Source organism: Camellia sinensis, chromosome 13 (assembly GCF_055761805.1).
Source record: "Camellia sinensis isolate YWXY chromosome 13, ASM5576180v1, whole genome shotgun sequence".
Taxonomy (NCBI): Eukaryota; Viridiplantae; Streptophyta; class Magnoliopsida; order Ericales; family Theaceae; genus Camellia; species Camellia sinensis.
In genome coordinates this window covers 17,345-161,523 of record NC_138973.1, presented here as the reverse complement: position 1 = coordinate 161,523, position 144,179 = coordinate 17,345, and the positions used below count along the sequence as shown (strand labels likewise).

The window sequence follows — 144,179 nt, the reverse complement described above, 5'->3', positions numbered from 1 at the left end:
AGCTGCTCGAGATCAGACCTCCTAGCCGAGGTTCTTGTTCCATTAATTTGTAAACTCCAAGAGCTTTGCAACTGCTTCACTCACATTCTTCGATGGGTTCCCGACTTCCAGTCATCTATTTGACTCCGACGAACTTCATATCGGCATTCATTTCTCTTGGTAGGTTCATAAACTCTTTTATTAAGCTCAATCTTTCATTACTCTTCTGAATCCGTTTACTTGCCCTCTGTTGTCTTCTATTTTCGTCTGTTTTCAAGTTTTGAATTGTTTGAACGCCTGGCACTGTTCTTGCCATATCCGCTTTCTGTTGCTAGCATCGTGTCTGGGTCATTACTTTTTTGTTCTTCACATACTTACTTAGTGCCTGTGCACTTGGCTTTATTCTTGAACTTTGTCATCTTCTTGACTCTGATTTTTCTCTTTTTTTATTCAATCCTCTGGCTTTTCTCTTTCTAGCTCTTTTGCTTAAATCCGTCATTGTTCCAAGCTTTCAAGCTCTGCAACTGTTTTCGTTTCTCTCCTTCGGTGAAGCTTACGTCATTCTGTCATTTTCGCATCCGTCGTCAGACTTCGGCAATTCTCATTCCGACTTCCCTCTTTCTGGTAAGCCACTGTTCCTCCTGGTTTTATTTCTTTGTTGCTTTCCAAGAAGCTCTGCTTCATTGTTAATCACCATTGCTGTTTTACCCGTTGTTTCCAAATCATTTTCTTGAATACACACTGTTCACACATCTGTTGATTTCTGCCACTGTTCTTGGCTTGACACATTTGTGCAATCTTTTTGTCTTGATTTCCTGATAGCTTCATCGCCATTCTTGATTACGAATTATATTCTTGTTTCTGTTTTCTGTGTCTTTTTCCAGATTTTTGCTTTCAATCCTTGCCTTCAAACTCCGAGGTGGCAATCGCCGAGAAGAGCTTTGATCAAACTCTTCGGGAGATCGATGCTGAGCTCGAGGCCGAGAAGGCTGCTGAGAAGTCTTCCCAACTGTCTTCTATATCCTGCCATTGATGCCAAGTAGTTTTGTTTCCTTCTTTTACTCCTTATACCTTGCACTTTGTCCTTCCTTGTATGCTTTTAATCCGGCCGACGTGCCATTTTTGTAGTCTGAATAATTTATTTTTCAATATTTAGGCCGAAGTGCCTTCTTTCTTCTTTAAATGCATTTCTCTAATTTCTTCTTTGAATGAATGTCTTCTTTTTTCTCTGTCACAACTTCTAATCTTGCTCATCTCGGCCTTGTCCTAATACTTGAAAATATTGTAACAAATATTTTCACAAGTGTTGCTTAGGACTTGTCACTTTCTCAATGTCTTCTATCAAGACTTCAGTTTTCCATATTTCAAGTTTTGACAATCCGGTAGTCTCGGCAAGTACGCAAATATTGCTTGAGCTTGACTTTAACTTGTAAATTTTTCAAAAATTTCAACAAGTGTTTTAACCATCATCCTTTATCATAACCTCGGCTTAACTTCAACTTGTAAATTTTTCTCAAAATTTCAACAAGTGTTAAACCATCTTCCTTTCAATACGACCTCGGTTTAACTATAACTTGTAAATTTACACAGAATTTCAACGAGTGTTTAAACCAATCTTCTTCCGATACGACCTCGGTTTAACTTCAACTTGTAAATTCACACAGAATTTCAACAAGTGTTAAACATCACATCGGTTTAACTTCAACTTGTAAATTCACACAGAATTTCAACAAGTGTTAACATCACATCGGTTTAACTTCAACTTGTAAATTCACACAGAATTTCAACAAGTGTTAAACATCACATCGGTTTAACTTCAACTTGTAAATTCACACAGAATTTCAACAAGTGTTAAACATTATCTCGGTTTAACTTCAACTTGTAAATTCACACAAAATTTCAACAAGTGTTAAATATCACATCGGTTTAACTTCAACTTGTAAATTCACACAGAATTTCAACAAGTGTTAAATATCACATCGGTTTAACTTCAACTTGTAAATTCACACAGAATTTCAACAAGTGTTAAATATCATCTCGGTTTAACTTCAACTTGTAAATTCACACAAAATTTCAACAAGTGTTAAATATCACATCGGTTTAACTTCAACTTGTAAATTCACACAGAATTTCAACAAGTGTTAAGCATCACATCGGTTTAACTTCAACTTGTAAATTGCTACAAATTTCAACAAGTGTTAAACATCATATCGGTTTAACCAACTTGTAAATTGCTACAAATTTCAACAAGTGGTAAACATCATATCGGTTTAACCAACTTGTAAATTGCTACAAATTTCAACAAGTGGTAAACATCATATCGATTTAGCCAACTTGTAAATTGCTACAAATTTCAACAAGTGGTAAACATATTTTTCTTCTCTTCTGCCCCCTGCATGGCTTTCACATACTCCTTTGCGAACCTTATAAAAGGTCTTCAACCTGGCTAACTGCAATCCAACCTTGTGTGTTTTCTTTTTTTTTTTATCTTCTGGGATCTGAGATCTGCTCACTGAGCTCTTCTCTTCTCGGACTTAAGTGCCGAGATCTTGTTTGCCAGAATCTTGGATCTACTCACTTAGGATGAGTTCTTCTATACTTGAATGTTATCTCCTTGGCAGCGCTCATGCCCCCTGTCTTTGCATTCCTTCTAGAAGGGTCTTCGTTCCTCCGCAGGTATCTATCCTTCCATACCTGGAGGTCATCTTCGTTGTAGTATCTGCTTCGATCTGTTGTCTTTGGTGCGTCACCTTTCTGGCCGGCGTCTTTCACTCCGTGACTCTGGTCACAATTTTCTGTGTTGCGGTCGTCCCTTCAACGTCGAGGTTGATAGGTCTCCCACTCCCAGCAGGAGCGTTGTCTCCAATCTGATCCTTCTGTCCATCATTGGCCATCTATTCTTCTTTCTTTCATTGGCCATCTATTCTTCTTTCTTTCATTGGCCATATATTCTTCTTTCTTTCCCACAGACGGCGCCAAATTGTGCGGGTGATTTTCTGACCACACTGCCCACTTAGTAACCAGCTAGAGAGCACCGGCAAAATAGATGGCACCTGGCTGACCTGCAACAGAAAGAGAAGAGTTCGGCGGTGGTTCGTCCACCCGGGGGCACTCCGACGATCAAGTTAGTATATCTCTCAAAGATAAATCAAGTACTAAACTCACAAGCTTGAGTATCAAAAGCATACCTTAGACCCATGGGGGTGCCTCTCTTTTATAGCCAACATAAACCTAGTCCCAATAGAAGCCTAACTTCTATGGACTCAGGATTACTGCTAATCTTGGACTTCCAGTAAGATTATGATAAAGTCTCTAAGAGTCTTATCTTAATACAAACTGAAGTCTTCTCTCATTCTAGGACTCTTGCCCCTCATCCGCTTATCTCGGATTCCGATATCTTCGGAGGTAACCTCGGCCTATCCGAGATGACCTCGGCATAACAACCAGGGCACGTGGCACCTCAGCTGACACGTCGACGTCACCTTGGCCACGTGTTGGTACTCAGAAAATATATCCCCACAGAGAGGGATTTAAAAAGAAAAAGAAAAAGAAAAAAATATAGGTAAAATGTAAATAAAATATACCTAAATTTTATCTAGTTTTACACATATTTTTCCTTTTCATTTTCAAATCTCTTCCTAAATTCATGAACTAAACACAACCTTAAGAGTGTGGTGTGGATTTATATTGTGTGGTATGTGTACCTAATGTGTTAGGTTTTTGTGTTAATGCATGCACACATTATGTTTTAGGAATATATTTGGAACATTTGGTGGATGGAATAAGTAAAACAAAAGACAAACAAATTTATAAGTATTTGCACTGAGAAATAATATACACAAAGAGTAAATAATGTGTAGAAATAGATTATCTAAAAAGACTTGTAATTGACAAATATACCACACTGACATAAAACGAAACGACGGATAATATGGGGTGTCATAATACACACACTTTAAAAAGTTCAAAGGCCAACTAAGGGGGACCTTGATAAGCAAACAGAACAAGAGTCTGAGTTGCAGCCACAACCAAAGCCACATGAGTCGCAGTTGAAGCCACAACCAAGGCCACTGCCAAGGCCACATGAGTTACAACCACAATCAAAGCTTCAGCTTGATATAGGGCAGCCAAGGCTGCAATCTCAGCTACAATCACAATTGCATACACGTGGGGTAATGCAGAGAGGTCACACAGTTGTAAACAGTTAGTTTGTTAAAACTTGACTATGGTTATGTCAGGTAGTTAGTTGTGGTTAGGTTAGTAGATTTGTATCAGTTTTACATATGAAGATATTAATCTGTGTAAAATCAATTCATTCAATATACAAATCACTAGGGATGGCAATTTGAAACTGGCCCGATGGGGACCCGACCCCCCGACCTCGATTGGAACAGTTTTTTTCCGAAAAATACCTCCGACGGGCTGGAGATGGTATTTAAAAATAAATCCCCGACCATTTTCGGGCCAGGGACGGTGATATATTTTACAACCCCAGACCCGCCCGGCCCCGGCCCGGCCCGGCCCCGTACCCACTTCCCCGATGTGAAATTACCATTCTACCACTGTGTATATATATATATATATATGTTTTCTCACTCTCCTTTCTTATTTCAGGATTAGAGACACTGTCTGAGACAAACATCTCACACTCGCACTCTCTTGCCTCCTTCTCTACATCGCTCGGTCGCCTCTTCTACTCCGTCGCTCGGTCGCTCCCTACTCCGTCGCCTCCTCCTCTTCCTCCTCATCCTCCGTCGCCTCTTTATCCGGCAGATCTGAACAGATCCGCGTCGTTTCCTCCTCCGACAGATCTGAGCAGATCCTGTTGCCTCCTCCTCCTCCTCTTTCGTCGCCTCCTCTTCCAACAGATCTGATATTCGATGTTGATATATATAGTTGATTTTTTGATTCTTGTTGTTGATATATACATATATATATATATATATATATATATATTTTGATGATGTTGATATATCCGGCAGATCTGATGATGTTGATATATACATATGTATATATATATATTTTTTTTGATTCTTGATATATAGACTATAGTTGTTGAAATAATCTGTTTGTTGTTGTTAATGTTAAAGATGATGAGATGAAATAGATTTCTTGATCTCAATCTGTTTTTTTTTTGGCTGGGGAGTTTTCGGGTTCGGGGAAACCTGATCCCCGTTAGGGGATGGGAGCGGGGTTGGTGATAGGTTCCTCGTCGGGGATCGGGGCCGGGCACGGGGAAATTTTCACCATCGGGGATCGGGGACGGGGAGTATGATCCCCGGCCCCGCCCCGGCCCGTTGCCATTTCTACAAATCACATATTCAAAATCTCTTTTGGTATCAGAGCCCTAAGCTCTCGTGAGCATTGATCTTTAGAAAGGTGCTTCGATGGCGTCTCTAAACCTAGTCACCATAGCTGCTGCAGCAACAACAAGAAGCTGAAGCTTTGGTTGTGACTGCAACTACGGCTCATACGGCCTTGGTTGTGACTGCAACTACGGCTCATACGGCCTTGGTTGTGGGTGCAGCTCAGGTTTTTGCTTTGGTTGTAGTTGCAGCTCAGGCTCTTGCTCTCTTTGCTTATCAGACATCTAGGGCTAAACCCTAAAAGGCCGTGGTCCTAGAGGTTACCTTTAGGTGGTACTATATAGCAGAGCCATTTAATTATGTAGCAATAAGTCGCAGATTCGCACAAAGGACGGGAATGTTTGAATCTATACTCTTGACATTGGGTATGGTTTGTTAGACTTGGAAGGATCGTCCTACCAACCATATGTGCTGTTGCTCGGATGACTATCCCAAGAAGAGTGGAACCTGAGACCTCAAGGTTTATATTTCAAGACCTTATCAAGTTGTCACACCCCTTGAGTTTCTGTAAAGAAGTTAATCCCACTATTACACACACACACACACACACACACACATATATATATTTACACTTTACCTTCACCCTTCTTAAATGTCTATCATTTCACTTTAAAATAAAAAAAAATATACTACATTTAGCCACAGTGGTGAAGCCAAGATTTCAATTTAGAAGGGGTAACATTGAGTTAAGATCATAGTGATCTACCACAATGCAAATAATTTTGATTCTTAATTGAGGGTAAAACAACTAAAAATGAACATAGTTTCATATTTAAAATTTTAAAGTTATGCTCAAGTTAGTTAGTTTTTTTGCTTTATGTTTTTGATTTTTGATTATTTATTCATTATTAATATGATTTGCTATTATAGTTTTGTGAACATGATGATGATCATTATAATTTAAAATGCGATCATATGCTATTATTAAAAATGAGAATGACAAAATTACACCAAAATACACCCAAAGAAAAAATAGAGTTAACGAGAAAGACATGAGAAAAGAGAGAAATAATATAGAATTTAAAAGAAAATATTTTAGTAAAATTAAATATTTAGAGTGACAAATTACAAGAATTTGTATTTTATTTTTAATTAACGAATCATGTTTCGGAATAATCTTCTGTGTAAAATAAATAATTTAAACAAATCAAACAAGTAAAGATAAATTACTTACAAAATTTATTTACCGACATGAAAAAGTACAAAAATAGATCAAGTTGAGTATGTGACACTTTGTTCTTAAGACAGATTCATCCCGCTTTGGTGCTTACGGATAAAAGGTGTCTATCTCCCAAGATACAATGATCTTTACACAAATTGTAGTAGCATTCTAAACAATCTATATGGCGAACTAGAACCTGTGTTTTACACTCTTAGAATTTTCCTTAAAAACTAATATGGAGAATAATGCAAACACAGAGCAAAACTGGAAAGAGAAGAAATTTTATGGATGTTCAAACTGTTGGAAATGAGTCTCTATGTATAGGCAGATTGGTGACCAATGGATAGGTCCGAACAAATATCATTTTGAAATGAACAGGTGCAATTTTGAATTAAACAGATCTGTTGGAAAACAGTTTGAATCTGTTCATAACTGCTGGCAGTTTTCAACCTATTTAGAAAAGTTAATCTATTGGGAATTTCGGGCTGGAAGAGACACAATTTTGGACAGAAAATTTGAGTTAATTTCATTCAGAAAAAATAATTTTCTCGCAAGAATTTTTGGAAAAAAATTCAAATAAATTTTGTTTAAAAAATTAATGTAGGACCCAATCCATAACCTGCACTCGACTCGACTTGGTCAGCTGGTCGGATGAACGGCGGTAGCGTGCGCGCGTGCGTGTGATGGTTTGAGCCAAGGCTCAATTTGTCCATAGCTCCTCCCTTCTACAAACTTGGGGTGCTTCTTGGGGCCCAACCCAAGTATTCCCACCTCGAGCTTATAAATACATACATGCTCTCTTAAAGTTTCTATTAGACTTATTTATTTTGATGATTTATTTAATTATGTTTTAATTTATTTGCAAGAGAAAAATAGAATCAAAATTTATTTTGATGATATATTTGAAAGAGAAAAATATAATCAAAATTTATTTTGATGATTTATTTGAAAGAGAAAAATAGAATCAACATTTATTTTGATGATTTATTTAATTATGTTTTAATTTATTTGAAAGATAAAAATATAATCAAAATTTATTTTGCCCCATTATTTCTCACCTAAACCATTATTCTAAATTTTGTTAGAATTTATTTAATATTTGATTAAATCAGGAATTTAAACAGCCCAAAAACAGAGGTTCAAACAGCTTAGCACAGCAGCAGTTCAAAAGGTTCAAGTGGAAAATATTTAAATTAGTAATGATGGAATGAAAGATATTCAAATTAGTAATGATGGAGTACAATGGCTATAAACGGTTATAAATTCAAATGAATACAACGGCTATAAATGGCTATAAATTCAAATGAATATAATGGCTATAAACGGCTATAAACAGCTATAAGTTTCATTATATATACCAAAGCCTCTAATGTAAACAAGTTATAAAAAATTAGAAAATATTATTTGATCTATAATCACTCACATCTATTCTCTGAAAAATTCTCTGAGAAGTGTTCTTCAATTTTTGTTTACATCCTTTTTAAAAAATTATACATTGAGACGTATAGCTTTAAGCCCATCTTTCCTGTATGAGGTTTACAGAAAAACCAGAGCTTCATTTTTAATTATCTATCTTTGAAAGATAATTCTTGTACCTTTCTGTGAAAGCAAAAACACCTTATTTTCAACCTTGTAAGAGTGTAGTACACTCAGTGTTCTTGACTTAGAAAGTCTGTGTAAAATCCGTGGAGGATTGCTCCATTTGTAAAGAGGTTGCTAGAACCTCCGTAGAGCTAGAGCATAGTGGAAAATCTCAAGTGAAGCTTGAGGAGTGGATGTAGGCCGAGTTGAAGCCGAACCACTATAAATTTGTTTGCCTTTCTCTCCCTTATTTCTTTATTTTATTTAAATTGCTGTAGCTATATTTCACATTTTCATTGTGCTAAAATATTAACTGACATAGTTGTTAGAACACTTGTTTTAATTATTTTTATTTCATCAACTATATTTACCTATTGTGCTAGTCATAATTTTTATTAGGGTATTATTAATTTTTAATTGTAAAAATCTAATTCACCCCCTCTTAGTTTGTCTTTTGGGTAACAATTGGTATCAGAGCCTAGACTCTTATTTTAGATTTAACCATCTGAGAGTTTCAATCCATGGCAACCTTAGCTAAAGGACAAACCACAAATAGGCAACCATTGTTTGACGGAAACAACTATAGTCATTGGAAGGATAAGATGACCCTATACCTACAAGCCACTAATTATGCCATGTGGATTATTGTCACCAAGGGCCCAAAAATTTCTACTAAATTAGTAAACAATATTAGTGTACCTAACATAGAAGATGAATGTGATGAGCGAGATCACAAATTATTGCAAGCCAATGTTAAAGTCAAACTCACTCTTATTTGTGGATTAGACTCTAAGGAGTGTAATAGAATTTCAAGTTGTGATTTGGCAAAAGAAATTTTTGACAAACTAGAGGTAACGTATGAAGGTACAAACCAAGTGAAGGAATCTCGTATTGATATGCTTGTTCATAGTTATGAATTATTTAAAATGAATTCTGATGAATCTATTTCAAGTATGTTTATTAGATTTACTGAAATTGTAAACTCTTTGAAATCTCTTGGCAAAATTTATACTAACAGTGAGTTGGTAAGAAAATTTTTTAGGTGTTTACCAAAGAATTGGGAAGCAAAGGTCACTGCCATTATAGAAGCCAAAGATCTCTCCACACTTGGATTGGATGAGCTTATGGGTTCCCTTATGACTCATGAGATCACAATGAAAGGACATGAGGATGTTGAAAACAAAAAGAAAAGTGGAATTGTATTCAAAGCCTCATCAAATGAAGAAGAATGTGAAAACTTTAGTGAGGATGAAAGCTATGCCATGTTTAGTAGAAATCTCAAAAAACATTTCAAGAAAAACAATTATGGAGGAAGAAGACCTTTTAAAAAGGAGTACAACAAAGATAACAAAAAAGAACATATTATTTGCTATGAGTGCAAAAATCCTGGACATATGAAGATAGATTGTCCAAAATTGAAAAACCATGGAAAAGACTACAAAAGAAACAAGAAGGCCATGGTAACAGCTTGGGGAGAAAGTGAAGATGAATGCTCAATTGATGAAATTGAAGATGAAGTAGCCAATTTGTGTCTCAGGGCTCTTGAAGATGAAGACTCTACTCAAGATGAGGTAATTAACTACTCTTTATGAAGAACTTGAAAGTGCATTCCATGAACTATAAGATGAATTTAGAAAAGTTTGTGCCAAAAATAATGTGTTAAAAAAATCTGTTGTATCTTTATCTAGTAATGTAGAAGAATTAAAGAAAGAAAAAATTGTTTTGAAAAATGATTTTGACACCATCTCTAATGAGAAAACTGCTTTAAAAAACAATGTTGATGATTTAACAAAAACACTTGAAAATTTTGTAAAAGGTAGAAATAATCTCAACATGCTTCTTGAAAATCAAAGATGTGTTTTCGATAAGGCGGGCATTGGATATGACCCTATTAAGAAACAAAAGAATCTCAATACAATTTTTGAAAAGGCACCTCTCACGACACACCCTCATATTACTTGTCATTATTGTAGAAAGAAAGGCCATTATATATCTTATTGTCCATTCAAAAAGCATATGGGCATGTGAATTGAAAAGATTTGGATTATTAAGGAATCTAACAAAATTAACCAAAAAGGACCCAAGAAACTATGGATACCAAAAACCAACACTTGATTGTCATTTTGTAGGTTTGGTTTAAGTCCAAAGCTAAAGAAGGAAAGTGGTACCTTGATAGTAGGTGTTCCAGACACATGAATAGAGATAAATCCTTCTTTACTAAACTATCATCCAAAGATGGAGGATTTGTTACTTTTGGAGACAATAAGAAAGGAAAAATCATCGGTATTGGTAGCATTGGTATTTCTCCTAACCCTTCTATTGAAAATGTTTTACTTGTTGATGGACTTAAGCATAACCTACTTAGTATTAGTCAATTATGTGATAAAGGTAATCGAGTTATTTTTGATAAATCATATTGCACAATTGAAAGCACAAATGATTATAAAGCTTTATTCGTTGGTAATCGCCATGATAATATTTATGTTTTTCATCTTAATGATCTCTATGCTAGTGATGTTAAATGTTTATATGTTAATAATGAAAATAGTTGGTTATGGCATAGAAGACTTGGTCATGCTCATATGGATTTAATTGCTAAACTTTTGAGAAAGGATTTGGTCATTGGACTTCCAAAAATTAAATTTGAAAAATATCATCTTTGTAGTGCTTGTCAACAAGGAAAACAAACTAAAACATCGTTTAAATCAAAATCTCATATTTCTACAACTAAACCTATACAACTATTGCATATAGATTTATTTGGTCCCAAGGACATCTAGTCTAGGTGGTAAACATTATTGTCTTGTTATTATTGATGATTATTCAAAATTTACATGGGTTATGTTTTTAGCACACAAAGATGAAACATTTTCTTCTTTCACAAAACTCTGTCGTAGAATTGAAAATGAAAAAGGCTTTCTTATTACTAATATTCGAACCAACCATGGTAGAAAACTTGAAAATGAGAAATTTGAATTGTTTTGTGATGAGCATGGTATTGGACATAATTTTTCAGCACCTAGAACCCCTCAACAAAATGGTGTAGTAGAAAGGAAGAATAGAACTTTAGAAGAGATGAGTAGAACAATGCTTTGCGAAAATAATCTTCCTAAATATTTTTGGGCCGAAGTCGTTCACACCACGTGCTATATTTTAAATCGTGCATTAATTAGACCTATTCTAAAAAAGACTCCTTATGAACTTTGGCATGATAGAAAGCCTAACATTAGTCACTTGCATGTTTTTGGTTGTAAATGTTTGTGCATGATAATGGTAAGGATAACTTAGGTCAATTTGATTCAAAATCTGATGAAATAATTTTTCTTGGCTATTCTTTAACTAGCAAAGCTTATCATGTTTTTAATAAAAAAACTCTTGTTGTGGAAGAATCTATACATGTGGCATTTGATAAAACTAACATCTCTACTCAAAAACAAATTGTTAGTGATAATATAGATTTGGAACCAAATATGGAAGATTCAAGTATCTACAAAGAAGAGAACCAACCATGTAAGTTTAACAAAGAGATTGAACAACCTATTCTCCCACCTCAAGAAGAAGGAGGAAACAATGATGATTTGTCAAGAGAATGGAAGTTTGTTCATAATCACCCTAAGGATTTAACCCTAGGTGACCCTACAAAAGGTATTGAAACTCGCTATTCATTTAGAAACATTTGTAATAGCTTGGCTTTTCTCTCACAGATTGAGCCTAAAACTTTCAAGAAGCCGAATTCGATAAACATTGGATGATAGCTATGCATGAAAAGCTTAACCAATTTGGAAGAAACAAAGTGTGGGAACTTGTGCCAAAACCTAAAGATCATACCATTATCAATACCAAATGGATCTTTCAAAACAAGCTTGATGAATCCGGCACAATTATAAGAAACAAGGCTAGACTTGTTGCACAAGGATACAATCAAGAAGAAGGTATTGATTTTGATGAAACCTTTGCTCCGGTTACTAGATTAGAAGCCATTCGTATGTTACTTGAATTTGCATGTTTTAAAGATTTCAAACTTTATCAAATGGATGTAAAAAGTGCCTTTCTTAATGGTTTTATAAATGAGGAAGTTTATGTTAAACAACACCCAAGTTTTGAAGATCATGCTTTTCCAAATCATGTTTTTAAACTATCAAAAGCTTTATGTGATTTGAAATAAGCACCTCGTGCATGGTATGAACGATTAAATAAATTTTTGATTGAAAATAATTTTTCTAGAGGAACGATTGACACAACACTTTTTGTTAAAACTAAAAATGAAGATTTACTTATTGTGCAAATATATGTGGATGACATTATATTTGGTGCTACTAATGAAACCTTGTGTAAGGAATTTGCTAAGTGTATGCAAGGTGAGTTTGAGATGAGCATGATGGGGGAACTAAATTATTTCCTTGGACTTCAAATCAAACAATGTAAGGAAGAAATTTTTATCAACCAAGCTAAGTACACAAAAGAACTATTCAAAAAGTTTGGTATGTATGACTCAAAAATAGCTGGAACACCTATGAGCACATCCATTAAGCTAGACAAGGATGAAAAAGGTAAGTCCGTTGATCAAACAAATATCAAGGCATGATCGGTTCACTTCTTTATTTAACCGCAAGTAGACCTGATATTATGTTTAGTGTTTGTATGTGTGCTAGATATCAATCAAATCCTAAGAAATCACATCTTAGTGCTGTTAAAAGAATTTTTAGATATCTTGTTGGCACTCAAAATTTGGGATTGTTTTATCCTAGAGGTGTTGCATTTGACTTAATTAGTTACTCGGATGCTGACTTTACCGGATGCAAACTAGATAGAAAAAGCACCACCGGCACTTGTCACTTTCTTGGTAACTCATTAGTATCTTGGTTTAGTAAAAAGTAAAATTATGTTGCTTTATCAATGGCTGAAGCTGAATATATAGCTTCCGGAAGTTGTTGTGCCCAAATACTTTGGATGAAACAACAATTGGAGGATTTTGATTTGCATTATGATCATATCCCTATTAAATGTGATAATACTAGCGCCATCAATTTAAGCAAAAATCTGGTTCAACACTCACGAACAAAACATATTGAAATTCGACATCATTTTTTAAGAGATCATGTTCAAAAAGGGGATATTGTACTTGAATTTGTGAACACCGCGTAGACACCCCATTTTTGACCGCCCTTAAGACTTGGGCGTTACTGATGGTATACTTGGTGATGAGAGATGTGCAAAGCAAATGTTCGATTTCTTCGGCAAGAGGAGAGTCAAATCCTAACCTCACACCCCATTTTGGACCAAAGCTATTTTGGATGGTTTTTAGACCTTAAAACCTTCTCTTTGAAAACATTTTTGAAAAGGAAGTTTCTACGATGTTCCGACGCTCGCATTTTGTTAAATATCGCGCTTTTTGGTAAACCGAGCAAGGACAAAGTGGAAATGAATGAAAGAGAGATGAAATCTTTGAAAAATCCTTCAAAACACCTTGTTTAGGGGTTTGGAGTTGAAGAAAAGAAGAGAAGAGGGAAGAAACCCAGTTGGGGGACAAAATGGGCATGAACCGTTAAGAGAGAGTCGAGCAGCCCTCGCTGAATCGGGCCTATTAATTTGCATACTTGGATTTCAGCTATGAGGCCACCAACGTTGGAAATCTTACTTTCGAGGCCTCATTTTGCACCCAAGAATCTCCTAAAGCCAAATCCGGACGGGGGAGATATGGTTGGTTGAAGTAGGGCATCGATCCGGTTGGACCGAAACTGCACGGCTTCACCAAAACAGGCATAACTTTTTGCATAGTTGGAATTTTGATACAAGGCTGGTGCCATTGGAAAGCTAACTTCTGGGGCTTCAATTTGGATACTAGTCGACCAATTTTTGGCCTTTCCAACCATTGGCCGACCACTTTTCTTTTCGGGAGACCACTTTTTGTCTTGAAAAACCAGAAAAAGTAGCTCGCCGACCAGTAAAAGTAGCTGGCCGACCACTTTAGCTTATGTTTTTCTATAAGAGAGAGTCTCCCTCTCCATTCCACAGGTTCTGAATTTTGCCTAAGGCACAAGTGTATATCTCCTTCTATATCTCTATATTTGGTGCCTAAAGTGTGTGTCATTCTTCACCTTTATACCACAACTCTTAACCATACACCCCACCATTGAAATGAGGTTCTTGGAGGACCTTTTTGGAGGTTGAAAAGCTAGTTTTTGGCTAAGAAACTTGCTGGTATTGTAGTGCTTCAAGGGTAACCTCTTTTCTCCCCTTTTAAGCTTTGTCTTGATTATTCTCTTAGCAATATTTGCATGCTTATTTGGGCTTTGCTTTCAACTGAAAAAATTCTTGTACTTAAGTGTTTTTGATGTTTGTTTAAGGCCTCTTGGGTGTTGAGGGTCTTCTACCCTCTTGCATGCCCTCGTTGGCCTTGTGTTGTGCCATGCCTTAGGGCCTTTGAGCTAGTCCTTGCTTGGCCTTCTAGCCACTAAAATCCAGTGGATTTTCAGTGGTAGACATGTGGTTTTGAGGCCTAAAACCAGAGGGGGGTGACCCCCTCTCTTTTGGTTTTGTTTGCTTGCATTTTTGGCCTATCAAAGGAGCATGCATCTTCACACTTTCAAGGCTTGGTTCAGGCACTTTTTAGTGACTTTTAGGGCATTTCTTAACTCTGTCTATGGCTTTTTTGGTCACCTTGTGTTTGCTTCTTGCATGTGTAGTGTATTCTCATTCATGGCTCATCAAAGTAACATGTCATCCTAGCATGTATTACTCCATTTCAGTGGATTTTTGGTCATCATTTGACATGTCATGGCTCTGTTTTTGGCTGGTTTAGTAGCCTTTCACATGCTCCATATACTTGTAGTGTAAATCTTTTTCACTAGCTTCGAGTGCATGATGTTTTGGCTCTTTATTCTAGCACATTTTGGCTGTGCTCCAACATGGTTTTGTTCATATTTTGGGCCGACTTAGCTCTGTTTTGAGGCCCCTTAGTTGAATGATGCTTGCCATACATGCTTATAGTGTAATAGCCTTGACTAGTTTTGAGTTTTGAGGTCCCTTGCATGTTTAACTTGAGGTATTTGCATGTTTTGGCATCATTGAGAATGTTATTTCAGAACATGTAGGGCTGCTACACTTCCATATTTTTCACTCTTCAAGTGCTCTTTAGAGTTGTGTTTTTATGCCCTTTTTGTGAGCCATTGCATGAGCCTCATTTTTGTGCCTTTCAAGCCATCATCCCAACTCATTTTTGCTACTGTTTTGGCCTGCATAGGGTCTGTTTGGGGTTGGTTTGGTCATTTGAGCATCACCTTGCGTGCCTCTAGTGTAATATGCCTCACTAGCTTTGATGCTTGAGCCCTTCAACATGCGTAACATGAGTTGTTTGCATGATTCTAAGTCATCTTGCATGCCATTTCAGTGCTGGAACATATGCCATTGTAATCCATGTTTCATCCTTTCAATGCTTATGGAAAGTTGTGTTTTGTGCCTTAGACTTGGGCCATTGCATTATGCATGTTTGTGTGTGTTTTGGTGCCTTGATTTCATCATCAATGGCCGCTGATTTGGACATGGCTGAGGCCTATCCATTTTGGTATATGTCTATTGTGCATTAAGTATGCCATGTGGTTGCATGATCAAACATTGCATTTGTGCATGCCATATTCATTGCATTGTGTATGTTAGTTGCCACGTGCATTGTGTATGCTAGTGTCATGAGCATTGTGTATGCTATGGAATTCATAGCATTGTGTATGCTAGTTGCATGTTCACATGTTTGCCTCTTTGCACGTTTACATGTCTAAGTTGTATTGCATTAAGTTGCATGATTGAGTCGCATTGTGCATGCCATGTTTGTTGCATTGTGTTTGGAATAGGCGTTAGTCCAAACACGGGAAACGAGGGACGTTTCATACTCGAAGTGATGAAACGTGCCTCGATTCCCGGTTACCAACACTCTTGACTATACATGATGGAGTTTTGGGCTTTATGTGTTCGTGCGTGCATTCATGTCACATTGAGTCGTGTAATTTGGCTCCTCGGCCATCATGCATCGAGATACGTGATTGGTGGCCCGAGGGTCGAGAACTATACTCCCTTGAGCTTATGTAATGATATGGAGGATGGTTGTGCATACATGTTTTGCAAACGCTTTGCCATGTCCCTTTTTTGCTCTCTGTTGCAGCAAACCAGAAACCAGCAGCAAAAATTGGTTGGCCGACCAGATAAAGTGGCAGGCCGACCACTTTTTCTGGTTTTCACCACAAAAAGTGGTCGGCAGGTGGTCTCCAAAGCCAACAACTGGTCGACAGCCTTCCCACAGGTTCCCTTGGTGGAGTTTCAGCCTTCTGGAGCTTGGTGCAAGTTTCTGAGAACAAATGAAAACAGAGGCAAATCGGGGCATTGTGATGGATTTCTGAGCAAGGCAATTCGAGCATGCATGCATCCTTCATCATCCAAGGCAGAGCCGAGGCAGCCCACTTCACATAGTTTGCATGCTTATTTAATTGCTAATTTAATCGATTTCTTAATTAGTTCGTGCTGTATAATAATTGGTTGTAGCTTGTTATTCATTTTGTTGTGTAATAACTAGTTTAATTAGAATAATTGGTTAATTAGTTGGTTCTGTATTATTTATTCGGACCCTCCGTCGAGAGGACACAACTGTTGTAATAAGTGTGCGTGTGTGTGATGCATGTCTTCCAATCCCCATTTCTTTCTCCATTTTATTTACTAGCTTACGATGGTTAATTTTAGGGCATGTTTCAATTAGCATCCTTATGCTTCGCATGTTTGCATTCATTCATCTGTCTTGCATGCACCAGGCTCGACGCATCATACTAACTGCATTGTATTTTAATTCCTGTTTGAATACATTTATCAAGTTGCATTTCACATGACATTTTAGAATAGCTGAGCCTATCTTAGTTGCATTTTGCATGTGTTGCATTAGGCATTCTTGACATAGCTAGGATCATGCATGATTACTAACTATCTTCTGTTTTGGCTTGGAGTACTCGGTGAGTGCTTATGCTTTAGCATCCTTACATGTGTGTGACTGACTGCCATGATAACATGCTTGCCATGAGGCTATTTGCTTATATGATATAACTGTTTGAATGCCTGTGGGTGAAGGTTAGATTACTTGAATTGGGACAATTCGTCGAAATGCGAGTTTTAAGCCCACTTGAGAGTGGCAAAATCATGTTTTTTAAGCCCACCTGAGGGTGACAAATCCACGTCTTAGAATACTTGCGAGTAGCACCTTCAAACCGCTTTAAAAAACAAACATGAGATGTTTTGTTCCAACTTAGGCGATCCAGTCTATACTTGTATGCTGTGTGCATCACATAATAATTCTAGGCTAATAAACCAGAATAAGAACGCATGTGTTTTAAAAAACAAGATATCATGTTAGTAAAGGCCGATCTTTGATCGGGCGAGCGGGGGTGCTCATTGCATGACATTCCCCTCTCGTACCCAAGTTCCCGAGCCGAGACAACTTTGGTGATGACAGACACGTGGCCATAGGCGCGAGTCAGGGTTTCCTAAATTTCTTAAAATAAAACATTTAGGTGGCGACTCTGTACCTGGCAAAGTAGTCCATGTTTAGCACTTCTTTACAAAAATCAGTTTGCCAGATTTGGACTCTTTGGTGATTTATCAATCTCTCATTGCACTTTGCGAGATCAGATTAAGAACCGTGACATTGAGTTCGAACTATAGTAAGCCCAATGAACAAAATGGGATTTTCTTGGGACGTTCGGTCGCGTCTACACACTGACAAGCAATTAGAGGATATTTTCACAAAACCCCTAAGCGAGGATCGCTTCAATTTTATTCGTGGTGAGCTTGGAATGTCGATTTCTACTTAAAAGGTTTTGTTGTGACTGTGAAACTTGAATTTTTGTTAAAATGATATATGTGTATTGCTACATTGATATGGAAACATTTTATTAGTTGAATGCTATCAAGTCCTTCATACATTTATTATCCTTAATAGTTTGCTATTCACAACTATGTATTTTTGTTATGCATCTTGAGCTTAATTTAATTTTGCATACATTGATTTTTTTCATTTTTGCTATTAGGCTTAATTTTGTTTATTTTTTTAATATTATTTATTTTTTTCCGTTTCATTAATAGGCTTCATTTCCTTTATTTATTTATTTTTTTCATTTTTTTTTTCTTTTCTTCCCATTATTATTTTTTCTTTTCCATTATTTTTTGTTTTGCCATTAGGCTTAATTTTTATTTATTATTTTCTGCACTTTAATTTCATCTTCTGTGCTTAAAAATATATATATATATATATATATATATACATAAAAACAAAAACCGAAATGAAGAAAACAAAAACAAACTTAAAATAACAATATTTACAATTAAAAAAAAAACGGTTCATTCATTTTTCTGGCCATTGGCCGACTTCACTTCCTCGCCTCTTCCACCGCTCTCTTCTTCTTTTTATCACCTTGGGAGGCCCTTGAAGGCCCTGCCCCCGTGCTTTCGTCGAGAGCGACGACTCTCCGCTGACTATCAAAGGCCAAAAATGGCGTTGCTCCAAATCGGGCTATGAGCTAATTTTATGACTACAGTCACCGTCTCCATACAGGACGTCAGTGTGAAATGATTGGCTTCAATGTTTGATTGAGCTGCAATTATTTGCTCAATCGACATCATAGGAAGGTTGGGAAAAGTAGGAGCTGGGGAACTTGGCCCAGCAGAGCTTATGGGATCGTTTAAGTCAGGAAACAGAGTGAGGGGACAGGATGAGGAAGCCATGGTTTAGAGGTGAGAGGTGTACAAGAGATGAGTTGCGAAGAAACAGAAGAGAGTGGTGAAGAAGAGATAGAAGAGAATGGTGAAGAAGAAAATGGAAGAGTGCGTAATTAAGAAGAAGGCAAAAGAGAAGAAGGCAAAAGAGAAGAAGACAAGGAGGGAGAGGGAGCCGAGAAGAGTACAAATTGAGGCCTGCTTTTGTTGGCCAATGACGCAAAAGTGAGGTCGTGTGTCAAACGCATTTATCGAAGAAAAAAGAGAGACGCATGAGAGTTGTATGTGTATGCATATATGTGTATATATATATATTTTGAATTGTATAGATGTCATTTATCACTATCATTCTCCTCCTCCTCCTCCTCCTCCTCCTCTAGATTCTGACCTATGATTTCCTTTTGATAATGTCATAGGGGGAGAAAATTATGATGTTATGTATTATGGTATTATTTTCAAATTATGGTATTATTTTAAAAATAATCTGATGTTATGTATTTATAATTTGATATCTTAGTCTCATATCATGTTTCTAATTAAAGCTTATTTATTACACATGTGCTAACCTATGTTTTTTAGAAATGAATTCAGGGAGCATGACTTGAGGGAAAGCTTTTCTTACTCCCAAATCAAATCAAAACATCATTTTGTGCCATCATCAAAAAAGGGGAGATTGTTAGACTTATTTATTTTGATGATTTATTTAATTATGTTTTAATTTATTTGGAAGAGAAAAATAGAATCAAAATTTATTTTGATGATTTATTTAATTATGTTTTAATTTATTTGAAAGAGAAAAATATAATCAAAATTTATTTTGCTCCATTATTTCTCACATAAACCTTTATCCTAAATGTTGTTAGAATGTATTTAATATTTGATTAAATCAGGAGTTCAAACAGCCCAAAAACAAAGGTTCAAACAGCCCAGCACAGCAGCAGTTCAAAAGGTTCAAGTGGAAGATATTCAAATTAGTAATGATGGAGTACAACAGCTATAAATTCAAATGAATACAACGGCTATAAGCGGCTATAAATTCAAATGAATACAATGGCTATAAACGACTATAAGTTTCATTATATATACCAAAGCCTCTAATATAAACAAGTTATAAAAAATTAGAAAATATTCTTTGATCTATAATCACTCACATCTATTCTCTGAAAAATTCTCTGAGAAGTGTTTTTCAATTTTTGTTGACATCATCTTTCAGAAATTATACATTGAGACGTATAGCTTTAAGCCCATCTTTCTTGTGTGAGGTTTACAGAAAAACCAGAGTTTCATTTTTATATCTATCTTTGAGAGATAATTCATGTAGCTTTTTGTGAAAGTGAAAACACATTCTTTTCAATCTTGTAAGAGTGTAATACACTCAGTGTTCTTGACTTAGAAAGTCTATGTAAAATCCGTGGGGGATTGCTCCATTTGTAAAGAGATTGCTAGCACCCCCGTGAAGCTAGAGCATAGTGGACAATCTCAAGTGAAGCTTGAGAAGGGGACGTAGGCCGAGTTGAAACCGAACCACTATAAATTTGTTTGCCTCTCTCTCCCTTATCTCTTTATTTTATTTAAATTGCTGTAGCTATATTTCATATTTTCACTGTACTAAAATTATTAACTAACATAGTTGTTAGAACACTTGTTTTAATTATTTTTATTTCATCAACTATATTTATCTATTGTGTTAGTCATAATTTTTATTAGGATATTATTAATTTTTAATTGTAAAAACCTAATTCACCCCACATCTTAGGTTGTCTTTTGGGTAACAGTTTCAATGTGGGACAATCTATTCCAAGGAAACCCACATTTACTTCTTTAATTATCCATTTCACGAACTCGAAAATGACGTCAACTTCCCATTCACACATAAATGGTTTTGAAGAACCGTTTTCACCGTGTGACTCGCCATGCGGCAAGGAACACGTTACCTCTTTGGACCCACCCCAAAATACATGTGGGACCTACTCAAATTTGGCCCAAAATAAGCCTATAAAACCAAAATTCCAACAATCCCCCACATGAATGCAATTTGACGGAGAGAAAATGCAACAACATGATCTAATTACAGAAAGTACAAAAATTAGAAATATTCTGCAAAGGATAAGTAGCTTTTGGCTTTGAACTTTCCCTTGTGAGACACTATCGGATTTACTAGCTAACCAGTGAATATGATGCCTTGAATTGTTCAGCTGTTTGTGTAAACCAAGACAATGATAGAACTTACATAGTGTATTAGTTTAGTTCTCACTATTGTGTTTATTTTGGCCCTGTACAACCTATTCTTTCATGAGTGCTCTAAAGAATTGTAGCCTTTCACAAATCTCATAGAACTGGTCCAATTTATGCTCACATAGGTGATTTTTACGAAGAGTATCCTGTCATACTCCACTAGGTATTCCTAGATATAAGGATCATTAAAAGTTTTACTTAACCTAAAACGCTGCAAACATCACTATTTCATCATAGAAATGGGTAAGAGTTTGAGTCCCCAATGATCCTTATAAGTCATACACAACTCGGTTGTTCCTTTGAACCTAGATCTTGGGATCTCCAGTCAATAAGGTTGGGTTATCGTTGTGGTAACTCTTATTTAATAGGCTTAAGTCCTATTCTCCTCGATGAATTTTCAACTAACTCTCTTGCTAACCCTTTAGTTAGTGGATCCGCTATGTGTGGACTCGACTTTCTTTGCGTGGCCCCTTTCGAATAGGCTCGAATTGGTCCTACAATTCGAACTCCTGTCACGATTCTGAATCTAATCTCACAAAGTGCAATGTGAGATTGATAAACACCAAAGAACCCAATCCAGCAAGTCATTTTGGAAAATTAGATTTTTAATCAAATATTGCCAAAACTGGATTGCTTTGCCAGATTATAGAGTCGACACCTAAATATTTTATTTTTAGGAAATTTAGGAAACCCTAACTCATGCCAAAGGCCACGTGTCCGTCATCAACAAAGTTACCTCGGCTCGGGAACTTGGGTACGAGAGGGGAAGGTCCTGAAATGAGCACCCCCGCTCTCCCGATCAAAGATCGGCCTCTACTAATATGATATGTCGTTTGATAAACACATGTGTTCTTATTCCAGTTATTAACTAACTTTACTATGTGATGCACACACAAGCAAGTATAGACTAAGTCGCAAGACTTGGAGCGAATTCGACTCATGTTTGTCTTCGAAAATGGTTTGAAAGTGCCACCCTCAAGTGGGCTAAAACGCGGATTTACCACCCTCAAGTGGGCTTAAAACATGAGGATTTGCCACTTCGCAAAGTGGGCTTGAAACTCACAATCATCGAATTGTTCCAATTCAAGCAACAAAGCCTTCATCCACAGACATTCATACAGTTAATCATTTAAGCAAATAGCCTCATGGCAAGCATGCGAAACATGGAAACACTCACACTCATGCAAGTATGCTAAAGCGTAAAACTTACAGTGTACTCCAAGCCAAAACAAAAACTAGTTAGAAATATGCATGATCCTAACTATACATGATGCCTAATGCAACACATGCAATAATGCAACTAAATAGGCTCGACTATCTAAGATGACATATGAATGCAACAATTTGATAACATGCTTTGAAACACGTATTCAAATAAGTATTGAAATACAATGTAGTTTGAATGATGCGCCGAGCCCCGGTGCATGCAATACAAATGAATGATGCACGCATGCGAGCATAAGGTATGCTAATCAAAACGTGCCCTAATCTAACCATCAAAAGCGGTTAAATAAAAAGAAGAAAGACGTGGGGTTGGAAAACATGCACACACGCACGCACACTTATTACAACATTATGCTCTCGCGCAGGAGGTTCCGAATAAATAAGCTAAGCTACACTAAGCTAAGCTAATTATTACAAAACGAAACTAATTAACTAACTTAGCTAATTAATTATTACAAACCAAATTGAACAACTAGCTATGCTAAGCTAATTAAAATATTACAAAACAGATTAAACTAATTAATTACAACACGCGAATTAATCAGCTACAACTAGCTCATAAAGCAATAAAGTGGCCTCGCAGGTGAGGGAGATATACATGCTCGGTTGGCTTCCTTCCGAAAATCCACCGCCTTGCCTTTGGATGCCTCTATTTGCACTTTGCTTTGATCGCTGAACACTGAACCAATATTCCAGTATGCTTCTGCCCCAACACAGGAACATTTTGAACAACTTTTCCACTGATGGCCGGTCGGCTACCAGAGGTGGCTGTCGGCTACTATTACTGGCCGGTCGGCCACTGCTTGTGGCTGTCGGCCACCACTGGTGGCCGGTCGGCCACCCTTTCTCTAGAATTCTCCCTTTTGCTGCAATAGAGAGCAAACAGAGGCAAAGTAGTGTATTCTCAAACAATATATGTACTATTACCCTCCGTATCATTTCTCAAGCTCAAAGGAGTGTAATTCTTGGCCCTCAAGCCACCAATCAAGCATTTTCAATGCATGATGGCCAAAGAGTCAAGCTTGTACAAAGTCAATGAATGTACAAATAAGACTCAAAGGACCACCATCCTATCATGCATGATCAAGGGTGATGGAGACAAAGGAGATTGGCTCATTTCATCACTTTGAGTATGAAATGGACCAATCTACCTTGTGTTCAATATAACGTCCGATTGCAATGCAAATACAACATGCTTATCTTGGTCATATTTTACTTGATTCTTTTGTTTACACATTTTAACATTACCAAGTCATTCTTTAACCGATTAAGTCCAATGTGAAAGTCCTCTAATTGGAAAGATGGCCTAAGCCACAAGTGTCTTAAGCAAAAGAAGCCTCATGCTGTAGGTTAGGAGGAACCCTCAAGAGAGGGTTAAAACCATTAGGCATGAGGGCCTTAAGTTCACATTCAAGGCAACAAGGGGCTCAAAACCACTTTCAAAGCAAATTGAAAAGTGAAGAATAGAGGGAGGTTGTAGACTTTTTAGTGCTAAAATGGCGTGACAAATAGTGCTATAACATGCAAGCAACACATGCACAATATGTTCAAAAGCCAAAAACATTAAACTAGTGAAGAGCATTACACTAGAAGCATGCAATATCAAGCTCAAATGACCAAACTAGCTCTGGACAGAGCTTAAACATGCCAAAACAGTGGCTAAAACATGCTGAGATAGAAGTATAAAAGACAAGAAAAACATGCTCACATGTTAGCCCACAAACAAGGCACAAAACACAATTCCCAAAAGCAATGAAAGAGTGAAGTAAGTGAGAGTGTAACAGAGCCATATGCACTGAAATTACATGTTAAATGATGCTATATCATTTAATCATCTCAAGCAAAGCATGTGAGAGGCCTAAAACAATATACTAGTGAAGGGATTTGCACTACAACCATGCAAGATAAGTCTCATATGACCAAGAAGGCTCAAAACAGAGCTAAAGCATGTCAAATCAATAGGTAAATCATGCTGAAATTAAGCCACAAAAAGATAGAAAAGCATGCTCACATGTTAGGCTATCTACACTTGCAAACAAGACACAAGGAGAGGAGGCCAACCCCTCCTATTTTGGACCTCAAAACATGGTTTTTGCCACTGAAAATTCTCTGATTTTCAGTGGTTAGAAAGGCCAAAAAGTTTGATTTAAAACAACTTTGAAAGATGGCACAACAACTTAGCAAGCAAGCTACAAGAAGGGTGGACCACCCCTAACTCCAAAAGGGCTTAAACCACTATTTTTAAACCTTAAAAACAGAGGTTTTTGTAGTTGAAAACCAGGTCAAAAATAGTTTGCAAAGGTGGCAAAACAAGTGTGCAAAATAAGCTTAAATGGGGTAAGTTCTATACCTTTGAAGTAAAGCACACAATAGGCACAAATCTGAGCTTAAACCACCATTTTAGAGCTCAAAGGAGGCTCCAAGAGAGCTTCAAGAAATTTTAGCCCAAGGATGAACCACTTTGGTTAAGGGTGTCTAGGCAAAGGAGAGGTATTTCTCTACTTGCATGCACAAAAAGGCAAAAGAGAGAGAAGTCTAGAGAGAGAGGATTATAGAGAGAGAGAGAGAGAGAGATTTTAGAGAGAGAGGCTCCCAAACTTTCTAACCTTCCAAAATGAGAGATATGGCCTCCATATATAGCAAAAATACAAGCGTTGGTCGAAAATATCAAGATAGAAATATCTAGAGCAGTGTAGGACAGCTAGAGGAGAAATATCTGCAAATTCTGAGCTTTCTGGACATTTGTGGCCGAATGGCCACATTTTTGGTTGACCAGCTACTAATGGTGGCCGACAAGGGTCACTTTTGGCCGACCTATGGCCGGCAAGCTCCATTTTTGGCCGGCACACTCCCCCAGTGGCCGACAGCAAAAACTGGTTCCTGGCCCCAACTTCAACCAGGCATAACTCCTTCATCTGGACTCCTTTTCAGGTCATTGTCGAGCCTAAATTGTAGCCCCGGAAGTCTTATTTCCAATGGTGGAAGCGTCACATCAAAATTCTAAGTGTTCTAAGAGATATCCCTGTTTTAGTGAAGACTGCTCAGTTTCGGTCCAACCGGACTGATGCCTAAGTTCAACCAGCCATATCTCCCTCATCCGAACACGGCTTTAAGAGATTCTTGAAAGAAAAATGATGCCTCGGAAGTCCACTTTTCAACAGTGGTGGCCTCATAGCTGAAATCCAAGTGTACAATTAGATAGGCTTGATTTAGCGAGGGCTGCTCGATTCTCTCTTAACGGTTCATGCCCAACTTCTTCCCCAACTTGGTTTCTTCCCTCTCCTCCAATTTTCTTCAACTCCAAACCTCTAACTAAGGTGTTTTAAAGAGTCTTTATCAAATATTTCACCTCTCTTTCATTTATTCCCACTTTGTCCTTGCTTAGTTTACCGAAAAGCGCAACATTTAACGAAATGCGAGCCTCGGAACATCGTAGGAACTTTTTCAAAAATATTTTGAAAGAGAGGGTTTTAAGATCTAAAATATTTTTAGTCCAAAAATGGGGTGTAAGGTTAGGATTTGACTCTCTCCTTGCCAAAGAAATCGAACCTTTGCATAAGATAGCCTGTACCATCGAGTAAGCAATCAGTGGCGCCCAAGGCTTAAGGGCAATCAAAAATGGGGTGTCTATACTATGTTGCAGGCAGCCGTCAAACGGGACCCATGTAAACATGGGCTATACAAGCACTACAATTGCCATTTTACGGATATTTCATCCGCGGGCTAGGCACCTATGTACAATTTTAGGACTTTCACCCAGGACACTCCGGCCAACTTAATTATAATGGAGTCCATCTCCTTTCTCCTCCCAAACAATCATTCATACATATGCAATATACTTAAACACAACATCAAACAATGGAGCACATCTCCTTTCCACTCCCATATGATCATACATGTACAACGTATATAAACACAGTCATATTCAATGACAAACAACAAGAGATTAGTTTCAATTCATCTAATTTTCATGTAATTTCTACAACAATCATAGCTATCCTCCACCAATAGCCCAATACAATTATTTCTAAACAGATATTCAATCTCATGATAGACAATTTATTTAAATTTCTGAAGACTGAGTCAATACATAACTAACCCCACCATTCATACCCATACCCTCTCAATTTCACATTTTCAATGTCAACTTTAATTATCTATATAAAATAATCATGATTGTCATTTTCGGGCAAAACCTTCCCTTTTCTAATTATCAACCCAAATATCATTTTTAACCATTTTGACTCAACATAATTTCATTTTCACAACCCACATTCGTTTATTTCCTGTTCATCAACAATCCCTCTTTCCATATTATACCTAAACCCTAGGTTTGCTTACAACACCCTTAAGTCACACCATTGTTACACAAGATACAAATAACTAAGTTAAATTTCATATGAAGGTGTAGAAATGATCCTTACCTCAAAGGAAGAAGATGAGTCAAACAAGAGAGAAATTCTAAGAACACTGAAACCCACTTCTATTCGGGATCAAAATGTAGATTTTGACAAGCTCTACCTTTTTCTCAAAGGCACTAGGGTGAAAAGATCAATGGATCTAGATGAAATCTAAGAGAGAAGGTGAATTCTAGAGAGAGAGAGGGGCTCAAGAACAAGCTTTTTGGAGAGTTTTAGAGAGAGAGAGAGATATGAAAAAGTGATTCAAAATATCATCTTCTTGGACTGTTATACGCGCAGTCCGCTTGAGTGTGGAAAACCCCACTCGAGCGTCAGACACATGGTTCCGCTCGAGCGTGAAAGTTGGAGCTCGAGGGTAGAATACACATTTCCAGAAGTTTTGCAGACGAGGGTCCCCGCTCGAGCGTGGGACTGGACGCTCGAGCATCCAAAGCATTTTTCCAATATTTTCAGGACTGCAAAAGAAATGCTGAGAAGTAGTAAATCCCGCTCGAGCACAAGAGTGGCCGCTCGAGCGGAGGAGCAAAATTTATGAAGCCTGCTCAAGCGCAAGAATGCCCGCTCGAGAGAAAAGCCGAAATCTGGGCAACAAAGGTTTGGAAAAACAAGCAACCAACCTATCCCAAACGCACAACTACAACCCGATAACCAAAATAAAGTGGAAAACAAGGGAAAGAGATACGAATAACCATTCAAAACAAACCAACCCGAGTTTGGAATACGATAAGTAACGGGTGAAAATCGGAATCGCTATAACTTTCTTTCGAGGTAATTTATTAAGAATATAATTAGCAGAAAGTATTGCTTCTCCCCACAAGTTCTGAGGTAATTCATAACTTATTAACATGGCCTTCATCATTTCTTTTAAAATCCTATTTTTCCTTTCAGCAATTCCATTTTGCTGAAGTGAGTAAGGAGCGGTGGTTTGATGAATTATTCCATGTTCTTTACAAAACTCATCAAAAGGTGATTCATATTCACCACCTCTATCACTTCTTAGTTTTTTTTAATTTTCTTACCAAGTTGATTTTCAACTTCATTCTTAAATTGAATGAAAGTTTTCAAAGTTTCATCCTTGGTTCAAATTAAATAAACATAACTATATCTAGTATAGTCATCTATGAAAGTGATAAAATATTTTTTCCCACTTTTAGTTTGAATTGATTTAATAAAATCACAAATGTCACTATGAATTAATTCAAGTGTTTTCGTACTTCTTTCAAGCGAATGAAAATGAGTTTTGGTTAATTTTGCCTCAACACAAATTTCAAATTTATGATTTGGATCAATTTTAAATTTAGATAAACATTCCATATTAATTAATCTACGCAAAGATCCATAATTAACATGTCCTAGTATACCATGCCACAAATTTGAAGACTCAAGTAAGTAAGAAGAAGATGTATTATTATTAATAACAGAGGGTACAACAGTCATTACATTTAGTTTGAAAATGCCATCAGACATGTAACATTTTCCTACATACATCCCGTTTTTGATAAGTACAAATTTGCCACTTTCAAAAACTAGCCTAACCCCATTTTTACTCAACAGAGATTCGGAGACTAGATTCTTGAGAATGTCCGGTACATGCAACACATTGTTGAAAGTGAGTTCTTTTCTAGATGTCATCTTTAGAAGAATCTTTTCTTGTCCTTCAACTTTAGAAGTCGAGGAGTTGCTCGTAAAAATTTGTTCGTCGTTGTCCACCACAAAATAAGATGTGAACATCTCTTTGTCAGCATAAATGTGGCGAGTAGCACCAGTGTCCACCCATCATTCTTTAGGATTTCTGACAAGGTTTGCCTCGAAAACAACTGCAGAAAGATTTATGTCACCAACACCATTGAAAATTTTGTCCACTTCGGTCATATTGGCTTGAGCAGGCTTCTTGCTTGATCTTCCTTTGCCTTTGCGCTTGCTATGGTAATCTTTGGCCTGATGTTCCTCTTTGTCACAGATGTAACATTTGTCATTAAAATTGTACTTTTTAGTTTCCTCTCCTTTAGAGCCTTGTGAGGAACTTTCTCCATAAAACTTTCATTTTTTTTCTTTTGGAACATGTTCCACCACATTTGCCTTAGGCTTCATTGGATGCTTACCAGCCCGCTTCTCAGAATTGTGGTTGTCCTTGTCAATCCTCAAAAGTACAATCAATTCTTCCAAAGTCATTTTTTTGCGCTTATGTTTGAGGTAGTTCTTGAATTCCTTCCAGCCTTGTGATAATTTTTCAATTAAGGCAGCAACTTGGAAGGATTCACTGAGAGACATGCCTTCTGTATGAATATCATGCAGAATAAGTTGGAGATTTTGAATTTGGCTGATTACAGTCTTAGAATCAACCATCACAAAGTCCAGAAATCTGCCTACTGCGAATTTCTTCGAGCCAACATCTTCTGTTTTGTACTTTTTCTCCAAAGATTCCCAAAGTTTCTTTATCGTCTTGATTGGGTTGTAGACGTTGTATAATGTGTTATCAAGTCTATTCAAGATGTAATTCCGGCAAAGGAAATCAGCATGTTTCTAGGCATCGACCGTTGCAACAACTTGCCGGTTGGTTTCGTCCTCGTTTAGAGTAGGAACATTCTTACGGAGAAAACGTGTCAGGTTGAGAGTAGTAAGATAAAACAGCATTTTCTGTTGTCTTCTTTTAAAATCAGTTCCTAAGAACTTTTTGACTTTTTACCGTGATTAACTGGCATAATCATAACAGGAGAATGGATTGGTGCAATTGCAGTCACCATACCAGTACTTATTTGAGCATTAGTTTCAGTAGCCATGAATTATAAATTATAAAACAAAATTAGAATTAGAATTTTATACTACACAGAAAATTAAACCATAAACACAGAATTTAAATTTTGTAAAAATAAAAGAAATAAGAATTGTAACTTTTATTTCCAATTAATTTAAAAATAAAATTTTATTTAAACAAATTAATTCTACATAGAAAAAGATTTTTGTAACACTTCAAAAATTAAAATACTGAAAACAAAATTTTAATTAATGAAAATTTAGAAATTATTTCTGAAAATCAAATTTAATTTCTGACCAACTTTACAAATGAATATTCTGCAATTGTTAATGACTACCAGTATGTTACTACTAGTTGTCAAAAAAAATAAATAGTAAATTACTACTATTTGTCAAACAGTATATTACTACTATTTGTATTTTCCAACCAGAATATTACTTTGTAGCATCACAGAAAATAATTTCTGTAAGAAGAAGAGAGGAAGAAAATGAAATAAATGAAAAATTCTATATAAATAGAATAATTTGAATCTGTTTTAAGATTGTTGGAACAATCTTCTGTGTAAAATAAATAATTTGAAACAAATCAAACAAACAAGAATAAATTACCTACAAAATTCATTTACCGAAATGAATAAGAACAAAAATAGATCAAGCCGAGTGTGTGACACTCTATCCTTAAGACAGATTCGTCCCGCTTCGGTGCTTATGGATAAAAGGCGTCTATCTCCCAGGTGTAGACGCGCCCGCGTGGGGTCCTCGCTACAGTTCGGACTCAATTTGTGTCACAGTTTTTAATCTGAACCAAAGAGTCCAAATCCGGCAAATCGTTTTGAGAAACAGATTTTTTGAAAAGAAGTGTCAAACATGGACTGCTTTGCCAGATACAGAGTCGCCACCTAAATATTTTAAAAAGGGGGAATTTAGGAAACCATGACTCGGTGCCTAAGGCCACGTGTCCGTCATCACCAAAGTTGCCTCGGCTCGGGAACTTGGGTACGATCGGGGAAGGTCAGCTATGAGCACCCCCTCTCGCCCGGTCCGAAGACTGGCCTCTACTAACCGTGATATCCGTTTTTGAAAACGTTATGTGCCCTTATTCCAGTTATTAGCCTAGAATTACTATGTTATGCGCACAGCAAACAAGTATAGACTAGATTGCCCAATTTGGAAATAAGCATTGCATATCCGTTTGTTTTTTAAAATATTTTAGAATTTGCTACTCGCAAGTAGGCTAAAATACGGATTTCAACGAGTTTTTCCAACTCAGACAATCCAACCTTCACCCACAGGCATTCAAACAGTTTATCACATAAGCATCTAGCCACATGGTAAGCATGCTGTTATGATAGCATTCACACTCATGCAAGATGCTAAAGCATAAATACTTACATCGTACTCCGTGCCAAAACAATAAACTAGTTAGCCAACATGCATGGTCCTAGTTCATGTCAATTTGACTAATGCAACACATACAGGATGCAATTAGAGTAGGCTCGGCTAACCTAAACATGGCATGTGAAATGCAATCAATTGATGCACGTATTCAATTTGGAATTGAAGTACAAATGCAGTTAGCATGATGTACCGAGCCCGGTGCATGCAAGACAAATGTATGGATGCACGCATGCATAGCATAAGGTATGCTAATTTAAATATGCCCTAGTCTACCATCATAAGCGGGTAAATAAAAGGGAAGAAAGACGTGGGGTTGAAAGACATACACACACTCACGCACACTTATTACACAATTGCCCTCACTCGGAGGATCCAAATAAATATTACAGTCCGAATAATAAATACATTAATTATTACAGAATTTCTAATTAATTAACGTAAAGAATGCCAAAAGAGGAAAGGTGACCACAACCCTCGCCTCGGGATGCGTGAGTGATGCATGCTCGAACCCGTCTTGTCCGGAAAGCCCGTACCATACCATTGTTGCCTCTGTTTTCACTGCCTTGCTTCTCTGAAAAATGCCAAAGTTCTGGGACAGGTTCCTTGCACACTGCAGAATACCATCGGCTGGAGGAAATGCCCACCGGCAATATATAATTTCCATCGGCTGCTGATGGAGTTATCGGCCATTCACCAATGGCAGGTCGGCACTGAATGCTGCCGGTCGGCAGAAACTTCCTGCAGAAGACAGCTTTGACAGCAACAGAGGACAGACAGTATATGGCATGGGATTTCAGGCACATGTGAGCATGGTCATGTTCCCCATTGTGTATTGAACTCAGGGAAGCATGGCCCTCGATCCTTGAGCCATCAATCGTGCATGATAGCTTAAGAGATCAAGCTTGCCATTTGATGTAAAAATATATGCAACACACAAATGAGGACCAAGAGCCTATCATGCCAAAGTCAAGGGCTTCGGTGACCGAGAGTTAAGACGCGTTACATCACTTATAGTATGAACGCTCCTTAACCCTCGCACTTGGTTTGACACCCCAAACCAAGTAATGCAATGCATGTTATGCAAACATGACTCAAAATGCAACATGATACTAATTATGCAAGGCATGCCAAATGCCATGCAACTATTATGGCAAATATGCAATGCTAGGCATGCAAGATGCAAATGCAATGCAAACATGGACGATTTAAGCAATAGGATCATCATGTTACAACACCTAATTAAGCAATCATGCAACAAACATGAGACAAGCATGCAATGGTGGACTTAAACCATAAAGGGGCAGACCTCAATCCACCCCAAAACAGTGGCCAAAAGTGCCCGAAATGGTGGACAAACACTCATGCCAACACGCAAGCCAATAGACCTAAGGCTAAGGTACAAAAAGGGGGCACTTTACTTCCACCAACATGACCATTCATGGCATGAATTAGACAAGCAAAAACAGAATCCTAGCATGCAAAAAAAATGGACTCCAAAACCCACTAATATGGCAGCTTAAGTGGCTCCAATGAGATGCATGCACCAAAACTCATTTCTAGGCATAAAAGGGCACATCCTCAAAGCATGAAAGAGGTCACATATGCAAACATACAAACATGATTTATGGGCTGAAATATGATCCTAAATGATGCCAAATCATGAGGATGGTCTAAGCTACGAATGCTAGAGGCCAATATGCTCAAGGCTTACAAGCCAAAACACAAAGAAAGGACACCAAACATGGCAAGCATGACTGAAACAGATGGCCAACAGGCCTTAAACATGGTAAAGTAATGCCAATACCTTCATGAAATTAGGCTAACATATGCAAGAATCATGACCTAAACACAAGATGCATTTCTAGGCCAAATAGAGGAATGTAAAGCAAGTATGTTAAGCATGCAAAAGGGCACAAATCTGACCCAAAACAGAGACAACATGTGACCTAAAGACACCAAAAAAACTCTGAAATAGGGCCAAAATTAGTCAAGCATGCATGTTGCCCTTTAAGCCAAAAGGCAAGGAAATGAGGCAATGAAGGGAGAGGGGTGTCCTTCCCCTATACAAAACTTCAAACCACCTTCCTCACTATTGAAAATCCACTGGTTTTCAGTGGTGAGAAGACCAAGACACTCAAGCAAACAAAGCCTCACAAAGGAAGCACCAAAAAGGCCAAATAAGGCCTAAGAGGGTGAGTTTGAACTCAAACCACAAAACACCCTCAATGAAAGTTCTTAAGCATGAAAAGATAAGCTTTTTTTATGTTATGCACAAAACCTAAAACAGCAAGTAAGATAGGTAAAAAACTAGTGCAAGTTTGGGAAAACTAAAGCAAAGTGATTACCCTTGAAGAACACCTCAAGAACAGCCAATGCAGCCCTCTTCTTTTGATCAAAATCAGTCGAAAAACTCAAGAATCAACCCTCAAAGTGACTCAATCTCGGAGCAAGGTGTAATGGTGTGTGTATTAGTGCAAAAGTAAGGTAAAAATGCACTTTTGGGCTACCAAACACACACTAAGGATGAGAGAGAGGGAGATATAGAGAGAGATGATATATCTATGTATAAGCTCTGGTTTTTCTCTCCAACTTGCCAACCTAGAACAAGGAGAAGGGCCCTCCTCTTATAGAAGTCCCCTTTGCAAAGCTTATCAAACAAGCTTGCTTAGAGGGAAATCTCTCCATACACGTGTATGGAGGGGAACAGAGTGGGTGCCAGCTATCACAGCTGGCACAAAATATCTACAAAAAGTAGATGCACAGTAGTCGGCTGCTCAAAATTGTCATTTTGACAAAATGGAGTGCCGACCGGCAACAAATAAAGCCGACCGGCAATATACATTGCCGATGGCAACAAAACACCAGCCGGTGGCCTACGGCCATGGCCGGTGAGGTGTGGGAATGCCTCACAAGGCATTCTTTCCCCCTCCAAGGCAAAACACAAGTGTTTGGTGCAAAACCAGACACTAAACAGTCGGATTTGGAGATCCTGAGGCAAGGTGCGTAGCCGAGACCTCCGGGAACTCCAAACGAACACAAACATGGATGATCACCGGGTGTTCAAACGGTGACGTCCAAGTCTTGAGGACGGTCAAAAATGGGGTGTCTACAGTTGCCCCTCTTTGACAGAACTCGAAAGTCATAACAATGACGGGAGTGAATGTCAAAGCCCAGAGACGACCCATTTTTGACAACGCCGAAGACTTAGACAAACATGCAAGACAAACAAGGTATGCGCCCGAAGGCAGGGGCAAAATGCAAGACAATGCACAGAACCAAACATAACTTATGATCATGCGAAGAAAGCTGTAATGAAGCATACATGCGACAATTTTAAGCTAGCATACACCAAACTACATTACAATGCAGAAAGGATGTAAGAGAATTATGCAATTCTCGATACGTCTCACTCAGAGGATACAATACCTGCACGGCTCATCTGGTTGCACCAGCCTCAAATGAACCGTACATACAATATCGTGCCTGCAAAGAAAACAGACTTAACAGGTACAATATCGTTAGCAACATGCATGATGATGCATTTGAAAATGCGTGACAACGCAAAGCAAGTGGGCGGCATAACAATGTTGTGAAGGCATAGTCATGTAAGTGGAGCACGCGGTCTACGTAGGCAATGAAATTGATCATAAGAGTGCAGTCTACGCAAGTAATGAAATTAAACATAAGAATGCAGTCTACGCAAGTAGAACATGTGGTCTACGCAAGTAAAATATGCGGTCTACGCGAGTAAAACATGCGGTCTACGCAGAAAAAGACATGCGGTCTACGCGAAGAAAGCATTGCGGTCTACGCAAGTAATGAATTCGAACATAAGAATGCGGTCAACGCAAGCAGAAGATGCGGTCTACGCAAGTAATGGAATTTGAACAAACATGCGGTCTATGCAAGCAAAACATGTGGTCTACGCAGGTAATGAATTTGAACAATCATGCGGTTTACGCAAGCAAAACATGCGGTCTACGCAGGTAATAAAATTTGAACAAACATGCGGTCTACGCAAGCAAAACATGCGGTCTACTCAAGTAATGAAATGAATAAACATGCGGTCTACGCAAGCAAAACATGCGGTCTACGCAAGTAATGAAATTGATTGCAAACATGCGGTCTATGCAAGTAACGTAATTAATCATAAACGTGCGGTCTACGCAAGTAATGAATTGATTATAAACATGCGGTCTACGCAAGCAAAACATGCGGTCTACGCAAGTAATGAATTGAATAAACGTGCGGTCTACGCAAGTAAAAGATGCGGTCTACGCAAGTAATGAAATGAATAAACATGCGGTCTACGCAAGCAAAACATGCGGTCTACGCAAGCAATGAAATTGATTGCAAACATGTGGTCTACGCAAGTAACGTAATTAATCATAAACGTGCGGTCTATGCAAGTAATGAATTGATTATAAACATGCGGTCTACGCAAGCAAAACATGCGGTCTACGCAAGTAATGAATTTGAACAAGCAAACATGCAAGTAAAAACATGTCATTCACGATGCTGGAATGTAAAGTACTGTAACACAGCATAATTGAAACGATTTGTGGAATTTCACAAGACATGAAAAGGATACGGGACGGGACGTTCTTCGTACGTATCGAGCATTGCTCGCAGAAGTTGTGGCCTGAGGTCGACTCGAAGGTTCACGTTTCAAGAGTGTACTTTCCCGCGTTGTCTCGAGTGATGAAGGCGCCAAACCATGTAGTTAACCCGAACAAAGGTACGGAAGGTGCGTTGACCGCAAAGGGAGTTTTACTGGTATCAATTCCGACACTTGGCTACCTTGCCATTCCATGCCTTCTTTCCTTTTTACTGATAGTTTAAGCATATTGCACTGCCTTGGGCAGGCTTTTGTTTTCTCAAAATTACACACTTTGCAAAACACGTGATGGGAATGAAACAACCATTTTGTTCAAAAGATGTTGCATTTGTAAAATTTCTATGCATCGCATCGCAAGGTATCATACCGCAATGTGAACGAAATTGAACCTGTTTTGAACACTGAGTATTTGCATCGTAATAATCAGGTAGTGAACCGACTTACAACTCGATAAGCAAAACAAAGGCATGATATAACCAAACAAGTGTGAGTACAACTCGATAAACAAATCAAAAGCTCAAAGAGAGTGAATTACAACTTGATAAGCAAATGTACAATAACTTGATAAGCAGACAGGTGTGACTCCGCAAGAATTGATCACCAGGGGAGGGATCGGAGGTGGTGGAGTTCCCCAATCCCTAGCATAAACAGCTCAGGGAACCAGGAGGAAGCCCATCGGCCAGGGGTAGAGGCCATCGGCCACAAGGAATGGCCACCGGCCATAAACTCGTTCGGTCGGCAAAAGACAATGGTTGGTCGGCAGAATATTTGGCCGGCCGGCTATGAATGAGGGAATCACCAGAATGTTGACACCTGTCCTCCACCCAACCTTATCTCCTACAAAAGACCCCAGCTTCGTAGTTTTTCTCAATTCCACACTGATTTGCTCTAATGGAAGAGTTTCTTGCTCAAAATCTCACAGCTTGGATTGCTAGCCTGGATGGCTCGGAAAAGTTGAATTCCGGGGGTTTCGGCATAAATGCACTATTCACTCTGGGTCGTACCCCATTGCACCTTCCGTTTCTCCATGCCGCGGCAAGGTTTTGGAATCCGGTGACGCATGTCTTTAGCTTCGCTGGGCAAGAGATATGTCCTACCTTTGAAGATTTCCGAGCCTTAATGGAGTCCGAGCGCGACGAGGAGCTCCTGCCCCAACTTAATTTTGGTCATGCCCAATCCTTAGGGCGAATGTGTGGAATCAGTATGCATGACGCTCGGTCTCTAATTTGTGACGGGATGTTGGACATTCCGAGTTTGACCGATCGGTTTTCTGATGCTGGTGATCGCAACAACCATCGCTGGCAAGGCTTCCGGCGACACGCCCTCTGTTTGTGCATGCTATCTCATTTTCTATTTGTCTCAGACTCCGGAGGGTCTAGTGTCCGGCTGACCGAGGTTGCCCAAGGCTTGAAGGAGGGCAAGAGCTGTATTGCCATGACTCTGGCTGAGACGTTGATGGGCTTAGACACCTTTTATCGTCATGAGACGACCAGATTAGCAGGGAGTCCACTATTACTACAGGTAATGTTTCCCACCCAATCTCACATTTGCATTGCTCACATCGCTCGGCCCTCAAGCTCGGTCTTTTCTCACAAAACCCTATTCTCACTTTTCTCTCCTCGTACATCTCTCTATTCTTTATTCTCTCATTTTTCATCCCTTCCCAGGTATGGTTGATGGACAAACTGTAGATTGTGGACTCTTGCCCAGCATATTCAGCTCGCGGCTACTTCTTCCGGCACCGTCTAGTCAATGCCCTGGATGAGGGATGGTGGTTCGCTTGGATGTGCCGCTTGTCCGCAGACCGTATCGCTTGGCGGTGCCCTTGGCTGAACCTTCCGGCAATGAGTTACAACATGCCCCGGCAGACTAGGATTCAATTGATTGGTCTCACTCACTGTGTATTCTACTTCCCCTTTCGGATTCGACGCCAATTCGGCCATGATCAGACCTGCCCACCAGAGGGGATAGAGTATCCTGCTGCATTCCCAGCCCGAGGCGCACAGCTCGCTTGGCAGGCCACCGCGTGGAGCACGAGAGAACTCCTGGCCCCCGCTCCTACTTTCAGTTGCACTTTGTCTGATGAGTGCTTGGATTGGCTTAATGAGGAGGCACAGGTCGGGCCCATCTTGGCATCAGAGGCTTCGACCAGCTCTGGGAGGGGACGCAGGAACATCTGATTTGACTATGCCCCGGATTTATTGCTTTATTAGTACTTCCAAGTTTTCTTTATGAATGTAATAGAAAGCAACTTTGATTGTATGCAAGAGCAGGAGGACTCTGTTTTGAAATCAATGAAATTGAAGGTTGTGGCACTGAAAATTTTCCGCTTTGGTTCAAAAATGGTCTTAGTCGTAAAAAGATTAATTTGAACAAAGTCAGCTTCTATTAAAACTTTTCAAAAACATTTTCGATGTGGATCAGAACTGGACACGCCTGAGATCTGTCACTGGGATGCACAGCCCCAAATTTCTGCAACTGGAAAGTTGCCTCTAGTCTGAAGAGTACCGCGGATCTGCATGGCAACGGAAAGTTGCCCCTAGTCTGAAGAGCACTGCACCGGAGATCATAACCGAACCCTTGAATGCTGAATAAACAAAGATGATCGAGATGATCAAATGGACAAAGTTGATCGGGGAAAAGGGTTATGGCTGAACTCCAGGATGAAGTTGCCTACGTATCCCAAAGATGGGAATCAAGCCTTACGTAGTTCAGGCTTAGGTTCACTCGAGTATTTTCACTCTCCTTTTACGCTCTAACTTTTGCCAAGGTCGCCCTTTGCAGGTTTTCAACCTTGCGAGCTCAGTTTTTATATTTTCCAATTTTCTATGCTCTAACTTTTGCCTAGGTCGCCCTTTCGGGTTTTCGGCCTAGCGAGCCTCTCAAGGGTAATATTTCTTCAACTTGTCCATGTTGATCGGTTGAGAAAATTCTAGGCCATCCAGGTCCATCAGAACCACAGCCCCACCTGACCAGACAGCTTTGATGATGTAGGGACCAGTCCAATTAGGTCTGAACTTGCCCCTTGGGTCGTGGATGGGAGCTCGGTTATCCTTGAGCACCAAATCTCCTTCCTTTAGATTCCTGGACTTAACTTTCCTGTTGAAAGCCCGGGCAATTCTGCGCTGATAACTTTGAACATGGTACAGTGCCTTCAGTCTTCTCTCATCAAAGAGCATGAGTTCCTCAAACCTGCTCTGCTGCCAATCTGCTTCGGCTATTTGACATTCAGCCAATACTCGTAATGACGGAACCTCAATTTCGATAGGTAGAACGGCCTCCATCCCATAAACCAATGAATATGGAGTCGCTCCGGTAGAAGTTCTAATTGAAGTCCTGTAGCCCCACAGAGCAAACGACAATTTATCTGGCCAATCCCGATAGGTCTCGACCATCTTCCGCAATATATGCTTGATGTTCTTGTTGGCGGCCTCAACTGCTCCGTTGGTTTGCGGCCGGTATGTGGATGACTTATGAAAAGCCACGTTACATTTCTCCAACAAGTCAATTACTTCTTTCTTAAAGTGGGAACCATTATCTGAAATAATCTCGTTTGGGACCCCGTAGCGACAGATAATGTTGTTTCTGATAAACTTTGCAACGTGCGACGCCTTCAACACGGCATATGATTGGGCCTCGACCCACTTTGTAAAGTAATCTATCGCGACTAGGATGAACTCATGCCCATTCGATCACTTCGGAGTAATAGCCCCGATCACATCAATTCCCCAAACTGAAAATGGCCATGGCGAAGTCATGTTGTACAGCTTCAACGGCGGGATATTCATGCGATTCGCATGGATTTGACATTTGTGGCATCGCCGAACAAAGCCGATACAATCCTCTTCCATGGTGGACCAATAGTAACCCTGTCGAAGGATCTTCCGTGCTAGCATTACTCCGTTCATGTGCACACCGCACTCTCCCCCATGGATGGCCTCCATCAGGCGCTTCGATTCTTCGGTTTCGACACATAGCTTGTGCATTCCCAGATGGCCTCTCTTATACAGCTTACCCCCGCAGATGATGAACTGAACGGCCATTCTTCTGATCGCCCTTTTATCCTTGGCATTTGCCCTTGGTGGATACGTCTCTTTCTCCAAGAAGTTCCGAATGTCGTAATACCAGGGGTTGTCGTCCTGAGCCTCATCTATGGCGGAAATTGACTCATATGCTGGCGCAAACTTCTGGTCAATAATGACTGGACGCATCCGGACTCCGAACGGGATGTCTATCATGGAAGATAGAGTTGCTAGTGAATCTGCGAACCTGTTGTTCTCTCTCACTAGGTGGGTGAAATTTAGCTTCTCAAACCGAGGAATTAACAAATCCAAGGTCTGGTGGTAAATTATCATCTTCTCCTCTTTGACTTTCCAGTCTCCTTTTGCTTGAGACACAACAAGGTCTGAGTCTCCAATGACGTCTAACCGCCTTGCCCCTAGTTCTAGGGCTGCTTCTAGGCCGGCAATACATGCCTCATATTCTGCTTCATTGTTCGAGACTTTGAATCGGAGCTTGAATGCTAAAGGAATACGGGAATCGTCAGGCGCTATCAACAACACTCCTATCCCATACCCGTACTGGTTTGACGCTCCGTCAAAGTACATCGTCCAAGTTTCATCTTCGACGTGCAGAATGGCTTCATCTGGGAATAGGTACTCAACCGCCTCATCCCCTTCAACTGGGTGGTCGGCAAGGAACTCCGCTACCGCTTTTCCCTTTACTGACTTGCGTGTCACATACTTCAGATCAAACTCAGAAAGCAACAGCAACCAACGAGCTAGCCTACCTGTAAGTGCCGGTTTCTCAAAAAGATATTTGATGGGATCCAAGCGTGAAACCAACATTACAGAGTGAGCTAACAGGTAGTGCCGCAGCTTCCTGGTAGCCCATACCAAGGCCAAACAAGCCTTCTCCAGCGGAGTGTAGCGGGTCTCGTAATCCAGCATCTTCTTGCTCAGATAGTAGATGGCCCTTTCCACTTTGTCCTCTGACTCTTGTGCAAGCATGCAGCCCATGGTAGTCTCAGTTACCGAAAGGTACAATATCAACAGTCTCCCCTGCTCTGGTGGTGACAACACGGGCGAGTTCTATAAATATTCTTTGATCTGCTCAAAGGCTGCTTGACATCGGCCGTCCCATTGGAATTTCTTTCCTTTCTTCAGGAGACCAAAAAGTGGTTCACAAGTCAAGGTTAGTTTTGAAATAAACCGTCTTATGAATTGCACTTTACCTAGAAAGCCACGCACCTCCTTTTCAGTCCTTGGTGGTGGCATTTCTAAGATGGCCTTGATTTTGGAAGGGTCGACTTCGATGCCCCTTTGCGTAATCAGAAATCCCAGCATTTTTCCCGCTGTAACACCGAACGTACACTTCTGAGGATTTAGCCGCAGCCGAAATTCTCTGATCCTTTGGAAGAACTTTTGCAAGGCGGTGTAGTGGCCTTCTCTTTCTTTGGATTTGACAATCATGTCATCCACGTACACCTCAACCTCTTTGTGGATCATATCATGCAATATTGTGGTTGCAGCCCGTTGATATGTGGCCCCAGCATTCTTCAACCCAAACGGCATCACTCTATATCAATATGTCCCCCACGGGGTGGTGAAAGCAGTCTTCTCCCGGTCTTCGGGTGCCATCACTATCTGATTGTAGCCTGAGAAACCATCCATAAATGAGAGCAAAGCATGCCCCGCTGTGAAATCCACCAACTCATCAATATGTGGCAAGGGAAAGTCGTCCTTCGGACTAGCTCTATTCAAATCCCTGAAATCCATGCACACTCGGATCTTGTCATCCTTCTTTGGCACTGGAATAATGTTGGCCAACCAAGTCGGGTATTCGGATACCAACAGGAAGCCTGCATCAATTTGCTTGGTGACCTCTTCCTTAATTTTGATGGCCCAGTCCGGACGAATCCTTCTGAGCTTTTGTTTGATCGGTCGGGCCTCGGGGTCGAGAGGGATCTGGTGCTGTACAATCTCAGGATCGATTCCAGGCATGTCTTCGTAGGACCACGCAAAAACGTCTTTGAAATATTTTAATAAAGCGACTAAGCGCTCGCGTTCCTCCGAAGACAACGTGGACCCGATCTGGACCAGCTGCGGGTCCTTCTCAGTACCAACATTCACAGTAGTGATTTCATCCATTAAGGGTTTAACAAATCTTTCCTGCTCTTGATCAATTAATCGTTGCAAAACCGGAGGAATTTCTTCCTCGTCGTTTTCATCAAAATTTTGAAAATCCTGATTTAAGCAATAAATCAAAGGCACAGAAAAATACTCAGAAACCACATCCACATCATTCTCATTAGATATTTCCAAGCCGTCCGATTCTTCTGTTACAACAGACTCAAAAGAGAAAGAAAATGACGACCTAGACAGGACTGTGGCATCCGGGTTATCACCCCCAGGAATACCGGACTCAGACTCAGTTGAGCTGGAACCTGATTCTGACTCACAAGACTCGGTGGAATTAGATTCCGGCTCACTACCTGACCCGGTGCTGCTTGATAAAAATCCTTCTTCATATTGCCAGACGAGAGAGGGTGCGATGGATGCATCCAAAATAGTTGATGGTAGGCCCGTAGCCATTTTATTCCCGATCATGCATATCGAGGAGTTGTCCCCCAAGCACTTCTGTTCGATCGGAGGATCTGAAAGTAGACATGCCAGTGCTACCCCCATTTCCTTTTCAGCGTCCTCAGACTGCACCTCCTTACTTTGCTCAGCCTCGGCTAATGGGTCTGTCTACTCTTCGGCGATGTCATTCTCAGGTAGCTGCAGGTCAAAGAAAATCTCAAACCCCGGTACGCGCTTCCTCTCCGCGTTCAGCCACGGCTCTGGGAAGCCACAGAACGAAAAGTCCTCCTCCTCCCGAACGAAGCGTCCGTTTAGGGTACCCTGAATGGGCCGGTGCATTAAGTCAAAGGGTTTCCCCATCTGTTTCACTCTGGCTCTTCCGGCCATTTCCTTTCCTTTCCTTATCCAGTCCTCTTTGGTGGGTAGATAACCCAATCCGAAGGTATGAGGGTTGTGTGGCACTTCGGCCAATGCTGCGACGCCTTTCCGGCCGCTCTTTCCCAATCCCATCCCGGGGATGTGTTGGAGCTTGTTCATGAGGTAGACTGCTTAAGCACTGACATATACCCCTTCATTAGCTGCCATGATGTCTTGTACAACCCGAGCCTCAGCCAAGGTAAAACCACTTGATGAATTTCCGAAAACAATGGCTACTCCCTTCCCATAGGGGTATTTCACCACTTGATGTAGGGTGGAGGAGACCGCCTTTACCTGATGCAGCCACGGCCGCCCCAAAAGCAGGTTGAACGTTGTAGGAACCTCCAAGACATGGAAATCTATCTCATGCTGTCCCGGTCCAACCTTTGTTTGAATCTTAACTGTTCCCATTACTTCCCGGCTCATGTTATCATACGCCCGAATCACCTGGGCCGTTGGCACAAAATCCGCGATTTTCAAACCGATCGCGTAGGCTGTTCTTGCCGGACAGACATTGATGGCGGACCCTGTGTCGACAAGCACCACGGGTATCCATTTATCTTTGCACTCCACAGAGATGTAGAGTGGCTTGTTATGGTTCGCACCCTCAGGTGGTAGTTCTTTGTCAGAAAAGGTCAGCATCGGGCTAGCTCCTCCCGAAAAGACTAGGCCCACCAGTTGTTCGGGCGTGGTGTCTATAGAAAGCTTGGCTTTGTCCATGGCTGAAAGGACAACCTGCCTATGTACTCGAGAAACCATAAGCAGCCCCCAAATGGAGATGTCTGCTTGTATCTTTTTCAATTGTCTCAATACGGCCTCATCCTCAAGTTGCTTTTCCTTTTGCTTTTCTGCCTCCTTATCTTTTCCAGACGCTTCTGGTTGATCTAGGTGTGGAGGCTTGAAATACCGTCCACTCCTAGTCATGTGATCGACTTCACCGATATACCAGGTATCATCTGGTTGGTTACTCCCCCAATCTTCGTCTGTGTGGACAAGACATAGATCATCGTCTTCCCACCACATCCCATCTGCAGCCGACAGGCACCTGTCCGGTTCTGGCATGACTGTTCTCATACTCGCAGTACCTTCTATCCCTACGCTCGCGGTATTTTCCACTTCTGTGTTTATAACAGTCTCAGTCCCCACATGGGCTTTTGCCTTCCTGATTCTCTCGGAATCTTCGAATCTTTCCTGTTCCGACTGTGTCAATGCAGCCGACTGTTCAATAATCCCCGTACTCGAAATGCTCCAATCCCGAGCGAAATTCTTGACACCGGCGCTCTCCGGCGATGCTCTCTGTTCTCCAACCCTTCCGGCTGTCACTGATATTCTTGCCCCTGCCGGGCCTTGTCGTGGCTGAGACTCTTCCACCACATCTGGTTGATCGTCCAACCATCCCATAACCTCTGTTGATTCCTCATAATCGAACCAGTTGACGGCTAAGTCCTCTGGATCTTGGTTACTGTAAAACTGGAGCTTGGCAAGGTCCTCTTCCACAGCCGTTACATCAACCGTTCCCTGTCCCAGACTGTCCCTTTGGATCACACACAGCTCCCCCTCTGTTTGTATTTCCATATCTGGCCTGTCCTGGCCTATTGGCAAAATGTAGTCACTTGGACTATAAGCATTCCCAACACCACTCGTAGATTCCGCAGACTTTGGCTCAACAACCCCCTTCTCCTTTGGAGTCTCCTCTCTCCTGTTCTCAATAGTCACCACCGTTGGCTTAGGTTGGGTTAGGGAGATGTCCATCATGCACAAATCGGTGCAATCGGGAAGGAACACTTCCGACTTAGGTAGGTGGGAAGGGGTGATATAGATGCTAGGATCGTAAGGCACGACCCCAGCTTGGATGAAGTTGACTCTTTTGGGTGGTGGAGTTTGGTTATGTGTGGGGAGAGGGTTTGTAGTAACGTTGGGTTTCTCGAGAGGCAAAATCACCCCGTTATCAATGAGATCTTGAATCTCATGACACAATCGGAAGCACAGGTCGGTGTCATGACCGTGCTGTTGGTGAAATGCACAATATTTGGTTGGGTTGTGGGCAGCGGGGAGTCTTTCTGGCAAGGGCCGCGGCTCTAGGGGCTTCAGATGCCCCTTTCTGATTAAGACCCCCAAAGCTTTGGACAAGGGCATATAAAGTGGAGCGAAGGTTCTGGTGTTTTTGGGTGGGTATTTGACTGTTTGTGGGTTGCTTCCGGACGCACCGGAGAATGGTGTGGCTGCCGTAGTTCTTGTGGGAGGGTTGGTGGTGACCATACTTACTTCGGGCCTGCATTAGTGTTACGATTGAAAGTTCTGCGGGGTTGCTCCCGGTCATTATCAATCAATCCTTGCTTTAAGGCATCCTCAATCTACACCCCCATTTCATGTAGATCAGAAAAGGTAGGGAAGGGGAGTACAATCATCTTCTGCATTAACTTCGGCTGAAGATTGCGCACAATCATCCGAATCTGGTCTTTGTCTGTGGGCCTTAAGGTTATCATCGAAGCCTTAGCCTGCCATCTGGTTACGAATTCTGAGATGCTCTCTTTGGGTTCTTGCCTTGTCGTCTCGAGATCCCAGGTCGTAATCTCGATTTGTGTATTGTATGAGTACTGCAAGATGAAGGCCTCAGCCATCTCATCCCAACTTCTCTTGACGTCATCCTCCAATTTGGCATACCATATGGCCGCTACACCCGACAGGGTCCGGCCAAATAGAGACAGCTTCTGCAGTCTAGTGAGGCCCATTGGCCTTAGGATGTCTGAAAACAATCTTAGGTGCACCATGGGGTCTCCAGACCCATCAAATCGATCAATGTGCGGCATCTTGAATCTGTCAGGCAGCGTCATGGCTGCGTCGGTATACCCATCTTCGATGTCAGGGATGGTCTTGACTCCCTGGGATCTTTTGAACAGCTTTTCAAGCTTGCTCAGCTTTAATGCTGTGGGATCTGTCTCGAACTCGAAAGGAGAGTCCGGTGGGTTGGTGGGAGTTTTGGATAACTGGGGTTGGATTTGGGGTAGGATCGGGGGTAGAGGTGGTCCGATGGGAATGTCCGTGTCATTCTGAACATTAGCTGTCTCCCCGAGGGTAGGAATTCCTGGCGGGGGAGGAACTTGTTGCGAAGCAGATGCTCCGTTTTTCTGTTGTAACCTCATGATTAACTATGCTTGTTCATTCATAACTGTAGCCTGCTGTTTGGCGAACTCTGCCTGCCGGACAGCATCCTGCTGCATCATTTTCATGCTCTCTTGGAGTTAGCGCACCATCTCCTCTAAGCTAGCCATACTATTCTGCTCTGGTTGAATTACCGGTATATGTTCCCTCTCTGTAGGTGAAATAGGACCCTGATCTCTACTGAACTCAGGTGAGGTAGATAAGGCCCTCTGAACTGACTGTTGAACTGATGCCCTCTGCCTAGCTGTCCTCCGTCTAGTAACTGGGGGTAGAGAGTGGTACACTGGTTGTCCGTCTACCAGATCCTCAGATCGATGGAGCCGACGACCTCTAATCCAGAGTGCTTGGGGAATATCTACCGGGTTGGAAGCAATGGTGCTAAGCTACCTAGTAAAAAGATAAATAAAGCAGTAAATAAACAAACAATCGGACAGCATAACGGCATAAAATAAAAACATACAACGCGCAGTTGGGTATTCATAATACACAGTTGGTAAGCCGAACACGCTGTTCCTCGATACTGATCACTGTTCCCCAGAATCATTGTTCCCAAAACTGAACCTGATACCCGCAGATAACCGATTCTCATAAACTGATACTGATGCCCTCGGGCCCGATACTCAAACTTGCAAACTGGTATGTACGTTCCTGTAGAGATGTACTCTAAAAGCACATAGCAAGTAAAGAGGGCCAAAACACCCCTATGTTGGGGTAGGGTTTCCCTGTCCTATTTTGTCAGGAGCTAGGGTTCCACTATACACGCAGCAGTTTTCAAACAACCTAACATCGGGTAAGCAACCTGTCCTAGCTTGGAATGGTCACTATGGATTTCGATATGCACTAGGTTGAATGGTCGAAAAAGGGTGCCCCGGTAAAACCGGGGTTTGTGTTCCCATACTGTCAGAGCCCATAACCGGTCAGCCTTATGGTCATGCCTTGACAAGACAAGCCTCCGGTAAACCGTTCAGGAATGGCAGATGGCAAACACGGTGTCCTAGGCGCACCAATGCAAATGCAATGCAAAGAGACACATAAATAAAATCAAAACATGATATCACAAGTTCGAGTCAAGCCCTCTAAAGTCCCCAGTAGAGTCGCCAGAAACTGTAGACGTGCCCGCGTGGGGCCCTCGCTACAGTTCGGACTTGATTTGTGTCACAGTTTTTAATCTGAACCAAAGAGTCCAAATCCGGCAAATCATTTTGAGAAACAGATTTTTTAAAAAGAAGTGCCAAACATGGACTGCTTTGCCAGATACAGAGTCGCCACCTAAATATTTTAAAATGGGGAAATTTAAGAAACCCTGACTCGGTGCCAAAGGCCACGTGTCCGTCATCACCAAAGTTGCCTCGGCTCGGGAACTTGGGTACGATCGGGGGAAGGTCAGCTATGAGCACCCCCTCTCGCCCGGTCCGAAGACCAGCCTCTACTAACCGTGATATCCGTTTTTGAAAACGTTATGTGCCCTTATTCCAGTTATTAGCCTAGAATTACTATGTTATGCGCACAGCAAACAAGTATAGACTAGATTGCCCAATTTGGAAATAAGCATTGCATATCCGTTTGTTTTTTAAAATATTTTGGAATTTGCTACTCGCAAGTAGGCTAAAATACGGATTTCAACGAGTTTTTCCAACTCAGACAATCCAACCTTCACCCACAGGCATTCAAACAGTTTATCACATAAGCATCTAGCCACATGGTAAGCATGCTGTTATGATAGCATTCACACTCATGCGAGATACTAAAGCATAAATACTTACATCGTACTCCGTGCCAAAACAATAAACTAGTTAGCCAACATGCATGGTCCTAGTTCATGTCAATTTGACTAATGCAACACATACAGGATGCAATTAGAGTAGGCTCAGCTAACCTAAACATGGCATGTGAAATGCAATCAATTGATGCACGTATTCAATTTGGAATTGAAGTACAAATACAGTTAGCATGATGTACCGAGCCCGGTGCATGCAAGACAAATGTATGGATGCACGCATGCATAGCATAAGGTATGCTAATTTAAATATGCCCTAGTCTACCATCATAAGTGAGTAAATAAAAGGGAAGAAAGACGTGGGGTTGGAAGACATACACACACTCATGCACACTTATTACACAATTGCCCTCACTCGGAGGATCCAAATAAATATTACAGTCCGAATAATAAATACATTAATTATTACTGAATTTCTAATTAATTAACGTAAAGAATGCCAAAAGAGGAAAGGTGACCACAACCCCCGCCTCGGGATGCGCGAGTGATGCATGCTCGAACCCGTCTCGTCCGGAAAGCCCGTACCATACCATTGCTGCCTCTGTTTTCACTGCCTTGCTTCTTTGGAAAATGCCAAAGTTCTGGGACAGGTTCCTTGCACATTGCAGAATACCATCGGCTGGAGGAAATGCCCACCGGCAATATATAATTTCCATCGGCTGCTGATGGAGTTATCGGCCATTCACCAATGGCAGGTCGGCACTAAATGCTGCCGGTCGGCAGAAACTTCCTGCAGAAAACAGCTTTGACAGCAACAGAGGACAGACAGTATATGGCATGGGATTTCAGGCACATGTGAGCATGGTCATGTTCCCCATCGTGTATTGAACTCAGGGAAGCATGGCCCTCGATCCTCGAGCCATCAATCGTGCATGATAGCTTAAGAGATCAAGCTTGCCATTTGATGTAAAAATATATGCAACACACAAATGAGGACCAAGAGCCTATCATGCCAAAGTCAAGGGCCTCGGTGACCGAGAGTTAAGATGCGTTACATCACTTATAGTATGAACGCTCCTTAACCCTCGCACTTGGTTTGACACCCCAAACCAAGTAATGCAATGCATGTTATGCAAACATGACTCAAAATGCAACATGATACTAATTATGCAAGGCATGCCAAATGCCATGCAACTATTATGGCAAATATGCAATGCTAGGCATGCAAGATGCAAATGCAATGCAAACATGGACGATTTAAGCAATAGGATCATCATGTTACAACACCTAATTAAGCAATCATGCAACAAACATGAGACAAGCATGCAATGGTGGACTTAAACCATAAAGGGGCAGACCTCAATCCACCCCAAAACAGTGGCCAAAAGTGCCCGAAATGGTGGACAAACACTCATGCCAACACGCAAGCCAATGGACCTAAGGCTAAGGCACAAAAAGGGGGCACTTTACTTCCACCAACATGACCATTCATGGCATGAATTAGACAAGCAAAAACAGAATCCTAGCATGCAAAAAAAATGGACTCCAAAACCCACTAATATGGCAGCTTAAGTGGCTCCAATGAGATGCATGCACCAAAACTCATTTCTAGGCATAAAAGGGCACATCCTCAAAGCATGAAAGAGGTCACATATGCAAACATACAAACATGATTTATGGGCTGAAATATGATCCTAAATGATGCCAAATCATGAGGATGGTCTAAGCTACGCATGCTAGAGGCCAATATGCTCAAGGCTTACAAGCCAAAACACAAAGAAAGGACACCAAACATGGCAAGCATGACTGAAACAGATGGCCAACAGGCCTTAAACATGGTAAAGTAATGCCAATACCTTCATGAAATTAGGCTAACACATGCAAGAATCATGACCTAAACACAAGATGCATTTCTAGGCCAAATAGAGGAATGTAAAGCAAGTATGTTAAGCATGCAAAAGGGCACAAATCCGAACCAAAACAGAGATAACATGTGACCTAAAGACACCAAAAAAACTCTGAAATAGGGCCAAAATTAGTCAAGCATGCATGTTGCCCTTTAAGCCAAAAGGCAAGGAAATGAGGCAATGAAGGGAGAGGGGTGTCCCTCCCCTATACAAAATTTCAAACCACCTTCCTCACTACTGAAAATCCACTGGTTTTCAGTGGTGAGAAGACCAAGACACTCAAGCAAACAAAGCCTCACAAAGGAAGCACCAAAAAGGCCAAATAAGGCCTAAGAGGGTGAGTTTGAACTCAAACCACAAAACACCCTCAATGAAAGTTCTTAAGCATGAAAATATAAGCTTTTTTTATGTTATGCACAAAACCTAAAACAACAAGTAAGATAGGTAAAAAACTAGTGCAAGTTTGGGAAAACTAAAGCAAAGTGATTACCCTTGAAGAACACCTCAAGAACAGCCAATGCAGCCCTCTTCTTTTGATCAAAATTAGTCCAAAAACTCAAGAGTCAACCCTCAAAGTGACTCAATCTCGGAGCAAGGTGTAATGGTGTGTGTATTAGTGCAAAAGTAAGGTAAAAATGCACTTTTGGGCTACCAAACACACACTAAAGATGAGAGAGAGGGAAATATAGAGAGAGACGATATATCTATGTATAAGCTTTGGTTTTTCTCTCCAACTTGCCAACCTAGAGCAAGGAGAAGAGCCCTCCTCTTATAGAAGTCCCCTTTGCAAAGCTTATCAAACAAGCTTGCTTAGAGGGAAATCCCTCCATACACGTGTATGGAGGGGAACAGAGTGGGTGCCAGCTATCACAGCTGGCACAAAATATCTACAAAAAGTAGATGTACAGTAGTCGGCTGCTCAAAATTGTCATTTTGACAAAATGGAGTGCCGACCGGCAACAAATAATGCCGACCGGCAATATACATTGCCGATGGCAACAAAACACCAGCCGGTGGCCTACGGCCATGGCCGGTGAGGTGTGGGAATGCCTCACAAGGCATTCTTTCCCCCTCCAAGGCAAAACACAAGTGTTTGGTGCAAAACTAGACACTAAACAATCGGGTTCGGAGATCTTGAGGTAAGGCGCATAGCCGAGACCTCCGGGAACTCCAAACGAACACAAACATGGATGATCATCGGGTGTTCAAACGGTGACGTCCAAGTCTTGAGGACGGTCAAAAATGAGGTGTCTACACCAGGATACATTGATCTTTACACAGATTGTAGTAGCACTTTGTGTACGGCGAACTAAAACCTGCGTTCTATACTCTCAGAATTTTCCCTAAAAACTAATATAGAGAATAGTGCAAATAGTGAACAAAACTGGGAAGAGAAGAAATTTTCTGGATGTTCAAACCACTGGAAATGTTTCTCTATTTATAGGTAGATTGGTGACCAATGGACAAACCCGAACATATATCATTTTGAAATGAACAGGTGCAATTTTGAATTAAACAAATTTGCTAGAAAACAGTTTGAATCTGTCCATAACTGCTAGCAATTTTAAATCTGTTAAAAAATAGTTTGAACTTGTCTAGAACTGCTGGCAGTTTTCGACCTGTTTAGAACAGTTAATCTGTTGGGAATTTTGGAGTGGAAAAGACCCGATTTTGGACAGAAAAATTGAATTAATTTCGTTCAGAAAAAATAATTTTCTTGCAAGAATTTTAGGAAAAAAAATTCAAATAAATTTTGTCCCAAAAATTAATGTAGGACCCAATCCACAACCTGCACCCTGCTTGGCTCGGCTGGCCGGTCGGACGAACGGCAGTGGCGGCGGCGACGGCACGTGCATGCGTGTAGTGGTTTAAACCAAGGCTCACTTTGTCCATAACCCATCCCTTCTGCAAACTTGGGGTGCCCTTTGGGGCTAAACCCTAATATTCCTACCTAGAGCTTATAAGCATATACAAGCTCTCTTAAAGTTTCAATGTGGGACAATCCATTCCAAGGAAACCCATATTTACTTCTTTAATTGTCCATTCCACGAACTCGAGAACAACGTCAACTTCCCATTCACACATAAATGGTTTTGAAGAATCGTTTCACCATGTGACTTGCCATACAGTAAGGAACACGTCATCTCTTTGGACCTACCCTCCAAAGACGTGTAGGACATACTCAAATTTGGGCTCAAAACTGGCCCAAAATAAGCCTATAAAACCATAATTCCAACATCATGTTATAATGAAACTAATGAATTATAATCATGATGAAAATCAATACACCATATAACTAATATAAATAAATATTTTCAAAACTAAGAGAGAGGAATCATAAATAAATAACAAAGAAAATGCAATCAATAACCAGCTTAAGATATCTGAACATCTAATCTCATAATGAAAAATGCAAGAATTTTGACTAATAGATTAACCCTGTTGGTTTTGCAAAGATTTTGTCAAAAAAAAAAAAAAAACAAAAATAGAAGATGAGATATAAAAAATTATGACATAATTTGAATTTTAAAAATTAATTGGTTTTCAAATAGGGGTAAAAGTGAAATTTCTAAAAATTGAGAGGGGGCATGGGACTCTCTTGATCCCAACGTACCTCCGTGGGTTTCCCCTATTTTTCTATCCATCGGGTCAGTGGGTGATCTAATTTAATTCCCCATCGAGGAATGGGTCAAGCTCATTTCTCCGTATGTTTTGACATCCTATTTACAGCTAGGGTTTTCTCACTCTCCCAGTCCAGATCAGAGTTCCAGCACTGAAAGTAGCTAGAGTTCCAACATCGAAAGCAGGTAGAGATCAGAGTTCTTCGGCGATCTCGTTGGCGCTTAACACAGTTCTCCAACGTGGTGAGTTCTATCTCTCTTTTCTCTCTCTCTCTCTCTCTCTCTCTCTCTCTCTCTCTCTCGTTCTCTCTTGTTCTTCGGCTATTTTTGCTTTGTTTTTGGGTCTGGTTGAGAAACACATATGGGCAAATGCCTAGTTGATGATTGATTTTTTGGGTTAATTTATTTTTGCATGTTTGTAGATGCACTTATGAACATGTATTGATATTTTTTGGGTTAATCTCTGTTCTCTCTTGTTCTTCGGCTATTTTTGCTCTGTTTTTGGGTCTGGTTGAGAAACCCATACGGGCAAATGCCTAGTTGACGATTGATTTTTTGAGTTAATTTATTTTTGCATTTTTGTAGATGCACTTATGAACATGTACTGATGATTTTTTGGGTTAATCTCTGTTCTATCATTTTCCTGACCATCATGATGATATAGAGTTAATAATTGGTTGGGTAGTTGAAATTGGAGATTACAATTCATGGAATTGTAGAATTAGATGAAAGATTATAGACCTTGTTTTATCTTTCTTACTCTTTCTCAGCATTAGAATCAGTTGGTTATCTTAAATAGTTCATGGAATTGTAGAATTAGATGAAAGATTATAGACCTTGTTTATGAACACACTATGTGATTGATAATCATTGTATTTAGGCCCCATTTGGGGACTTACCTTTTTAGCAAAAAAGTCAAAAAGTTACCTTTTTAGCCAAAAAGCCAACTCATACCAAAAAGTCAAAGATTCTCTTTTCTCTCTACTTTTTGCACATCTTTTCGTAATTAGCCAAAAAGTCATCCCAAACATATAAGTTTTTTTTACCTACTTTTTTAGCCAAATAGCCAAAAAGTTACTAAATTAGCCTGTTCCCAAACGAGGCCTTAATGTGTCAAAACCAAAGACAAACAACTAACCTATATTTTTCTTGGAATTGTAAATTATTTCTTCATTGGCTTAAAGTAATTCCATCAAACAAGGATTGTAACTAGGGATGGCAATAAAAATCATACCCAATGGTTACCCATGGAGACCCTACCCGAAATACATGGGTTTCTCCTATTTTTTATCCATCGGGTCAGTAGGAGATTTAATTTAATTCCCATGGAGACCTTACCCGAAATACATTATTGGCTATTTTTAACTTGCCTCCAATAATGCGCTTTGGCTCTCGCATCATTCTCAATTGTCTTGATCATAACATCCACATCCTTCTATAATAAACCTTTTATCCCAGCTAGATTACATTTCTCTAGTTTACAGTCAAGTTCATATCAATTAAAGGTTCCAAATTCATGACTGCTCAAGCAGACTAATCATTGATCAATACATCCTCTAAGACACCCAATGAAAATGAAAATGAAAATTAAAGCACGAGAAAACCAAGTTGACCCATGCCAAAATTGTAAATCAATGTTCTTCAAGTGGTGTGATGGAGGATAGATACTTTCAAGAAAATACTTGGGACTGTGTTTATTTTTTCAATAGAATTCTCAAAATTGGAGTTGGCATTAGAAATCGTTCTTGCTGCCAGCGATGTTTCTTGCTCTTCCACCTTTCAATGACATTGCAGTTATTTAATGTTTAATAAATTTGCCGTCTATTTTGACCAGAGTGTAATTGTGCAAAAGAATGCCTCACTTTTAATACAATAACTAAGTTATTTGCATCGGTATACTTTGTTTTGCTTATCTATTAAAATGCTTTGTTTAACTGTCTCAATAATTCTTGTTTATTTTTTACATTTCACTGTCCTTTTCCCTTTCCCTCCTTATGATATAACCAAATCCAGCTCAGTTATTGATATGGAGTGAATAGATCTTCCTTATATGGGTATGAAATCCATGTTCTAATCATTTGGTGTAACTCAATTTCCTAGAATTTATTATTTCTTCTTTTATTTTTTCCTTTTTATGTGAAAATGTTATTAGGGAATATCAATATGATTGGGTGTATTCTGATTTATGTTTTCTAGGATTTTTAAGTATTGATAATGTCGGAAGTTGGAGCAAACTCTCAAGCAAACTCCCAACTACCCGTTGATGGTTTACAACTATCAATATCGGTTGAGAGTGAGACCTCTCTACCATCACAGCCTCCCCTCCTCAATCAAAATGTCCTTGAAGTAGATGATTCTGATTCTAGTTTAGCTACTAGAAAAAACCCTAGTTTTGTGTGGCAACACTTTAAGAAAGAAGAAATTGATGGCGTATGGAAAGCCATATGTAATTATTGTAAGAAGCATCTTGGGGGTAATCCGAAGCATGGAACTTCACATTTGCGTGATCACTATAGGAGTTGTCTTAAGAAAATTGAGGGAATGGACATGAGGCAAAGAGTTTTAACTAGCAACTTTAACAAGGAGAGTCCAAAAGTCTCTTATAGTTTTGATGAAGATATTGCTAGGAGAGAGCTTTCAAATGCCATAATCTTGCATGAATATCCTTTGTCTATTGTGGATCATATTGGGTTCAAAAGATATTCGATGGCACTTCAACCATTGTTTAAAGTACCTTCTCGAAACACAATAAAAAGTGATATTTTGAAGATATATGACAATGAGAAGGAGAAGATAATGAGATTGGTACAGAGCAATCAAAGTAAAGTGGCAATCACAACTGATATGTGGACTTCTAGTAATCAAAAGAAAGGGTTCATGGCGGTCACAACACACTTTATTGATAATTCTTGGTCATTGGAAAACCGTATTTTGAGGTATATTTTTGCATATAAATTAATCTATACTTTATTACAGATTGTTGTTGCATCATATATTATATGCATATAAATTAATTTATGTTTTAATTTATGATTTTAGGTTCATTTATGTTCCATGTCCACACACAAAAGAAGTTCTTTGTAATACTTTGCTCAATTGTTTGATGGATTGGGATCTTGATAGAAAAGTATCTGCTATCACTGTTGATAATTGTTATACCAATGATGCAATGATTAACATTTTGTTGGATAAATTGGATAGTAGTTCTCTTCTTTTGGGTGGGACTTTGTTTCATATGCGTTGTTGCGCACATATTCTCAATTTGATTGTCAAAGATGGATTGGATGTGATAAGAGTAGGTGTAGAGAAAATTCGGGATAGTGTAGCTTATTGGACAGCAACTCCTAAAAGAATAGAAAAATTTGAAGAAACAGCTAATCAAGTGAAAAATTTGAATACTAAAAAGATGGGACTTGATTGTGCTACTAGGTGGAATTCAACATATTTGATGCTTCAAACTGCCTTGTTATATAAGGATGTATTTTACCGTTTGAAATATAAAGAGATCCAATATACAATATTGCCAAGTGAGGAGGAGTGGGAGTTCGCTAGAGAAATTTGTGGGAGATTTAAAATATTTTATAAAGCAATTGAATTGTTTTCTAGAACTAAATATCCCACAGCTAATGTTGCTTTTCCAAATTTATGTGAGATTAGGATAACTATCTCCCAATGGCTCTCTTGTTCAATTGAGGTTGTTAGATCAATGGCATCAAAAATGTTGGGAAAGTTTGACAAATATTGGGTTATTATACATGGTCTTATAGGGGTTGATGTTGTACTTGATCCTAGGTACAAACTTAGTGTGTTGGAGTTTTATTTTGATAAACTTTATGGAGATACAGCTGAAGAGGAAATTGCAAAGATTCACCAACTTTGTTATAATTTGTTGCAAGAGTATTAAAGAAAACTTAGTTTGGGAACTGATGCTAATGTTGAATCTTCTACAAGTTCGAATTTTGGGAATTCAGAGGTAGTTTCAGATTATGATTTGTTTATTAGTAGAAAGCGAAGAAAAAAAGTCAACAATGTAACATCAGAGTTGGACTATTATTTAGAAGAGGATGTTGTGACAAGAACTCCCAATTTTGAAGTGTTGACTTGGTGGAAATCAAATGCATCGAAGTATCCAACCTTACAGGCAATAGCTAGGGATTTTTTAGCTATTCCGGTATCCACTGTTGCTTCTGAGTCTGCATTTAGCACTAGTGGTAGGTTGGTGAGCCCGTATCGGAGTAGACTTCATCCAGATACTTTGGAAGCATTGATGTGTGCACAGAGTTGGTTATGGACTATAGAGATGCAAGGTACTTGAATAAATCAACATATATTTATTTTTAAAATAAATATATTTTCATTGAATAGTCTCAATACTTATTTTTTTTTTTCTTCTTATTTTTTAAGAAATTCAACATTAGAATCAGTTGGTTACACCACTATATATGATGATATGGATGTGAATCAGAGTTGATCTTTCTTTTGCATTGGGTATGCCTTTAGTACATTGATTTTATTCTTATTTGTGAATTTGTTTCCCTTTGGTAGTCTTGGGGTAATATTAATTCAATATTTATGCGTAGGATTGTAGTTGTTGTGCTCAAAAGAAGTTGATTTTGTAACACACAAAATTCTAAGGGTTTTGCTGTTCATTTTAAGTGATGCACTGTAGACGGGCCCGAACGTCCGGGGAAAATCCCGTTTTGTTCATTTGGCTGCTACAGTTTGGACTCAAACGTCACGGTTCTGAATCTAATCTTGCAAAGTGCAATGCAAGACCGATAGATCACCAAAGAGTCCAAATCCGGCAAATCGTTTTGGAAAACTGATTTTTATAAAGAAATGCCAAACATGGACTGCTTTGCCAGATACAGAGTCGCCACCTAAATATTTTATTTTGGGAAATTTAGGAAACCCTGACTCGTGCCTAAGGCCACGTGTCCGTCATCACTGAAGTTGCCTTGGCTCGGGAACTTGGGTACGAGAGGGGAAGGTCATGCAATGAGAACCCCCGCTCGCCCGATTGAAGATCGGCCTTTACTAACATGATATCTTGTTTTTGAAAATACATGCTATCTTGTTTTTGAAAATACATGCGTTCTTATTTTGGTTATTAGCCTAGAATTACTATGTGACGCGCACAACACACAAATATAGACTAGATTGCCTTAGTTGGAACAAAACATCTCATGTTTGTTTGTTTGAAAATGGTTTGAAGGTGCTACTCGCAAGTAGGCTAAGACGTGGATTTTGCCACCCTTAAGTGGGCTTAGAAAACATGATTTTGTCACTCTCAAGTGAGCTTTAAAACTCTCATTTCGATGAATTGTTTCAATTCAAGTAATCCAACCTTCACCCACAGGCATTCAGGCAGTTATATCATATAAGTGGTTAGCCTCATGGCAAGCATGCTGTCATGTTAACACTCACACTCATGCAAGATGCTAAAGCATAAAAGCTTACCTAGTACTCCGAGCCAAAATAATAGCTAGTTAGTAATCAATGCATTATCTTAGCTATGTTAAGATGCCTAATGCAACACAAGCAAAATGCAACTAGGAATAGGCTCGGCTATCTAAGATGGCATGTGAAATGTAACACTTGATACACGTATTTAACTCGAAATTGAAATACAATGTAGTTAGTATGATGCGCCGAACCCGGTGCCTGCAATACAGATGGATGATGCAAACATGCGAGCATAAGGATGCTAATTGAAACATGACCTAAAACTAACCATTGAAAGTAGGTAAGTAAAAGGGAGAAAGACGTGAGGTTGGAAGACATTTACACACTCACGCACACTTATTACACAATTCGCCCTCTCGACGGAGGGTCCGAATAAATAATACAAGCCAACTAATTAATCAACTACCCTAGCTAATTAATTATTGCAAAACCTTAACTAATTAGGCAAATTAATTAAGTTACAAAACCAACTAAGTATGAAACTAAAGAGGCTGCCACAGCTCCGCCTCGGAATGATGAATGATGCATGCTCGATCGCCTCGCTCGGAAACCTGTTGTCATGCCACATATTGCCTCTGTTTGCACTGTTCTGCACCTCTGAAAACTGCATAAGTCCCAAGGATGCTTCCGAACCACTCCCTGAGCACTGTGAGATGTCACCATCCAAAATATAGGAACACCGGCTATGTGGAATTGGTCATCCACCATTTGTGAGGATCTCGGCCAACAATTTTTAGTCGATCGGTACTGAAGATGGCCGGCCAGCCATATCTTCTTGCAGAATGCTGTTTTGCTGCAGCAGAGGACAAATAGAGCATGACAATGCATTTTCAAGGCAATGTGTGCGCAAACACCCTCCCTATCATGTCATGAGCTCAAGGGAGTGTAGTGCTCGACCCTCGGGCCATCAATCACGCATGTCGATGCATGATGGCCAAAGGAGCCAAGTGTGCGATTCAATATGGAATGAATGCACAAAAACACATGAATGCCTAGAACTTTATCATGTTGGATCAAGAGTGTCGGCGACTGAGGATTGAGGCACGTTTCGTCAGTACGAACGTTCCTCGTTCCTCGTGTTTGGTTTGACACCCCAAACCAAACACAATGCAATGCATGCATGCCAAATACAATGCAATCATGGAAATGAGATGCAATGCAACATGAGCACACCAAAGGCAATACAACGCAACCTAACATGTAAACAACATGGCATGCAACAAGTGTGCAACAATGCTATGCAACCTAAACATGCAAATGTGCAATGTACGAAGCATGCGAAATGCAATGTACCAAGTATGCAATAACGACGAAATGGAACAAGCATGCAACAATATGCAAGGATCATGCAAGATAGACTTAAACTGAAATGGGCAGACCTCAGCCATGCCCAAATCAGTGGCCAAAATACTAAAACTAAGGCACCAACATGCAAAACAAACATGTACACATATTGGTCCATCACTTAGGCAAAAAGAGGACAACTCTCGAAAGCACTCAAAGAGTGAAAAGCATGCAAGCATGACAACACTACATGCTCTGAAATGATGTCAAGGATGATGCCAAATCATACACACAAGTCAAGCATAACATGCAAGAAAGCTCAAGGCTTAAGGCTAGCCAAGGAGCTTGTACTAAGGCCACATGAAACAAGCTCCAAAGAGCCAAGGACAACCAAAACAGTCCTAGATCATGCTAAAGGGAGTCTAAAACATGCAAGGGCCAAAGCTAAAACATGCCAAAATGAAAGGCCGAAGGCAAGATGCAAGTAAGGCCAACAAAGGGGATTACACTACACCCATTATAACCAAATATGGCATGACTTAACCAATGAAAAACAGAGATATGACATGTCAAAATAGGCCCAAAAAGCTACTTAGATGGCATCCCGAAGACCTAATCATGGAGGTATGCACAATGACCCAACCTTAAGGCATAAGACACCAACTCTTCAAAGCTTTGAAAGGATGACAAATGCAAGTATAAGGCTACACTACATGGATTGAAATCACATATGAGATGATGCCAAATCATGAAAAAGGTCCAAGTAGTGCATGCTAATGCCTTGGACATTCAAAGTTAGTAAGCGAAGATGTATGGTAGCTATACAAAGCAATGCATATATGATCAAAACAACACCAAAAAAAGCTTTAGCATGCTGAAATATGACCTAAAGTTCCTTTGAGTTGAGCCAAAATATGCAAGTATGATAGTCCAAATGTTAGATGCATGTTAAGGCAATAGAGGGGATTACAAGGCAAGTATATGGTGCATGCAAGGAGCCATTAAACCAACCTAGAACAGAGGTATATCATGATCAAATGACACCAAATACTTGCTGAAATGAAGCCAAAACATGCTAAGCAAACATGCTACCATTATGAGCCAATAACACAAACATATGAGACACAAGGAGAGAGGGGTGTCCCTCTCCTATACAAGACTCTAAAACCACCTTTCCACCACTGAAAATCCTTTGGATTTCAGTGGTAGAAAGGTCAAACCAAAGCAAGAACAAAGGCCAAGAGAGGTGGCTCAAAACAAGGCCAAACAAGGCCTAAGAGGGGGTAGACAACCCCCAACCAAAAAGTGACCTTAAAAAATCATCTAAAGCATACAAAAACATAACTTTTTTCAGTTTATAGTTAAGCTTAAAACAATATGCAAATAGGTTTAAAAGCTTAAGCCAAAATGGGGAAACAAAAGGTTAGTTGCTCACCCTTGAAGAACACCTTCAAGAACACAACTCCAGCCACTCCCTTGGATCAAAACTAGCCCAAGAACTCTGAAACCAACTTCCTAGTGCCTTAGCAACCAAAGGAAGGTGTTCTACTAGGTGTTATAGTGCAAAAGAATGAACAAAATACACTTTTAAGGCACCAACACACACACAAATATAGAGAGAGAAGGATATATGAACTCTATATCTATTTTGTTGAACCTCTGGAACGGGAGGGGAGGCTCCCCTCTTATAGGAAATCAAATTCAAAGCTTCTTAGAGAAGCTAAGCTTTGGTTCAAATCCCTCCATACACGTGTATGGAGTGGAGGGTTTGTGCTCACTAGCTGGCACAGCTGGCATGCACAATGCCTGAAAAAGACAAAGAAAAGGCCTCGGCCATAAAATATGGCCGATCGACCAAAATAAGTGCCGACCGACCAATAAAAGTGCCGACCGGCCAACACTTTTGGCTGATGGCAAGAAAACAAGGCCGATGGCTTCAAGCCTTGGCCGGTGGGTTGAGGGGATGGCAAACAAGCCACCTTCTTCCCTCAGAAGCAAAACCACAAGTCCTTGGTCCACAACCAAGCACAAAACAGACAAGTTGAGAGATCCTAAGGCAAGGCGCGCAGCCGAGACCTTCGGGAACTCAAAACGAACACGAGTATGGATGATCATCGAGTGTTCAAATGATGACGTCCAAGTCTTGAGGACGGTCAAAAATGAGGTGTCTACATGCACCTTGTCCTTTAATAATTCAAATTTATTTGTTCCCCTTGACTTTCAGCTGTACTAGGAGAATCTCTTGCACTATGAACATGATTTTATCTATTTTTGGTTTTTATAATTCTGGGTTTGTTGAACATCAAGTACCCCAGCCCAATAGATCTAGGGAGCTAATTATCGAAGAATTGAACTCTGATGAGGAAAAAGAACAAGATGAGGAGAAGAAAGGTAATCCCAGAAAGCATGGCAGATTGAGTAAAGAACCTCATGTTGTTGAATAACAGCTTGCATTTGTCAATTGTTTTGGGCATTTTTTAAAATTGCATGTTGTTATACTTGCATCCTATGTATTTTGTTTTTAACCATTGTTCAACTTTTTAATTCTCTGGTTTTTTTTCCTTTTTCTTTCTCTTTTTTTTTTTTTTTTTTTTGTGTGTGTGTGTGTATGTGTGTGTGTGTGTGTGATAGGTACAGGGAAAAGCACAAGAGAGTGAACATTGGAGCAGTGAAGCATTGGTGCAGACAAATCTTGACAGGGCTTATGCATAGATTAGTCTTGATGAAATGCTGCTGTTGATGAACACACTATGTGATTGATAATCATTGTATTTAATGTGTCAAAACCAAAGACAAACAACTAACCTATATTCTCAAAGCTTAAAAACAACATATAATCAACTCGGGTTTTTCAATGATTATGTGATATTGTAGTGTTGATTAGCAATTACTTTTGTGTTATATACATATTGAATTGAAGGAAATGTTGTGATGGCCACATTTGAACACTTGTATGGGAAACAGATGAGGTAATGTTGACTGATACCAAGTTTTGAAGATACCAAGTGAGACCTTTGTAATATTTTTTCCGGACCCAGTGATTTCTTGATCCCCATTTTGTGCGCGTTTTGTCTGATGTAATTTTGTTCAACCCATTGTGAGGTATAATCCGATGATAATTGATATTTATTGACTCTAGAATTTTGTTCAACCCATCATTTTTTTATAATTAGTAAAAACTTATTTGATTGTCTCAAAATTATATATTTGATTATTTTAAAACAAATTTTTTAATTAATTAATTAATGTGTATTTGATTTTGTTGTTGAATCAAACAAAATAAAATAAGATTGAATGTATATTTAGCTTTTGTTGTGAACCTCAAAAACAAAAAAAAACAAAAAAAAAGAAAAAAAAAGAAAGAAAGAAAGAAAAGAAAAGAAAAGAAGATTAAATGTACATTTAGCTTTTGTTGTGAACCTTAAAAAAAAATAAATAAAAAAAAAAATTTGAATGTATATTTAGCTTTTGTTGTTTAAAAGAATTAAAAAAAAAAAAAGATTGAATGTATATTTAGTTTTTGTTGTGAACTTAAAAAAAAAAATAGTTGTTAACATTAAATAAATAAATAAATAATATGGATCAAGGTGGGTTGGGGAAAATCTAAACCCGGAAGGGTGGTACCCATAGAGAATGGGAAATGAGGAATGAGGAAAATTTATTATAGGAAAATGAGAATGTGGAATTAATATCCACCCTATTAACCTCTATTGCCATCCCTATGCCTCCGCCCCTGCTTAGCCACCTTAAATTATTAATTAACGTTAATTTTCCTTTAAGAAACAATTATATAAATTGATGAAAAATTTACATAGACTTTCACATGATATTTAAAGTATTGTGAAATGTTCAAAATGACATTATTCTTTTCTTTCCCCTTATTTTCTCTTTTTACCTTCCGCCATTTTTTCTACCCATGCCAGCAGTCATGGTTATTGGCACGCTGACTACTGTTGTGTAGAAGGAAAGAGAAAAAACAAAGTAAAACCATTTTAAGCACTCTAAAATATTTGAGATGTTATGTGTAAATTTTATATCAAATTTTTATCCACTTAGATAACAAATTATTAACAAAAGATTTATATTGATTCAAATTGATAATTCAATATGACAAAATAAATTTTTTTAATCACATGAATAAAATTGAGCGATAGTTGAAGGAATAAAGTATCCCTGGTCGTTTTTATAATATATTAAACAGTTTTATAAAGAGTGGCCGTCCAAATGATTCGACTTGGTAAGCAAAGAGTCGTGCATCTTTTTGCACTCCAAATGAATAATATACAAACTTATTTTCTAGAGAGTAAGTGGGAGAGAATTAACTTAGATATTTAAAAAAAAAATTATATTTTCTAATTAAGGTATTTTAATTTCATTCCTAATGACGTGGTTAAAACTCATGTGAGGTGATCCCACACTCATTTCTATCTTTTATCTTTAACCCTCCTAATTTCACATTATTGAAATGGAATTGGGAGGGGGCACAAAATTAGAGGGATGAATCATTTTTTGATATTTGGATAAATTACATTGACACCCCTTGAGATTTGGTCCAATAACTATCCATCCCTTAACGTTTTGAAAATTACATTCTCACCCTTGTAGTTAATAGTCTCATTTCACAAACCCCCTATTTATATAAAATGTAGCAACTCCTAGTAAAAAAATAGAAGAAATTACATTTTAAAAAAAAAAGTAAAGGAAAGGGGAAAAAAAAGAGAAAGTAAAGCAAAGCCAAAAAAGAGAGAGTGCATGAGTTCAATATTTTTATTCTGTCTAAATAATTACAATGACAGGGGAGTTAGTGTAATTTCCCAAACGTTAGAGAGTGATATGTATTAAACTCAAATCTCAGGAGGTGTAAGTGTAATTTACCCTTGATATTTTCATAGGGTGCCACATCATTGAGTTTAAAAAGTGAGTCTAATTTTTTATTTGAATAGAACTACTCTTTCCAAATTTAAACAAGAGTTATGCTATACATTCCAAATATTCTACTAAACCTCTCACATAGGTGTGAGACCCACACACATGTGGATTTGTGTGAGTCCCACCCCATATGAGAGGTTTGGTAGAATATTTAGGATACATAGCATTTCTCTTTTAACAAAGTAATGCAAAACTAACTCAATGGTGCTACACGTACCAATTGGTATACTAATTAGTGTACCAACACATGTTATAACATTGTAATTTCAAAATTATAAACTCCACCCATTATACAAATTATAAAGATTCAAAACCAATAAAATTATACCACATCATTTGTTAATATACTAATTTATATATTAATGGGTGTGTATAGTTTTATTCTAGCCAATTTCCATGATCTGACTTCGAAGTGTTTTCGCATTAATTTAAAATGTCCAATGCTACAAAACATTCATACGAGATTGGAGGAAGAAATATAAATAACTACATATAAAAATTCAAACAATAGTCAAATGGAGAAAGCCAAACTCAGTCGTTCCTTGCATGTCATTTTCCACCATGGCCCGTCAACTTTCACTATCTTGCAAGCCTTATTAGAGAAAATGCATTTCAAAAACTAGGGAGGAAAAATGGAAAACATTTGGGCGGGCAAAGATTTGCTTAGAGAAAATAATAATAATAATATTGATGATAGTCAATCTTTCTCAAGTTAACCATTCCGCATCGATTTCTTCAATCTCCCCGATGTCCATGCTGCACGTATGGAAGAAGGGATGGTAAGCAAAGTAGGAGAACATAATTAGAAACCGTGCAAAATCTATAACAATTATTGTAGGAAAAATGTTAGGGACCCAAATATTTTACCAACATTTTTACCAAATGTCTCACATGTTATTGTAGTAAAGGCATGACACCAAAAACAAAAATTCCATTGTACTGCACAACAACCAAGCACGGGTCCAATTCCTCTAAAATTAATGTGTGCTATTTTATGAAGTAAACTTTTAATTGGTTAATATGATTTTTTGAAAAATTAATGTATATATAGTAGAGGAAAAATATTTGGTTTTGTTACATTGATTTTATTAGATAACCGATGCCTTAAAGTTATCGTAAAAAAATACAACAAAATTGTAATTCAATATGCTATTTGATTTGTGTATACATATTCATGAACATATGTATGAATTCTATTATGTATATACTGAATATATAGAACTATATACCTATATTGTATTGTATGTACTTATGCGTGTTTTATGTATGTATATTACAAATAATATAGATATTTTTTTTTGTATATTTATGTGTGTGTGTGGGGCAGTTTTTTTTCTAGAATACAGTTGAGAAGAAAGAGGAAACAGAGAAGTATTTTTCCATAATAATAAGAATCAGTAGAGGATGAGAAGGAATATGAGGCTGTACAAACTTCCACAGTATTATTGTGGGGATCTGATTTCCAAGCGATAAGGGAACCAACCTTGAGTAACAGGCGAACTCATACTTTAGAAGAAGATCTGAATTCCAAGCAATAGGGGAACCAACCCTGAGCAATTGGCGAAATCATATATATATGTACATATATATTTTGGATACCCAAATGAGATTCGTATGCTCAATAACTAAAATTCACTAAAACCATTCAATCTTTTAACAATAAGATGTATCATGTGTGTGTCTAATTGCAAATTTGAAAATTAAGAAAATGATGACTTGGTAAATTTTGGATAAAAGTAAATTCGATCAAAACTGACAAAATTTGGTGTTTTAAAAAATATTTGCCAAATTTGCGCAGATTGTTGGAGTGACTCTTAGGTGCTTCACTGCTAAATTTTAGCTTGGCATGAGAGGACCGCAAGCCACACCTATCCCCAAGACTCATTATTTGATTGGCAGAAAACAAATAATAAAAGAGAAAACAGCCAAAGTATTGTACACAGAGAGAGGGAGAGGGAGAGAGCACCTGCTAGGCATAGGAACAGAAAAGATCTCTATTCTATCTGTGTTCAATTAAAAAAAGAAAAAGAAAATAAGAATAATCTTAAAAGAACAAAAGTTGAACTTCTTACCATGGCAAGGCAGGAGCTTGGAAGTAGTCATCTAATGAGCAGTGGTCATTCATATAATGATGGCCGTCATTTGAATTATTCAACCAGGCCGGGAATTCCATAACTTCATCAAAAGGATAGTACCCATCATCATCATCGTCGTCGTCGTCGTCATCATCATAATTATCATTATCATTATCATCATTATCGTCTTTACCTTTGCCCTTTGGTCTAATTTTGGTAGTCTTGAAGAACTTGAACCACCACGCGGATGTTACTAAATTCAAGGTGTCATTCCACTCCATCTCATGTTGTTCTCCTATCGATCTGATCTCTGCCATCTCCTGATCATCCATCGCCAGATGTAAGCCTAAGTCTCCACCTCCAACTCCACCTCCACCTCCACCTCCACCTCTATTGGCCGGGTCTGCAACGTCACCCATGGCTGCAGAAGTCCCCTGTTGTTGTAATATTGACAAGGAAGCGGAACTTCTAGGGAATTCCTGATCAGTGGTGTTAACAGGAAGTGTGGTTGAAGGAGACGTTGACGATGATGATGGAGACAAGGACGACGAGTAGATTGATGATGGGTTGTTGCAGTTTTTGTAGTACATAGTTGCATCCAAGTTATTAAAGTCCTGAAAATTGAGATTCAATCCTAAGGTTTGGCTAGGGAGTGTGAGATTTATATTGAGATTTTCAGGGTTGGCTGGGGAAGGAGGAGGAGGAGCGATTTGAGAAGCAGGACAAGAAGAGTAAGGATTTTGAGAAGAACAACAGATAGTTTGAGATGAGTGGGAGATGCTTGCGAGATAGTTTGAGAAACTGGGTTTGGTAGATGGGTAAATTTTGGGAAGATTCCTCCTAGATTTTATCTTTCCTTGTTGCACTGATAATTGCTGAGCTGGAGGCTGCAATTGTTGGTGTTGGGGTTGGGGTTCTTGTGGCCGCGGTGGTGGTGGTTGGTGGCGTTGCTCGTTGGATTGTTTCATTGCTGCTCTGTGGAACTTAAGAGCAGTGACTATTTCTCTCCTTGCCTCGGCCATATTTAAAAGCCTCTCTTGGTAAGGCCTACTGGTGTGAAGCCTCCTTCTAACTTGTTTTTTGTGCCGTTGAGGTGCTGGTGGTTGGGATGGGTGTTGTCCCTCACTCGAAACCTGACCAAATTTGGTTAAATTTTGGTGGCCATGAAATTCATCTCTATCTAAAGCAGTAGTGGTGGTGGTGGTGGTGTGAGTAGTAGTAGTAGTGTTGTCTGGATCTTTGGGACTAATTCTTGTGGGTGGGTCTTTGGTTCTTGAAGAAGTTAGCTGCTTTACAAGGCTACGGATGTATGCGCCAGAGAGATGAGGCTTTTCTTTGAGATTGTCAAGCTTGTCTACTTGCCTTGAACTTGAACCTGAACAAGATCTGCCCCTCATCTTTGTGTTTTTGTGTCTGTGTGTTTGTCTCTCTTTGGGCAATTACGGGTTGGGGTGGTGGGATGTAGAAAGCAGGTGTGTTGGGAAGATCAAGATTTCTTTTTCTTTTTCTTTTTTTTTTTTTTCCTGAAAGTGTCAAGTACAAAATGCAGGGACAGATTCCGGGGAGTCTCTCATGGGTGTTATAAATAGTAGTCGGCTGACAGTCTAGGGCTTTATGTTCTTTTGGATTTTTCCCTGTTTTGGCAAAATACAGGTTGTTATCATTTCTTACTTAACTCGCTTTAAATAGGTAGTTAGAGAAGAGCCCATGCCTTGGGTAACTAATCGAACTTAATTCCATTCCAAATTACAATAATTAAAACGGTTCTTAGATATAACAAAGTTCTATAAACATTTTTTTGCATAAACTCGCTGAAAAAAAAGCCATAAGAAAAAAGAGAGCCTAATGCGTGAATAAAAAATTTTATTTATAAAATCTATGAGAGATTATTTAGTGATATGAAAGTAATATTTGAAACCATCCATCGCATAACAAATATCATGTTGTCTCTCTAAAACTAATATAAGGTACTGATACAATACTTACTGTTTTAACCAATAAAATTAAGTTGGGACACCATATATACTTCACCCAAGACAATCATATAATTTTTCTAAAATATATACATAATGATATGACAAATTTGTATTTATTCCATTCAAATTAAAAGATCTATTAAAGTGACATTATTATAAAAATGTCACTATTTTATAATTTTGATCAAATTTTTTTTAGGTATGAATTTTTCTTACTTTAATACAAAAACAACACTCGGTCATGTTCAGCAACTACAGTCCTTGTCATGGAATTGATCAGTGTTCAACACAAGAATGTAGCAGGAAATTGTTGCTGGTGACCGTATTGCCCTGCCTCCGGTGAATTTTGCTCAACTTGTTTCGATTTAGTGCAGTTTCTTTCTTCTAGTGGTTGGAACTCGGATGGATTTAGGCATAGAATGTTTGATGGGCACATTTGGCATCTTGTTTGCGAGTTTGTACTCTTTGGGGCTCTTAAAAGAATGATTGTATTTTCACTAAAATTATTGGCGTGTGAAATTATTTTAAGGACAAAATATTAAAATTAAATATATTTTATTATCTCTTTGCACTTCTTAATCTTCAATTCCTACTCCTCTTTTTCTTTCTCAATTTTTCTTTTCTCTTATACATCTCTTTTCAAAAAGTGAGAATCATAATATTTTAATCATAAAAGAAAGTAATGGATGAAGAAAATGGTGATGAAGAACCATCAAAAAAGTAAAATTGTGAGTTTTTTTATTTTGTTTGGTAAGTTTTTGTTTCATTTTTCTGAACTATTCTTTGATTTTTGTTCGGTATTTCAAAATCTAACAAAATAAAATAGTCCGGTATCACATTGTCAAACAAAAATTGTATGTTTGGTAACCAACTGCTAAATAAATGATACATTTCTGGTAACCCAAGGTCAAATTTTTTTAATTTGTTCAAATACTTATTACCATGTATTTTCAATTTCATTTTTTTTTATATATTTTATATTTTATTATTTGGAATGATTATACTTCTACTCATTGCAACAATGCAAGTACTACACTATTAATGAACTCCAGTCATAAATTTATTACAGACGATGTTTGTTAAGGTTTTTTTTTATAAATAATTTTTACGAACGACAATACATTGCTGGGAAAAAAAAGTTTATCAGGCAATATAATACTGGATTAATTCAAATTCATTAGCATTGTATTATTGAACAGACTCGACACAAATTTAAAAATCATTGTTTGGAAGAAAGTGACTTTGTAAATATATAGTAACAAAACGCTGGAGAAATCTATTTTTTCCAACAATATAACACCGGAGGAATGTAAATTGTTTAGCACTGTGTGATCGAACATGCACTTCGCTGTGGGATCTACTCACTGTCTTTTTTTTGTATTTCTGTTTCTCCTTGCTGTGTCTTTTTCTTTTAATTTCTCTCCAAAAATTATTAGTGTAAAGAGATGAAAGTATTTTGAATAGGCAATTTTAATAATATAATAAGTGTAATAAGAGTCACATTTTTATTAATAATATAATAAGATATATAGTGTAAATAGATAAAATAATAGTATAAGTTGAATACTCTTAAAAACGTCAGCAAAAGCCTATGGAAACTGACAGAAGAATCTCCACTACTGTCGTTGTAACGTAACCACCACCACCACCTCTCTCTCTCTCTCTCTCTCTCTCTCTCTCTCTCTCTCTCTATAGTATATATTATTATTATTATTATTATAATATGTTATATAACATAAAAAGGTAGAAACTCCCAACATTTTCTGTTTAAATTGTCCAACATGATTAGAGTCTGTTCATGAAACAGAGAACTTGGACCTTTTGTAAAGGCATTACACAGCCTGGTGAAGACAGAAACGCTCCATACCTCTCCCTTAATTCGTTTTCAATTTTTCTTTCCTTGTTTGTTGCCTTTTAATTTCTTTTTCAAAAATGCTCCATCCCTTCGAACTCCTCCAATGATGTGGATTATCATTAGAGGAGTTTGGGGGAGGGGAATCATTGGTGGAGTTTGGCGGTAGCGTTGCTCTGTTTTTTTTTACAACCCAATTGATGGTGACACACAGTGAGCATGCTTTCTATGTCTTTTACCAGAAATAGTAAAATGTTTAAAAAATAAAGAAAATTGCCATTGCTGTTATTGTAAATGAATGAGCTGACACAGAGCAACTTTAATCGTAAAAATTAAAATGACTTTGTTAAAATTATTTTTGGATTGTTACTGTATAAAAAAATAATTGTTTTACTATATCGCTCCAATGATTTATATGTTATTTTGACGCAATCAATTCTTATATCAATTTTTCGTCATTGAATTTATTCATCAAAAAGTCTATTGTGATTATGATTTAATTTTGTAGATACGGTAAAAATAGCTTTGCCAAAACTGAAGCTAAATTTAGAACAATATTTGATTTCACCATTTTTTGACAAGGATTTTGACAAGATTGAAAATGGATTTTTGAGATGTCTAACTAAAAAAAGGTTTTGACAAACCTTAAAACAAACAGGTGTTGTGTAGAATTTGAATCAGATTTAACCACTTGACTTGCAACGACACCATATAGATGTGAGTTGACTATTTAGATTTTTGGTTATTTTAATTTGAAATTAAAAAGTTTCATTTGAGATGATTTTTTAACTTTTGTGAAAGAAAAAATTAATAAAATGATTATAATTTATATATGATTTTTTTGTCTTATTAACCTTTTAATTCATTTTATTTATTTTTAACTAAAATAACCAAAATAGCCTGTGCCAAACATAGCCATAATTTCACAAACATAGTTAATTAATCCTCCTCAAGTAAATTTAAACCATACGGAGACAAAAATAAAAAATAAAAAAATAAAAATCTCATAATACATTTATTGACTCTAGACTTTTAATGTTTGGTTGGCATATCAACCGACGAAAGAATGTGGTGCTGAGATTGTAAATAATCTTGTTAGTACAATTTTCGTTAGGCTTAGATCAATAGAGTTTTAACATAAATTTCATCAAACAACATAATAATCAAATATTTGTATTGAGATTCTATGCTTTAAAAGTTTTAAGGACTTTTTTAGAGTAAAAACAATGGCAACACAAATAGAAAAATAGAAAAAAGAAAGAGAGAACAAGAGAATGATGTAAAATGATTTAATAAATAATCGAATTATAAGTAAAGTACATTAAAAGACTATCACCACATTCGAATATCACCACATAACCTTCTGTGGTTAATGGATTTAAGTGCATAGTTAATACTGTTAATGACACAAGTAAAAAGATTATTTTGCCCTTATATATGTAACCTTTGTTTACCATTTTCTCATTCAACAGTTGTGCATTTGAGAAAAGCGAGGGTTGTGTGAGAGAACCTAAAGTTTTAACCCCTTCAAATCTGACGATAAAAACCCCTCTTCTCTATCCCAACCTTCTTTGCCTTCCTTAGATGATCACAGCCCCATCGTCGGTGTGATACTCCTGTTCCGTAATATACTAATCGGTCCGTAATTTAAACATGATTATGTGCTTGACATGATTTTGTGTGCCAATTATGCGAATATATGTGGTTTTGAATTTCTATCTGTTCATCGTAGGAATATCTGTTTGATTATCTGTTTTGGAGATTAAATTGGAGGCCTTATCGGCCACAGAACCCGAAATTGATTGCGCCATTGTGATTGGCATGGCTTTTAGAGTCTACGGTGAAATTTAATTGAAAATTTATTTGGGTTAGATTAATCGCTTAAATTGATGAATTAGTACCCAATTGTTATTAATATTATAATGGACTTAGTGGAAGTTGTTGTAAAGAGGCACTACACCTCAATTCTCCTCCTTAGTTGCATTGTGGCTGATCTTGGACTCAAAATTGAGAGAGAGCCGACTATAGAGAGAGAGAAATAAGAATTGTACAATTTTGGTCTTGAGACTTGGAGATTTGAAGTCTAACTCAAGATTTGATCATAAATTGGGAAGATTAAGGCTCCTAGGTGGGTGAATTTGTATATCTTAGTTTGTAATCTTTGTGAATTCAAGTTGAATGTTGATAAGGATCATAAGATGAATTGATCATGATGAAATTGAATTAGTTTTGTTAGAATTAAAGCTTGATATATGCATGCATGTAAGAAATTGTTTGAATTTGCATGTTTAAGCTTGAACCACATGATTCATGTAGGATTTTGGTTAGAACTCATGTATAATCACCATTTATATCATCTAAGTTGAGAATGGGAGCTAGACATCACATGCATGTACAATTTATGAAGATGAGAGCTTTGAATGCATGAATGTGTATGTTAGAATTGAGTTTGGTGTCAATTTGACCCATGCATGTGTTAAATCCTTGAAATTGAGCCCCATGATGTTGTGTTTTGGTGTTTATACCATGTTAGAACTAGTATATTTGAGATTTGAGCCATTGTATGCAAGAATTGTTGGCTTGAAGGTCGAATTTGAACTTAAGAACACAATCTGGGAAACCCAGAATTTTGACATCCGCTCGAGCGGGAAATGCGTGCTCCCAGCACTTTTTGCACACTTGATGACCGCTCGAGCGAGGTAATTCACACTCGAGCGGGGGAGCTATTTTGACAGGCCTTCCGCTCGAGCGCCCTATTTCACGCTCAAGCGTATTTTTGATGCAACCAGCACTTTTGCAGGCCTATAGGGTCCGCTCGAGCGGGGAAGTCCACGCTCGAGCGGGGACCCTATTTTCTGAAATTTTGTTTTTTGCATTCTGTGTTCTGTTTTCTGTTCTCTTTCACTTGTTAGCACTCTTAGGCATATGTTAAACATTATAAATGAGTTAAAGAGATAAGAATGAAGCCTAAAGAGAAAAATGTGAATTTTGAACGGATTGAATTGTTAGTGACCCTTTATGTTCATGGCATGTGTAGGGTCGAGTTCTAGGGCGAACCAATCAACCGATCACTGTGAGTAATATCTGACATATATTATTGTCCAATTGCTACTTCTATGTAAGTTTTGTAAAGTTCATTAATTTGAATGGTGGACACAGTTTGATATGAAAGGCCTATGAGCCAATTTGATATGAAAAGGCCTATGAGCCAGTTTGGAACGAAAGGCTTATGAGCTAGTTTGAAATGAAGGCCTATGAGCCAGTTTGAAATGAAGGCCTATGAGCCAGTTTGATATGATAAAAGTTCGAAAAGGCCTAAGAGTCAGTTTGACATGAATGAATTGGGCCCAAGGCCGTCTGTTGTATAATGTTGCAATGCATTTCATTTACTTGATATTATTCACTGGGCTTTCACTCATGCTCATTCATGTGTTTGTAGGTGAGCCAAGGGAGGTCCAGACCCAGCCTCAGTGAAGCTTAAGTGGATCAACATAGGTTTTGGAAAGTCAGCCCTTGTGTCTCACGCACGAGACCCATCTTCGCCCCTTTTGTTCTGTAATTATATTTTGTCATGTTGGCGAAGTTTTGTATATGTCTGTACATAGTTGTCTAGGGTTGACTTACTTTTGGATGATCCTGTTGTACAGAATTTATGTTACTGTTTTGAGTTGTGAGTTATTAATGTCTATACGTATGGTTTGTTTTGACGTGCCATGTAAGCACAGTTCTAAGGACAAAATTTTTAAAATTGCTTCCGTTTGGCCCCCATCAACTCTGTTAAATACGTTTGGTTTGCATTGAGACCGTAGGTAATCTCATGATTACTGACCGGTTATGTCCTTAACCAATGGGGGTGGGTTCGGGTCATGATAGTCGGCGTAAAAAAGGACCTCTTTGTCCTCGGCCAGACCATTGGCCACTAACTCTGCGGCATCGCCACCCTTCTTCGCCCCTCCTCCTTCTCATCCTCAACCACCGACCGATTCCTCTTCTCAAACACTCGTCAGCATAAGGAACAATCTAGTCGAGATCAGCGATAGTTTCAAGTCCTCGCTCCCTCTCTTCTCTTCTCTAACAAAGCCGTTTCTGAGATCTTGATTGGCCTCCAATTTGTTGTAGTTTAAGACCATCCAAGCTAATGAGGTTGAAGGAGACGATGAGGATGAGGACGAGGATGGTGAAGACGATGGCTTTGAAGTGGCTGGGGTTATAGATGAAGTTCTCCAAATCTGGATATTGATGAAATTGTAAATTGATGATGAAGATGAGAGTAGACTGTAAATTGATAATTTTGTGATGTGAAATATTATTTTGTGTAATATTATTTTCATCATTTTAAATGTGATGATTTTTTTTGTGACTGGAAATGTGATGATTTTGTGACCAGAAATGTGATGATTTTGTGTAAATTGATGAACTTAGGAAATGTGATTGAAACTACCGCAACAAAGCCGTCTCTGAGATGATTTTGTGTAAATTATATTATCATCACTGTAAATCATCACATTTCCTCTCTCTCTCTCTCTCTCTCTCTCTCTCTCCTCTCTAGCTCTCCTCTAACAAAGCCGCCTCTGGGATGATTTTGTGTAAATTATCACATTTCCTAAATTATCACAAAATATATAATTTTCATCACATTTCCTAAATTATATTATCATCACCATAAATTAATGAACTTACAATTTCACTTCACAAAAATAATATTACACATTTCCTAAATCATCACATTTCCAAATCTGGATATTGATGATGAAGATGAGGGCGTTTTAGTCATTTAATTCGGAAGGAAAATTATATTTTCATGTCGTACATTAGGCGCGTGTTATACACGGGTTGTTATGTTAGATGAAAATACTAACTGTGCACTTCAATCCATTAACCATAGGAGGGTTATATGGTGATATTCAAATGTCAGGGGAGTAATCCCCACCTGACCCAAATCACAGGGGGGTAAAGTGAATTTTGTCCTTAAAATTATTCCTATCTAAGTTAGATGTACTCCTAAGATAGAAAATAAATAGAAATGAGGTTATGCATTTGATTTTTTAGAGATCATTACAATAGAGTCATGAATAGCAATTTATACCAAAATGTAGAAAAAAAAATTACTACTAACCATCATCACTTAAACAAATAACTACTCATAACTTTCATTTTCTTATATTACCATTTATCCTCTATCTATTGAATTTTCATAACTTCTCTTAATCTCCAAAATTTTCATGCATAATAATAATAAGGTTGGGCTTCCCTCCAGATTAGAGGATACTGTTGGACTCGTGAAGGTCTACCACGAGTCCCGTTTTGATAATCCGAACTATTCAATGTTTAAAACTCATCGAGTACTATATGCTTGTTAAAAATTACGTTGATCGGATATCTATAGCTATCTCATCGGATCAGATTTTTGTCAACCGTTTATTTTTTTACCGTTCATTTTTTAATACAAAACTGATTTGATCACGTAATTATCGATATCTGATCAACGCGATTTTTTACAAACATATAGTACTCGACGAGTTGTACACATTGAACGGTTCAGATTATCAAAACGGGACCTATGATAGGCCTCCACAAACTCAACAATACCCTCAAATTCGATCACGGACGGAAGGAAAGCCAGTCCCATAATAATAATAATAACTAGAAAGTTTAATTTGGCTATAATTGATACTATCAATGCCATAATTGTTAGAAAATTTATCTACAATGCAAACAAATTCAAATTTATTTTGTTCAGTTTTGTTCTTCTTATATATAAATATAAATATATATTTGGGGTTTACTAATAATTTGCATATATATATATATATATATATTTACCACTAATTTCACTATATATATGATATTATTATGTAATTGGTTTATCTTATATTTTAAGGGAGGCAGAAAAGAATGTCTGCTTGATTCACACGAGGTATTCAGCCTTCATTGGGCAACTTGGGTTGGGTTGAATTTTGAATTATTTTATTCACAAAAAAAATAAAATAAATTTTTTAATTTAATAAGACAAAATGTTACATTCAACTTATATCATTACATTTTTTTTCTCACAAAAAATTTAAAAATTCAAAAAAATCTATCTCCGAACGAGAGTTTTTAAGCACAAACTAAAATAGTCATAAAAATCAAAAAGTTTAAAAATCAACCAACCTCACAAATTACTTTAATTAATTCACTGATCAAATTACTTTTGTGGGTTATGTAGCGTACCTTGATTTGTTTGAGTTTGAAATTCTATTTTCCTTCATTTAGGAGAAAATGTGTATTATGGCCTGGTTTAAAAAGTTAGTTATTTTGGTAGATTATTTTAATTTTTAGTTATTTTATTAGGGTAAATTTTTATATTTAAGAAGATGGTTAGATTTTTTTATAAGAGAAAAAGTGAAATGATTATAGATTTAATGTAATATTTTGTCTTATTAACTATTTTAATTTATTTTATCTTTTTATAAATTTTAACCCAAAAAAAATCAAAAAATTTCTTGCCAAACAGGACCTATATAAGTACACATTATGTAAGAATTAACAATTTGACGTTCAGTTTATATCATTTCAAATATATTTATGAAAGATGTGGGATAATTAGGGACACTTTGGAAAGAGGTTTAAAAAGTCAGTTTTTTAACTTTGATTTTTTAATTTTTTTTAATCAAAAAAATTCATTTTTTTAGCCAAAGAAATCGATTTTTTTTTTTTTGCCATAAAATTCCAAAAAAACAAAAAAAAGAAGTAAAAAATTCAAAATATCAATTTTTTTACTAACTTTTCAAAACACAACTTAGAGCCACCATACAGATTTCCTTAGCTCATGTCGGACTATCATGAGTGTAATTGTTATTAAAAAAAAGAGAAAAAGGAAAAAAAAAAGAAAGAAACAAGAACCTACCGAAGGGACGGGAGTGAAATACATTGTGACCATGTGAAGGCATACAAACAAGAAACTAGTGTATATATGTGTGTGTGAACGCGTGTGTATAGAGCAGAAAGAAAAACTAAAAGAGGATTGCATCATGAAAGAGAAGGGAGGAAAGAGGAAAACAGGCCTGCCTGACTGGAATCAGATTCTCTCCTTGAGGTTCTTTCATGATTTTTTATTTGTTAGGCCATTGGACTTATTTTTAGGCTCAATTTTGATAATTTGAACCGTTCACATTTTAAAATTTATTGAGTATATCATACCTATAAAAAATCAAATCGATCAGATATCAGACAGCGTGTGTTCCGATCATCGAACTAAAAATTATTTAAAAAAAAAATTAATAAACAGTTTTCCGAACACATATTTTCTGATATTCGATCGATTTAATTTTTTACAAGTATGATATACTCAATAAATTTTAAAATAAGAACGATTCAAATTATCGAAATTGAGCCTAAAAATAAACTCAATAACTCAACAAATAGAAAGTCAAGTAGGTACCTCAAGTAGAGGATCCTGATTCGACTGACTGTGGGTGGATAACATCACAGCAACAAGCATTGGCTTCTCTCTCTCTCTCTCTGTGATGGAAGGTAGAGGAAACCTGGTTCCACCAATCCCCTTCAAGCGCAGATATGCCTCGCCTCAGCCTCAGCCTCAGCCTCAGCTATTATAATAATATATATAATAGATTGGCTTCCACCCTCACCAAACCCACTTGCCATACAGTACTCTCTCTCTCTCTCTATTTATCCTTTGGATTCCATTCACACCACCAATTATGAAAAGTGTCTCTACTCTTTTACTCTTTTGATCCAAAAACATCTCGCAAAATTTAGCAGAAAAAATCAAGTAAAATGGAAATGGAAATATTCAATCGGCAGCTTTCTCCATCGTAAAGAGTTGGCATCGCAGGCCTGTGCTGAAAATTATGAAAATAATAATAATAAAATGATTTTACGTAAAAGTTTTTTTTTAATCATTTTATATTATTGAAGTGCTTATTAAGATATTATTTATCTTTATTTTTTACAAATAAATTATAAATCTTTACAAGTGATAATACAAAAAATAAAAAATAAAAAAAAATGATAAAACTAGATATCATGTATTAATAAGAATAATATTAGTGAATAATCAGGAGGAGCAAGGTAACCATCATAAATGGAAAATGAGTGGGAGCACTAATTAGTGCTACCACTAATGATGTGGTAGTAGGCCTCACCATGAATGATTTGATGTTTTGGCCTTGTATTTTTTTTCTTTTTTTATTGAGTGCCATGTCATTAGTGGTCTTTTTAGAGCTCCAAAATTAATGGCCTCTATCATTGTTGATCATAAATACATATAAGGCAGTAGTAACTCTCCGGGCCCCCCTTCGATTAACTTCACAAATAAATGTTGTCAATTAATGATGTGACCTTTCAGCCGATTATAATGTTAGAAGTCCCCAAAAAAAAAAAAAAATTATCAAAATTTTCATCAAATGTCTCATATAGTGTGAGATCCATATTAAGATATTTGATAAAAATTTTCATAAAATTTTTAGAATTTCTAATATTTTTATTTAGTTAAATTAGTGAGATATGTAATTCTCTCCTATCCACGTTTATTTTATAATAAATATAGAAATATATAATTCCAATTATATATGAATGTTTCGCGTTATTAGTCATAAGATTAAAAAATCAATCAATTTTATTGGATAAAATAGCCATTGAAATCTAATCTGAATAATAAAATTTACAACTAAATAATAGAATGTGAATCTCATAGATTAATAATCACAATTCTACGTTATAATCCGTCTAATCAAACAAGTCCAATGTGTTAGTCTAGGCATCATGGTTAAGTTGTGTTTGATTTTGAATTTTTAAAAAATAATTTTTGAGTTTATAATTTGTATTATAATATTTTAATTAATTATTTTTAATTTTTAGATCTAATTAATCTAAATACATTTTAAAAAGTAAAAAAATTATTAAAAAAATTAAAATTCTTTAAATAAAAAAATATACAAATTTAATACATTTTGTATTTTTTTTATATTTATTAAATTGTTTTTAGATTTCTTCACAAATATTTTACTTTTTAAGTATATTTAAATTAGGTTAATCTACTAAATTAAAAGAAAATACTAAAATATGAAAAGAGTTCACTAAAAATGACAAAGCACGAAAACTCAAAAAAAATTCAAAAACTATTTTTAAAAACTCAAAACAAAAACATCTTATAAAAAGTAAAAATAAAAATAGAGGTAAGCAACTTTCTTTGTGTGTGGCTTAAAAATCAGTTTATTGACTAAAAATGTCTATTTTGTTAAAAAAATCTTTGTTGTCTAGCTAATCTGACCAACTCATTTTTCCTAAAAAAAAAAAAATCCACTTTAGTCATTTTAAAGTCACTAGAAGGGGAAAAAAAAAAAAAAACCTAGGAATAAATAAATTACTTTTGTTGGATAAAAGTTGGCCTACAAAGAAAATTAATGCTAAAAATGTTAGTTTATTTGGTAAATTTTTAGTTTTTATTTTTTTAAAATACTTTTCTAATGAATTTTAAGAATAATTAAACTGGGCTTTTTTTTTTTAACTAAAAATGAGTTTGCCAAATAAATTAAATTTGTTTTCTGCAATATGATTTAAAAAAAAATATGTTTGAGATTGGCCTTTATGGTATCTCTTTGAATTTTTTTAGAAGTTAAAAAAACTATTTTAAAAAGGTTAGTTACTTTTGTGAGTGCAAACGTTGAATTGTTTTTATTTTTTATTTTTTTAATTGATGACAAATAGATTATTTGACTATTTTTAACCAAAATACAACCATGCATTCCAAATATTCATTTTAAGCTACAAAAATGAAGAATCAAACTGATCTCAATGCTTTCAAAAATTTAGGAATTATATCAAGTTGAGAAACCTTTTGAAACCAAACTAAGTTCGTTTGCGAAGTGAGTTGATTTTTTGGTTATTTTAGACTAGGGTTAAAAAGCCTCATTTGAGATAGACTTTTTGATTTTTTTGACTTTTTATGAGAGAAAGAATGTAATGATTATGAATTAGATGTAACATTTTGTCTTATTAAACTAAAAAACCCATTTTATCTTTTTGTGACTAAAATAGCTTCAAACCCAACTCAACCCAAGTTGCCAAAGAAAGGCTAAAAACAACGGTTCAATCCTTGTTTAGATCCACTGCTCTAGTATTCTCGACGAAAAACTCATCACTTTATTTAAACTATAAGAAAACTTGAAGGGTCAATCACGTCACCATGTTTCTTATTTTATTAATTCGAATTATTTATTTTGTAAATTTTCAATATATATCATTCATAGAAAAAATTTAAAATAATTTTAAGATTTTTATCTTATTGCCTTTCTCTCTCGAAAAAAAAAATGAACACATGCTTTTAAAAATAAGATATTCAAGATAAATATATGTTTTGAAACTTGTTTAGGATATATATATATATATATATATTTGCGAATCAACATTATTATAAACTTGGCAAATGACTTGGATGTATTGTTCAAGTCTAGATGTCAACATTCACGCCAATATATCGGGTAATCCACTGATACTCTTGTTCCTTCTTGTTAAAGTTCACATCAAGCTTGAAAATGTAATTGAAATATATTAATAAGGCAAAGTTTGGCTACTACAAAATAATTTATTTTTTTATTTTTTTATCTTTTTTTCATCACATCACCTCTCTACTTTTCTGCACATCTTTTCGTAAAAAGACAAAAAATGCACTTATTTGGGTCATCCTAAACAACCCTTAAGTATGTGTTTTGTATGTATTAAAAGAGTGCTTTTTTATATACATATATTTATTTGGGTCATAACAATTAACATTTCCTCTTTATTTTTCTAATCACTTTCTCTATTTTTTCACACATTTTTTTTATTTCTTTATTTTTTTTTATAAAAAGTCAAAAAATTATACTTTACTTAAAAATCTCAAACCAAAGTTTTCGTTTGGCATTAGCTTTTTTTAGTTAGTTTTTTTGTGTTAGAATTTTTTTAGCTTCTTTGGGTTTGTCTTTTTTGATTTTTTTAATTTTTATAAGAGAAAAAGTATAATAATTGTAATTTAAATGTGATATTTTATCTTATTGACTTATGTAGTCAATTTTGTCCTTTGATACTTTTTTAGTCAAAAATTTAAAATCAAACAAAACTTTAAATTTTGCATAAATATTCTACTAAGTTTTAATATAAATATTTTGTAAACATTCACATTCGTGTATGCATTTTGAAATTTCATATTATTGTGAACTTGACAAATAATTTAAATGCAGTGCTTAAGACGAGTGTAAACATTCACACTAATATTGACGTTGTAGTGCTTTGAAAAGATGGTAAAAAATTAATTTTTTAATTTTTTTTTTGTGTAAAAAAATAAAGAAGTGATGTGATTTAAAAAAAACTAAAAAGCTAAAAAAAGCTAAAAATTAATCTTCTCAAATTGTTCCATTGTTGATATAGTTTTTTTTTATTAATTTCTTAAAACACCACATTATCATTAGTATTAATAATGTTCATAAAAAAAACATAAAAATATCAAATATGCGATTAAAAATAAAAATTAATGGGATATAAAAATATTCAAAGGACATATTGAATTACATATCAATAAAAATGAATTTATTACGATCCGAAAGTGGTCATAGGGCTATTTTGAGAAGTTGGCTTTTAGCCATTTTTTTTGGTTTGTAGCAAAAGCTAAAAGTTGGCTTTTTTATCTTTTTTTTTTCATTTGGGAAGTTGGTTTTTAGCTAACGATGAAATTATAATTTTACCCTCATGGGTCAAAATTTGTTGTATAGGTGAAGTTGTAAATATTTTAAATAAATGGGAGTAGTTTGGTCATTTTATTATGATTTGACATCATAAACAAACATTAATCAAAAAATTCAAAAATCATTTTTTACTAACTTCCCAAATCATTTGTTTAAAAAAGCCAAAAACTTAATTAAAAGTCAAAAAATCACTTTTTACAATCTACCCAAAATAATAGTCTGCCAAGAGGGCTTCTAAATTCTCCTAAAATTCATATATTAGTATAATATTTATGTGAAGTAATAAATAAATTACGATAAAAAAAAATGATGAGAAAAGATGTTGATTCTAGTATTATTGTTATTTCAATAAATAATAAAAAAAAAAGTTTAGCATTGTCAGAAAAGTTTAGCCAGAATGGTTCATTATCCGATTCCAGCCCACCTTAAAGATTGATTGGACCGTCTGCAAGTACTGACGTATATGATGTGACCAGTCATACAATTTTCAATTACAGTATTTCATCCTTCTTAGAATAATACATTAAGTTTGGTAAGACTTTCTAATTATAATTTGAGAATATGGATTGTATTTTAAGTTTATGTATTTTGAAATTATGATTTAACTTAAGTGTAAAAAATTTGTTTAGTTATAATTTTTGAATGGAGAGTTGAATTAAGTTTTGAATTGAGTATGAAATTGAGTTTTGAAAGTTTGATTTGATCTGTAAAATAAGAAAATTAGTATGAATTTTAGAAAAAAAATTTTAAAACTTAATTCAAATTGTTATAATAGTCTTTTGGAGGAATTCAAATTTTTTGATAGCATAATTATTATACTTAAAAAAAATGATTTTTTAAAATTATCATTTGATAGTATATTTTTTTAGAAAATATCAGTATCATAATTATACTTTTTCGATTATTAATGAATTTAAGAGAATGGTAAAATAAGAAATTTATATTATTTTTGTACTCGATTTTTAAAAAATGACAATATTTTGAGATAATGAAAAATAAAATAAGAGAATAATATTTTAGGACGGGGAGAGTATTTTAAATTGATGGTGCTACATGTTCAATTAATATACTAACTAATGTATCAATATTAATTATAATTTTATTATTGACTATATTTATTATACAAATTATAAATACTAAAAATTTCTTAAATTATATCAAATTATCAATTAATATATTAATTAATACATTAATTAACTTTGTTGATTTTAAATTGGTCTCTACTAGCATTACTGTTTGTTCAAACGGTGTCCGGCTGCTTATGACATAGATGCCACGTGGGCGGAGACCAGAACCTCCAATCAAAGTAACGTTGCCACGTGAGAATCCAAGAAATGAACAATTAGAGGTTGTTTGGGATGACCTAAATAAGTGTATTTTTTATCTTTTTATGAAATGATGTGTAGAAAAGTAAAGAAGTGATGTGATGAAAAAAAGATAAAAAGATAAAAAGATGAATTATTTGAGGTATGCCAAACTTGGCCTTAAGCTAGGTTTGCCGTCTCTTAAAAAAAATTAAAAAATTAAAAAGTTACTATTTTATTAAAATCACATCATTTTGTTTAAGTTAAATCACTTTTTTATCATATCATTTCAAACTCAATCCATATTTTATAAAAAGTCAAAAAATACACTTATTTAGATCATCCCAAACAACTCCTTAGTTTGTTGGTTTTGATTTTCAGTAAATATTTTTCAAAATATTTTATTTTTTAATTTTTTGTATTTTTGTATTTTTAATAATTTTTTTAATATTTTAAGAATTTTTAAAATTTTTAAACACACTTAACATAAATACACTTAAAAAGTATAATATTTGTAATTTTGTTTTTAAAAAATTTACTAAATACCAAGAATATAAAAAATACAAAAATTCAGTACTTTTTTTTTGTATTTTTGTATATTTATGAATTTTTTAAAATATCTTTTCATAAATATTTTACTATTTAGATACATCTAAGTAAGGTGCATTTAAAAAAATTACTTAAATTTTTAAAAAATATTCACTAAAAACAAAAAAAAAAATACAAAAAACAAAAAATGAAATTTTAAAAAAACTGAAACCAAACACATTGAATAATGTTCACACATTGAATAATGTTCACTCTATTCAGTTTTAATTTTCAAAATTCACTTTTAAAAAAATTCTACTATTTCATTTTTCGTATTTTTTTTAATTTTTACAGAATTGTTTTAATATTTCAATTAATTTTTTTTAATTTTTAGACATACCTAACATAAATACACTTAAAAGTATAATATTTTAAAAAAATCTTTAAAAAATTCATCAAACACCAAAAAATTAAAAAAAATATACAAAAATTCAGTACATTTTTCATATTTTTGTGTATTTATTAAAATTTTAATATAGTTTACTATTTAAATACATCTAAATAAGGTGCATTTAAAAAAGTAAAAAAATTACTTAAAATTTTTAAAATATTCAATAAATAAAAAAAATGACAAACAAAAAATTTAATTTTCAGAAAATTGAAACCAAACAAACTGATTAGTTGTTTGGCAAAAAAAAATTTAATAGTTGATTTTTTTTAATTAAGACTATTTTTAATTTAGAATTTAAAATTTTATTTTGATTAATTTTTTTGATTTTTTTAATTTTGTGAGAAAAAAATAAAATAAAATAATTATAATTATGATTTAAATAAAATATTTTATTTTATTTTAAATATAATATTTCATTTTATTAATTTTTTAATTTATTTTTATATTTTAATAATTATTTTGACTTCAATTGACTTTGCTAAACGGAGTTTTAGGCTATGTTTGACATGTGATTTTGGAGCTATTTTAATAACAAAAAATAAAATAGGTTAAGATATCAATAAGATAAATTGTTACATCCAAATCATAATTACTTCACTTTTTTCTCTCAAAAAAATCAAAACAATCTATCCCAAATATAAGACAACATAAGACAGCTACATTTCCCCTTTTCCTCACCAAATCTTTGAACCAAACACAAGACAAACTTACCAATCATCTATTTTTCAAAGAAAGCTCTTATGAAGAAGGGGGAGGGTGGATTGGGCAGTGCATTAAAGCTACTATTCCAAACTAGTCATTGATTCAATTAAAGTAAAAACTGAGAATTAATAACACATCCAGACAAAAGTAGCTATTAAGTCAATATGGATAACCAAGCCCAAAGTAGCCATTAAGTCTATGGAAAACCATCCTCAAATAATACAATGAGCTGAACAAATATTCCCAGACCTAGTTACACCCAATGCACATATGCATTATAGAGTTTTCTTTTTCCTTCTTGTGGAAGGTTTCTCAGTTTGCAGTTTCAGTTCTGTGGAGTTGTTTGACTGATCAGTTTGAGGTTCTTCAGGCTGAGTACAGTGCAAGAATTTCTTGCTCGAACCAACATGATTGCAAAATAGCTTCAGCATCTTTCTCCCCCTCATCCATTTAAGCATCGTCTTCATGTGTGTTTTGCTACTCAATCCGCTACTACCAGCTTCCTATAATTTAAAAAGGAAATTAAAAAATCTATGATCAGTTTTCCCCCGTTAAAAAAAGAAAACAATAAAGAGCTAGCACAGAAGCAAAATATTTAAGCAGTAACCAGTCATCCCTTTTATTTGGTTATACCCACCCTTTTGGTTTTTCAAAGATGGTCCAAAGCTGCACAATAAAGCCTATGGAAATGGTTTATACAACAGACACGAGACAAGGAAATAATATAACATGGATAAACCAGTACAACAAAACCTAAGAGTAGGACAACAACACAATGAGGACATGACAATATACAAATCTTGTTTTGGGAGGGGAGAAGTAATATGCTGTTGAACAATTCTACTTTTTTCAGCAAGCAAAACAAGACTAACACATAACTATGAATAGTTATTGAACGGGTAAATTACATCATTGGTCCCTTTAGTTTGAACAAAATTTCATTTTGGTCCTTTTAGTTTTAAGTTGAACAATTTGATTCTTACACTTATAATTTTGTTGCAATCTGGTCCCTCCATCACGTGTTGTTAACCTTTTGAATAGAAAAAAATCATGTGTAAACAATTTGATTCCTACACTTATAATTTTGTTGCAATCTGGTCCCTCCATCACGTGTTGTTAACCTTTTGAATAGAAAAAAATCATGTGTAAAACTAGAGGGACCACAGTAAAAATCAAAACAAACTAGGGGGGAGTATTTAGGTTATTTAGTCCACAAAGCACAAACCACAGGGGATTAAGTGGTTATTTCCAAACAGAAAGCTTATGTGCACAGGAGGTAAAGTAAAATTTTCCAAAAAAAATAAAAGAGATTAAACAATCATACTGAATACAGTGAACATTTCTACATAAAAATATATATAAAAGCAAATAGTATGAAGGAATTAAAGAATTAAATGGTGAAACCTGCTTCCATAGTTCTTCAGCCTCCTTTGTACGACCACGCATTTTTGCCCGATCAGAGATTGCTATAGCCCAATTATAATAAGCCTGCCATTTAATGACATTAAAGTACAGAAGTAAAATGAGGTAGATTCATTTTCTGAAACAATAAAAAGAAAAAACTTATTTATGGTATCCAAGTCTAATGTGAAGTAAGCAAGCCACGGCGTCTCTACATTTCAAAATAACTATGCAGTGACCTTTCTCCCAAGTGGTTTCTAATCTTGCACACACACATTTTTCTCCATCACACAACAAAATTTATGTCTACTAGTTCCTTCCCACTTTGATTGCTTCCTTTTTTTGGTCTCATAAGTCATAATAGTTCTCCACTTTGAAAAATAAAATGCAAATTGTTGGCTTTCCTGAAATATCCTTTTGGAAGAGTAGTTTCCAAAACTTCCCCAACAAGCTAACAATATGATTTTTTTTAGCATTCAACAGGTTAATGAAAATAAGATATCTGAATACATACATCATGAAGTGTAGGGCAAAGGTGAGTGGCCTCATCATACTTTTTGCATGCCTCTTCAAGCAAATCATCTTTCGAAGGTGAACTAGAATCCGGACTAACATTATCCGCACTTTCCTGCATAAAAAAGTTAAAAAATATAGACAGGGTAATTTGCACTTGATACGTTTCTAAATTAATACAATATGTGGAGTCCCCAGAATAGTGTTACTAATTTTGCATCTGTGAGTTTAATTTAAAAAGCGCATGGATGGGAAAACCATTGAAACCTTGAATATTTGGATGAAAGTGATGGGACCATCTCTCTACTTTTCTGTTCATTATTGCAATCTAATATGGATAACAAGAAACTTCTGTAGCAATTTGACTTATCATTTTCTGGTAGAAAATTGCACATGATTTGAAAGCCGAAAATGGATGTACAAAAAGGGGAAAAAAAAAGAAAAGAAGACATTACAAATGACAAAAGGGTAAATTGAGAAAATAAAATGCAAATTAGTGAAACAAGATTGGAAGTACCCAAACACAATGTATCATAGAAATAACCATAATGCAGCTTTTCTTATTAAAAAATTGTTTGTTTATGGCTCCATACGACTACCGTAATGCAGCTGGTCTAACCAAAAAAAAATTTATTTGTTTACTGGTTCCATATGATTACCGAGTGGGTAAATATTGAACAAGCAACTGTTTAATTTCTAAAATAATGAATTACTTCTTGTAGTTGGATTCCACAACAGAAATCTAATTGTAAAGACATTCCAATCTAGCTAATACAGTGTCTTACCTCCAAACTATCCTCTTTGATCCACTAGCCTGGATCCTTCACAACAGTTAAAGAAATTTGGCAAAGCAATTTGCGTAAAATTAACCATGATGAAGAATTTTTGTTTAATTGTTATAAGTAACCAACAATAATGGCAATCCCATGCTCCTAGTATATTCAATTTTCAAGTTAACATGTATGAGCGAGATAGACAGAGGCAGATATAACCTTGGCGTGGTTCCAAGTGTTGGAGACAGTGAGAGGGCCGTGTTGCTTGATAACCTGATAGAGACCTTGAGCTATGGAGGCGGCCTCTTGGGGGGGTACCTTCGGGTTGATCTTCCTCACATTTGGTGCACATTTCCTACAGAAGTACCTCACAAAGGCTGTTTTAGCTCCTCCACCAGTTTGCTTAATCTTCTTGGACCCTCCTCTCACAATCAACTGCGAGCACAAACCAATCATCACAAATCCATATAGAGAGAAAGATTTAGAGAGAGAGAGAGAGAGAGAGAGGAAATAGGGACCATTCTTGAAGCTGTTGGTCACAGGCTTTATCGCAGGCTGATGGACCGCCTTGAGGGGTTTGAAAGCTCTCTTCGAAAATTGTACCCGAAAGGGATCGATTTTCGGCTCTTCTTTCTGATGATGTGGAAAGATCGATAGCAGTTTGCTTATGAAAATATTTGGCGATGGAATCGGAATCATTCGATCCTATAAGTTGAAAAATTACGTAATTACCCTTAATGTTTATATTTTGTATAAATGGGTAAAATGTAATTTTTTAAGTTGGGTGAGGGTATTTTAGTCATTTTAGTGTGATGTGACACTATAAATAAATATTAATCTAGATAAAAAAGTAATTTTTTACTAACTTCTCAAATCACTCCCAAAAAGTTTGGTTAAAAGCAAAAAAGCTAATTTTTACCATCTTTCCAAAATACCACTAAGTATAAAATTAAAATTATAAGTACATAGGTTAAACTGATCATTGAGATATAATTTGGGGGTAAAATGAAATTTCCTCTTATTTATAACATCATTTTTGTATATATTTTTTTTTTTGGTATAAATTTTATATTTAAATAAAGTTAATATAAAAAAAGAAAAAATGAAAAATATGCTTTTTTTTAAACACAAAATTCTTAATTGGATCTTGCAAAGGATAGTATTTCGTCACTAGATGTCCATTTCTTCAAAAAAAAATAAAAATAAAAAGATTAACACCTTTTGTAATTAATATATCTCATACCTACAAAGTAATTTTGTCCCTAAATTTATCTCTAAACCTCAATTCGTTGTAACATTTTGTCACAATATATTGATGAAAAAACTATTATTGAAATGAAATAAAAAATAAAAAAAAATTATAGAAAAAAAATTGTCACAAAATGAAGTTTTCATGATCACATATTTTAATTGACAGTAATTAGTGGGTCAGTGTGTTTCCTCATATTCAGCTACAAAATTCTGAATATCTAAAAGCTTTAATGTTTAAAATAAAACAAACTGCTGCAAGCAGTCACCCAGTGGGGAATCGAACCCGTGACCATGCGCTTTACCCACACAGTCACGTGTGTGCACTTACCACTGGGGCAACCTGCCCCCTAATGAATATAACTTATATGGATACCATTACAACAATCATTGTATAAGTCACACATTAAATATCATGTAAAAATATAGTGAGCTAATTTTATTGACATAATAAATATTATGATATCATTTTTTTTTTTTGATAATAATATAAAAAAATCATACATTTGTATAAAATGATGTAATTTAATATGGACTTTTTACTTTAAAATAAAATATCTATGAAGATGCTTTTTATTTATAGAGAATTTCATTTTGCTCTTCAAATTATACCTTGATGATCAATTTAATTAATGTACTTATGATTTTAATTTTATACCTAAACTATTTAATTTTAGATCAATTTCATCCCTACCATTAGCTACCATTTGTAATTAAACAACACTTGCTGTTGTTTTCATTTGAGACTTCATTTTAGCCCTTGAGCTATCCCCAAAATATTAATTAGACCCGTAAACAATATGAGATTTGGGGGTCTAATTGATATTTTTAAAATAGTTTGGGGGGCAAAATAAACAAAATAAAATTTCAAACGAAATTTGAGTGTCACGCCATCAACTTTATTCTAATTATAAACGGTAGCTAACGGCTGTGATGAAATTGATCCAAAATCAAATAGTTTAAGTATAAAATTAAAATTATAAGTACATAGGTTAAACTAATCATTGAGATATAATTTGGGGGTAAAATGAAATTTCCTCTTATTTATAACAGGGCCGGCCCTGAGTTCGTCGGGGCCTAAGGTGAATTTCGAAAATTGGGGCCCTTTTATATTGAAAAAAAATTCATGAATAAAAACGATAAGTTACAATTTTTTTATTTGTTTGTAACCATAAAAAATTTACTTACACATATAATCATTAAAATTATAAATAAAACAATTTAATAAAACAAAATTAGAACAAAAAAATTATTCAATTAAAATCGATAAAGACCTAGGTAAAAAAATTTGAGCAAAATTATTTATTCCACTAAAATCTAATAAATAAAGAAGGTAAAAATAAAAAATAAAAAAAATAGGGCCCATATATTATATGTATTATTTTTCTTAAGCCCAAACACTTTTTTTTTAATATATATTTTCATTTTAATAAATATGGACCAAACTACACTTATAAATAAATATGGAGTAAATCATACATGGACCCAAAAAAATATTTTGGGGCCCTTTAAATTGATCCTAAAACCAAAAAAAAAAAAACATTGAGCCTATAATATTTTACCAAATTTAGGGGCCCTATTTTTGGGCCAAATTTAGGGGCCCTATGTTATATATGTTTATATGTTTTACCAAATTTAGGGGCCCTATTGTTTTTTATTTATTTACTTATATATTTTCATTTTAATAAATATGGGCCAAACACATTTATAAAGGGGAACTTACTGATAAGTCCCATGTAACAAGTTCAAAACCCAACTAATCCCAAAACAAAATACTAGCACCAATTAGTCCAACACATTTTTAATTGTTACCAAAAAATCCTTTTTTTTTTTTTTTAATTTATAGACACTGTTCACATCTTACTACCGTCGGACTTCCGTTTAACGGTCGCCGGAGACTCACCGGAATGTCTAGAATATTGCCGAAAATAAAAAAAAATAAAAAACATATTATGAAACTGTAAAATTTTACAGTTCTAAATAATGTTATAAAACTGCAAAATTTTACAGTTTTAAACCATGATTCATTCCAGCACCAAAAAAAAAAGTCGAAACTGCAAAATTTTACAGTTTTCACCGCCTGTAACTCAAACTCGAAAACTGCTTGTTTAGAATTCGAAAATTTTCTCCATTAGAACAGAAAAACAGAAATGTATACAGAGCATAGTTGTCAAATCGAGATTCGTATCGTGAATCGAAATGGTCTCGTACCGAACCGCGAATCGAATCGAATCGTGAATCGTAAAGATTCGGTCACTTTTTCTAAATTACTTAAAAATATATATCTACACATTTAGATGTTAAATATATCTTATGAATATAAAATATTTAGACTTAAATCAACAAAATTGTTATTTTGAAAGATAATCACGTAATTTAATAAGTAAGAAGTTAACAAAGATTCCTATGTAAAATCACAATCTTACCTTTTTTTTTATTTTTTAGATATTTTTTATCAACTATTCTTAATAAAGATAAAAACCAAATAGACAAACTATTAATTTCTAAAGTAACAATAGTTAACAATGATATTGATATTTGGACAATAAGCATATATACTTTTCTAGGTAAGAGTGAGCAAATAATAAGAAAGGATTATTTAGGATATTTTATTTTAAAGCCTAAAACATTTTAAAAGGTATAACTGACCTCACATATGTAATATTCAATTTAATAAAATAATAATAGATAATTCATAGTATAACTTTAATCTTAAACATCTTTAGAAGATATATTACAATTTTTTGAAGGGAAAAAAAATGAGAAGAAATGTTAAGAATATGTGAGGTCTGACTGAATTTGATTGGATCCTATAAAAAACTCTATGATCATTAAAATAACAACAAATCATATATATATGTTGATTATTTTGGTATTAAATGTTATTAAAAGTTGTATTATGTTATTTTCACTAAAAAGATGGAAAAAATGAGTCGAAAATATGTCGAACACAATAATTTTAAAAATTGCATGAATCGTAAAAAGTGAATCGAATCGTGAATCGATTGTGAATCGTGCGATTCACTAGAGATTCACTTCCAAAATAGATTCACTCATAGATTCGTATCGATTTTGCAAAAATTGCGTATCGAATCGTGAATCGAATCGCGAATCGTAAGATTCTGATAACAGAGATACAGAGAGAGAAAAAAAAAAAAAAGAGATCGAAGGGGAAAGACGGATGTCTAACCAAATCTGTGTAGATCTACTCAGATCTAATGTAGATCTGAGTAGATCTATATCAGATCTAAGTAGATCTATTCATCTTCTTCGTCGGAAAATATATCATCTTCTTCGTCGGAGTTGATTTCAATGCTTGGTGGTTATCAATGAACCCCGATCAATGAAAAAAGATATGATCACCGGTGGTCCTCTTCCATGACAAACACGGTGACAGAAAAATGTAGAAAAAAAAACGAGAGAGGAAGGGAAGCAAAAAGCACAGAGAGAGAGGAAAGGACTTTTGGGTGTAGTGAAAAAGTTATGAGATTAAATGGAGATCACATGTTTCCCATGGAACCTATGGGTAATTTCCCCATTTATTAAATAAATATGGACTAAATTATACATGTGCCCATTAAAACATTTGGGGCCCTTTAAATTGATCTTAAAACCAAAAAAAAAAGGTTGAACCTATAACAATTTTTTAAATTTAGGGGCCCTATTTTTGGGCCAAAATATGGGGCCTAAGGCACAAGCCTTACCTGCCTTAGGGCAGGGCCGGCCTTGCACATTCAGTTAGAAAGAGGAAGGAGAGCAAGAGAGAAAGGAGTCTACAGAAGAAGAGGAAGGGAGAAGAGAGCATTCTTGTGCAAAATTAGCAAGTAAGCCACATACACAACTTCTCTTTCTTGTCCATTACTGTTTGGTGTTATTGTTTTATAGTCTAAAGGGTAATTGTATACTTCAGATGATTTTAATATAAATAGAGGAATTAGATAATTAGATGCATATGAAATTTGTAAGGAAAAAAAACTCACTGTCCCATGTATGAATTAGAGTACAAATTCAATTTGCTTTATATATTCAGGCCACTGTGTTTATCATATGAATGTGCATGTTAAGTATGCTATAATACATGATGTCAGATTTATTTTATTAGGACAAAGAACCAACAACATAGGCCTTTGTTGATAAATAAATAAATAAAATATTTTTCCACTAGAATTCCTTGTATATCTAGAAAAATCATTTATTATGTATATCTTGGAATTTCAAGATACACACATAAAGGAAAGATCTAATTAAACATCGATTGTAGTTAATTGGATAATTCAATGTGTGTAGTGTGTGTAGTATACAAGATATAAAAAGAATCCCCATTAACATTTCTAAACAATAAAGGAAAAATCTAATTAAACCTGATGGAGAGAGACCAAATCGAGAAAGACCGAACCTGATGGAGTCGATCAATCGAGAGGGACAAGGGCAAACCAAGATCGCGATGGATTCAAATCAAAGAACTCAACGAAACAGAAGAGCTTCACTAATGGCTGCTAGGGTTTCAATTGTGTGTAATACAAGGAGTATAATCGATATATATAGCAATCCTAGACCCAATCTAAAATAGGAAATAAGAACCAACAACATCAATCAATATTTCCTCTCTAATATATTTACGTAAGTAACATAATATTCTCACACATTACATCATCCAATGGTTGTAAAAATTCATTACAACAATTGTTGTGGTTTTTAACAACCATTCGATGATGTAATGAAGATTCTCCATTAATGTTAGGTGTTATTGTTTTATAGTCTAAAGGGTAATTGTATACTTCAGATGATTTTAATATAAATAGAGGAATTAGATAATTAGATGCATATGAAATTTGTAAGGAAAAAAAACTCACTGTCCCATGTATGAATTAGAGTACAAATTCAATTTGCTTTATATATTCAGGCCACTGTGTTTATCATATGAATGTGCATGTTAAGTATGCTATAATACATGATGTCAGATTTATTTTATTAGGACAAAGAACCAACAACATAGGCCTTTGTTGATAAATAAATAAATAAAATATTTTTCCACTAGAATTCCTTGTATATCTAGAAAAATCATTTATTATGTATATCTTGGAATTTCAAGATACACACATAAAGGAAAGATCTAATTAAACATCGATTGTAGTTAATTGGATAATTCAATGTGTGTAGTGTGTGTAGTATACAAGACATAAAAAGAATCCCCATTAACATTTCTAAACAATAAAGGAAAAATCTAATTAAACCTGATGGAGAGAGACCAAATCGAGAAAGACCGAACCTGATGGAGTCGATCAATCGAGAGGGACAAGGGCAAACCAAGATCGCGATGGATTCAAATCAAAGAACTCAACGAAACAGAAGACCTTCACTAATGGCTGCTAGGGTTTCAATTGTGTGTAATACAAGGAGTATAATCGATATATATAGCAATCCTAGACCCAATCTAAAATAGGAAATAAGAACCAACAACATCAATCAATATTTCCTCTCTAATATATTTACGTAAGTAACATAATATTCTCACACATTACATCATCCAATGGTTGTAAAAATTCATTACAACAATTGTTGTGGTTTTTAACAACCATTCGATGATGTAATGAAGATTCTCCATTAATGTTAGGTATTATTGTTTTATAGTCTAAAGGGTAATTGTATACTTCAGATGATTTTAATATAAATAGAGGAATTAGATAATTAGATGCATATGAAATTTGTAAGGAAAAAAAACTCACTGTGCCATGTATGAATTAGAGTACAAATTCAATTTGCTTTATATATTCAGGCCACTGTGTTTATCATATGAATGTGCATGTTAAGTATGCTATAATACATGATGTCAGATTTATTTTATTAGGACAAAGAACCAACAACATAGGCCTTTGTTGATAAATAAATAAATAAAATATTTTTCCACTAGAATTCCTTGTATATCTAGAAAAATCATTTATTATGTATATCTTGGAATTTCAAGATACACACATAAAGGAAAGATCTAATTAAAACTCGATTGTAGTTAATTGGATAATTCAATGTGTGTAGTGTGTGTAGTATACAACAGATAAAAAGAATCCCCATTAACATTTCTAAACAATAAAGGAAAAATCTAATTAAACCTGATGGAGAGAGACCAAATCGAGAAAGACCGAACCTGATGGAGTCGATCAATCGAGAGGGACAAGGGCAAACCAAGATCGCGATGGATTCAAATCAAAGAACTCAACGAAACAGAAGAGCTTCACTAATGGCTGCTAGGGTTTCAATTGTGTGTAATACAAGGAGTATAATCGATATATATAGCAATCCTAGACCCAATCTAAAATAGGAAATAAGAACCAACAACATCAATCAATATTTCCTCTCTAATATATTTACGTAAGTAACATAATATTCTCACACATTACATCATCCAATGGTTGTAAAAATTCATTACAACAATTGTTGTGGTTTTTAACAACCATTCGATGATGTAATGAAGATTCTCCATTAATGTTAGGTGTTATTGTTTTATAGTCTAAAGGGTAATTGTATACTTCAGATGATTTTAATATAAATAGAGGAATTAGATAATTAGATGCATATGAAATTTGTAAGGAAAAAAAACTCACTGTGCCATGTATGAATTAGAGTACAAATTCAATTTGCTTTATATATTCAGTCCACTGTGTTTATCATATGAATGTGCATGTTAAGTATGCTATAACACATGATGTCAGATTTATTTTATTAGGACAAAAAACCAACAACATAGGCCTTTGTTGATAAATAAATAAATAAAATATTTTTCCACTAGAATTCCTTGTATATCTAGAAAAATCATTTATTATGTATATCTTGGAATTTCAAGATACACACATAAAGGAAAGATCTAATTAAACATCGATTGTAGTTAATTGGATAATTCAATGTGTGTAGTGTGTGTAGTATACGAGATATAAAAAGAATCCCCATTAACATTTCTAAACAATAAAGGAAAAATCTAATTAAACCTGATGGAGAGAGACCAAATCGAGAAAGACCGAACCTGATGGAGTCGATCAATCGAGAGGGACAAGGGCAAACCAAGATCGCGATGGATTCAAATCAAAGAACTCAACGAAACAGAAGAGCTTCACTAATGGCTGCTAGGGTTTCAATTGTGTGTAATACAAGGAGTATAATCGATATATATAGCAATCCTAGACCCAATCTAAAATAGGAAATAAGAACCAACAACATCAATCAATATTTCCTCTCTAATATATTTACGTAAGTAACATAACATTCTCACACATTACATCATCCAATGGTTGTAAAAATTCATTACAACAATTGTTGTGGTTTTTAACAACCATTCGATGATGTAATGAAGATTCTCCATTACTGTTTGGTGTTATTGTTTTATAGTCTAAAGGGTAATTGTATACTTCAGATGATTTTAATATAAATAGAGGAATTAGATAATTAGATGCATATGAAATTTGTAAGGAAAAAAAACTCACTGTCCCATGTATGAATTAGAGTACAAATTCAATTTGCTTTATATGTTCAGGCCACTGTGTTTATTATATGAATGTGCATGTTAAGTATGCTATAATACATGATGTCAGATTTATTTTATTAGGACAAAGAACCAACAACATAGGCCTTTGTTGATAAATAAATAAATAAAATATTTTTCCACTAGAATTCCTTGTATATCTAGAAAAATCATTTATTATGTATATCTTGGAATTTCAAGATACACACATAAAGGAAAGATCTAATTAAACATCGATTGTAGTTAATTGGATAATTCAATGTGTGTAGTGTGTGTAGTATACGAGATATAAAAAGAATCCCCATTAACATTTCTAAACAATAAAGGAAAAATCTAATTAAACCTGATGGAGAGAGACCAAATCGAGAAAGACCGAACCTGATGGAGTCGATCAATCGAGAGGGACAAGGGCAAACCAAGATCGCGATGGATTCAAATCAAAGAACTCAACGAAACAGAAGAGCTTCACTAATGGCTGCTAGGGTTTCAATTGTGTGTAATACAAGGAGTATAATCGATATATATAGCAATCCTAGACCCAATCTAAAATAGGAAATAAGAACCAACAACATCAATCAATATTTCCTCTCTAATATATTTACGTAAGTAACATAATATTCTCACACATTACATCATCCAATGGTTGTAAAAATTCATTACAACAATTGTTGTGGTTTTTAACAACCATTCGATGATGTAATGAAGATTCTCCATTACTGTTAGGTGTTATTGTTTTATAGTCTAAAGGGTAATTGTATACTTCAGATGATTTTAATATAAATAGAGGAATTAGATAATTAGATGCATATGAAATTTGTAAGGAAAAAAAACTCACTGTGCCATGTATGAATTGGAGTACAAATTCAATTTGCTTTATATATTCAGGCCACTGTGTTTATCATATGAATGTGCATGTTAAGTATGCTATAATACATGATGTCAGATTTATTTTATTAGGACAAAGAACCAACAACATAGGCCTTTGTTGATAAATAAATAAATAAAATATTTTTCCACTAGAATTCCTTGTATATCTAGAAAAATCATTTATTATGTATATCTTGGAATTTCAAGATACACACATAAAGGAAAGATATAATTAAACATCGACTGTAGTTAATTGGATAATTCAATGTGTGTAGTGTGTGTAGTATACAAGATATAAAAAGAATCCCCATTAACATTTCTAAACAATAAAGGAAAAATCTAATTAAACCTGATGGAGAGAGACCAAATCGAGAAAGACCGAACCTGATGGAGTCGATCAATCGAGAGGGACAAGGGCAAACCAAGATCGCGATGGATTCAAATCAAAGAACTCAACGAAACAGAAGAGCTTCACTAATGGCTGCTAGGGTTTCAATTGTGTGTAATACAAGGAGTATAATCGATATATATAGCAATCCTAGACCCAATCTAAAATAGGAAATAAGAACCAACAACATCAATCAATATTTCCTCTCTAATATATTTACGTAAGTAACATAATATTCTCACACATTACATCATCCAATGGTTGTAAAAATTCATTACAACAATTGTTGTGGTTTTTAACAACCATTCGATGATGTAATGAAGATTCTCCATTACTGTTAGGTGTTATTGTTTTATAGTCTAAAGGGTAATTGTATACTTCAGATGATTTTAATATAAATAGAGGAATTAGATAATTAGATGCATATGAAATTTGTAAGGAAAAAAAACTCACTGTGCCATGTATGAATTGGAGTACAAATTCAATTTGCTTTATATATTCAGGCCACTGTGTTTATCATATGAATGTGCATGTTAAGTATGCTATAATACATGATGTCAGATTTATTTTATTAGGACAAAGAACCAACAACATAGGCCTTTGTTGATAAATAAATAAATAAAATATTTTTCCACTAGAATTCCTTGTATATCTAGAAAAATCATTTATTATGTATATCTTGGAATTTCAAGATACACACATAAAGGAAAGATATAATTAAACATCGATTGTAGTTAATTGGATAATTCAATGTGTGCAGTGTGTGTAGTATACAAGATATAAAAAGAATCCCCATTAACATTTCTAAACAATAAAGGAAAAATCTAATTAAACCTGATGGAGAGAGACCAAATCGAGAAAGACCGAACCTGATGGAGTCGATCAATCGAGAGGGACAAGGGCAAACCAAGATCGCGATGGATTCAAATCAAAGAACTCAACGAAACAGAAGAGCTTCACTAATGGCTGCTAGGGTTTCAATTGTGTGTAATACAAGGAGTATAATCGATATATATAGCAATCCTAGACCCAATCTAAAATAGGAAATAAGAACCAACAACATCAATCAATATTTCCTCTCTAATATATTTACGTAAGTAACATAATATTCTCACACATTACATCATCCAATGGTTGTAAAAATTCATTACAACAATTGTTGTGGTTTTTAACAACCATTCGATGATGTAATGAAGATTCTCCATTACTGTTAGGTGTTATTGTTTTATAGTCTAAAGGGTAATTGTATACTTCAGATAATTAGATGCATATGAAATTTGTAAGGAAAAAAAACTCACTGTGCCATGTAGGAATTAGAGTACAAATTCAATTTGCTTTATATATTCAGGCCACTGTGTTTATCATATGAATGTGCATGTTAAGTATGCTATAATACATGATGTCAGATTTATTTTATTAGGACAAAGAACCAACAACATAGGCCTTTGTTGATAAATAAATAAATAAAATATTTTTCCACTAGAATTCCTTGTATATCTAGAAAAATCATTTATTATGTATATTTTGGAATTTCAAGATACAAACATAAAGGAAAGATCTAATTAAACATCGATTGTAGTTAATTGGATAATTCAATGTGTGTAGTGTGTGTAGTATACGAGATATAAAAAGAATCCCCATTAACATTTCTAAACAATAAAGGAAAAATCTAATTAAACCTGATGGAGAGAGACCAAATCGAGAAAGACCGAACCTGATGGAGTCGATCAATCGAGAGGGACAAGGGCAAACCAAGATCGCGATGGATTCAAATCAAAGAACTCAACGAAACAGAAGAGCTTCACTAATGGCTGCTAGGGTTTCAATTGTGTGTAATACAAGGAGTATAATCGATATATATAGCAATCCTAGACCCAATCTAAAATAGGAAATAAGAACCAACAACATCAATCAATATTTCCTCTCTAATATATTTACGTAAGTAACATAATATTCTCACACATTACATCATCCAATGGTTGTAAAAATTCATTACAACAATTGTTGTGGTTTTTAACAACCATTCGATGATGTAATGAAGATTCTCCATTAATGTTAGGTGTTATTGTTTTATAGTCTAAAGGGTAATTGTATACTTCAGATGATTTTAATATAAATAGAGGAATTAGATAATTAGATGCATATGAAATTTGTAAGGAAAAAAAACTCACTGTCCCATGTATGAATTAGAGTACAAATTCAATTTGCTTTATATGTTCAGGCCACTGTGTTTATTATATGAATGTGCATGTTAAGTATGCTATAATACATGATGTCAGATTTATTTTATTAGGACAAAGAACCAACAACATAGGCCTTTGTTGATAAATAAATAAATAAAATATTTTTCCACTAGAATTCCTTGTATATCTAGAAAAATCATTTATTATGTATATCTTGGAATTTCAAGATACACACATAAAGGAAAGATCTAATTAAACATCGATTGTAGTTAATTGGATAATTCAATGTGTGTAGTGTGTGTAGTATACAAGATATAAAAAGAATCCCCATTAACATTTCTAAACAATAAAGGAAAAATCTAATTAAACCTGATGGAGAGAGACCAAATCGAGAAAGACCGAACCTGATGGAGTCGATCAATCGAGAGGGACAAGGGCAAACCAAGATCGCGATGGATTCAAATCAAAGAACTCAACGAAACAGAAGAGCTTCACTAATGGCTGCTAGGGTTTCAATTGTGTGTAATACAAGGAGTATAATCGATATATATAGCAATCCTAGACCCAATCTAAAATAGGAAATAAGAACCAACAACATCAATCAATATTTCCTCTCTAATATATTTACGTAAGTAACATAATATTCTCACACATTACATCATCCAATGGTTGTAAAAATTCATTACAACAATTGTTGTGGTTTTTAACAACCATTCGATGATGTAATGAAGATTCTCCATTAATGTTAGGTGTTATTGTTTTATAGTCTAAAGGGTAATTGTATACTTCAGATGATTTTAATATAAATAGAGGAATTAGATAATTAGATGCATATGAAATTTGTAAGGAAAAAAAACTCACTGTGCCATGTATGAATTAGAGTACAAATTCAATTTGCTTTATATATTCAGGCCACTGTGTTTATCATATGAATGTGCATGTTAAGTATGCTATAATACATGATGTCAGATTTATTTTATTAGGACAAAGAACCAACAACATAGGCCTTTGTTGATAAATAAATAAATAAAATATTTTTCCACTAGAATTCCTTGTATATCTAGAAAAATCATTTATTATGTATATCTTGGAATTTCAAGATACACACATAAAGGAAAGATCTAATTAAACATCGATTGTAGTTAATTGGATAATTCAATGTGTGTAGTGTGTGTAGTATACAAGATATAAAAAGAATCCCCATTAACATTTCTAAACAATAAAGGAAAAATCTAATTAAACCTGATGGAGAGAGACCAAATCGAGAAAGACCGAACCTGATGGAGTCAATCAATCGAGAGGGACAAGGGCAAACCAAGATCGCGATGGATTCAAATCAAAGAACTCAACGAAACAGAAGAGCTTCACTAATGGCTGCTAGGGTTTCAATTGTGTGTAATACAAGGAGTATAATCGATATATATAGCAATCCTAGACCCAATCTAAAATAGGAAATAAGAACCAACAACATCAATCAATATTTCCTCTCTAATATATTTACGTAAGTAACATAATATTCTCACACATTACATCATCCAATGGTTGTAAAAATTCATTACAACAATTGTTGTGGTTTTTAACAACCATTCGATGATGTAATGAAGATTCTCCATTAATGTTAGGTGTTATTGTTTTATAGTCTAAAGGGTAATTGTATACTTCAGATGATTTTAATATAAATAGAGGAATTAGATAATTAGATGCATATGAAATTTGTAAGGAAAAAAAACTCACTGTGCCATTTATGAATTAGAGTACAAATTCAATTTGCTTTATATATTCAGGCCACTGTGTTTATCATATGAATGTGCATGTTAAGTATGCTATAATACACGATGTCAGATTTATTTTATTAGGACAAAGAACCAACAACATAGGCCTTTGTTGATAAATAAATAAATAAAATATTTTTCCACTAGAATTCCTTGTATATCTAGAAAAATCATTTATTATGTATATCTTGGAATTTCAAGATACACACATAAAGGAAAGATCTAATTAAACATCGATTGTAGTTAATTGGATAATTCAATGTGTGTAGTGTGTGTAGTATACAAGATATAAAAAGAATCCCCATTAACATTTCTAAACAATAAAGGAAAAATCTAATTAAACCTGATGGAGAGAGACCAAATCGAGAAAGACCGAACCTGATGGAGTCGATCAATCGAGAGGGACAAGGGCAAACCAAGATCGCGATGGATTCAAATCAAAGAACTCAACGAAACAGAAGAGCTTCACTAATGGCTGCTAGGGTTTCAATTGTGTGTAATACAAGGAGTATAATCGATATATATAGCAATCCTAGACCCAATCTAAAATAGGAAATAAGAACCAACAACATCAATCAATATTTCCTCTCTAATATATTTACGTAAGTAACATAATATTCTCACACATTACATCATCCAATGGTTGTAAAAATTCATTACAACAATTGTTGTGGTTTTTAACAACCATTCGATGATGTAATGAAGATTCTCCATTAATGTTAGGTGTTATTGTTTTATAGTCTAAAGGGTAATTGTATACTTCAGATGATTTTAATATAAATAGAGGAATTAGATAATTAGATGCATATGAAATTTGTAAGGAAAAAAAACTCACTGTGCCATGTATGAATTAGAGTACAAATTCAATTTGCTTTATATATTCAGGCCACTGTGTTTATCATATGAATGTGCATGTTAAGTATGCTATAATACATGATGTCAGATTTATTTTATTAGGACAAAGAACCAACAACATAGGCCTTTGTTGATAAATAAATAAATAAAATATTTTTCCACTAGAATTCCTTGTATATCTAGAAAAATCATTTATTATGTATATCTTGGAATTTCAAGATACACACATAAAGGAAAGATCTAATTAAACATCGATTGTAGTTAATTGGATAATTCAATGTGTGTAGTGTGTGTAGTATACAAGATATAAAAAGAATCCCCATTAACATTTCTAAACAATAAAGGAAAAATCTAATTAAACCTGATGGAGAGAGACCAAATCGAGAAAGACCGAACCTGATGGAGTCGATCAATCGAGAGGGACAAGGGCAAACCAAGATCGCGATGGATTCAAATCAAAGAACTCAACGAAACAGAAGAGCTTCACTAATGGCTGCTAGGGTTTCAATTGTGTGTAATACAAGGAGTATAATCGATATATATAGCAATCCTAGACCCAATCTAAAATAGGAAATAAGAATAAGGCCTTGTTTGGGAAGACTAAATAAGTCCACATTTTTTATCTTTTTATCTTTTTTGGGTCACATCAATCAATATTTCCTCTCTAATATATTTACGTAAGTAACATAATATTCTCACACATTACATCATCCAATGGTTGTAAAAATTCATTACAACAATTGTTAAGAGGTGGAAAATTTATGTCTCTAATTTCTTTGTTTGATGGAGTATATGTACATTATTGAAGAACTTATACCAGAGTCCCACGAGTTGCCACATGGGTCTTTCAATCAATATAAGAAGAAGAAGAAGAAGAAGAAGAAGAAAAGGCACAGCATGATTGAAGTACATAGATAACAAATGTGAATTAGATCTTTCCTTTATGTGTGTATCTTGAAATTCCAAGATATACATAATAAATGATTTTTCTAGATATACAAGGAATTCTAGTGGAAAGTTTACAAGTAGAAATTCCAAGATATTACACACACAAAATCACATTTCTAAACAATAAAGGAAAGATCTAATTAAACCTGATGGAGAAAGACCAAATCGAGAAAGACCGAACCTGATGGAGTCGATCGATCGAGAGGGACAAGGGCAAACCAAGATCGCGATGGATTCAAATCAAAGAACTCAACGAAACAGAAGAGCTTCACTAATGGCTGCTAGGGTTTCAATTGTGTGTAATACAAGGAGTATAATCGATATATATAGCAATCCTAGACCCAATCTAAAATAGGAAATAAGAATAAGGCCTTGTTTGGGAAGACTAAATAAGTCCACACTTTTTATCTTTTTATCTTTTTTGGGTCACATCAATCAATATTTCCTCTCTAATATATTTACGCAAGTAACATAATATTCTCACACATTACATCATCCAATGGTTGTAAAAATTCATTACAACAATTGTTGTGGTTTTTAACAACCATTCGATGATGTAATGAAGATTCTCCATTACTGTTAGGTGTTATTGTTTTATAGTCTAAAGGGTAATTGTATACTTCAGATGATTTTAATATAAATACATGGGTTTATGGGAGTGAACCTAACTAGTTTTGGGTTTCTCTCTCAAGAACCGCATTTTATTTTCTTCTCCAGTTCTTCTCATTTTCTTTCTTTTATTATTTTAACTATTACAACGATGTAATGGAGAGGACCTGAATTCCATCTGCCATATTTTAACCCATAGAAACCTTACAAAAAATGAAACCAAAACAAAAACAAAAGAAGAGCACCATCTAACATATATTGACCCATAAGAACCTTATAGTGAGGTCCCTAGAAAGATAATGAGATGGTTTTGGGAAAGAAAGAACTACCAATCAATTATATTGATAAGCCTCTCTATCAGCTAAGCTTTTCAAACAGTTGGTCGTTTGCATGGTATCAGAGTGGGTCAGGAAGCTGAATATTCACAGCTTGATAATTATAATAAATGCTTGTGCTTGATCCACTCATGAAAAGAATTTTGGCCATACGTGACTCATTGTGACCGTATAAATGCTTAGCTTAAATCTTAATTGGGAAGACCTAAAGTAGGGCATGGTTTTCAGTGAGCAAAATGTCAAAAGAGGACTCACATGAGTCGGTTGTAGTTCCATGCATGAGACATGCTGCGGTTAGCTCAAATTTGAAAGGAAAAGTAAAAGGAAAAAAAAAGGTGTCTAAACACGCAGATGTAGAGAGACCAAGACCCGGATGGAGAGAGAGAGTCTGAACTCATTGAGATGATTGGATGATGAAGAAGAAGAAGAAGAAGACTCTTCGGAGGATGAACACTACTCCAGCCAAAACTCTAGGTTTTAACCATTCTTTCCATCCCATCTTTTAATATTCAAATGTTTCACAACCAGAGACCTTGCCCCTGGTTAAGGTTAATGTACAAAATTATTGAATAATTCTCTAATCAAATTAATAAGCTGAATTACTCGATTCAATTATGACAGCATGTAGAACAGTTAGATAAACTATGAACATTGACCTCCAGCTTCAAGAATGTACAATCTTGCCCAGAATAACCCAGCAGAATGAAACAGATGTTTACTCAGAAAGGAGATGGACTACGTGTTCATACCGAAAACCAAGTGGAAGAATAATGAAATACCTGAGCACGCAATAGAAGGGCATCAAGTAATGCTGAGAATACAGAAAAAAACATATCTTCAGCAATTTTCTTGTTTTTGCCACTGTTCACATCGAGGCCAAGAATATAGTTGCAAGACAACACCTGGGAAAGAAAGAAGACAAAACAAGCTTACAGTTATAATGATTTGAATTTGGAACACAACTAAGAAAGTTTATAATCACAAATACCACATAGAAACCACATGAAGCATTGAAATCATGCAAAGCAAGATTGATCATCTTCAATGGCACCATTGAAACCATCTTCAATGGGACATTGAAACCATAATTATCGCTACAGCAATGCAAAAAGGATTTCTGTAAATAGTATTCTGATGTATAAAACTCGCACTAATCATATGAAAAAGTTGAGTAAAATATGCCATGAATGCACACAAGCATGCCGTGCTCACATGCCTGCCCTTTAGGGTGGTTACTTGTAAGCCTTTTAGTTCCCAAAACCATCCATGTGATCGAGAAACGTGAATACCAATTCATTTGCCAGAAGCAACTCAAATATGATTCACTTAATGCCAAAAAATTCTAGTGCTACTAATCTTTATATTTCAAGGAACAACCAAAAAGACAATCAAGCGGCAAAGAAAATAGATAACAAGAATAGAGCATGGAAAGCGGTACCAGAACTGCAAAGTTGAGTCTGCTATTTCCCATTCCTCACTTGGATATGCTACGCAACTGCCAGCATAGTTGACATGTCAGATGGAGATTAGTACAAACATCTGATACAAAACTCACTGAAAAGAGGAGCTTATAATCTTGTTAGACTTCAAATGCTAAAAAAGAGACATAAATGCAAAAGTATGAGTTAACTTATCACAGCATGCTCATGTGTGCTCCCTTTAGCATCCTTCGGTCTTTATCCATTACTTGAGTTGATGTATACAATTTACATGCATTGTCTAAAATTTGATTTTCAAAGAACTTAATGTCCATCACTCCATGTAATACCTCATATACACTTCAACTCAAGAAGAGTGCTAAAGCACAATAGAGGAACCATTAGGCACATATAGTCAAGCATGCTGAGTAACCATTTCTCATATACATATCCCACAATGTCCCTTCAAGTACAGTTTAGTATCAGAAAAAAAGTTAAAACTGAATCTGACCTCAGAAGTGCATCTGCCAATGCAAGTGCTTCAGGACTTGCTTCTACAATCAGAGATGGTGCCTAACGAAAAGTGAATGGAAATAAGAGTCAGACTGATTTCAACCTCTCCCAAGTCCTAAAAGTTTTATCATCACCAATGACACAATAAGTTTTCCCAAGACAGAAATATCAAAAAAACATATAAGATGTAAGATGCACAGTTTTTGAGGGACCTGGTTGAATTGGGAGAAGCTATATGTATTATTGCTGGTCAATCAATTGGAGACCTGGTACTCAATCAACAATAAGAAATTTTCATGGAAGTGGAGTATTCAAAGGGGGTACTGCAGTCTGCACAACATGTACTAGCACCATCTAAGTGGAAAAATAAATTTCAATGAAATTTAGTTCAACCGACATGTACACGTCATGGACATCCTTCTTTTCTATGTTCCTATATATTTGTATGTAACAAATGAGAGTGCAAATTGCAGATGGTCACAAGTGATGTGAGCCTATTGTAGGCCCCCTAGGAATCATGGTAGGCACAAAGATGGCACAAGACCCCCCAAAGGTGGAAAGGGTGACAGCTGAGGCAGCCTTGGAAAGAGAGAGAGAGAGAGAGAGAATGTGGCAGTGGAGGATGAGCCTTTGGACATGCCAGGGAGATGGAAGCTGCTCTGTAGTGTGCAAGGTTGTTAAAATTGGGATCCTATGTGGGATCGTTAGGAGAGACTTGTGGACCAGATTGTAGAATCAGATCAAGGATTGTAAGTGTTGGAAATAAGATTATATTATCAAAGATATTAGAAGATATGGAAAATATCAGAATATATAGAGATCTCATGATTTGTGCATATTATGATTCTTTTGCATCTTTGATTTATTTTAATTCCTTAACTGAAGCGATTTGGTTGTATCTCTCACTTTATATATATGGTGTATCATGTAAACAAGAGTATCAAGTTGAGTGAATGAAAAATGTAGCCCCTTAGGGCTTTGTGTGTATGGATGTAGGCCAATATTGGCTAAACCACGTTAAACCTTTGTGTTCTTTCTTTTCTCTTTTATGTCTCTATTATTTCTCAATATTCAACCTTATTGCCTTATTACAAAATTCAACCGTAAGATTCTATTTTCAATGCAAGATAAAGTGAAAATTTATTGATAATGATAATGTATGTTAAATCATTTTAAAATCATTAAAGCAAAATGATCAAATTGATATAATGCATCTTGTAAAAAAAAAAACAATACCCAATTAGTACACATTAATGTGTGTTTAGGAGGGAAAAGATTGAGTACATACCTAACTTTTGGCATAATGCACAAAGTGGGTGACCATTGGTTCAATGGTTAAGACTTGGACATTTGGAGGAGTTTATATGCAAAAAATTTATACATACATACATATATAAGAAATAAATAATAAGAAAAAAATTTGGTAGGATCGGGATCGTAGTAAAATCAGGATTGTAGTGCGATTCTATGCAATTTTAAGACTAAGATCGTAATCACTTTAATATCCTACAAAATGTAAGATGTTAGTGCAATCAAGATCATTTGGTTCAATTGGGGTCGTTCAATCATAACATCCTACCATCCGGATCGAGATTCTGATAACTATGCTAGTGTATAGAAAGCTTTCCTTGAGGTGTGTCTTATATGGAGGTGAAGACTTTTTATAGAAGAGTTGGACCATAAAGGCAAGATGAAATCTGAACAAAATGAAATGAAATCAAAATGAAACTTCTCTGGTGAAAGAAACTTCTCTCTCATGTCATCCATGACTTGGTCAAAGAAACTTCTCTCTCATGTCTAAGACTAATCAAAATGAAATCACCTGGGTGGGGAATTGGGCAACTTTGACGATCCCCTAACTCTAGCAATAAATAGACAAGTCCCTGGTGATCCCACGTGGGGTGATAGGTCGCCCAAGCATCGCATAATCAAGGCACCGACCTTGGGGTGTCCCTAGGCCCTACTCTCGACCTAGGCAAACTGTGTAGCATCAGGGTATGAGTCTTGAGTCAAGCAGAGTGAGTATAGTTGTGGACTCCATCCCTTTAGTGGTGCTGATGTGGCAAGTCGTAGAACCCATGTACCTACACATATATTGTACATAACTTGAATAATCCATCCAAAATTTTCTTTGAATATTCCATCAAAAAAATTTCTTTCTAGTCACAATGATCAATATGTAGAATCTGAACACGTGATCGTTGGGATTTGTGCAGGAACATCTACTTTTAATTTTAGAGAGTTCGAAAACATATTTATTGTGACCGTTCCCAAGCCCTACAATGGTAGGTACCCAAGCCCTACAATAGTGGGAGCCTTCTGCATTGGGTTGTCCTTTTAGTTCAAAAACATATTTATTCTAACTCAAAAGGGATAAATACAGTGAAAGCTCATACTCAAACTAGAATTTAAATACTTACTGCCTGACCAATTTCTGACATCAAACATGCAAGACCACCAATCACTTTCTCATCTCCATTAGTAAGAGCTGGTAAAAGAAGTACTTTAAGAAATCCTACTCTGCATAACAAAACCTGTAGTAGCCCCTAAAGAAGCAATGACATCTTAGTAAGTAAAGTGAACTAGAAAATGCACAGTCACTACAACATATTAGACTTTTGGCGACCAATTATTTTGGTCCCTAAAACTATTATTTTAGTCTCTAAATGGTTTTTGTGACAAAATTAATTTCGTCACTAAAAAAGTCACTAAAAGTGCGTCTAGAAAAGTCTTTAGCGACCAATTTTTGAAAATGTTCCCAAAAATGACAATTAGTGACCAATTTTATATTGTCACAAAATATTTGATTTTACAAGACTAAACATTTGGTCACTAATACTTCGTCATAAAATGTCCCAATTTGGTCGCAAAAAATAAAATAATAACACTTTTAACGACTATGATATTTGGTCGCTAAAAGACATAACTTTCTCTACAACACATTTTCGTCACTAAAAATCAAAGTTTAATTTTGTAATCATTTAATCTCGTAGCTAAAATGCACAAAATTAAATATCATCCAATCATATTAAAAAAAAATTGACATCCACATATCAAACCCACTCTATTCCCAAACCATAATGAGTATATAGAAAGTAAATTTGACAAAAATTAAAACTAAAAGTTCCCAAATTCAAATCAAAGTAGTACCAGTTCAAATGAAGAATAGCAACAATACAATAGTTTCTTCAAAGAAAATATCTAAAAAAACATTTTCTCAACATCAATATCAAGCTTTATATCAGATAGGCTTGGCACAAAAGGCTTCAAGCTGTACTTAGGTGTGACACCCTTTGGACATCCCTACAACCCAAAATTCAAAAAGAAGAATCAAATAAAGAATCAACACAACAAGAAAGTGAGTCACCTAGAATCAACATAATAAGGTTATCATAATCCAAACACGTTATCATAATCAAATGTTCTAAATAACAAACACACTAAATTTATAACTATGACAAATCTATCTAGAGCAAAAGGTAGTCACTATGATGGTAAATCAGAAGTAAAACCTCATATAATTACAACTGGTTGTTCTATGACAAATCTATCTAGAGCAAAAGGTAGTCACTATGATGGTAAATCAGAAGTAAAACCTCATATAATTACAACTGGTTTGTTCTAAATAACAAACACACTAAATTTATAACTATGACAAATCTATCTAGAGCAAAAGGTAGTCACTATGATGGTATGAGTCACCAGATGTTCTGAAGCCAATATGTCTTCAAACCAATATGTTATGCTCTTACAAAATTAGGTAGTTTAAAGACAGTCCAGAAACAAGTGACCAAACAAGTCCTACCAATACCATTGGGGTAAATTTTAACACAAATTCATAAGGGCCTGCTAATTAGTAAGTCTGATAATTCTATATAGCATACTGAGGAACAGAATTTCCCTTTATTTACAGAGCTTGGGAACGGTGCAACTGCCTAGATCCTTGTGAAAGGTAGAAAACAGCTGTGCTGTGCACTAAGATTTACTCGGTAGAAAATAGTCAATCTAAAAACTAAAAGACAAAAAAATGCAACAACCAACCTGAACAGAGGACTCAAGCGGCAGCCTCCAGTAACTCCCTGTCTGCACGCTCCCTAATCCTCCTCTCAAGCTCCGGCCTGAAATGCCTGATAAGACCCTGAACAGGCCAAGCAGCAGCATCACCCAAAGCACATATTGTGTGCCCTTCGATCTGCTTTGTCACCTCTTGAAGCATGTCAATCTCCTCCAATTTAGCATTACCAACTTTCAATCTTTCCATGATCATCCAAAGCCATCCTGTACCTTCCCTGCAAGGTGTACACTGACCACAGCTCTCATGCTTGTAGAAGTAAGAGAGCCTTGCAATCGCATCCACAACATCAGCCGATTTATCCATCACAATCACAGCTGCAGTCCCCAACCCTGACTGGACAGCCTTGAGTGCATCATAGTCCATCATCACATCATCACATATGTGCTTGGGAAGCAAAGGGACAGATGAACCCCCTGGTATTACTGCAAGTAAATTGTCCCATCCTCCTCTAACACCCCCACAGTGCCTGTCTATCAGCTCCTTTAACGGCATGCTCATCTCCTCTTCAACTGTGCAAGGCTTGTTCACATGACCCGAAACGCAAAATAGCTTTGTCCCAGAGTTGTTCTTCCTGCCAAAACTAGCAAACCACTCTGGCCCACGCCTTAAAATGGTAGGAGAAACAGCAACTGTTTCAACATTTGTAACAGTTGTAGGACAACCATATAACCCTGCATTAGCTGGAAAAGGAGGCTTCAATCTCGGCTTCCCTTGTTTCCCTTCAAGGCTCTCTAAAAGTGCTGTCTCTTCACCGCAGATATAGGCACCAGCACCATAGTGGATATGCACATCAAAATCATAACCAGATCCACAAGCATTCTTCCCTAGCAGTGCTGCTGCATAAGCTTCTTTCCTAGCCTTCTCAAGGTTTAAGCGTTCATTCACATATTCACCCCTGATGTACAACATTGATACAGTTATAAACTACACTACTACAGTGTTCCAAATATAACTTTTGTTGCCAGAAAATAGAAAATAATTCCCCAAGTACGTATAGAAATAAAGGCAAAACTGGCAAATAAAGAAAAAGAAAAAGCATAGAAAAACAGTGATCAAGACAAAGAACAAGATTCATGCATGATAATAGTCATTACTACTACTGGTTGTTTTATCCTAACTTTTTTGGGTGAATGTTTTCTCGTAACTTGAGCTCTAAAAAAGGCTACATATACCTCCTCACTAAGAAGGAAAGAAGGAAGAACTTATCAGCCCTTGGCCCAGTCCCACAAAAGGGTGCAGCTGAGCGTACGCTAGACTATGAGGACTGGAATATGATCAGGATTTAACAGTGGAAAAAAAGCCACAGAAATTTCGTATTGAGTTCAGAAATCAAAACTGTGGACACTCTTACAGACAGTACACTTGATGGAAAGTTTTAAGCAATATCGGAGTCTAAGTCATGTCATGATGGTATATGCAGTTGTCACTATGATATAATTAGTTATTAACGAGAACAAACAAGTAATAATATTCATTTATATGAAATTTATATAATGAAACGAATTTATATGATATTTAAAGGAAGAACTAGTTAGCAATGGACGAGGAACAGAGGGCCAAAGAGTTTAAAAGATGAATGATATCAAACCAACAAATCAAGCTTCACACAAACACTTCCAACCAATAAATGCAAGAAACTCTGAAACCGTATAAGACTGTTAAAATCCACCTACTCTCCACCTACTTCACCCACTTAAACCTACTCCACTAAACCTAACCCACTACACCACTACCACCTCACCTACTCCACTAAACCTAACCCACTACACCACTACCACCTCCACTTCACCTACTCCTTACCTACTACACACTCACCCTCTTCTATATATAAGAATCATGAATCATTGTAATAGATAACAACATATCAATCAATAATAATACATACAATTTATTCTCTCTCTTTCTCTATACATTATTTTTTACATGGTATCAGAGCTGGTTTAAAACCTAGTATTTTCGCTTCCCCGGCGGGCGGCAACCTCACCTTAGCCGCCCGCCGGACCTCAACCTATTCCGCTGATAAAATCAACAAAGATTTGTGCAACTGTAGTCATGTGTGAGGCTGATGGAGACGAATTCTTCACCTCATATGACGAGACAGTCTGGAACTGGAAACACTGCAACATTCTGCTCTGGAATTCTGCAGCAGCTAGATTATAGCTTGGTTGAGTGCCAAGCTTTGGTTCTTCCACCCACTCTTGAACTTGCCCAGCAAAGTGTGAAGGTTCATGCTTGTGTTGGAGGGACTAGTGTGCGCGAAGATCAGCGCATTCTCTCCAGTGGGGTTCATGTTGTTGTTGGTACTCCTGGTCGTGTGTTTGACATGTTGCGGAGACAATCACTTCGCCCTGTTTGCATCAAAATGTTTGTCTTGGACGAAGCTGATGAAATGCTGTCACGAGGTTTTTAAAAATCAGATCTATGATATTTTCCAGTTGCTGCCACCCAAAATCCAGGTTGGGCTGTTCTCAGTTGCTGCCACCCAAAATCCAGGTTGGGGTGTTCTCTGCCACAATGCCACCAGAGGCTCTTGAAATCACCAGGAAATTCATGAATAAGCCCGGAAAGAGAAAAAGCTCATGCTAGGATTTGCGAAGTGATTCGTTGCAGGAATTTTGACTTTGGATGAAACCCTTACCATACTCCACTCATTCTCTCCAACTGTTCTAACTTTTTATTTTTATTATTATTATTATTATATCAAATAATCAATGCACTCATGTTCCCCACTAACAGTGTCCACTTTTGACCCAAACCATTTTCAATCCATCATTTCTCCTTCACCTTTTGCACCCCACTCACCGACTCTCTCTCCACTTTATCACATGGGTTTGTCCCTCTCTCTCCTCCATTTGATTTCAAAAATCACTTATTTTTATTTATTTTTTCCAAATCACTTTTCCTCTTTTTTAAATACCCCACTTTATTTTGAAACAATCGCACTGATGTTTTTCATATAATCCATCTATAAATATTTTTTATCTATTTTCTTTCTCCCTTGTTTTCTTTCATTTTATTTTTATTTTTTCAACAAAACACTCCCAAAACAAAAACAAAAAAAAAAACAACATTTTACAAACTTGTCATTTCTTCATGCCGGGGATCAACCCCGATCAGCATTTTACACCATAAAAAATAAAATAAAATAAAAATAAAAAATAAAATAAAACAAAACACAAAACAAAACAAAACACAACCAACACAAATCGGAACAGTGGGATTTTTCTTCTCGCCTATTCCGCCGGTCTTTTCTTCTTGCCTCCGTCCTGGGCGGTCCTTGACGGTGTTGCCTCCGTGTTTCCCACTCCACTTGGCACAATCACTACTCCCTGCTCCTCCACTGCAGCATATGGCGGCCCTCCAAATCGGAACATCACGGAGGCCTTCCGCTTCAGCTCCTTGTTTTCTGACTTTAGCACACTTATCTCTGCTCGCGCATCCTTATACATGCGCTGGAGCAGAGCCAGCTGGGAGTTTAACTGCTGCACCTCATTTGCCCTACTCTGCAGCCGGTTCGACAAGTTTGTAACCGCAGTCATGGTTTCCACACATGACTTCAATGTATACTGATTGGCTTCCACATCCGACTGCACTGCCATTCTTTGCTCCACAGACCGCATCGGAAAGTTCAACGGAGCAAAACCAGAGGTGTTTGGTTGAGGTTCACTGGCCACCGCACCAGTTCTCTCTCTTGTTGACTCATTGAGGTCAGGAAAGAGAGTGAGTAGACCACGGGATGAAGAGGCCATATTCTGGGTAGCTGAACGGGAAGAAGAGGCCATGTTTTTTGGGTTGCTAAGTGTTTCCGAGAAGGGTTGGATACAGAGTATTACAGAGTTTCTCTCTCAGCAAAGGAAGAGTTTTTTCAGAGGATTTTCAGAAGTTTTTTGTCTGCCTCAGCCTCAGCATCAACCTTGGTTAAATAGCGAGGCAGCCACGCGTATCGCGCGCCACTTGACGCCAGACGACAAACGGGCGCGCCAGCCAAGGCACTCACGTGCCTCGCCATCATGTCCGGCACATCTTTTTATGGATTGGGCACGCCTTTTGATGGCACGCCTTTTTATGGATTGGGCACGCCTTTTGATGGCACGCCTTTTGAAAGATTGGGCACACCTTTTGAGGGTGCGACTTTTTAAGGGTCCGACAAGACTCTGTAAACTGTCCCGACATTGATTCCGGTTAGCTCCTTTATGGGTCCGACAAGACTCTGTAAACTGTCCCGACATAGATTCCGGTTAGTTTCTACAAGGGTCCGACAAGACTCTGTAAACTGTCCCGACATTGATTCCGGTTAGCTCCTTTATGGGTCCGACAAGACTCTGTAAACTGTCCCGACATAGATTCCGGTTAGTTTCTACAAGGGTCCGACAAGACTCTGTAAACTGTCCCGACATTGATTCCGGTTAGTTTCTACAAGGGTCCAGCAAGACTCCGTAAACTGTCACCACAACTGTCACAACATTGTCTGCTACAACGGTCCGACATGACCCCATAAACTGTCTTCTACATCGGTCTGACACCGCCATCCAGTGTCCTCTACACCGTTATGACACCACTATACAGTGTCCTCTACAACGTTATGACACCCCCATACAGTGTCCTCTACAACGTTATGACACCACCATCCAGTGTCTTCACCAATGGTCTGACACGACCATACAGTGTCTCTTATCCTCTTTTATTTTTATGTATTTTCTTGTTTTGTTACTCTCTCCAAACTCAAGTTGGTTAGTTCCTATCCCCCTTGAGTTTGCGGGGGGCTGTTAAAATCCACCTACTCTCCACCTACTTCACCCACTTAAACCTACTCCACTAAACCTAACCCACTACACCACTACCACCTCACCTACTCCACTAAACCTAACCCACTACACCACTACCACCTCCACTTCACCTACTCCTTACCTACTACACACTCACCCTCTTCTATATATAAGAATCATGAATCATTGTAATAGATAACAACATATCAATCAATAATAATACATACAATTTATTCTCTCTCTTTCTCTATACATTATTTTTTACAAAGACATTAACAGCTTCAAAACCTCATTGCAACTTAGAGCCCACATTGTTTAAAAATCTTATACAAGACTACATATAAGAAAGGGGAAGCTTGCAGAATATTAAAAAGCACCTAAGAGAGACAAAAGAAAGAAAAACAAATTGATTTTAATGTCTCAATTTTATCTCACTAATCCCTCTCAGGTGGTAAGAAACACATGCCAGCCTTACACCATTGTGAGTCTCTGGTTCAAAAAAATGGGCACATAATGTAGTGTGGTAGTTAACCTTTTGTCACTAATGTGATGGATACTTGTACCTGAGAGTTTCTACCATTTGATGGAGAACACCTTGTTTCGTGTAATGCCTTCACATAATGTAGCAAATTTTTGCCATTTGACAGAGTTGATTTAGTGAATTAAACCACTACACTACAGTTACACTTCACAAAATTTTAAATATTTCACAATTTTACATGAAATTATATCCATTTCAACTTTGCGCTCCATATAGCAGCAACACGAGTTTTTCAAGTTTATTTTCTCAATCATCCTGAATAATTCTAAAATGTTTAATAACTTTCTCTACCATGTAATCCTTGAAGCCCAAATTTGTCACTACACTCCTTAGTGATATAAGGTTCAATGTTCCCTAAAAGACACTTGAGAATGATAAAGCTAGGTCAAAGTCTAAGATTACATATCAATATGACATTGAAGAAGTTAATGGATTTTCATAAAACGATAAAATGGCAAAGGAATTCAAATACATTAACAACAATCTCTCTAGAACCTATGGGCATGTCAGTTCATGTTCTACAACACGAAAATCTTCACTTTTCATGTTACATAAAGCATAAAAATTCCTTCTTTTCCTCAGATTTGTCCTCGTAAAATTAAGGAAAAGAAAATAATAATAATAAAAAAAAAGACAAACCCATTAGCTAAAAACCTAGGGCAATCAATCAGTTCATCACATTGTTTCAGATAGAGGGTTTCAATTAATTATTTGAAATCCTAACAGCTCAACTTAGTTCACGAGATCTGTTAAAGATACAGAATTTTTAAACTTTACAAATTCACACATACGTACACATTCTATAAAAATGTATAGATACAAAAAAACATGAGAATGAAATCAAATGAGAAATCAAAACTCTAAAAATAGAGAATTGGAAGAGATTGCGTACCATAACACGAGCGATTATCAGATGGGATTTGAAGAAGAAGAAGAAGAAGATGATGATTTGCCAAGTGCGAATACAAGTAACCGACGGTGGAGATGTATTATCAGAAATGGGGGAATTATCGGACGGTGAGGATTAATTGTGGTTTTGTGATGATCACTAGAACACGTGGACTGCAGTGTTAAATCCCGTGTAGTTCATGGGCCAAACCTCTGATTCTTGACGACGTGTTGGAAGTCCAATGGGCCAATTTCTATCTAGGCCTGAAAATCGTTATTTTGGGTCAATGAGCCCAATTTTCTGAAAGCCCCAAAATATTTAAGGTAAATTTTGTAGATATTAATAATTAAAATCATAATTTTTTCATGAATTTATAATAAATTTTTCCTGTTACCGCTTAATGGTAATTTTTCTAAATATTTACGTATATATGTATAAAAAAATTTAAATTTTCACAAAAGACAAGAAAAAAATTATATTTTCTATCGGTCCAATTGAGTAGAACCTAAAATTCTCAAAATAAATAAATAAATAAATAAAGAAAAATTTAATCATGGATGATTTGAAAGCGATTACATGTATCAGGATTTATTATCGGTAAATTTAATATAATCCTCTCTTGATAGAGTTTTTCATAAAAATAAATTAATAAAATAATAAAAAGGCTAACCATAATTAACTAGGACTACAACCCTCACACCTTAAACAATGGTGCTACTTGCATAAAAAATATGTTTAGAAAAAAAATTTGATTGTGAGCCTTATAAGAGGAAGAAGTTGAACTCGTCAATCAAATAAAATACTAAATGGGTAATTCAGCTTGAACACACAGTACAGGTCAAATGATCATACATCATAACAATTATTGAACCATAAAAGCTTCAAATGTTTCATAAACACAGAACTTGGCTAAAGACTCTTCCAATACAACTAAAAACTTTTGGAGTACACTATCAGCCGCAAAGAGCAAATGGATTTGGTACTCATGAACAAGCATAGAGAATCCAATTCACAAACAGAACTATGTAGACCACCATCTAAGATTTTAAAAAATAAATAAACAAATAAGAGAAAAAAATTTAAACAAAATAGTCATGGATTCAGCCACAACCATCCAGAGTTCCACTTCCAACTCAACAGGACACCAAAATACCAGTTTGAAGTAACAAGGCTCTGGCAAAAGAAAAGAACAATCATGGATTCTCTATCCCGAAATTTCTGTCTATTGATTTTCTATCCCATTTTTGTGATATTAATCTTGACCGAGTTCAATTCTAGAGGAGCATAAATTGCATGAAAGATCAAAGTTCGACAAAATGAATCCAATGGCCAAATTTATCTAGTATATAGTGTGCTAGAAAGCTACAAAAGCATAGAATCCTCACTCAATAGTATATAGAAAGAGTCCGATGATGTTGGAGAGACGGGCGTTGGATGCCAATAGACCATAACCAAAGATCTAAATCCACACTCAACACCTGGACAAAATGCACAAGGAAATAGAGATATGAAAATAGGATATAAGATAAATTCATCTTGAAAAATAGATAACAAAACAAGAGAGACAAAAGAGCGTGTAATTGGAGAATCATTAATGAGCAAAAACGATGCCAGCTAAACTGAGAAGATTGAAATGAAGTAAATTTGGGAAACAAATTATATTATTATATGTTGTTCCCTTTCAAAGAAAAAATAAGAAATGTAAAATGAGTTTTCATTTGTAAGACTGCCAAAGGAGCTTCATCCAAATCTGTCGTTCAAGAGTTTTGATTTATTTAAGCTGTAGCACAACAAGATCATCAAAGCAAGAAGCCTCACATAGCTCATCAATTTCTAAGAGTGATTTCCAATTATTGGCACATGTACGGGACTAATTCCTCTGTAAGTGTGTATTAATAATTAGTAACTATAATCCAACATATTTTTGGACTTACAAGTGATCACATTTTAAAATTCCCAACTGAAATTGTAAAAAATAACAAAAAGACTTCTTTTTCTTTTCTTTTCTTTTCTTTTCTTTTTTTTTCCAGGAGTCAATATAACTAAATTTCATCGAACTTTATTTGGGTTGGATCGCAAGCAATTGGGGACAAGAAAACTTGAAGACCAGCACACTTTGGTTGCCAATCCCCTCAATGGCTAAGCTTTCAACTCTTAGACATAATAGATTTCTTCAGGAAGATTTTCTAGATTACTGGCTGGTAAAAAGTAGTATAGAACGGTGGCGGTGGATTAGGGTAGTTATGAATATATGGATTATCTCCTTCCTGCAGGCTTTCTAGTTTGGGATGGCAGTGGATTAGGCTTTCACAGGATGGGAGAGTCATTGTGTGGACTGTGGCAAAGGAAGGGGATCAATGGGATGGTAACGTTTTGAAGGATTTTCAGACCCTGTTTGGGATGGTAAGGTTCTGATTTCTTAAATGATCTGTTTGTTTGGCACAATAATCTACTATAATGCAATTCTGTTTGAGGCGTAGATTTCATTATTGATTTATAACAAAAATGGCAAAAATAATCAGAGAATCGATGATATTCTTGTGTCCTTTTTCTCTTATGCATCCCCAATTCTTCATCTCCACCACGCATTAGATTAGACATACATATATACACACACACAAGTTCAATCTATGTAAACAATTGTTCAATTCCAACAAGCATTAAGATAACAAACAAGTTCAGTCTCTGTAAAACACAGATTGAAACACAATAAGAAATTGAAAACACAATAAACAGGTCGATTACGGAGAGAGTTTAGAGAGTACTGACCTAGGGTTTTCGATACCAGGTGAGAGAGAACTCGAAAGAGAAGTAAATCAACAACTGAGATTCTTCTTCAATGAATCGAAGATGAAATCTTCCAGTGATTGAAGATTGCGATGTAGAAAATGATAAAGAGAAAGAAAAAGAGATGATCGGATCAATATTGTAAATCATATATATGTGTATATGCGGGGAGAGAGAGAGAGAGAGAGAGAGAGAAACGCACCAAAAATTGAAGAAGATCGAGCAAATCTGCCATGGATGCTTCCAATCTGTATTAGAGCACTAGAGAGAGAGCAAACTCGTTGAAGAGAGAAAGAGAGTTGCAACTTTTTGATTGCTAGCAAATCCTGTTAGGGCTGAAGTGAGTCCCGATTTTTTAATGGTTAAAATGATAAAAATATTTGGTCACAAAATGTTTTTAATTGATAATGACAAAAATATTTAGTCTCTAAAAAGGTTAATAATATATTAGCAACCAAATTTATTAGTCTCAATAAGTTATGTAAATATTAAGTGAGAATATTAATAGTCATTTTTATAATCTTATAAGTAAGTTATCATATATTTTAATTTGTCCCTAAAAGATTATTTTTAGTGACCAAATTCAATTAGTCCTTAAATATTAGTCTCTAAAAGACTAATTTCTTGTAGTGAGTTACGTTTGTCTTTGCAGCTTAGTAAGTTATATTTCCAAAGAATATGTAGAAATTTAATGTATAAAGAGCAATAGAGAATTGTATTAATGATTGATTTATGTTTGTTGTATTGTTGATGTTACAAGGCTTCCTATTATATAGGAGAGGATTTGGGAGTAGGTGAGTGTGTGTGGTAGGTGTAGGAAAGTAGGTGAAGTAGGTGAGTGTGTGTGGTAGTGGAGGTGGTAGGTGGAGTGGGTTATGGTAAATTCTAACAGCCCTCCGCAAACTCAAGGAGGATAGAAACTAACCAACTTGAGTTTGAAGAGAGGAACAAAACAAGAAAATACATAAAAAAAGGATAGGAGACACTGTATGGTCGTGTCAGACCGATGTAGAAGACAGTTTATGGGGTCATGTCGGACCGGTGTAGAAGACAGTTTACGGGGTCATGTCGGACCGTTGTAGCAGACAGTTTACGGGGTCATGTTGGACCGTTGTAGCAGACACTATTGTGACAGTTGTGGTGACAGTTTACGGAGTCTTGCTGGACCCTTGTAGAAACTAACCGGAATCAATGTCGGGACAGTTTACAGAGTCTTGTCGGACCCATGAAGGAGCTAACCGGAATCAATGTCGGGACAGTTTACAGAGTCTTGTCGGACCCTTGTAGAAACTAACCGGAATCTATGTCGGGACAGTTTACAGAGTCTTGTCGGACCCTTGAAAAAGCTAACCGTAATCAAATGTCGGGACAGTTTATAGGGTCATGTCGGACCGTTGTAGCAGTTGCACCCTCAAAAGGTGTGCCCAATTTTTCAAAAAGGCGTGCCATCAAAAGGCGTGCCCACTTTATCAAACGATGTGCCATGAAAAGGCGTGCCAGTTTGTCGGGCGTCAAGAGGCGCGCGATGCGCGTGGCTGCCTCGACTATAAGACAGAGGCTGAGGCTGAGGCAAAAAACACCTGTGAGAGATATTCTGAGAGAGATTTCTGAGAGAGATTCTGTATAACACTCTGTTGCCCAAAAAATGGCTTCATCGTCTTCCCGCGGGCTGCTCACCCTCTTTCCCGACCTCAACGAGTCAACGAGAGAGAGAACTGGTGCGGTGGCACTGGAAACTCAACCAAGCGCCCCGGAGTTTGCTCCGTTGAACTTTCCGATGCGGTCGGTGGAGCAAAGGATGGCAGGGCAGTCGGATGTGGAGGCCAATCAATATACTTTGAAGGCATGTATGGAAAGCATGACGGCGGTCACAAATTTGTCGAACCGGCTGCAGAGTAGGACAAATGAGGTGCAGCATTTAAACTCCCAACTGGCTCTGCTCCAACGCATGTATAAGGATGCGCGAGCAGAGATAAGCGTGCTAAGGGCAGAAAACAAGGAGCTGAAGCGGAAGGCCACCGTGATGTTCCGATTTGGAGGTCCGCCATATGCTGCAGTGGAGGAGCATGGGGGTGTGAACGTGCTCGGTGGACTAGGAAACACGGAGGCAACACCGTCAAGGACCGCCCAGGACGGAGGCAAGAAGAAGAGACCTGCGGCAGAGTAGAGAAGAAAAATTCCGCCTGTGGATGTGGTGGTTTGTTGGTTTGTTTTGTTGTTTTGTTTTTTTTTTTTTTTTTTTTTTTTTTTTTTTTGTGTGTGTGTGTAAAATTGTGAACGGGGTTGATCCCGGAGATGAATAAAATATGGGTGTTGTGCAAATTTATAAATTGTTGTTGTTGTTGTTTTTTTTTTTTGTTTTTTTGTTTTTTTGTTTTTTTGTTTTTTTTTATGACGAAAAAATAAAATAAGATAAAGAAAAGGAAAGGGGGGTGTGGATGAGTGGGGATAAGAGTTGAAAATGATTACAAAAAATAAAATAAAAAAGAAAAGGAAAGTGGGAATCAAAACGGTGGGCTGGAAAGTGAGAGATATAGTAAAATAAGAGAAAGTGTGGAACAAGAGTAAGGAAAAGAATCGTGGGTCACATGGTGTTCTAAGAAGAATAATAAAATGAAGGAGGGTGCCTGGTGCTTATTTATATATATATAATGTTTGTTTTTGTGGGGACCATCATGGACTGTGAATTCATCACCCCAGAAAAGGATATGACTCTCCCTGCTCCTTCAAAAACAAATAAGTATGCCCCACAATCTCATCCAATTCATCATCAAGTGAGAATATGTGCTTACTGATGTATAAAGCAGTATACCTCCTTTTGCTCAATCCTCGAGGGATAGGTCCAGGCCACCTTGTAGCATGGCCAGCCAAAGGAAAAGTCCTAAGAAGGGCAGCATGCCACAAACATTCTTCCCGAAACAGGTTAGCCCACTGCTTCTTCACACAAGATAGTTGCAACCATTCCGATATGGGAACACGAATGAATATTTCTATCAGTAGATGATCTGGAAGCTTCCCAAAAGGATTATCAGCAGAAATGAAAGTGGTACTTCTGCTACTATCATCTGTCATTAGGCTATGGAACAATGCTGAGAGAAGAAGGTGAGAGCTGAGAGGAGAGGTCTCTCTCTCTCTCTCAGCTTGGGACTTGAAAGAGAGATAGAAGGACGGCAGCTGGGGAGGAAGCACATGCAGAGTGATCAAGGTATGTGTAGAGGTCCGGCGGGCGGTCAAGGCGAGACTGCCGCCCGCCGGTGAAGCAGAATGACTAGGTTGTTAACCTTGCTCTGATACCATGTAGAAATTTAATGTATAAAGAGCAATAGAGAATTGTATTAATGATTGATTTATGTTTGTTGTATTGTTGATGTTACAAGGCTTCCTATTATATAGGAGAGGATTTGGGAGTAGGTGAGTGTGTGTGGTAGGTGTAGGAAAGTAGGTGAAGTAGGTGAGTGTGTGTGGTAGTGGAGGTGGTAGGTGGAGTGGGTTATGGTAAATTCTAACAGAATATTTTAATTGTGAACCTATGTCCCTTTATTGCATCATACAATTCTTTTTCTTCCGAAGAGAAGGGGACAGATAAACATTTTATTGGACCCTATTCATGACACAACCCAGTTTCATAAGAGATTCCTGTGAAAATATCAACCTTCAGGGACATTTCAAGTGATCTGCCATGGGTCTAACCAAACTTTTATGTTGATAAATACATATTTATATATAGAAAATACCCTCAAACCAACTATTAAATGCATAAATCAGGCCCCCTTATATGTTCATTAAAAGCCTCGTTTGAGATGCTTTCTTTAAGGTGAAAATTTTCTTTCTACTTCCCTTGAAATATCTACAATTGTAGCCAGATCGCCTCCTTGTGGTGGTGGCTCATTGCATTGCTAAAGGGTATGTCTTCAATACACATTATAAGGTTACCGGAAAAAATGAAATCAGCTTGTTTGATTAATTTTAACCATGTGGTTAAAAAAAATCTCTATTTACATACATGTCAAGACTTAGACGTTCTTTACATGCAATGTTTGATAAATTTTGAATAAACTAAATATTGGAATAATAAACATGAGCTAATTAGTATAATGTTATTTATCAGCTAAATGGGTCCATGGATTTGAAAATCTATTGAAGGGGCCATGTGAGCTGATTTGCATTCTGTTGATCCTTTTATGCATGTAAAGATAGCATGCTATTACAACCCAAAGGGCTAGACTGCACACAAGACTAACAAAACTCCTAACAGGATTCTGAGTTGTTTTAACTCTTCCCCAAAGATTAAAAACTTGCTCGCTTTTAACACCACCCATATAAGGCCATGTTGCTTCAAAAAGAGGAATAAGCGATGCCATGCAGAACATATTAAACCTATCAAATAACTAAGTGCAATCCCCCACTTTATGATTTAAACCCTTTGATTGCAACTGCATTGATTTACGATCCCCCTCCCCCCTCCTAACTAACTACTTTCTTCCACATTCAATAGGATAATGAGAGCAACCTGAAGCATGCTTGGTTAAAGCATAGGATAAGAGCAAGCAAAGATCTTGTGTTCAATTTTCATTGCATACTTGACCATTATAATACATGCACGTGTTTGGTTTGCTTATTGTGGAGTTCAGACACATGTGACGAGGCATTTTGAGGATACAAATACTTAAGTTACACTCACTGTAATAGCTTAGAAATCCAAATCCTTCAATACTCACTCTTCAATCACCTTACTCAAAAAAGGTTCTTTTGCAAGAGGAATAGAGGAAGAAGAAAAGAAAAGACTAAATAATCTCAAGATAAATCATTACAAAATACAAGAATGATTTCAAAAATCAGATATTGATGCATGCTGGCTTTTCATAATAATAATCAGAGCAATTTAGGAACTAAAGAAATTATTTGCAATGTTCAGTTTTCAAGATTAACTTGAAAATAAGGGCTTGTTCACTAGGTGAGAATTCAAGAAAAGAATTAATTCTTTTCTCTCTAAAAAGTCTGGTCATCTAATTAATAAAATTTCCAAGAATCATGCACGTCAAAAAAAAAAAACCTAAGAACTTGGAGACGGTGGATTCATTATTGTATTTCGACTGTGCGGATGTCAGTTTTGGTCAATGGTTCTCCAGCAAGATTCTTTTCTACTTATCAAGGTTTACGGCAAGGAGATCCTTTATCCCCGCTATTGTTCATTCTGGTTATGGAGGCTTTGGGACATTTGTTGTCCAAGGCGGTTCATGGAGGCTTGTTGGAGGGCTTTGAGATGGGCTCGGGCCCTGCGTCATTGCTGGTTTCACATCTTTTCTACGCAGATGACGCACTTATATTTTGTGATGTGGATGTAGACCAGATTAGACATCTTCGGTGTGTGTTGATGTGTTTTGAGGCTGCGTTAGGATTGCGGGTTAATCTTTCAAAGTTTGAATTGATCCCGATTGGGGAGGTGGCACGGTTGCCGGTTTTGGCAACAATTTTGGAGTGTAAAATGGTTTCGTTGCTGGTGTCGTATCTTGGTCTTCCATTGGGAGCTTCTTTCAAGGCTCGAGGGGTATGGGATGGAGTGGTAGAAAGGGTGCAACGAAGGTTACCTGGCTAGAAGCGACTATACTTGTCAAAAGGAGGGAGGCTTACCTTGATCAAGGGTGTCTTGTCGAGTATTCCGACTTATTTTATGTCTGTTCACGTGATTCCAGTCATAGTGGCAAAGAGGATTGAGAAGCTGCAGTGAGACTTTTATGGGGTGATGAGGGGGTGGTTTCTCATTCCCATTTGGTGGCTTGGGATCGGGTGTGTGTTCCAACGGAGATAGGGGGTTTGGGGATTAGGCGGTTGGTCTTTGTTGGGTAAGTGGTTGTGGCGTTTTAAGGGAGAGAGGGAGCATTTATGGAGGAAGGTGGTTGTGACGAAGTACGGATTGGGTAGAAGGGGGGTGGTGTTCGGGAAGGGTGGGGCTGATTCATAGTCGGGGTGTTTGGAAAGGTATTTGGTTGGGTTGGGAGGAGTTTTGGCGGCGGGTTCGATTGAAGGTAGGGGTAGGGGATAGAGTGTACTTTTAGCATAACAAATGGTGTGGTGACATTCCTTCAGACCAGATGTTCCCATTGATTTTTGGGATTGTAGAAGACTATGAGGTCATGGTGGGGGATGTTCGGATTGGCCAGGGACAGGAGATTGTTTTGAACGTACAGTTGCGCCATTCTATTCAAGATTGGGAGGTGGATCAGTTAGTGGAGCTGTTGGGTTTCTTATATGGGTTGCGAGGTGGGAATGTAGGGGAGGATTCGATGGTTTAGACTTGCCCGGGTTCCAAAGGGCTATTTTCTGTGTCTTCATTCTATGGTGCGCTTGTTCATGTCGATACAGATCTCTTCTCTTGGAAATGTGTGTGGGTCTCAGGCACGCCTTCCAAGGTAACTTTCTTTGTCTGAATGGCAACTTTAGGCCATATTCTGACCATTGATAATTTAAGGTGGCGTGGGCATATTATAGCAAATTGGTGTTGTTTGTGTTGTGGCGATGGCGATGCCAAGCCGGTGGATCATTTGCTTATTCATTACCCAGTTGCTTGTGGGCTATGAATGCTTCTTGTTGCAACTTTTGGCTTGGAATGGGTACAGCCAGGCACTGTGTCGGCAGTTTTATAAAGTTGGGCTAAAGGTAGGGTTGGGCGGAGGCATCAAAAAGCATGGATGATAGCTTCTCACTGTTTAATGTGGCTTCTTTGGTTAGAGCACAATAGGCGGGTTTTCCAAGGAGTGTCTCATTCAGTTCCTTGGTTGGAGAGACGGTTGCTTATGGTGTTATATAATTGGGTTACAAGGTTGATTGATCCAAATGTTTTGGCTTTTGTAGATTTTGTGGAGGATTAGTTATCTTAGTTTTTCTTTAGGGGCCTAATTTTTGTATTATTTGCATCATCTTGATACTTTTCTAATAAAGTTCGCATATTTATCAACAACAAAAAAAAAAAAAAACCCAAGAATCACATTCCTACAAACATCCCAATTGAAATGAAATAAACAAGATTTAACTCCAACCCAAATCAGTAGAAATAACCTCTAGCCCATATTGGTTACATGAACATAAATTAGGACTTTCAGTTAAAAAGTTGTATCACCTACTTCACTAGGAAACCTAGTTCGGGAGCTAAGGCATAAAGTAAGAAGGGAAAAAGGCATCCCCTATTGACCAATTGTGGTTAGCCTTTACTCAGTCATTACTCTTTCATTCATCATTTAAACCCAAAAAACCAACACACAAGAACAATAAAAAGCAAATAAATCAAGTTGTTAATTTAAATTATACAAATGCATAACATCTAAATAAGAGCATCTTCAAATTAGTCAACTTCCCCAAAATTGTACCTTCAGAAAATAAAGTTTCCAAAAAATGGGTTCTCTACAAAAAGGAAACTTTCCCAAAAATAATTTTTCAAACAAAAGATTCGTGCAAGGAAATTTGTATGCAACAAGGAAAGTTCCCTAACTAAAAAAATTCTTAAACCGTGATGATTCCTAATCATATTCAAACACAAATGGCTACTTAAGAGTTTAGGATTTAGGATGTTGATCTAAATTCTACATGATTATTTATACTATCTCAAACTATTTTCGCTCATTTAATCTTCAATTAGTGCCCCTTCCAAAATTTCATGAATGCATGCATTTATTATTCTAAATTTCCTTGTAACACCACTCATCAATCTCAACATTCTCATTTAAACTAAACCCATTTTTTGAACTCGTTTCTTCACCTCCCCACATTTGCAAAATACAACAAAACTAGCCTTGCAGTAATCCTGTAGAAAATTTTTAGCAGTAATTGTACAATTACACAATACTCCTAGTGTATTCTTCCATTTCATCCATTATGCTCCAAGTTTATTGGCCTTATCCTCCTGATGTATTCTTCCGTTTCATTCATCATGCTCTAAATTTTTTAAGGCAAATCCTTGTAAGTTATAAAGTCACTACATCAACAGAAACTTAAAAAATAATGTAACACCACTTATGCATATGTACTAACTATGGTTGTTTATTGAGAGTTCCGTCACTCCAATCTAGAACAGACCCCCCTCTACTTTAGTCTGTAGTAGCCTTATATTCTTCTAAATGAAACCAAACTAACTGAAACGAAATCAGATCTGATAGCTCTTAGATTGCAACAAATCAGGCCAACAGGTACGTATATTGTAGCTGTTATATGACATATTCATACCTCATGTCGACTCACAAGCTCAACAAGAACTTCAATGGCTAGATCAAATGACAATGAAACCTAATTCATCACAAAGAACTAAATTGCATGAGCGAATCCATCAAGATACTTCACTCAACCAATGATAATAGTTAGAAAGATTACCTGCAAAGAGTTGAACACAAAATAGTGGATGTGCTGGCAATGAGCTGGGGGGAAATCTCTGAGAAGCACCCAGCTCGAACCTGAATGTAGGATGGCACGATTAAATGGGCATGAGACATGGAGATCTAAAATATGTCAAAACTACAGCATTTATCATGCTAAGTATAGGGGGGGTTTGTCAAATGGGACCTGGATACTTCAAATCAAAACTATTGGAGCACAAACAAAATATAAAATTCAAAAAATAACACCCAAAAAAAAAAGGTCCACAGTTCCCAGTATTAAAATAAATCTTTGCAAGTTATTCATCAGGAAAGGACAATTGCACATTCTTAACAATTTTCTTACCCAACTCAATAAACAACGCAATATGTTTTTGTTCCTCTCATGCAGTTGAATGCCAGCATCAAGCCTTTTCTCAGATTGCTGCAGTAGAAACACAAGAACCATAGGCGTGTGCAAAAGAAACTGCTTTTAACATATGAATACATACATTAACAGTTAATGAAGGCCAAATTTGCAATTTCTTTATATGTATATCGAAGAAGAAGAAGAAGAAGAAGAAGAAGAAGAAGAAGAAGAATATAAGGATGAGAAGGTATATAAATGTTTCAAATAATCAAAATGCCCTAAACCTCTCGGCCGTACTCGCCTCGGCGGGCTGGACTTATAATAGAATCAGTACTTGGATCCTCGACAACTTCAAGCAGGACAGTGAGCATCTCCAAAACAGCAATATTGCCATCATCCTGGCTTTGCAGATTCTCAAGACTGTAAAAAAGTTGCTCAATAGGTTTACTATGCTCGACAGCATGAAGTATAAGAGCAGAGAGTGCAAGACAGATTTGTGTTAAAAGCTGTCACAAAGATAAACCAACTTTCAGTCAAACACTTCTTTAAGTAACCCAAAACAAATACATAAATAAATACTTCATTCAAATGATAGATACAACACCAAAATAAAACAAAACAAAACAAAAAAATAAAATAAAAACAAGATGCAGCAGCAAAATCTAACATTCAATCAAGTTTTTTGACAGAATATCCCAAAAATTGCATCTGTTTCAAGCATTAGAGCACCCGCAGATCCAATCAGGATAAAGAAGAGAAAGCACCTGTGAGGGGCCTGAACTAAATCTTTTAGCAGCTACAAGAAGAGCGTTTAGCAGAGCATCTTTAGCTCCCAACAGCAAATAATATCCTTCATTTTGGATCTGTAAAATGGCAGAAAAAAATTGGAAATTTATTAATGTACACCTGAATGAACATGTGTGTACATCTGTCTGCAACAGGATGCCAAAATGGGGCAAGATGAAACTATTTGGTCAGAGCATAAAATAATAATTATAAATACTTTGTCATGTGTGTCCAGACGTGTCCAAAAAGAGAAAACTGTATGAAACCTTGTCAACAACTACTATATTATTTCTATAGACTATTTTGAATGAAGGGTGTTGAATTCATTAGCTAAAATTTTGAACTTCTTTCATATAAGTACAAAGAAATATCATTAAAGAGGCACCAAGGAAGTGCAACCCAGATACAAAAGAAAACTGTATATCATCTATCCATCAAAAAAACTATTCCAAAATGTCTACAGAATCCAAAATTTGATTTGAGGAAGGGTTGACTGTCCCCGAAAACCAACTATACAAAAAGGTTCCTCCTTTCCATCAAAGGCTCTTCTATTTGGTTCAATCCAAACCAACCACGTAACCACCAAAGGAACCAAGTTCCAAGTTTTCTCCTCCTCCCCACCCTAGCCCCACCACAAGAATAAAGAAGTTCCTCCACCTTCTGAGAAAGCACCCATTCCACTTTGAACAAATGTAAAATTAAGGACCACAAGTCATGCACCACCTCACAGTGAATAAGAAGATGACTTATTGTTTCTTCATCATACTTACACATGCAACACCAAATAACATGCACTTGCTCTGAATCAAATTATCAACCATAAAGATCTTACTACACACCAAACAAAGAAAGCAACCTTAGATGGGACCTTAGCACCCCAAACCCCTTTCCAAGGAAATAAAGACTCCCTATGGCCTGAAAGGGTAGAATAGTATGACTTCAAGCTAAACTGTCCAAACGAGGCCCTCATCTATCAAAGAAAATCTCCTCCATCCCAGTCTGAGTGGAATACAGACACCCAAAGAATCCAGAAATTTTGTTTAAAGGGGGGAAAGGTAAGTGTAGCAAAAAAAAATTTATGTTAGTGATTTCTTAATACTTATCTCAGTTATTTCATATAATTTTCTAGCTATATAATTAGGATCTAAGTATGTAATTTATTAAAATGTCATTTTAGAACATTTTATTTGTTGATATTGTATGAATGCTCATGGTAGAAATACTCATAAATTAAAAGAATAATAGAAGAATTTTGAAAAACTTAAGGGGCGCTGCCCCCCTTGGCTCACCCTTGGCATCATCCCCTGCCCAAGGAGATTCATCAACTCCTCCATCTCCCAATCAGTAGCTCCCTCCACAATGCAATGTTACTATCAATATTAAGAAGAGACAGATTAGAAGAATGACAGAGCTTAAAATTAGGGTTAGCAAACTATTTATATTAAACAAGGATGACATTACATTGACACTAATACCCTCAACATTGCCCCTCAAACTGGTTTGTATATATCATATGTACCTAGCTTGTTACAAATATACCTCCCCTGGGAACCAACAAAGGTTTGATGAATAAATCTACCAACCCACATTCTGACTTTACATGACTTGTACCAATCACATTCTATGACAACTTCTCTCTGATAAGATGACATTCAACCACAATGGGTTTCATTCTTTCATGAAACACTTGATTGGATGCAATGTGAACTGCTGCCTTGTTATCACATAACATATTCGTAGAATGATGATGCTTAGACCCAAATTCTTCGAACATATGTTTCAACCGGATCAATTCACAAGTAGTATATGCCATAACTCTATATTCAGACTCAACACTCGATCGAGCAACCACCGTTTGTTTCTTACTTTTTCATGACACCAAGTTAACTCCAACAAAGACACAATTGCCAAAAGTTGATATTCTATCTAATGAAGATCCAGCCCAATCTACACCAGTATAACCCTCAAAAAGTCACTAAAAAAACCAAAAAGTCTATAACCTATACCAAAAAGTCAAATATTTCATTTTCTCTCTACTTTTTACACATCTTTTCATAAAAAACCAAATATAATAGTTTTTTTTACCTCATATTTTAGTCAAAAAGTTACTAAAATAGTATGTTCCCAAACGAGGGCTAAGTGTGACTATGATTTTGGCATAGTAAACTACAGCCAGGTGCACTTTTGAGATATCTCAAAATACATACAATAGCATCCCAATGACATGTTCAAGGAGCAGCCAAAAACTAGTGCACCACACCTACTGTAAAGAAATGTTTAGTCCTGTAACATTTAAATAATTCAGCTTGCCAACCAACAATCGATTGAGCCCTGGATTAGATAACAACTCAGCCTGATCTGCCATCAATTTGGTGTTTGGGTCCATAGGAGAGATCAACGAGAGATCAGAGAATGTTTAGGCAGATTCATTTAAATGGTGATCTTTCTGATGAATTAGGGATGTTTTGTGGGTTAACTTAAATGGCCTGTCACATGGTCCTCATTCTAATGTCATACTACAAACCAATTTCCCCAGTAGAATCCCTGCGTTAAAGCTGGCAGAGTTGTGGAAAAAATTGGGAGACCTAGACAATAACTTTTAAAATAACAATGAGAGATTGAACTAAATTAAATTTGGGAGACCTATACAATAACTTTTAGGATAACAATGAGAGATTAAGCTAAATATCAATCAAACAAATTTAAGGAAAATTAGTCCAGAAGAAGGTTGAAAGTGGAGCATGACATATCAAGAACTGATTCCAAGGACTTTTTCCCCAAAAAATCAATAGCACCAGGTTGTGCGTAAATTTTATGGCAGTGAGGCTGCTGCAGGTATCAAGCAAGCTCTAGTGAACTAGGTGTGCGACATTCCAGGTAACCACGATAGCAAATGAAATGAACAAAGCTTGCACACATGTATCATAACCACAGCACATTGCTTGTTTTTGGTTTTCACGTGTGTCTAATTCCACACACATTGTCCAAAATAGGCCGCAGCTTAATTGCCAAGTAACAAAGAGCGGAGTAAAATTGCGGAATATGTACACCTACCAACCTACCTGCCTACCTAGGGAGAGAGGAGAGGGAGGAAAAGAAGAGATGCAAGGAGGAAGAGGGAAAGGGAGAGACGGACCTTTCGTTTAAGAATCTGAGCGGCGAAGAACTCAACTTCAAAATCGTTTAGGAAAGGTTGATGATGATGGTGATGGTGATGGTGATTGTGATGGTGATCGGAGGTAAGGATGGAGGGCTACCTCCCAAGCGGCGTCAGTCTGCTGAAACTGAACCAGCCATTGATTGGCAGCAACACGGTTGCACGATTGAGAGTCGTGATTCAGGACACAAACCGCCTGAGCCACCTTGATTTGCAACTCCATCCGTCCGTCTCTCCTATTCTGTTCTCTAAGAAAGCAACGGACAACAGACAATCATGGATGCCAAAACCACCAGAGCATGACGCCTGTAGATGATTGATTGATTCTTTATCTTTACAGCATCCTCCCTTGATCCGACGGCTTTTATTAGGGTCACGAATGTGGAAACATTACAAAAAATTCGATTTTTTGCGACAGCAAATGACTTTTAGCGACAGCAAACGGGAGGTCACAATAGAGGGCGTTGCATTTTACTATCGCAAAATGTTACTATTTGCGACGGCATTTTACTGTCACAAATAATGTGTAAAAATACAGGCCTTTTTGCGACGGCACTGTTTTACCGTCGCCAAAAGTATTATTTGAGACGGTAGAAATTGCCGTCGCAAATTGTTTTTTTCTTTTTGCGACGGCATTGATTATATCGCAAAAAAGGTTTTTGATTTTTTGCGACGGTGTGGTGCCGTCGCAAAAAATGAAATATTTATTAAAAATTATAAAATACCTGTTTTTTGCGACGGTTTGGTGTCGTGGCAAAAAAAAAAAAAAAACTCCTGTAAATTAATTAAAAATATTAAAATTACCTATATTCAATGAAAAACAATTTAAAAAAACAAAAACAAAAACAAAAATTGCATACTAACATAAAAATTCCTGTATAGAAATAATAATTTCTCCATAATAAACATATTCTTGGATTCACAACTATACATTAACAAAATTAACCCAGCACATAATGTTCCATAATACATATATAATGTTTAAATACATAATGTTATTCATAATTCAAAATAACATAAATCAAAATTAAAAATTTTCCTCAACATTCTCCGTGGTACAAAAACAAAAATTAGTGGCATTCTTCACAGGCATGAAATCCACAAGAAGCAAACTCCTACTCCGGAAATATCTGGAAAAAAAAAAAAATTAATTAATTAATGACAATATAATTATGTGTTAATTATGTGTTAAAAAGAAAATTTTCAACAAGAAAATAATTCAGAATGTAAAGAAATATTTTGAATGAAACAAACTAAAGAGGCTAGTGCCATGACCTCTTTGTTTTGATGAACTATATTTTCTAAATATATTTTCTGGACAAAAGGCTCCATTTATATGTAGCCCATAAATCTGCTTGAAATGTGAAAATAGATCAAGCCTCTTCAAAAAGCTTCACAAAATCTTTTACACATACTTTCTTCTCCTCGACGAAAATTTCCCTGAAATATTTTGAAGCAAAAACAACAGAGGGTTTAGGGGTTAGAGTGAGTAATCCACAGGTGACATGAATCAAAGCTTCAGTTTACTCAAATGCACCAGTGAAACTTAAGATCCCAATATTACCAGTGAGCAAGTGGCAAAGGAAGCCTAAGGGACAAGCGTACCTCAAAAGAGTACGCTCTCACAGGTGCTAACTGAGAACCATATTGGATTACTTGAGAAATGCCACCCTATAGTGAAATCAATCAGATTGTTCGATAAGCCAAGTTACCAATTCATGTAGGAGAGGTCAAGTTCATCCAAGTCAGATTTTTACATAGAACATAAAATAGGTTAGCAAACCACCACCACCAAAAAACAAAAAAAACAAAAAAACAAAAAAACAAACAAACAAACTATATTTATTATTTGTTGACGTTCTTACGAAAAATCGTTTGACAAAAATTGACTTCTTGTCAGGGTCTCTGGCTCTAGGCTTCAGTCTGTTAGAAACTTAGTGGAAAGCCTGTATCTCAACCTGCTTCTCTGGCTCTACAAGCATTAACTTCTTTCATTAGCTATTAGCGTCATTTAATAATATAATTCAAGGAGAAACTCTACTTGATCATTGTTCCCTACAGAAAGTGAGGAAGGCTGAACAAGAAGCACTAAAATAAATGGTATAGTAGCATAAACACAAGGCCAACTACTTTATGGAATCTCTACAATCTTTTATCTCTGTTTTGTAGCATTTACAATGCATCATGTTACAATAAGAGGGTAATCTAGTCATGAAATTCTGCAGTAATTAGCATCACAAAAAAACCACTACCCCATTTGACTTTTTCCTTTCTTAGTTAAAAAATGGAAATTATTTTGTAAATCAAAACCAAACATTGCCCTTCTTGAAGTTTGAAGGGAATTTCCTTGTTGAATTTCGGATCACTCACCTGTAGATGATGTTATGCCTGAAAGACTGCCACAAGCAAGGCTGACCAGGACATTGGAGTCATCGGGCCTAAGGCCAACAAAAGGAGTGTAAAAAAGATGCATGAATAATTCAGCACCAAAAAAAAAAGAAAATGGAAATATAGAAACAGTCCATAATTGTTATGTATTTTAAATTTAAAATCTTCCTTAACTGGTTATGATAAATGAAGGAAATAATTCGTAAAGCTAATAAGAATAATAAGTTATAAAAACAAATAAGTCCCAAAAGTAAGCACACAAATGCGTGTTTGAGTGCCATGTGAACATATGCAAGGGTGCATTATCCATGCAACGGAAGAATAAACTAAAATTTCCCAAAAGCATCATTTGTTGCTAGTGTACATATCAAGTCCAGTTTGAAGAATTGGTTAATGTCACACCCCAAGTAACCTACTGGCCAAACAACTTGAACAGAGTGGATACCAAGTTACCAACATGGCCCAAACGCTTAAGCCCAAGTAATATACCAAATTAAGGTTTCATATTATATCAAAGGGAGATGCAGGATATCACAGTTATACACATACAAAAGGGACAGTTTTCTAATGAAATATCACTGCTCAAACTGAAATTCTAGCATACATGGCATGAAATTGTATTCGGTGAGATTTACCGATAAATAAAAGTGGAAGAATACAACATACAAAAGGGACATACTTATAATTTATAAGATACCATAAATGAAACATTTCAATTGTTTTAACAATCCAATGCTTGTTAATGGAAATACCATTAGCACTTGTTATCTGTGGACCTGGAACATGATCATGATGCAGTCTCTAATTCGTCAAGATCAGGAATTGAAATTCTTGTTGTTAAACTTGTTCAAAAAATTTAGTGAAGTGATGGTGTGTTAGTTATGTAATAGTGTCATTGAAAACCTTTTCAGGAGAGGGAAAAAGTTAACAAGGAATACAAATGCTAGAAAGAAATTAGTTCAGAGCTTGTACTCGTCAGCACGTTGAAAATCCACTTCCTTGAATGGAAATTGTTTTGGCCATTCCACATTCTTCAACACCTTAAAAATTGATGAAATTAAAGAAGTTCAATAACAAGTGACCACAATAATGAATCAGAAAGAAGTTGGGCCACTAAAAGATTTAGTGGCGTGAAACAAAATAATCTGAAATCTAATTGGTATGATAAAATGTAAAATTGGATCACAAATTCTAAATTCCAACTGATTATTGGCATGAAAATCTCAAGTTAGTCGATGTATTCTCCAATTTTGCTTCCATCAGGGGAGAAACTAAAATTTTCATATTACAAATACCATTTGAAAGTTGTAACCATCATCCCCAAATCCTGGCATCATGAGTAAACAACACATCAAATTCCAAAACCAAAAACAAGGAATTTGATTTTCTTTCGCTTTACCATCGACCCATTATCATAAACCTCAAAATTTGATAAACACAGCAGGCAAACACAGTTAATCAAATTCAACAAACCCCAGCAAGGATGGCACTTTTTTTTGAAGGTTGGTTTCATTGTTGAAGGTGGGTCTTAAAACACATATATACCTTGCTGCTTCTTCTTTTTTTCAGATACTTTTTTATTTTTATTTTTTTTTGGTCATGACATTTGGTTGGTGTTTTAGTGGGTGCCACAGTTAGGTCTCCAAAGTGAAATCATCTTCACCTGATGTTCTAGAATTATTATGAATCATTTGATCAACACACAAAACAGAGAGGAAAAATAAGCAAAGCATTTTTTTCTACACAAAAAAAAAAAAAAGAAAGAAAAAAACCAACCCAACAAAACTAAAGATCAATTTATCGTAAATCAATCAACTTAAATTTAAATTGTATAACAATAAATTAATCTCACTTACATCAAACCCAACATAGCTCTTTTCCTCATCATCCAATCCTAGAAATTGCAGAGCTCTCCTTCCACCATCCACCGCAGTGACTATCAACACAAACAAAACAAACCCATTGACACATTTAATCAAACACTTGATGTGCATGAAAATGGATGCCAAAAAAATACGAATTTGCTTATTACTTTACAAGAACATGAACATCATCATCATCGAAGACTTATCTTTCAAACGTTTCACGTCCGATCATTTAACAGGTTTCACTATAAAATCCTCTGCCCCTTCCTCCAAACACCTGTCATTTACAAATGAATATCAATATCAAAATTTTAAAATTATAATACATAATAGTTTGAAATTTTAAATATAAATTTACAAAACAACAATGAGCTAAACATTATCAAACATAACTGGGTTCTTCTGCATCGCTCAATAGGTCCTGTTCTTGCTCGTACTTGGATGAAACCGCGGCGTTTTGTACGAACTTGGAAGGCGAGGAGGCTTCGAAGGGTCTAGAAGGAGAGAGAAGAAATGAGGAACTTCGTATTCGTCGCACGCTGCTCGATGTCGTCATCTGCCGCCGCTCGCCGGAGAGAGAGAGAGAGCCGTAAGAAGAGATTAGGGATTTTTGGTTGTAGGGGATTTTTATTTTTTTATTTTTTTTTTGTTACAGGAAAATCCTCCCGTTCTTCCGCAGGTCCAAGGCAGTGGCCCTTGAGGAGATCTATAACTTGGAAGAAGCTTGTCCCGACCTCCTAAGGTAAGCTCCGCTCCCCTGGGTTGTTGTAGGGGATTTTGGTTCAAGAGATTGGGGGGCTTTGGTAACCCGAGCGGGAATGGAGAAAAAAAAGGCACCCGCCGCCGGGGGGTTGGGGTGGGGCCGGTGGAAATATATTTTTTTTTTTTTATTTCCATCGCAAATGAATATTTAAAAAAAAAATTTGTTAAAATAATTTTTTTTTATAATTAATGAAAATTACGTTTTTTGATTTTCCATTTTCTTTTAGTTATTAAGGTTATAAATTTATTTATTTCATTTTTATTTTAATGAATAAAATTTATTATTATTATTGAGAGGGTGATTTATGATCTGGAGTTAGGCCGAGGTAACGGCCGAGCAGATTGAGAGCCCAACGGTGCATGGAGCCGAGATGATTGACCATCCGCCGAGAAGTGGGCTGCCAGAACTTGGGCCAAGTGTGAGCCGCCCCGGACCGAAAAGAAGCTCGGCAAGGTAGTGCTCGGTTGGACCGAGCTGCCCGATCAGGAGATGGCTGAAGCCAGACAAGCAGAGTGACCGGCGCCCGGAAAGACGTGGTCAACCGAGGAGACCATTTGATCGGCAGGAAGGCCGACCAAAGGAGGTGCCCGGGCTAGGCTCTGCCGAGATGCCGCCTAGCCCGGTCCTCCTTGTGTTTATCCAGTTAGGTGCTTGGGTATGAGGCATAGCATGGCCGTGGTGGAGCAGCTCGGCTGCCGAGCTCCAGCTGTGAAGTCAGGCAGTTGAGATTAGGTGATGTTTAGCAAGGTTTATGCTGACAGATGGGATAGCGGAGCCACGTGTAAGGAGACGACTGGGAGTAGATACGGGGTACAGAGGGTTTATAAGCAGGTCTGCGCCCCCCATACGAGAGATGAACACTTTGTAAGGAATTTCTTACACTCAAACACTTCGATCTCTCTCTCTCTCTCTATCTCAAGGTGTGTGCTAACTTAATCGTCGGAGGGTTTTTCCGGCCACACACCGCCGAGTAGCTCACCGTTATTTGCTCGCAGGTGATCAGACATAAACGGAGCTCAAAAGAAAGGAGTACGGGCTTGCCGGAATATCTGCTCCCCGTACAATTAGCGCCGTCTGTGGGAATCTTGACAGACAAAACCTTGTCTTCCAGGTTCATCTGATCGCCGTCCATGGCGAACAACGACGAGTTTCCGTTGTCCGCCATAGACGGAGCTACCCCGGAGTTCACCCGAAGGAGAGAAGGTCCTCCCGCCATCCATCCAATGGCGGACTTGGGGACGCCCACTGAAGGACAGTCAGTAGACGCGCGGGATAAGCGCGGAAGTCCAGACGGTCACCGGCGGAGGAGAGACTCACACGCCAGGCGACTGGAAAGTAAGTTGAGAGATCAAGATGCTGTCATCCGGCGAATGGCGGCGGAGATGGAGGATCTCAAGCGGCATGTCAAAGGGAAGGGTGTAGTTGGAGTGGGAGACCACAGTGAGCGCACCCCATCCCGCCGTTCAGGCGGTCAGAGTCAGCGACGTACTCAGTCCATATCCATTATCAAAAGTTACCAGGTTGGTGATTCCGACGCGGGTGTAGAGAAGTCTAGCGCGCAAGACAACACCTACAAACCCTCACGTCCGGAGACGACGTCGAGGTATTCTTACTCTGCTCAGTCAGAAGATTTACGGTGGTCTTAAAGGAGCGGGCTCGCCGGCGCGAAGCTCAGAGAATACCTGCCTTCCAGCGGCTATCCTACGGGGTTCACGCCAGCGCGGAGGTCGGAATGCCTCCACCCCGCCAAGCGGTGCCACTCTTCGAAGATACGGACTTGGCTAGGCTGAGTGCCACCCCTTTTTCCTTGGATATAGAAACAACACCGCTTCCGGCAGGCCTCCACCAGCCTAAGTTCACACTTTACGACGGAAAAACCGATCCATACATGCATGTGAGCCACTTCCGACAGGTTATGGCCGGACATAGACGCAATGACGGACTTATGTGCCTAATCTTCCCGTCAAGTTTAAGCGAGCTGGGCTTAAAGTGGTTCGAGAGGTTGCCGGAAGGGAGCATTCAAAAGTGGCACCAGCTGGCCGAGGCGTTTGTTACACGCTTCAAAACCAACACAAAGACACCAAAGGAAGTCGATCATCTGCTAAGTGTCAAGATGGAACCGAGCGACACGCTGAAGGTATACAACTCAAGGTACTGGGAAACCTTCAACGAGATCTTGGACTGCCCGATCAACCTTGCAATCACGCAATACAAGCGTGGTCTCCCGGTCGGACATAGACTGCGGGACTCGCTTACCATGCACCAGCCGACCTCCATGGGCCAACTCATGCAGCGCATCAATGAACACATCCGAGTAGAGGATGACGCGTCCGCTTCTACCGTGAAGGCCACTCCGGTAGCAACAGACAAGAAGACAGCAGGCAAAGTGCACGCAGTTGGGAGAGAGTCTAGCCGCTCAAGTGACCGAGCAGAGGAATCGGACCGTAGCACGAACCGCAAAAACCGGGGTAGAGAACGTCGTAATGACCGGGATGACTACCCCCGAGATGACGTAGCGGACGCAAACAGAAGGATGAAGGCAAGGACTGGTATAACCACGGTCTTTAACATTCCCATCTATCGCATACTTAGTGAAATCCGTGACGAGGAGTATGTCCAGTTTCCAGCTAAGTTGGGCGATGGACAAAAGGGCTACAATCCGCGGTATCGTTGCACATTCCACCGGGAGAGAGGTCACCGGACTGAGGATTGTTTGCCTTTGAGGCAACACTTGGAAGAGCTGGTTGCAGCCGGCCATCTAGACCTTTATATTGATGGCGGCGTGAAGCCGAATCAGGCGCCGGTTGATCCCAGGAGACAGGATGATCGAGACGCACCACCACAGGGAGTTATTAATGTCATCAACGGCATCGTGGAACCGGAGCGTGTTTGCGAACTCCAGGGCATGATAAAAAAGGCAGAGCATATGAGGGAAGTTTTGTCGGTACAGCCTGCCATCAAAAGGGGAAAGACAGAAGAAAAAGACGTGATTAGTTTCACCTCAAGAGATCTAGAGCGCATCCAGACGCCGCACAACGATGCCCTAGTAGTAACTCTACGCGTCAAAGACTTTGATGTTAAGCGGATCTTGATCGATCAGGGAAGCTCGGTCGAGATCATGTACTATGATGCGTTCAAGCAACTTAAACTCCGGGAGACAGACTTGGCTCCGACAACTTCGCCATTGGTTGGATTCAACTCGCAACCAGAGTGGCCTTTGGAAAAGATTATCCTGCCGGTCAAAGCGGGATCCGTTGTCAAACAAGTTGAGTTTTGGGTGCTACAGGTGCCTTCGACGTACAACCTTATCCTTGGAAGGGGATGGTTACACGCCATGCAAGCTGTAGCATCGACTTATCACCAGGTGATGAGATTTCCCTCGGCTATGGGGGCAATCAAGGAGATTTGGGGCGATCAGGTCATGTCCAAGCAGTGCTTCGTGGCGGTCAATGGAAGCCGGGCTGCCAAAGGATTCGTCCAAATGATCGAGGGACCGGAGGACCAGGGTGTCTTGGATGATGTGGGCACCAAGGCCGAAGATAAGGCTGTTGAAGAATTGGTTGAGGTGCAGATTGATACAAAGCAGCCGGACAAGTTCTTCTTGCTCGGATCAAGTCTCACGGCCATAGAGAGGACCGAGATGATAGAGTTTTTGATGGCGAATATCGAAGTCTTTGCATGGTCACCTCACGACATGCCTGGCCTCGACCCAAATTTTATCTGCCACCACCTCAACGTCTTCCCTGGAGCAAAGCCAGTCATTCAGCGAGCAAGGAGATCGACACTGCATCACGCCGAGGTAGTTGCAGAGGAGGTAAAGAACCTGCTTGAGGCACGAGCAATTCAGGAAGTGCACTATCCTCGGTGGATTTCCAACAAAGTAGTGGTGCCTAAGAAGAACGGAAAGTGGCGAGTTTGTGTCGACTATAAGACAGTCAACCGAGCTTGTCCCAAAGACAGCTTCCCTTTGTCGCGCATTGACCAGCTAGTGGATTTGACGGCTGGACACAATCGGCTCAGTTTCTTGGATGCGTACTGCGGCTATCACCAGATTGCCATGCATGGGCCTGACCGAGAGATCACCTCTTTCACGACTCCAAGGGGACTCTTCTGCTACCGAGTCATGCCTTTTGGTTTGAAGAACGCCGGGGCAACCTTTCAGAGGATGGTGACCAAAATGTTTGCTCCTTTGCTTGGCCGGACAATGGAGGCTTACATCGACGATATGGTGGTCAAGAGCCGACATGAGGCAAACCATTTGTCCGACTTAGCCGAGATGTTTGCCATTCTAAAGAAGCACAAGCTGCGCTTGAATGCCTCAAAGTATGCATTTAGCGTGGGATCTGGAAAATTTTTGGGATTCTTAGTCACGAACCGAGGTATCGAAGCAGACCCTACTCAGATCAGAGCCGTGCAATAGTTGAAGCAGCCCAGCTCGTCTAAGGACGTGCAACATTTGGCCGAGATGGCCGCCGCGCTTAATCGATTTATAAGCCAGTCATCAGATCGCTGCCGCCCTTTCTTTCAATCATTGAAATCAAAGTTCTCATGGGACGACGAATGTGACCGAGCTTTGGCCAAGCTCAAGGAATATCTATCTTCTCCGCCACTGTTGGTTACACCAGAGCCGGGTGAGGAACTCTACCTTTACCTTGCCGTCTCCCAGCACGCAGTCAGTGCGGTGTTGGTCCGGGCTGAAGGAATCAAGCACCTCCCAATTTTTTATGTCAGCAAAACTTTGTTACCGGCTGAGACGAGATATTTGCCGCTGGAAAAACTTGCGTTGGCATTGATGATGGCTTCGAGGAAGTTGGCGCATTATTTTCACGCCCATACCATCGTCGTACTGACCGAGTTTCCTCTCAAGGCCTTGTTTGAACGGGCAGACTTTTCAGGCCGAATTCTTAAGTAGGCGGTCGAGTTGGGGCAGTTTGATGTCAAGTTCCAGCCGCGCACTGCTATTAAAGCCCAGACCTTTGCAGATTTTGTCGCCGAGTTCTCACCTGGCACTCATCCGGTATGCCCGGTCGAAATTACCGAGGCAGATGATGAGATGCACGCAAGGCCAACCAAGATACAACTAGTTGGTGGAAGTAGCGACGTGGAGTTTGCGTGCACCTGTGAGGCACCCTCAGTTTGCACGGTTATGCCACCCGGTGATACGATGACGGAGTTGTGTATCACCAACCCATCCACTCTGTTCGGTCCCGCATCACCAAGAGGGGAAGAAATTGTACCACACCGCTCCGAACCTGATGATTTGCCTACGGACTTGAGCATTATAGATCAACTCGCTGAGTCCGGTGCCGAATCACCAAGGGGCACTAAATTGGAACCGGTCAACACAGAACTTGAAACCGCACAGCCGAGCAGTGGTGATTCCACTGCCCTTCGCAACTCTCAGGACCCATCCGATTGCTGGAAGCTTTTTGTGGGGGAAATGTGGAAGCTTTTCGTTGATGGAGCGTCCAACCGCCATGGTGCCGGCCTTGGTATCGTTCTTATCTCCCCGGATGGCCTAACCATTGAACATTCCATCACGCTTGGCTTCCCAGCATCTAACAACGAGGCTGAGTACGAGGCGCTTCTCGCCGGGCTCCAGAGCGCAATTCAAATGAAGGCTGCCGAGCTCCTCGTGTACAGTGACTCCCATCTTGTGGTTAACCAAGTCTCTGGGATTTATGAAGCAAAGGACGACAGGATGGCGAAGTACCAGGCTCTGGTCAGGGAACATATCAAGCAGTTTGAGGCAATCAGAGTCCAACAGATTGGCCGGGAAGAAAACAGCCGAGCTGATGAACTGGCCGGCCTCGCTTCCATAGTAGATAGTACGTCTCCAAACCCCCTGTTGATCGACTTTCTTCCGCGGCCAAGCATTGAAAACGCCGGGCAGACGAATGTACTCTGCGCCGCGCTAGGTCCTTCCTGGATGGACCCCTTGATCTTGTTCCTCAGAGACCGGACTCTTCCAACGGACAAGAAAGAAGCACACAAAATCCGGGTGAAGTCAGAGCGGTTTTGGCTCTCTCCATCTGGCGCGTTGTATAAGAAGTCCTTCACTGGTCCTTATTTAAAGTGCGTGCACCCGAATAGTGTGGAGGCCTTATTGTACGAAATCCACGAGGGCATTTGCGGCAACCACATAGGGGGCAGGTCCTTAGCCTACCGAGCTATTTCGCAGGGATACTAGTGGCCGTGCATGCAGGCCGACGCACAAAAGTACGTCCGCAAATGCAAAAAATGCCAGAAATTCGCCCATCAGATCCATCAGCCTGCTAGGGAACTTCTTCCCCTCACTAGTCCTTGGCCTTTCGCCATGTGGGGGCTAGATATAGTGGGGCCACTGCCAACAGCACCGGGCAACCGGAAATTCTTTATTGCAGCCACAGATTACTTCACGAAATGGGTTGAAGCTGAGCCCTTGGCAACCATCAAAGAGAAAGACGTGAAGTAGTTTGTCTGGCAGAACGTGGTCACACGGTTTGGCGTCCCCAAGATTTTGATCTCTGACAACGGCACCCAGTTTGACGGACGCCTATTCAGAGGATTTTGTGAAGATTTGAAGATAGAATTTTACAACTCCACCCCGGCTTACCCGCAGTCCAATGGTCAAGCCGAGGCATCGAACAAGACTATACTGGATGAGTTGAAGAAACGGTTGGAGAAGGCAAAGGGAAAATGGGCTGAGGAATTGCCTAGCGTCCTTTGGGCATACCGAACAACCCCGTGGCGATCTACCGGGGAAACTCCATTTGCTTTGGCTTACGGCATGGAGGCGGTCATACCTTTGGAAGTTGGAATGCCCACCCTTAGAAGCGAAAGTTTTGAGCCCGAGCTGAATGCCGAGGCTATTGCCTTGGAGCTGGACCTAGTGGAAGAGCGTCGGGAGAAGGCCCTCATCCATGTGGCCGCTTACCAACAAGAGCTCTCAAAGAAGTATAACAAGACGGTGCACCCCAGACCGTTCAAAGTTGGTGATTGGGTTTTGAGGAAGATTATGGGCAACACCCTGGTGCTAGGAGAAGGCAAACTAGGGGCAAATTGGGAAGGACCCTACAAGATCACCGGTCTGGCGGGCAAGGGGGCTTACCACTTGGAGGATTTAGAGGGAAGAGCAATACCCCGGCCATGGAATGCGGCCAACTTGAAATTGTATTATTTTTAAGCTTTTGTTTCCTTTTCTTGTGCAAAGAAATTTTTTGGCTTGCACTGCAGAATGTAATTCTTTTTGTCAAATATATAGAAGTAATTTTGCCTTAGCACTTGGACTGTTGTTTCAATGTAAAGGACCGAGATGATGTACTCCGATTGGAAGAGTTGGTGTTCTGTCCAACTTCGGATTCCCAACCGAGATGATGTACTCCGGTTGGAAGAGTTGGTGTTTTGCCCAACTTCGGATTCCCAACCGAGATGGTGTACTCCGGTTGGAAGAGTTGGTGTTCTGTCCAACTTCGGATTCCCAACCGAGATGATGTATTCCGGTTGGAAGAGTTGGTGTTCTGTCCAACTTCGGATTCCCAATCGAGATGATGTACTCCGGTTGGAAGAGTTGGTGTTCTGCCCAACTTCGGATTCCCAACCGAGATGATGTAATCCGGTTGGAGAAGTTGGTGTTTTGTCCAACTTCGGATTCCCAATCGAGATGGTGTACTCCGGTTGGAAGAGTTGGTGTTCTGTCCAACTTCAGATTCCCAACCGAGATGATGTACTCCGGTTGGAAGAGTTGGTGTTCTGTCCAACTTCGGATTCCCAACCAAGATGATCTAATCCGGTTGGAGAAGTTGGTGTTGTCCAACTTTGGATTCCCAACCGAGATGATCTAATCCGGTTGGAAGTGTTGATGATTTGTTCAACTTTGTTATTACCAACCGGGCTGGTTATTCCATTTTATAAATTTGTTTTGTTCTGCTGAAGTACTTCAACCGAGTTGTGAACTCC

At 37.1% G+C, this 144,179-nt stretch overlaps 3 protein-coding genes, 2 long non-coding RNA genes and 1 pseudogene across 36 annotated transcripts; 2 read left to right on the top strand and 4 right to left on the bottom strand.

Annotated features, from left to right (window-relative positions):
- The first annotated feature begins 51,967 nt into the window (after positions 1-51,967).
- Positions 51,968-61,794, top strand: LOC145805869 (uncharacterized). The gene is made up of 2 exons (XR_014348041.1): positions 51,968-52,132; positions 61,271-61,794. It is a non-coding gene; the product is annotated as an uncharacterized LOC145805869 (long non-coding RNA).
- A 2,171-nt stretch (positions 61,795-63,965) lies between these two features.
- Positions 63,966-67,312, bottom strand: LOC114293231 (hydroxyproline-rich glycoprotein family protein). The gene is made up of 2 exons (XM_028237272.2): positions 65,641-67,312; positions 63,966-64,324 (listed from the first exon to the last, which is right to left on the bottom strand). The coding sequence occupies exons 1-2, from the start codon at positions 67,038-67,040 to the stop codon at positions 64,276-64,278; spliced, it is 1,449 nt and encodes a 482-aa protein (XP_028093073.1). The 5' UTR covers positions 67,041-67,312; the 3' UTR covers positions 63,966-64,275.
- A 16,938-nt stretch (positions 67,313-84,250) lies between these two features.
- Positions 84,251-131,690, bottom strand: LOC114293267 (uncharacterized). Of its 25 annotated transcripts, none has more exons than XM_082901077.1 (13): positions 118,773-118,937; positions 118,553-118,640; positions 117,169-117,261; positions 115,787-116,083; positions 109,554-110,482; positions 107,933-108,058; positions 105,511-107,596; positions 105,020-105,076; positions 104,361-104,483; positions 87,086-87,301; positions 86,095-86,208; positions 85,584-85,667; positions 84,251-84,682 (listed from the first exon to the last, which is right to left on the bottom strand). In XM_082901077.1, the coding sequence occupies exons 8-13, from the start codon at positions 105,050-105,052 to the stop codon at positions 84,455-84,457; spliced, it is 798 nt and encodes a 265-aa protein (XP_082757203.1). In that variant the 5' UTR covers positions 105,053-105,076; positions 105,511-107,596; positions 107,933-108,058; positions 109,554-110,482; positions 115,787-116,083; positions 117,169-117,261; positions 118,553-118,640; positions 118,773-118,937; the 3' UTR covers positions 84,251-84,454. The 25 variants fall into 25 exon arrangements, 18 of the variants coding, with proteins under 18 accessions (XP_082757203.1, XP_082757200.1, XP_082757208.1 ...); XM_082901074.1 differs by having other exon boundaries at positions 115,787-116,046; XM_082901082.1 differs by lacking the exon at positions 115,787-116,083 and adding an exon at positions 108,663-108,815 and having other exon boundaries at positions 105,511-105,572.
- LOC145806278 (NADH dehydrogenase [ubiquinone] flavoprotein 1, mitochondrial pseudogene) lies at positions 109,567-110,496 on the bottom strand (annotated as a pseudogene).
- On the top strand, positions 110,988-112,655 carry LOC145805871 (uncharacterized). Its single transcript, XR_014348051.1, has 2 exons — positions 110,988-112,043; positions 112,081-112,655. It is a non-coding gene; the product is annotated as an uncharacterized LOC145805871 (long non-coding RNA).
- Positions 131,691-132,135: 445 nt separating the features above from the next.
- On the bottom strand, positions 132,136-136,067 carry LOC114277037 (uncharacterized). Of its 8 annotated transcripts, none has more exons than XM_082901101.1 (8): positions 135,872-136,057; positions 135,470-135,755; positions 134,586-134,653; positions 133,596-133,663; positions 133,091-133,197; positions 132,790-132,896; positions 132,501-132,665; positions 132,136-132,355 (listed from the first exon to the last, which is right to left on the bottom strand). In XM_082901101.1, the coding sequence occupies exons 2-5, from the start codon at positions 135,605-135,607 to the stop codon at positions 133,160-133,162; spliced, it is 312 nt and encodes a 103-aa protein (XP_082757227.1). In that variant the 5' UTR covers positions 135,608-135,755; positions 135,872-136,057; the 3' UTR covers positions 132,136-132,355; positions 132,501-132,665; positions 132,790-132,896; positions 133,091-133,159. The 8 variants fall into 8 exon arrangements, with proteins under 8 accessions (XP_082757227.1, XP_082757226.1, XP_082757224.1 ...); XM_082901100.1 differs by having other exon boundaries at positions 132,831-132,896; XM_082901098.1 differs by lacking the exon at positions 133,091-133,197 and having other exon boundaries at positions 132,635-132,665; positions 135,872-136,067.
- Between the last annotated feature and the right edge of the window lie 8,112 nt (positions 136,068-144,179).

What these genes read in the sequence shown, in the direction of transcription:
- LOC114293231 (XM_028237272.2), bottom strand. Translation starts at nt 67,040, where the DNA reads ATGAGGGGCAGATCTTGTTCAGGTTCAAGTTCAAGGCAAGTAGACAAG. An exon ending in CAAGCTCCTGCCTTGCCATG is followed by an intron (nt 64,325 to 65,640) that starts GTAAGAAGTTCA and finishes CCATACGTGCAG; the next exon opens with CATGGACATCGGGGAGATTG.
- LOC114293267 (XM_082901089.1), bottom strand. Translation starts at nt 105,052, where the DNA reads ATGGGAAATAGCAGACTCAACTTTGCAGTTCTG. An exon ending in CCCTTCTATTGCGTGCTCAG is followed by an intron (nt 87,302 to 104,360) that starts GTATTTCATTAT and finishes TTGTGCTCGCAG; the next exon opens with TTGATTGTGAGAGGAGGGTC. An exon ending in ACACTTGGAACCACGCCAAG is followed by an intron (nt 86,209 to 87,085) that starts GTTATATCTGCC and finishes TTTTTTATGCAG; the next exon opens with GAAAGTGCGGATAATGTTAG.
- LOC114277037 (XM_082901098.1), bottom strand. Translation starts at nt 135,607, where the DNA reads ATGCACATCAAGTGTTTGATTAAATGTGTCAATGGGTTTGTTTTGTTT. An exon ending in AGAGCTATGTTGGGTTTGAT is followed by an intron (nt 134,654 to 135,469) that starts GTAAGTGAGATT and finishes TCAATTTTTAAG; the next exon opens with GTGTTGAAGAATGTGGAATG. An exon ending in GATTTTCAACGTGCTGACGA is followed by an intron (nt 133,664 to 134,585) that starts GTACAAGCTCTG and finishes TGTTGGCCTTAG; the next exon opens with GCCCGATGACTCCAATGTCC.